Here is a 144179-nt window from a genome sequence, read left to right on the forward strand (position 1 = left end):
GCTTGTGTGCTTGAGCAGGAAGTCTCTTGATTGTGTTCTTGAGCAAAGGAAGTCTCTAGCTTGTGTGCTTGAGCAAAGGAAGTCTCTTGCTTGTGTGCTTGAGCAATTGTAATCAGATATTACTCTTAGTGAAATCTCCTTGGAAGTGCAAGGGGGACTGGACTTGATGACATCTTGTCATTACGTAATTTTATATGTATTTTAGCACAAAAATGGAGTTCACAAGGAGACTTATGCAGCAAAAGAGCAGAAAAACTGAAGAAAATACAAAGAAAGAAAACGTGTCACGATTTATCAGAAACGTGACACGATTTAAGAGCTTCAGAAAGGTTTGGTTCGACATTATGAAAACGTGTCACGATTGGTAAAACGTGACACGATTTGGTGAAGCCCTAATTCAGTTTCTTGCTCCAGAAGGTAAAAACGTGTCACGATTCACTTAAAACGTGACACGATTTGGGCGATTTTCTGTGCCTATTTATGCTGAAGTCTATTCCAAAAACAAGGGTTACGAATTCTAGAGAGCCAAGTGCGATTTTGCAACTGCAAGGAAGACCAGGAGGACGATTTCTTCATCTTCCAACCACTTTGTGTATGTTTTATTACCTCTAATGATTATGTTATTTGTAAACACTATTATGAGTAGCTAAATCCATTAGAGGTTAGGTCTGAGATGATTCGTTGTAACCCTAATTGAGATATTATGTTGTGAAACTCTATTTATTGTGAATGATATTCTAGTCTTTATTCAATTCAATTGTTCTTAATGCTTTTTATATCCTGATCAAATATAAATATGATTTTGTGAGAATGAATGACTACTGACCATAGCTTTCTACTTAGACCTATTGAATTGCTCTAATAAACATGGTTAGTCTAGGAATGGATAATCGTTTATTAGTGATATTAGGTTAACGTGCTTTAAACCTTCAAAGATTATTAGACCACCTAAGGGATTAGGGGCTGTAGTTTAAGAAGAGGGTCCTAACTCAAGGGATTGATTAGGACTATTTTGTTAACTATCGTGGGATTAGAAGATCATTCATACGAATAAGTGCAACATAACAATTAGGGGAACATAGATGATTCGAAAGACCTAAACTCATCTCTCTCTTATTCTTGAAAACCAATTTATTTTTAGCAATTACTTTTATGCAATCAAACCAATCTACTGCCAAGTGGCAAATCAAAATAACCTTTATACATCCTAAAATACAACGTAGTTGAATTATTGAGATTAAAAACAGTCCTCGTGGGATCGATATTTTTACTACTTCGATAGTATTTGGTGCACTTTCCAGAGATCTATCAAGTTTTTGGCGCCGTTGCCGGGGACTGTTGAATTATTTCAACAAGGCAATTACGTTATAATTTAGGGTTTTTGCAATTTAATTTTTCTGTTTTTAATTTTTTATTTTTCTGTTTTCATATTCACTTGATTACTTTGCGTTGTGCAGTGCTACTAAGGTATTTTGCTGTTTATGCGAGGTAAACAGAGCTCGGACGACTTAGAGTACGATCCGGAAATTGAAAGAACTGCTAGAGCACTTCGTAAAGCTGTCCGATCGCAAAGGTTAGCTCAATCCGTTCCACCGGGTGTTCGAGAACAAGTACCGGAGCAATTCTCAAGTGAATCTGAAACAATCTCTTCTCCTAAATCTGCAACTATGGAAGGGGAAGGAGTTGTACCACCAAGACCTAAGCTTGGAGACTACGGGTTAGCCACTCATCGCGGTCAACTGACCCACACTTTTCAACCAGCTAACCCCGTAGCTTTCGACATCAAGACAACTGTCCTCAACGGTTTGAGGGACAAGCAATTCGATGGGACTGAAGCTATGAGTCCTCATGAACACTTGAGCCGCTTTGCTGAAACCTGCGAGTTTTGTGTGCAACCAGCCACCGTAACTGAAGCACAAAAGAAGCTAAGGCTGTTTCCTTTCACCTTGACGGGAAGAGCAAAAGATTGGTTGCTAACAATACCGAACGGGACTGTCCAAACATGGGAAGAGTTAGAGCTGAAGTTCTTGGAGAAATATTTCCCTATGTCTAAATATTGGGAAAAGAAGATGGAGATCTCTAACTTCAAGCAAGGTGAAGGTGAATCATTGTATGATGCTTGGGAGCGATTCAACTTGCTTATTAAGAGATGCCCTAATCATGAGTTCACCGAGAAGCAATACCTCCAAATCTTCACTGAGGGGGTAACACCAAACACTAGAATGTTCTTAGATGCTTCCGCGGGAGGTAGTCTCAAGAGCAAAACTGATCATGAAGTCCAAGCTTTGATAGAAAACATGGCTGGAAATGAGTATCGTGCTGAAGCTAAGAAGAAGGAAAGAGGAGTGTTTGGTGTGAGTGAACAAACTGCTATCCTTGCTAACCAAGCAGCTATGAACAAACAAATTGAAGCTCTAACTAAGGAGTTTCAAGGGTTCACTTTGGCTCATAAACAACAACAAGTAGCTGCAATCAAGTGCGACTTATGTGGTGAAGAACATCCCAACGGTGAATGCGTTCCGGAAGGATCAAGTGAAGAAGCTAACTTCATGGGAGGTTATCAAAGGCAAAATCAATACTACAATTCAGGCATTAATAAGCATCCAAATCTAAGCTACTCAAATAACAATGCTTTGAATTCTCAGATGCTTACTCCTCCTCAACAACAACAAAGGAAGCCATCAGCTCTTGAAGAAACTATGATGAACTTCATGAAGATGACTCAAGGCAACTTTGAAGAGATGAAGAAGAGTCAAGAAGCTGAAAGAAAGAACAATGAAGCTTCTAGGAAGATGCTTGAAACTCAACTGGGGCAATTAGCTAAGCAATTGGCTGAACAAAGTAAAGGCGGATTCTCAGGTAACACTAAAGATAACCCTAAGAATGAGTCTTGTAATGCTATTGAATTGAGGAGCAAAAAGGTTTTGACACCTTTAGTTCCAAAAGCTCCAAAGAAGGTTGATGAAGTAGTTGAGGTGGAGGAGAACGATGTAGTTGAAAAAAATGATGAGGGTGTAGTTGAAAATAAAAATTATCATGGAGTAGTTGAAAATGAAAAGAAGAAAAAAATAGAGGGAGATAAAAGTGAGAAATTGATAGATGAAGACTCAATCTTGAGGAAGTCAAAGAGTCAAATCTTGAAAGATGGAGACAAGCCACAAATTATTCCATCATATGTGAAGCTTCCTTACCCTCATCTAGAGAAGAAGAAAAAGAAGGAGGAAGGACAATTCAAGAAGTTCATGCAACTTATCTCACAACTTCAAGTGAATATTCCTTTCAGTGAAGCTCTCGATCAAATGCCTTTGTATGCCAAGTTCATGAAAGATTTGCTAACGGGAAGAAGAAAGCCTAAAGATGATGAAAATATTTCTCTTTCCGAGAATTGTAGCGCCATTCTTCAAAAGAAGCTACCACCTAAGCTGAAAGATCCTGGTGCTTTTACTATCCCTTGTTCCATTGGACCGGTAGACATTGGAAGAGCTTTATGTGATCTAGGAGCAAGTATCAACTTGATGCCTCTTTCAATGATGAAGAAGCTCAAGTGTGGGGAGCCAAAACCAACAAGAATGACCATTACTTTAGCTGATCGGTCAATCTCTTATCCTGTTGGCATACTTGAAGATGTGCTAGTCAAAGTTAATGATCTTGTGTTTCCAGCAGACTTTGTGATCTTAGACATGGCTGAAGATGAAGATATGCCACTCATTTTAGGAAGACCTTTCCTTGCAACTGGTCGTGCTTTGATTGATGTTGAGATGGGAGAGCTAATGTTGAGGTTCCATAATGAGCAAGTGGTGTTCAATATCTTCGAAGCAATGAAACACCGAGAGGAAAATCCCAAGTGTTACCGGATTGATGTTGTTGAAGAAATAGTAGAAGACAACTCTCGTGAACCTCAACCACCACAACCTCTTGAAAGAGCAATTGTAAATTCTATAGAGAGTTGTGAGCATGATGAAGATCTTGAAGTAAGTGATTGTGTGAAGCAACTAGCAGCAAGCAAGCAAGAGTTGGGTCCGGTAAAAATAGAAGAATTAATGGGTAAGCACTCTATGGATGCTCCTATTTTGAGTGGAGAAGGAGAGAAAAATCCAGAATTAAAAGAACTCCCTTCTCACTTGAAATATGTTTTTCTCACTAAGGATGCCTCTAAACCAGTAATCATCAGCAATACCTTGACACCTTTGGAAGAAGAAAAATTAATGAGGGTGTTAAGAGACAATCAAGGAGCTTTGGGGTGGAACATTTCTGATTTGAAGGGTATTAGTCCAGCTTATTGCATGCATAAAATACACATGGAGGCTGAATACAAACCGGTGGTTCAACCTCAAAGGAGACTTAACCCAACAATGAAGGAAGTGGTAAAGAAAGAGGTGCTGAAGTTACTAGATGCAGGTATGATCTACCCTATCTCTGATAGCTCATGGGTAAGTCCGGTCCACGTGGTACCAAAGAAAGGTGGAATGACGGTGGTGGCTAATGAAAAAAATGAATTAATACCCACCCGTACTGTTACTGGTTGGAGGATGTGTATAGACTACCGGAGGTTGAACACCGCAACAAGGAAGGATCATTTCCCTTTACCATTCATGGACCAAATGATTGAGAGGTTGGCTGGCCAAGCCTTTTATTGCTTTTTGGATGGGTATTCGGGGTACAATCAGATTGCGGTAGCTCCAGAAGATCAAGAGAAGACAGCCTTCACTTGTCCATTTGGTATATTTGCTTATAGGAGGATGCCCTTTGGGCTGTGTAATGCGCCGGCGACCTTTCAAAGGTGTATGCTCTCCATCTTCTCTGACATGATAGAGAAGAATATTGAGGTATTTATGGACGACTTTTCTGTGTTTGGTAAGTCTTTTGATCAATGCTTATTTCACCTAGATGTTGTCCTTAAACGATGCACCGAAACTAACCTTGTTTTAAACTGGGAAAAATGTCACTTTATGGTGACCGAAGGTATAGTTTTGGGGCATAAAATAAGTGCGAAGGGCATAGAGGTGGACCAAGCTAAAATAGAGGTTATAGAGAAGCTCCCTCCACCTGTTAATGTTAAGGGAATAAGAAGTTTCTTGGGGCATGCTGGTTTCTATCGGCGTTTTATAAAAGATTTTTCAAAAATTTCCAAGCCCCTCTGTAACCTCTTGGTCAAAGAAACTGAATTTAATTTTGATGATGAATGTTTGAATGCTTTTTCTTTGATTAAAAACAAGTTGGTAACTGCACCAATAATCATTGCACCCGATTGGGATGTACCATTTGAACTTATGTGTGATGCAAGTGATTATGCTGTTGGTGCAGTTCTAGGCCAACGCAAGAACAAGTTTTTCCATGCAATTTACTATGCAAGCAAAGTTTTAAATGAGAATCAAATTAACTATTCCACAACTGAAAAAGAGTTGCTTGCTGTAATTTTTGCATTGGAAAAGTTTCATTCTTATCTAATAGGCTCCAAAGTCATTGTTTTTACAGATCATGCAGCTCTTAAATATCTCTTGACCAAAGGGGATTCAAAGCCTCGGCTGTTGAGGTGGATCCTTTTGCTACAAGAATTCGATCTTGAGATTCGTGACAAGAAAGGAGTAGAGAACGTAGTAGCTGATCATCTATCAAGGCTGGAAAATGATGAGGTGACAAACAAAGAGAAGGCCATCAAGGCCGAATTTCCTGATGAACAACTGTTTGCTATTGGAGAAAGGCCTTGGTTTGCTGACATTGCGAACTTTAAGGCCGGTAACATAGTTCCTGATGATATGACCTATCCTCAGAGAAAAAAATTCTTCAAGGATGCAAACCACTACTTGTGGGATGACCCGTATCTGTTTAAGATAGGAACTGACGGTTTGATAAGACGTTGTGTTGCAGGTAAGGAAGCTCATAGTATCATGTGGCACTGCCATAGCTCAGCTTATGGGGGCCACCATAGTGGAGAAAGAACCGCGGCAAAAATTTTGCAAAGTGGATTCTGGTGGCCCACCCTTTTCAAAGATTGCCACGACTTTGTTGCACAGTGTGACAAATGCCAAAGGACAGGTAACATCTCTAAGAGGAATGAGATGCCCCTATCAGGAATCATCGAAGTTGAACCATTTGATTGTTGGGGCATCGACTTTATGGGACCTTTCCCTTCCTCTTACTCTTTTCTTCATATTCTTGTCTGTGTTGATTATGTCACTAAATGGGTTGAAGCGATACCTTGTGTTGCTAATGATGCTAAGACAGTTGTTAACTTCCTGCATAAAAACATTTTCACTAGGTTTGGAACACCTAGAGTCTTGATCAGTGATGGGGGGAAGCACTTTTGCAATAATTTTCTTGAAAATTTGCTCAAAAAGTATAACATAAGGCACAAAGTTGCAACTCCCTACCACCCACAAACAAGTGGTCAAGCAGAGGTTTCAAACCGTCAGCTGAAACAAATCTTAGAGAAAACAGTTGCGTCAAATAGGAAGGACTGGTCTAAAAAATTAGATGACGCACTATGGGCATATAGGACTGACTTTAAAACTCACCTCGGGCTCTCACCATATCAGTTAGTCTATGGAAAGGCATGTCATCTACCAGTTGAGCTAGAACATAAGGCGTACTGGGCCATTAAGACCTTAAACTTTGATCAAGAAGCCGGTGGTAAGAAAAGACTCTTGAAACTTAATGAACTGGAGGAGATGAGGCTTAGAGCATATGAAAATGCGCTCATTTATAAAGCCAGGACTAAAAGGTATCATGACAAAAACTTAGTGTCTAGGGATATTAACTGTGGGCAACTAGTTTTGTTGTATAATTCCAGGTTGAAACTGTTTCCTGGAAAGCTCAAGTCAAAGTGGTCTGGACCGTTCTTGGTGAAAAGTGTGTCACCTCATGGAGCTGTCGAGTTGATGACACCTGAAGGTGACCGAAGTTTCAAGGTAAATGGGCAAAGAGTTAAGCCATATCTGGGTGGCGACCTACCGAAGGCAAGGGTAGGACTTATTTTGAATGATCCTTAGGGGTCGTCATGAGTCAAGCTAGTGACGGTAAAGAAGCGCTTGGTGGGAGGCAACCCACATTTAGATTTCAGGTAGTACTTCTTATTTCCTTTTTATTGCTTTCAAATATTCAAAAATACAAAAAGATTTTTGCTGAAACGAACAGAGGAAGAAAATTTTTTGTTTTCCAATACTGTGCAAATCGTGACACGTTTTGGGCCAAACGTGACACGATTTGCCCCCCCTCTGAAGCTCCTCTCAGATATTTTTTCTAAGTCTCAAACTGGTGCAATTAGACAATTGGAAATCGTGACACGTTGGCCAAAACGTGACACGATTTCTGGGCAAGAAAATTTTCAAAAATGAACAATCGTGACACGTTTAGCCCAAACGTGACACGATTTTAGCAGTTTCAAAAATTTAACCGTTACAAAACAAAATCGTGACACGTTTTTGGCCAAACGTGGCACGATTTTCCCAGCCTATAAATATATCCAACACGATTTTCATTCCATTCACTTCCAAAAGTAGCCAAACTCTGCCAAAATTTTCCCAGAACCCTAACCTACGATTTTCTAACCCTTTTCTACCAAAAATCTTCATCTTTTCATCTTCTAATCACCAAACCATTACCATACACCTTCATCATCACCAACAAACAACCAAACCCATTATCTCCATCTTAACCCTAACCCTAATATCCAGTTTTTTTTCTCCAAATCCTAACCCTAACCATGGTTGAGACCCGCAACAAAGGCAAGTCACAAGCCACATCCCAACCAGCCAAAAAGGCCAAAATAGCACCCAAACGCAAACAACCTGTCAAACCTAGCCCTAACACCGCACCCCCACCGTCCATCAACCACCGGTTTTATAATACTGCTGCCCGTGACCGTTTCAAGGACATCCGAGGCTATAGGGTGATCCCGGAGAGAGGTTTTGATTTCACCAAACTCATCTCCAACCCTGAATTCCATCAAGTGATCACTGAGAGAGGGTGGGAGTCCCTTGTTAGTATGATTTTCGAGCAGGCCAACAAAACTATTGGGATAGAATTCTATTCCAATGCTAGGTATATGGGGAGGAAGTAAGTGTCCTATGTGAGGGGGAAGGAGATAGACTATAGCCCGGAAAGGATTAATCAGTTGCTGGAGATTGTGCCACCGGAGATTTGTGATGTGAAGAGGAGGATGAAGGAGTGCAAGAATTGGGATGATGAAAGGTGGGAGGAGTTGCTAATGCAGATTTGTGTTGAAGGTGCTAAGTGGCATGGAGGGTCACATATGCTGTTGAGGGCTGACTTCAAGCCCCATGCAAAGGCGTGGGCATCTTTTGTGGTGCAAACTATTGAGGGCACCTCTTGTACTTCAGAGATTCCGCTGCCCCGCTTGTTGACGCTGTCTGCTATTCTTGATGGTGCACCCATCAATGTTGGTGAGTTAATTGCCGACAATATCTATATGTTTGCTTCAGGTACCAAGAAGGCACTCCCTCATTTGAGCCTTATCAATTGGCTTTGTGAGGAGGATGAGTGCGATTTGTTTGCTAATGATTTGAGTGCAGCAATGATGAAGCCCATCACCGACACTTACATGGATGGCTTTGTCAAGGATTATCATGACCGCATGCAGACTATCATGGGTGCCGAGGCAGCAGCAGCAGGACAGCCACAACCGCCACCACCGCAACAGCCACAGCCACCACCTCATAGTCAGACTTTTGCTGGAGAGGGGAGCAGCCAGCAGGGTGCCTATGCACCTATTCATCCTATGATGCTGGACTACATGTTCGGCCATGCCAACTGGATGAATGAGGTGTCAGATCAGGAGTATTGGAACCGTCCGAGGTTTGGTCAGGAGTTCACTGAGGCAGTCTGCCTCAACAGGAGGAAGATGACTGGGTCTTTCGAGCGCTTTGATGGGTCCGAGGAGGCTATGGACCACTACTTTGATGTCACCAGAGGTCGAGCTCAGGATAGAGAGCAGGAGATCCGAGCTGACTTTGCTGCTGGTGGAGCTCAGTCTAGGCAGCACTTTGGGGAGGATACCTATGCAGAGGAGGACCCCAACACTTGGATTCCGGAGGACCAGATGCAGGATTGAGTGGGCTACTGATGGCCCATCTATTTTTATTTTTCTGTTTTTGTTTCAGCACTTTGGTTATGTAACTTTAATTTTATGTTCGAACAATTTTAATTGCTTTTAATTAAGTTTAACTCGGTTTTATTCCCCCCGTTTATGTAATTATTCCTGCACTTGTTTATTATTGATGAATTTGTTTGTTTAGTTGACTTTTTACAGTTTGATAACAAATAGTTGTTCAAGTGGTATTCCAAAAGTTCAAAAGGAGGAGTGACTTGGTTTTCAAAGGCGAAGTGTACGGCGTTGCTAGGTAGTCACATACTCCCAGAAATCTCAGCCATAAGGTCCATTGCCATATTTTGTTTTTCAATTTACTTATATTTAGCTTAGTTTTCCATGCAACTACATTTCTAGAACTTGCATTGTTTCTCTATTATTGATTGGTCTTTGTTAATTACACACTGAGGCAAAAGTGCTTGGTCCTGTGAGCCTTTTGAAGCCTACCCTGACTATAATTGTTAAACTTTATCCTTTTCTTAGCCCCTTTGAGCCGGTAGGATTAGAACTTTTTGTTCGGTGACAAACTACATTACAAACTTAGAGACTTTTAGGACTTGTCCCTTATTGTTTTTCTGAGTTAGGCATTGTAGAATGTTGCTTAAAATTAAGTTTGGGGTTGCTATTGGAATTTGCAACCAATTAAGTTTGGGGTGGGGGTACTAGAGAATAAGAGAACAAAAAGAAAAAGAATTGTCATGCAAAATGCAAAAATACATTCAAAAATTGATGTATGAAAAAAAAAAAAAGATGAAATGAATGATGAAAAAGGGACCAAACTTTGAAACATGCGAGTAACTTCAAACTCAATTGTCCCTAAAAGTTATAAATATTCTCTAGTACCTTTGCATTGATTGTTATTCCACAAGGTGAATGATCGTAGGATTGAATTTGTTCTTTAACTTCCGTAGGAATGCCTAACTCTAATTTTGTGTAGCCTACTTATCCAAATATGTCCCACCTTTCACCTAAGCCCCGTTATAACCCTAAAGACCTCAAAAGTGTGTAATGATATTGACTTTGATTGATGTTTAGAAACTTTTCAAGCGTATGGTAATATGTAGATCTGCATGTCGACTGGTAGAACCCTATTTCAAATATTTGCGTGGAGTTGTGAATTGGTGGATGCATACAAGTCAAACTAGCTCATCATTAGCTAGTAAGGTGTTGAACTTTTGGGTACTACTGCTTGAATAGGTAATTGTTATTTCACTGTCAATTGTCAGCTTTGCAAGTAAATTCCTTGAGGACAAGGAATGGTTTAAGTTTGGGGTTGTGATGACATCTTGTCATTACGTAATTTTATATGTATTTTAGCACAAAAATGGAGTTCACAAGGAGACTTATGCAGCAAAAGAGCAGAAAAACTGAAGAAAATACAAAGAAAGAAAACGTGTCACGATTTATCAGAAACGTGACACGATTTAAGAGCTTCAGAAAGGTTTGGTTCGACATTATGAAAACGTGTCACGATTGGTAAAACGTGACACGATTTGGTGAAGCCCTAATTCAGTTTCTTGCTCCAGAAGGTAAAAACGTGTCACGATTCACTTAAAACGTGACACGATTTGGGCGATTTTCTGTGCCTATTTATGCTGAAGTCTATTCCAAAAACAAGGGTTACGAATTCTAGAGAGCCAAGTGCGATTTTGCAACTGCAAGGAAGACCAGGAGGACGATTTCTTCATCTTCCAACCACTTTGTGTATGTTTTATTACCTCTAATGATTATGTTATTTGTAAACACTATTATGAGTAGCTAAATCCATTAGAGGTTAGGTCTGAGATGATTCGTTGTAACCCTAATTGAGATATTATGTTGTGAAACTCTATTTATTGTGAATGATATTCTAGTCTTTATTCAATTCAATTGTTCTTAATGCTTTTTATATCCTGATCAAATATAAATATGATTTTGTGAGAATGAATGACTACTGACCATAGCTTTCTACTTAGACCTATTGAATTGTTCTAATAAACATGGTTAGTCTAGGAATGGATAATCGTTTATTAGTGATATTAGGTTAACGTGCTTTAAACCTTCAAAGATTATTAGACCACCTAAGGGATTAGGGGCTGTAGTTTAAGAAGAGGGTCCTAACTCAAGGGATTGATTAGGACTATTTTGTTAACTATCGTGGGATTAGAAGATCATTCATACGAATAAGTGCAACATAACAATTAGGGGAACATAGATGATTCGAAAGACCTAAACTCATCTCTCTCTTATTCTTGAAAACCAATTTATTTTTAGCAATTACTTTTATGCAATCAAACCAATCTACTGCCTAGTGGCAAATCAAAATAACCTTTATACATCCTAAAATACAACGTAGTTGAATTATTGAGATTAAAAACAGTCCTCGTGGGATCGATATTTTTACTACTTCGATAGTATTTGGTGCACTTGCCAGAGATCTATCAGGACTACTTCCGGATTGTGGAAGGAACCAGTATAATTGCTTTGTGTCGTTCTTCTTCTCTCTCTCTGTTTTATTCCGCTGCATTTAGATTCTGATTATCACTTCAGAAGCTGTCTCACTTAGCTTCTGATCAGTGTGTTCAGTTTTTAGGAGAAACGAAGAGTTTTTCAAAACACAATTCAACCCCCCCTTCTTGTGTTTTTCTCACCTTCAATTGGTATCTAGAGCTTTGGTCTGTTGTGAAACACTTAACCGTGCAACAGTCAAAGATCTGAGAAAAACATGTCTACTCCTCCTCCTACTGGTTCTGGTGATACTAGCTATAAAAATGTCTCACATGATTATAGTGATAGTAAGAAATCCAGTGTTGGGAAGATTCCAAAATTCAATGGAGATGCTGAAGAATTCTCTTGGTGGAAGACCAACTTTTACAGTTACATCATGAGCCTAGATGAAGAATTATGGGATATTCTGGAAGATGGTGTTGGTGATTTAGTCCTTGATGAAGAAGGAGCGGCTGTGGATAGAAAGAAATATACTCCAGAACTGAGGAAACTCTACAAGAAGCATCATATTATCAGAGGAGCCCTTGTCACTGCCATACCCAAAGCAGAATACATGAAGATGAGTGACAAATCCACTGCTAAAGCTATGTTTGCTTCTCTCTGTTCAAACTATGAAGGGAGCAAGAAGGTCAAAGAAGCAAAGGCTCTCCTGCTTGTACATCAGTATGAGTTATTCAAGATGAAGGATGATGAAACTATTGAGAAGATGTACTCAAGGTTTCAAACCTTAGTTTCTGGGCTACAGATTCTAAAGAAGATCTATGTTGCTTCTGATCATGTAAGCAAGATACTCAGAAGCTTACCTGCCAGATGGAGACCAAAGGTGACTGCCATTGAGGAAGCTAAAGATTTAAACACTTTAAGTGTCGAAGATCTTGTTAGTTCTCTCAAAGTTCATGAGTTAAGTCTTAATGAACATGAGTTTACTAAGAAGAGTAAATCAATAGCTCTTCCATCCAAAGGCAAGTCATCAAAAGCTCTCAAAGTGGTTGAATCTGAAGAGGAAGAACAGTCAAGTTCAGATTCTGAACCTGATGCTGCTGAAATGGCCATGCTCTCAAATAGACTTCAGTATCTGGCCAAGAAGAACAGAAAGTTTCTCGCCAGAAGGGGTAACTCCAGAAGCTCAAGGAAAGAAGATCAGAAGGGATGCTTCAACTGTAAGAAGCCTGGACACTTCATTGTTGAATGCCCTGATCTTCAAAGAGAAAAGTCAAAGGATAAGTCAAAGAGGATACATTCAAACCAAGCAAATTCAAGAAGCAGATTAAGCAGAGTTTAATGGCAACCTGGGATGATTTGGGAAGTGAATCTGGATCTGATAAAGAGGAAGCTGATGAAGATGCAAAGGTAGCTGTTGGGTTGGTAGCAACAGCAACTTCAGAAGCTGGATCAGATTCAGACTCAGAAGATGAAAACGAGGTATATTCCAAAATTCCCAGAGATGAACTTGTTGAGTCACTTAAAGAACTTCTTACACATTTTGAAGTAAGAACCAATGAGTTGAAGGATTTAAAAGAAAAATATGCTGATTTGGTACAACAGCAAAAATCAACTCTATTGGATCTGAAAGCTTCTGAACAAGGACTTAGGGGCTTTGACTTCATGTGTAAAACATATGAAGATCAGCTCAGGTTCTTAAGTCAGAAGCTACAAGAAAAGTGTAATGAAAAACCTTTAAGTAACCATGAAATTGCTCTTGAAGATTTTATTATATCTGGCATTGACAGAAGCAGAGTAGCTTCTATGATTTATAGCATTTACAAGAACAATGGCAGAGGAATTGGTTTTCCAGAAGTGAAACTTGAGAAAACCAATCTAAAATCTTGTTGTGAATGCATCAATGAAGGACTGAAAACCTTCTTTGTACCAGAAGGGGCTGAGTTGGAAACTGTTGTTCAATCAGAACCTGAAGCTTCTAGTTCTAAGGCTAAGATTACTTCAAAGCAAAAGAACTCTAAGTCAAAGGATATGATCAAATCTGATTCCAAGACTTCAAAGGTTAGGATCCTGAAAAGATCAGAACCTATTCCTCAGAGTCTGGTGAAACCAAAATCTGAGGCTCTGAAGTCTAAGTTTCAGAAGAAGACAGTTACTGCTTCTGAAGTACCAAAACCTAAGGTGATGGTTAATCAGAAGCAACCCAACTCACAGCACAAGGTACAAGAAGTGAAGAGTAAAGCCTTAAGTACTAACCTTCCAGGACCCATAGGACAATGGGTACCTAAATCTAAAAATGTCAATGATGCAGGTATGTCTAAGAGCAGTGCCAAAGCAAAGATCATGGTACCTAGACAGCGGTTGCTCAAGACACATGACAGGAGACAAGTCCATGTTCCTCAGCCTAACAATGAAAGAGGGAGGAAATGTGAAGTTTGGAGGCAACCAGTCAGGCAAGATCATAGGTACAGGAACTATTGGTAATTCCTCTACCTCAATTAATAATGTATGGTTGGTAGATGGTCTTGAACATAACCTTTTGAGCATTAGTCAATTTTGTGATAATGGTTATCATGTGCTTTTTGAAAAACCCAACTGTACAGTAATCAACAAGGAAGACAAATCCATTGTGTTCAAGGGAAAGAGAGTTGACAATGTCTATAAAATCAATTTTTCTGAACTGGCTGATCAGAAGGTGATTTGCCTACTATCAGTGAATGATAAGAAATGGATGTGGCACAGAAGGTTGGGACATGCTAACTGGAGGTTAATCTCTAAGCTTAGTAAGTTACAACTTGTGAAAGGGCTACCAGACATTGACTATCATTCAGATGCACTCTGTGGTGCATGTCAGAGAGGGAAAATTGTGAAATCATCTTTTAAAACCAAAGACATTGTTTCAACCTCAAGACCTTTAGAATTACTCCATATTGATTTATTTGGACCAGTGAGTACTGCATCCTTATATGGAAGTAAATATGGATTAGTCATTGTTGATGATTACAGCAGATGGACTTGGGTGAAATTCCTGAAAAGTAAGGATGATGCATATGAGGTATTCAGTAACTTCTGCACACAAATTCAAACTGAAAAAGAGTCAAAGATTTTGAAAATCAGAAGTGATCATGGTGGAGAATTTGAAAATGAGCCATTTGAAGCTTTTTGTGAAAAACATGGAATCATCCATGAATTCTCTTCTCCTAGAACTCCACAACAAAATGGGGTTGTAGAGAGAAAGAATAGAACTTTACAAGAAATGGCCAGAACCATGATCCATGAAAACAATTTGGCTAAACATTTTTGGGCAGAAGCAGTGAATACAGCATGTTATGTTCAAAACAGGATTTATATTAGACCTATTTTGGAGAAAACAGCATATGAACTCTTTAAAGGAAGAAAACCCAATATCTCTTACTTTCATCAATTTGGATGTACATGTTACATTCTGAACAACAAGCTCTACCTAAAGAAATTTGATGCCAAGGCCCAAAGAGGAATCTTTTTAGGTTACTCTGAAAGGTCAAAGGCATACAGAGTGTATAATTCAGAAACACTCTGTGTTGAAGAATCTATGCACGTTAAATTTGATGACAAGGAGCTTGAAGATAAAACTTCAAAGCAAGATGAAAGTTTTGCAGAGATACAGGTTCCTGAAGTTACTCCAGAACCGGATCAGATAGTTGAATCTGAAGATAGTCCAGAAGCTGAACCCACATCAGAAGCGCAAGATGAAACTGCTTCTGATGAAGCACAAGATGGCTCACATCAAGCAGATCCTCCCAGAAACACATTCAAACACAAGTTTTCACATCCTGAGGAGCTAATCATTGGAAACAAAGATAGTCCAAGAAGAACAAGATCACATTTCAGACAAATAGAGTCAATGATTGGACTAATCTCAATGATTGAACCTACAACAGTTGATGAAGCACTTTCAGATGATGGATGAATCCTAGCTATGCAAGAAGAGTTGAATCAATTTCAAAGAAATGATGTGTGGGATCTGGTACCCAAACCTCAGCACAAGAACATTATTGGAACAAAATGGGTATTCAGAAACAAGCTGAATGAGCAAGGTGAAGTAACAAGAAACAAAGCCAGGCTTGTTGCACAAGGGTATAGTCAACAAGAAGGCATTGATTACACTGAAATGTTTGCTCCAGTTGCAAGATTGGAAGCAATCAGGTTACTTCTTTTCTATGCAGTTAATCATGGCATAATATTATATCAAATGGATGTCAAGAGTGCATTTCTAAATGGTGTCATAGAAGAAGAAGTGTATGTCAAGCAACCTCCTGGATTTGAGGATATTAAATATCCTGACCATGTTTTTAAACTGAAGAAATCACTATATGGCTTGAAACAAGCTCCCAGAGCTTGGTATGATAGACTAAGTAATTTCTTAATCAAGAATGATTTTAAAAGAGGACAGGTTGATACAACACTCTTCAGAAGGACCCTTGGGAAAGATATTCTTGTTGTGCAAATATATGTTGATGATATAATATTTGGTTCTACTAATGCATCTCTTTGCAAGGAATTTTCTGAGTTAATGCAGGATGAATTTGAAATGAGCATGATGGGAGAGCTGAAGTTCTTCCTGGGCATTCAAATTAATCAATGCAAAGATGGAGTCTATGTTCATCAATCTAAGTATACAAAGGAGCTTCTGAAGAAGTTCAAGCTTGAAGATTGTAAAGTGATGAACACTCCAATGCACCCTACGTGCACCTTAAGCAAAGAAGTTGAAGGAGCTAAAGTTGACCAGAAGCTGTATAGAGGTATGATTGGTTCTTTGTTATACCTCACTGCATCTAGGCCAGATATTTTATTCAGTGTATGCTTGTGTGCAAGATTCCAATCAGATCCTAGAGAATCTCATATGACTGCTGTCAAGAGAATCTTCAGGTATTTGAAAGGAACAACTAATCTTGGACTCCTTTATAAGAAATCCTTAGATTATAAGCTAATTGGATTCTGTGATGCTGATTATGCTGGTGATAGGATTGAAAGAAAGTCAACCAGTGGCAATTGTCAATTTCTGGGTGATAATCTTATATCCTGGGCTAGCAAAAGACAAACAACTATTGCTATGTCTACAGCAGAAGCAGAATACATTTCAGCTGCAAGTTGTTGTACACAACTACTTTGGATGAAACATCAGTTGGAAGACTATCAGATAACTGCTAACAGTATTCCCATTTATTGTGATAATACTGCTGCTATTTGTTTGTCTAAAAATCCAATTTTGCATTCAAGAGCTAAGCACATTGAAATCAAACACCATTTTATCAGAGATTATGTTCAAAAAGGAATTTTAGATATACAGTTCATTGATACTGAAAATCAATGGGCTGACATATTTACTAAGCCTTTAACTGTTGAAAGTTTTGATTTTATAAAGAAAAATTTGAACATGCACTTTGTATCTGATTAAATGCTTGCTTGCTCCTGAATAGGATTTTAGGTTCTGAAGTTAGTTCAGAAGCAGTAGTCCATCAGAAGCTCTTTATTGAGGTTCTGAGGAAAACTCGCTTCTGATAATGATGACGTCAGCATCTGAAGTCCAGAAGCTGGATTTGTTGCTTCTGAATAGTTGAATTAGTGGAAACGTTGGGAGTTAATTTTTAAAAGTAACTTCTGGCCCACTAACTTGGTAGTTACTCTGTGAACTTCTGACGTGGCCTGTATGTGTTGGTGTATAACTAAAAGGGCAATGATGATTTAATAGCTTTGAAAGTAATTTTCACGCGCCCCCCCAATTTTGTCATTAATGTTATGTTTGTTTGTCTCTTTTGAATTGCAATCGTTTTACTTTTAACACTTTGTCAATTCACACACTACTCACTCACAACAAACATATTTGCTTTCAAACCTCTTGCGAAGTAAGCGCATTCTCTCAACCCTAGAACCCTAAAATCTTCATCTTCTTCAAATCTTCTTCAATCATCAAATGGCATCATCAAGTTCGCAACAAGAAGGTTCAGTATCTACTTCACAAATGGTCCCTGAATATGACTACAGAGGATGAAGCATGAAATTGGAAGAATGGGATTTACATGTTCAGATAGAGAATCCAGTGGATTTTGATTCTCTGGCTTTTCATAAGTGTTGGATCAGAAGCTACTATGAAGAGCAAGGACTCATGCATTACTTCAAAATGTTGAATGGACCAACATATGAAGCTCTGGTTAGACACTTCTGGGTAAGAGCAAAATTTTACAACAGAGCAGCATCCCTAGCTGAGGAAAGTCAGATGGTGTTAATGTATCCTGAATTAGAAGGGAAGACAAGAGAAGAAATGGGTCTTGCGCCTTTTGTTGAAGATGAAATCAGATCAAGTATCTGCGGTATTCCAGTAAGAATTACTCAATGGCAGATAGAAGCTGTTCTTAAGGTTGAAGCGTCTGGATATTACTCTGGAATTGATCTTTCAAGTGCTGCTGAAAAACGCATTTGGAAAGAAAGAGCTAACTTGGTTATATACAATTCTGAGAAGGAGAAGAAATATGCTGAATTAAACATGGAAACTAAGATGCTTCTGAAGATTCAGAATGAGGATTTGTTTCCATGTGGTGATAATGAGAAACCAAATTTGGCTCAGAAGGTCTTTCTCCAGCACTTCATCAAGAAGGAAAAGTTGAACGTGCCCAAATACATGTTCAAGTACTTGGTAGAGTGTCTGAAACAGAGTCAGCTGCAGGATAAACCAAGGCCCTGGGTTCCTTATGGAAGACTCTTATCAGAGATATTCTATCAAGGAGGTGTCTTGGACAGTTTAAGCAGAGCTCAAGGCTACACAGATCAGATGCTGGATACAAAGACTGGAGCATTCATAAATGCTCAAACTCTCAAGAATATGAAGCTGATCAGAAAGGTCACCAAACTTAGAACTGATCTAAGTGAATCTCATGTCTTGTATGATCTTATGAGGGATTTTCCACCCATCTGCAAACAGGATCCTATTGAAGTACAGATGAGGTACATCAAGGAACACAATGAGGCAACCAAAGAGGTCATCAGGTTGGATGAGGTACCTGAGGAAATGTATGGTGGTACTGTGCCTCTGGCAAAAGGCAGAAGAGCTAAGAGGAAATTGACCAAAGAAGAGTATCTGAAGGTTGAAGAATCTGCTAAGAAGGCAAGACATGCTTCTGACAAGCTTAAGATCGGTGGTTCTGCAATGCCATCAATTGAAGAGGTAGCTGAAGACATCCACTCTTGTGCAGTCATAAGTTCTGATATTGGTCCTGTACAACCAGCTATACCAAAAAGGAAGAGGAAGCCAGCCTTGAGGAGGACCAAGGATTTTCCTCATATCACCATGACAGCTCAAGCTGCTTCTGATTTGGAGTTAAAGGACTTGCAAGGGAAGAAGGCAAAAGCTGAAAAAGTCTTGGAAATTGCTGCTGAGCTACAAGAGTCTGTAGTTTCAGAAGCCAAGCAACTGATGCTGATGACAAGTGAGTCTGCTAAAGAGGATTCTGATCCTGAACCAGAAAAGGTAATTAATATATCATCAGATTCCGCATCCCCATCATCATCAGATTCTAATGATTCTGATGATGATATACCCTTAGCCCAACTTTTTCAAAAACCTGTCAAAAGCCAGTCAACATCAACCAAAACCAACAAAAAGCCCTCTAAGTCAACTACTTATGAACCAGTTGGTCATATAATCAATGAGAAGTTGGCTGAAATGGCTGAGCAGAGAGAAAGAGTCATTGATACTATCTTTCGCCTTAACCCTCAACCTCTCAATATTTCACCCCTCAACATGATTTTACCAGAAAATGTTGAGTCAAACTCAGAAAAAGCCTCTGAGACAACTCTAGAAGCAGCTGCTTCTGATAAAGCTGTTTCAGAAAGCCCCCATCAACAAACACCTGAACCACACAAACCCACATCACCCCCACAATCACCATTAGCATCCATTGACCCCCAACTCAACAATCAAACAACAACTTCACCACAACAATCACCAACTGAAACTGAAACTGACTTTCAACATTTACCTGAACACTCCCCAGAACCAACTCCCATGGATATTGACAACTCTCAAGTCAATGTCCAAGACCTAACCTCTACCGCACACATTGCTTCTGACCAGCCATCAACCTCAAACCCAACTCAACACATCACCATTCCAGTTTCTAGCCCTGTTCAAGACCTTGAACTTAGTGATTCTGATCCTGAAGTTCTTGAACAACCACCCCCAAACACCCTGGAATCTGGATATATTAATGCTGAGCTACTCACTATTCTTTCTCAAATGCATAATCTGGTGGATCAAAGAAGGACAATTGATCTCACCAATGCATATGAAGACTCCTGGGCATCACTTCAGAACAGAGCTGCTGAGTTTATAGAAGATGTAAGAGCTAAGTGCATCAGAAGCAAGGACGCTTCTGTCAGAAAGTTAATGGAGCATCTGAAGAAAATTCTCAGAGTCAGAAGTCCTACACTGCTCCTGGCAAACAAGCCATTCTTCTCAGAAATGGACTACTTGACCAGAGACGCAAGGATGTTTAAGCTTCTAAGGCAACAGATGGCAAAGCAGCAGCAAGAGGCTAGAGAAAGGGAACAGGCTCTTCTCCAGAGGCAACAATTTCTTGAAGAACAGTTGCAGAAGAAAATTGAAGAAATGGAGAAGATGAAGAAACAACAACAAACCAACCCTTAGTTGCACACCTAGTGTTTTCTTTTGTTTGTTGTTTGTTTTAAATTCTCAGTCTCTGCTTCTGAAACTGTCTTGCTTTAATGTTTATTGCTTCTGAATGCTTATTGACTCTGATTGCTTAACTGATTCTGATTCTGATTGCCTAGATAGTCTAGTTATTTACTCATTATACTCTCTTCATGTTTGAGTTTTTCTCACATCTTTTTGTTTCTTATGCTTATTTACTTTTATTTCAATTTTTTTTGATAATGACAAAAGGGGGAGTATATGTGACAAGTATTTAAAGGCTCTGAGCCTCATTAATGGTATTTGAAATTTTTTGAAAAACTTCTATCATTTTTTTTGGTATAAGCGAAAGAAGGAGTATCAAAATTCAAGTAAAATTAATTGAACCATTCTTCTTATCTATAAGTTAATTCTTTCAATGATATTTTTTTTAAGCTCTGATAATTTTATTGTGCGAAAAATGAATTTAATTAACCTGGATAAAACTTAGGGGGAGCTTACAAACCTCACCTTAAAGACTATCAGACTCAGGGGGAGTTTGAGCTTACAAACCTCAGATTCTGAGCTTACAAACCTCAGAACCCCAAAGTCAACTTGTTAATTAGATTGACAATAATTGATCAATTTTTAAATACTTTTGTTTGTCATCATCAAAAAGGGGGAGATTGTTGGAACAAAATGTGTTTAACAATGAACCTTAAAGAGTTTTGATGATAACAAGGTATTAAAAAATTATAAATTGGACTAGCTAATATTTGTTCAAGTGTACAGGACCATAATTAAAAAGTTACATCATCATTGGTTCTGAATGAGCAAATAAAGAGCAAAAGAAAATGAAGCTTAGACGATTCTGAAGGCAATACGCTCCTGAAAGTGGAAAGCGCTCCTGAAGTCAAGCTGCTCCTGAAGATAGTAAAAGTGCTCCTGAAGAATAGTGCTCCTGAAGACAAGAGGTCCAGAAGCCACATTATCAGAAGCTGCATCATCAGAAGCTGCATCTGCAGAAGTTGCATCATCAGAAGCTGAAGAAGCTACACCATCAGAAGCTGCCTCATCAGAAGCCATTTCACCAGAAGCTGAAGATCAACTGGATTTGCAGAGATTCAAGGATTGAAGAATCATCACTGCAAAAAGCTGTCTATTGGATTCGAAAACACAACAAAAGATTAGCGGAATTTTGCAACGGTCATTTCAAAGGTGTTTGAAGGCATGTGCTTGAAATTTTGGATGAAAGCGTTGACATTGTACTTTGTACGAACTGTACAACCACCTTCTCCACTACTCTGTTTTGTGTCCACGCTACAAGACAAGAAAACAGCTCCAGAATACGGTTTCGCCTGCATATATGTTCCTTTGGATAAGGAATGGATTTCAAATTGGTTCTTCATAGGACAACAACCAAATCAGGCAAAAGATCAAAGGTGAAAGATCAAGCTTCAACAACGACTCTTTGGTGTGCTGGCAATTTCACAACGTCTCTTTCACACCTCTATATAAAGGAGTGAAGACCTAGAGATTTGGTAATGCTGAACAACAGACTCTCAATATTTTTACAAGTGCCAAACCTCTGCTGAAATTGTTCTGCATTCACTTAGAATTTCTGTGTCTCAAAGTCATATCTTAGAAATTCTTAAGTCCATTGAGTCTGTATCTGATTTGTATTGTGAGCACCTCTGATTGTATATCAAGTGTTCAACCTTAAACAATTTTCTGTGTAATTTTGTTTAGTTAGGAAGTCTCTTGCAGTTGTGCTTGAGCAGGAAGTCTCTTGATTGTGTTCTTGAGCAAAGGAAGTCTCTAGCTTGTGTGCTTGAGCAGGAAGTCTCTTGATTGTGTTCTTGAGCAAAGGAAGTCTCTAGCTTGTGTGCTTGAGCAAAGGAAGTCTCTTGCTTGTGTGCTTGAGCAATTGTAATCAGATATTACTCTTAGTGAAATCTCCTTGGAAGTGCAAGGGGGACTGGACTACTTCCTGATTGTGGAAGGAACCAGTATAATTGCTTTGTGTCGTTCTTCTTCTCTCTCTCTATTTTATTCCGCTGCATTTAGATTCTGATTATCACTTCAGAAGCTGTCTCACTTAGCTTCTGATCAGTGTGTTCAGTTTTTAGGAGAAACGAAGAATTTTTCAAAACACAATTCAACCCCCCCCCCCCCCCCTCTTGTGTTTTTCTCACCTTCATAGGTCACAGTGAATTTTTATGGACTTTCAGCACAACTTTTCCGAATTTAAAATGAAAACTGGTATTGATCGGTATAGGATTGGTCTTAGGCGTAAACATGAAAGTTTTATATAATTTTGATAGCTTTCTAGTGGCTTTGGTTTCACGTGAAAATGATGTTTGGTCTGTGAGTTATGATGAAAATACTATAGAGAGGTCTTAGCAAAATTGTGCGGTGACAACATTCTCTGTTTCATGTTTTTGCGTTTTATTCATATGTTTCTGTTTTGAATTGATCTTTGTTGTAAACATGAAAGTTGTTGATATTTGTGATATCTTTCCAGTAGCTTTAGTTTGACATGAAAATATGTTGCGGATAATTTATTATGTTTTTACAAAGATACATAGTGAATTATTGTCGATGTTTAAATATGATGTTATATGAAGTTGTTTATGATTGATGAATATGATGTTTTAAGATGTTGTTTATTATCATTTGATATTGTTATATTATGATATGACATGAATTATTTATGTGATTCATATGTTGTCAAGATTCTAAGATGTTAAGATGTTAAGACGTTAAGATGATAAGAGTTGTTAAGTCGTCGAGTCGTTATGAAGTCATCAAGTTGTTAAGATGTTATGTTGTCTAGATGTCAAGATGTTAGGATGTCATAGATGTTCATGATGTTGTTTAAGTTGTCAAGTTGTAGGAAGATTGAGTCCATTGCATACTCATTAAAGATGGGGGCTTGAGGCCCGGCAGCTTAATGCTCAAACTACGTTGGGGGCTTGTGGCCCGGCAGCTTTATGCTCACTTGTTGAAGAGCCTATTTACGCTCATATATGTTGGGGGCTTGATGCCCTAAATGGTACCACATGCATTTGCATATCAAGAAGTTTACGATGATTTAAGTTGTTAAGAGTTGCATTGTCAAGTTGAGTCGCATTGTCAAGTCAAGTGTCGAGTCGACTATGAAGTTGTTTAAGATTGAATATGAAGTGAATGATGAGTTTGATTAAGAATGTTGTTTATGTTTGATGATGATGTTTGATTATGATGATGATGTTTGACGATGATGTTGTTCATGTTTGATGATGATGTTTGATTTTGGTGATGATGTTTGACGATGATGTTGTTCATGTTTGATGATGATGTTTTATTATGATGATGATGTTTGATTTTGATGATGATGTTTGACGATGATGTTGTTCATGTTTGATGATGATGTTTGATTATGATGATGATGTTTGACGATGATGTTGTTTATGTTTGATGATGATGTTTGATTATGATGATGATGTTTGACAATGATGTTGTTTAGGATTGATGATGATGTTGATTATGATTTGTTTATGATGATTGAATATGAAGTTGTTATGATAAGATGCTATGTGATTTATGATATGCTGATATGTGAATTATGATAAGATGTTATATGTTTACTAATGATGATGTATGATGATTCCTTGTGATTATATTTAAGATGGATTGTTTGTGATTATGTTTATGGTTGATATATAATGTTATGAGATGGTTATGATTAGTACTTGATGTTATATGATGATGTTTATGTCTGTGATTAAGATGCTATGATTAAAAGGATATATGATAATGCTTATGACTAATATTTGTAGATATGTGATGATATTTATATTATTGTTTGAGAAATCTCACCCCTCCTGTTTGACTGTTGCCCTTACGTTGGTAACTCGCAGGTAACCAGGACTAACTGTTGTTGTGAGTAATCTCCGCCGTGTCGTCTTAGGTGTTCTGATACGTAACAGGATGGAGATTATGTCTTTACTTTCTATTCCTTACGTATTGTTTTTACGAGAATTATAATGAAGTTGTCGGATTGAACAAATCATGATGTTTAGACTATTTATGAGACTATAGTGATGAGGCCTTGGTGCCAAAGACTATTTTTATGATGTTGAACTAATTCCTCTGCAAAGTTTAGAAATACTTATGTTGAATGATTTTTGAAGGATAAATTATTATTTATTCCATTTATGATTTTTAAGAAAAGAATGTGACATTTCGTTTTATGTTGAAAAACTCTGATTTATTTATGAAATTTCTATGTTGGGAAAACGGGGTGTTACACTTAACATTCAATCTAGGAGCGAACAGTAGTTAACTGCCATTGAGAGTATTTTGGTCATTAACTTTCATAATTAGAGAATATATTTAGTTTGTTTAGGTACAACTGTATAAATAAACATTATCACAAAATCATTTTAATAATAATTAACAGTTTTTCTCTCTCTTCGAAATATGATCATTGGTTACAAAGGACACAAATCGGTTAAAATATGCTGAAATATCAAATGATCATGATTTGGCATAATTATGTTTTTGTTGATCATTAATTTCATATTAGAGAAGGAAAAATTGTGGTTTTTAGCTGATCATTAACTTTCATTATTAGAGAATAGATAAGTTAAAGATTTTCTGAAGAAAAAAATATGAATCTAAAGCACAATTTTTTCAAAAAAGATTATGTTAGTGTGAAAATTTGTTTTGATCGGGTTAAGATCAAGTTTGTTTGTTCTTTAAAAAAAGATTAATTTTTTTTATATAGAAAAAAGATTATGTTAGTGTGTTTTACTTGAGTGAGTTTGTTTTAATTTATTTTTTAGGAGAGAAAAATAGGGGGCGGTTAACAAAAGACACAAAATGATATAATTTTGATGACGTGTCAAAAAATTAAGAAAGGATAAGATTTTTTTTTGGTAGTCATTAAGTTTCATATATAGAGAATAGAGAATAGATGAGTGTATCCATGGATTCTTCATTCTTGTACCAATTTTTCTTGACACATTTTTTTTAACAAGCCAAAATAGAATTATATATAACCACAAAACATAGCAGTCCCAATAGCACAAGGCATGCCTAAGAGACCACTACAATGAACACAAAGTCAAGCAGTGTCAAACAGAAAAACAAGAAGCAATTAGCCGATACCTAAACATGCTAAGGCCGTCGACCACCACCTCTGAGTAACCAAAGCTTTCAGCCAACCTAAAGACAACAATTTAACCTTATTATCCAACAACCGGGGAATGAGAGTTACAACATTATTAAACATGCGATTGTTTCGTTCATTCCACACAACCCAAGCACAAGGAAACCATATTAGCTGCAGAAATGAAAATCTAGCTTTACCACCACCTGCCATGTGAGTAAACTGCAATAATTGATCAGAAATATTATGTGAATCCACCCCCAAAATACCAATCCATTCACGCACTAGCTGCCATATAAAAGCAAAAGTAGTACACGATTAGAAGAGGTGTTGAGCTGTTTCAGCAAAGCCGCAACCGAAGACACTGAAAGACGCTTCGGAATACCTTATTGTATGTTTAGTTCCACTTCTAGAGAGATCATAATTGATTATGAAATTATAAAATTGATTCTGACATGTTAAATTGCTATTGAGTATAATTGATTCTGCCTCTAAAATTGATTCCACTTCAAACTAGAATTTATAGTTATTGATTCTAAAATTGATTTTCACGTGCATTTTCATAATTCAACTTAATGTATCAAAAGAAACACACCACCTCAAAAAACATACATCCAAAGAAACAATATTAATATTCCCATAAAAAAAAAACATAATACACAGTTTACACACATAAATCATGATGTTACTATACAAACACGTCTGTCTAGTAAGAAGCATCCGTGTAACCATAACAAAGCATACATGTCCACACTGAAACTCACCGTCAGCTTCGTAGAAATTCTTCATTTTCACACTCACACACGCAGAGAAGACTCACTTCAATTTTCTTTACCCATTTTTTGGGTCCACTTTTGTCTACTCCATACTCACCTTAGTCCACTTTTGTCTATTCCATAGTCACTTCTGTCAACTTTTGTCTACTCCATAATTACCAATCTCCTTAAAATGCACTCTTTAACGTAAATTGCTGCAAAATAGCTTCTGGATTTTCACATTAATCAGGTTTTACTCTTTCATCTTTCTGAGTTTTCTTTCCTTGTGTGTTTTCTTCTTCACATTATTGCTGCTCTTTTTTGTTTGTTATTATTGGTGAATTTATTATTATTATTTTGAAACTCGTATCCGGTTTAAAGGCGGACCAATTTGAAGATCAATTTCACTAACACTATCCATTAAGGAGGCTCATTTAAAGGCATAGCAAAGAGCTCAGTGTGGTTATTTTTATTGATGAATTCATTATTGATAGCTTTTTGTGTAATTTTCACTTGTTCCTCACTCAGTTCCAATTCCTTGTAGGTTATTATAAACTTACAATGTTTTGTCTTTTTGTGTGATATTGTTGTTAGATTTTCACTATTGTTATTAGATTTTCTCCATTTTCCTAGTTTGAACCTAGGATCTTCAACTACAAGTTGAGCTACACACCCCCTTAAAAAAATTGGAGTATGAATCCTGAATAGAATAATTATGGACAAAATTATACATGTCTTCTTATTGAAATCTGGATTTTCAGGACAGTTTTTCCAAAAACCAAAGTGTTAATACCATAAAAAATAAAATCTGAATCACTAACATGCGGTTAGTTCTAATCGTAAGAGACTCAAGCATTTAGGCAGGTGGTAAGAGGTTTGAATTATGATACTTTGTTTACGGAGAAAAACTTGATTGTTTGGAGAGAACCCTATATCCACCTTGTGTGATATGTTTATAGAAAAACAAAATATAAATTAATTGAAGGGTATTTAGTTAATATTTGTTTATATTTTGATCAACAAAAAAATCTTTTTTCGTTTATATTTGAGACGGGAGTACTATGTGTTAAGTGTTATCTTTAAGTTTGAACACAACACAAGTACTGATCCTTTGTAGAGGCAAGTTCAAATTCAATGCCATGAAAATGGACATAGATGTGTATGGTGAAGCTAGCTAACTGGCTTTCCTTTAAAATCTATAGATGATGGATACTTGCATTTAAAAAATTGTATGGTTTGTTTAGGTCAATGAAAGTCTAATTGATACGTTTGGTTTTCTTCCATACTTCAAAAGGTTTAAGATATGGGTATTCATTACTTCCATCTTAATAAAAGATCCACCTGTATATCTTTTTATGTCATCAGAAATTTTCTATGTAAAGTCAAATACATCATTCTACATTTGACTGCCGGCTAGATAAAAACAAAGATCTTTCTTGTGATGCATTGAGTTCCATTTGGGATTTTTACTAGCATACAATCTTTGACTTTTCATAACAATTTTTGGTATTAAACCTATGGTTCCCTAGAAAACTCCGGGATTCGGTTGGTAGATGAGTAAAGTCTGGTAAATGATTGTTCAAGTAACTCGGGTTCTCCTAAGCGATCCATCCTTAATTGAAGCTCATTAACCACTTGAGCAAATCACTTGGTTATGTACTGTTTTATGATTTACATTTCCTCTTTTGAAGTTGAGTTGGATTGGATTCTTTAATTTTAAAATTGTTGTGATGGTACCGAGAAAGGTGTAGTGATGTTTTTATGTTTTTCAGAATCTTGAAGGAAAAATGAATCATTTAGATAAAGATGAAATTCTGATTCTATCAGAAACACGTGGACAACGATCTGATGAACCTCAAGATTCTACCTTCCGAAGAAACATATTGAGGACACGGAGTGCTTCAATTTCTATTCCTATGGCTTCTCTGGATCCATATGAGACACAACCGAATCTTGTCGGACATACTGGGCAGCTTCGTACCACGAGGAAAACTCCTGTTAGCCAAATGCGTGGTCCACTATATGCTACTCCGGCAATTGGAAATCCTTTTCAGAAGATTTCTACATTTGATGGCACGGGTAGAAATGAACACCTGTTAAGGTCTGGACAACTAGGAATGTGTAATGATTTTTATTGTACTACTTGCCCTACGTACTTAAAAGTTGCTCAGCAAAGAAAACTAAGAGCTTCCATATTTGATCACAAGGTATCTTTCTTCCTAAAGTAATAGACTTTTATTTCTATATAAATTTAAGAAAACACCGACTTCTGTGTTTTGAAATTGTCTTCACGACGATGATTCTGTCTTCCATATTTGATCACACCGATTTCTATAGATATTTGATGATTTTCATATTTATACATAGCTTTACTTTTGTTTCCAATGGTAATCATTATGATGAATGCGCCTTTTTCGTCATATAGTTGTCCACGTTTGTTCGTGTTTGCTTTTACTTTCACATAACCAATCATATATTTTTCATGTTTTAAATGTTTACAGTTCCACAATTCTCTTCATGGCGACCCCAAAGGTTTTGGAAGAAAACTTTTTGCTTTCTGCTCTTCATGTATTCCTGGAGTTATGAACCCTCACACAAAAGTTGTACAACAATGGAACTCGTTTTTGGCCATAATTTGCATGGTCACAATTTTTGTTGATACGTTATTTTCCTTCACACTCTATGTGAACAAGGTTTAATTCTTTCATTTTATTTTAGTGTAAAATCTTCCAACAACATTTAAATATGATTTTAAATATGTTTTTGGTCCCTATAAAATTGGGACCTCTAAGTTTAGTCATTACTTAATTTTAATAGTTCTTTTAGTACTTAAAAAAAATTTCTGCACTCAGTATTAGTCCTTCCTCAATTCAAATTTGTTTAATTTATATTTAAACTCTCGAGTTTTTGAACAATTTTTTGCAGACGTATTAAGAACATTACTAAAAGTTCCTCTGCAAAAATTTATCGCAAAATTTGATTTCTACGTCCAGATTTTGTTAATTTTATCTTTAACTTTTGCCGTTTTAATAAATTCATATTTAAGTTTCATGTTAAAAAATTCTAAATTTTAGTAAATGAACCTTTCATAGTATTCTCAAACTTGTCTCGAAAAAATCGTTCAAAAATTTAAGAGTTTAAGGATAATTAAACAAACTTTGTTGTAACAGGGACTAAAATTAAAAATAATTTTCTTTTGTAAGGACTAAAAAACCTATTAAAATTAAGTAAGGACTAAACTTAAAAGTTTCCAATTTTATAGGGACCAAAAACATATTTAACCCTAATTTAAATATACTTAAAAATAAATAAAATCTTCACTTTTTCTCATCTGTTTTCTGCAGGATAATAAATGCATTCAAATCAACATGGCAGTGGCAAAAACACTTGCTGTATATAGAAGCATATCTGATTTTGTGTTTCTCTTGAACATTCTTCTCCAGGTAATTTCTCAGTACTTGCATTTTCTGATTTAATTTTGCTAATCCATCAATTGATAGAAACATAGACCATTTAAATATTAGAAATGTTAACGAGTGTCCCGGAGCACTCTTTAAGGATCATAAATGATTTAGCTTTTGGCAATCGATATATTTAGCTTTTGGCCAAATACCATGTTTGGTTCATTTAGTTTGACAGAATTCCCAAGTTAGTATTTTAAATTTAAAAAGTTTCAAATATGTCATTTTAGTTGATAAACTATTGCACCATTACCCTTGTTGTCAGTTAATAATTAATTAATGTTGATGTAGTCGTTAAGTTGTTGATTTGGATCAAAACGTTACGTTTAATGATCACAAATATCAGTTTAACACTATAAATGTCATTTAATAGTGCTAGAAAGATATTTGTTGTTGTAAATAGTTGCCTTTCTAGAACTATAAATAATCATCTGTGACCATTAAACGTAGCATTTTGACACCCTAGAGATTTAAAAAGCCAGCATTTTGATCCAATTCAACAACTTAATGGCTACATGAGCATCAATTAAACGGATACTGACAGCAGGGGTAACAATCAAATATTTTATCAACAAAAGGACTTTTTTGAAACTTTTGAAACTTAAAAGACTAACTTGGGAATTCTGTCAAACTAAAAGGACTTAATTGAAACTTACGAAACTTAAAGAACTAATTTGGGAATTATGTCAAACTAAAAGGACCAAAAGTGGTATTTGACCTTAGCTTTTTTAAGGAATAATTGCTTATGTTGGAATGTTTAAAGAGTGCCCCGGGGGCACTCGTTTACAAGACCCTTTAAATATAAATGTTTCTAATGATTGGTCTTATAATTTTCCTTAGTCCCTCTTTGCTTATGGGAAGAAAAAGTGCATGTGTCCTGAATCTTAAACATGGATGTCGAGTTTTTTGTTTAGTTTATTGTGTTTCCATGGTTTAAAGATTAAATAACTCTACCAAGATGCTTTTTTGCAGTTTAGGTTGGCCTATGTTTCTTTTGAGTCAAGGGATGTTTGTGATGAGGATTTAGTTGACCATCCAAGGAAAATAGCTGTTCGATACCTTCTGAGTTACTTTTTCCTCGACATATTTGTTGTATTACCTCTTCCTCAGGTATATTTTTTCTTATCTCTCCATGTTGTTGGTCGACACCGATACTTGTTATTCTGAAGCGAATAGTTTGTGATATTGCGTTACTGAATTAGTGTTTTTACATGATGTATTTATAGACTACTGATGCTATCGAATAAGATTTTATGAGCTAGCATACAACATATCAATCTAAGCTAAGCTAATTATGCTAACATTTAGTTACATTAGAAGCGAGTAAGCTTAGTCAACTATATTGCTGACTTCTACTTCTCATGATGCATTAGTCCCCCACAAGTTGAAGGTTGGTAGATGTCTACTAATCTCAACTTGGATAGTTAAGTATGAAAAGGTTGAGGTAGCAAGGATTTGGTGAAGAAATGGACAACTTGATTGGAAGATACTGGAAAGAGCTTCATGATGTTTGCTTGCAATTTTCCCCTCGATATGTGACAATATATTTCTAAGTGTTTTGTTCTCTCATGAAACACCAGATTAGCTGCTATGTGAATGACACTTTGGTCATCACAAAATATGATTGGGAGCTTGGAAGATTGGACATGTAAATACTTGACAAGATAAATTATCCATTGAAGTTCACATGTAGGTGAAGCTAATGCACAATATTTTGCTTTTGAAGAAGATTCGGAGACAGTGATCTACTTCGTGGTATTAAGTGTATGATTGACCTCTGGATCGGCTCCCTTATGTTTCAAAGGCTCAATCGCTTTGTTGATCATTTGGCTAAGAAAGTGAATACTATGAGCCTCTTTTTTGCTGGAGTCACCGTCAGATTGTCGGTTTTTTTGTATTTGAGTTCGCGGGATCTTTTTTCGGTGCTGCATGTCCTCGATGACGACGTAGACAATCTATTTGGTTTTGTTGTATACTGATTGCTCCATGAGATACAAATTGATATTGATAGATATGGGGATAACTCTACTACAACCCCACGTTGGGCATCAAATGTTGGTGCTAGTGAACTTAGAATCAAACCTGGTAGGAAGGGTATCAAGTACTAAACTTGATGTGTTTAGTATTTTGGGGTTTATCGAGATGCCTCCTAATATAGGGGGAATTAGCTTTTCTTCCCTGTTTGCTTAGCAATTTTCTCCTATAATTGTGGTTGGTTACATGTTTCTCAAATGTTTCCTCTGTAAAATCTCTGAAAACTTTAAGTATCGTCGAGTGACCCAGTAAACCAACATGTGGCTTTTCAGCATATTTTGTCCTTATTCATAGACTTAACTTTCCAGAAGGTTACCTATCCCAAAATTGTTCCAAGTCAAACATGCTTAACTCTGGAGTTCTTATGGAATGAGCAAGAAGATTCATTTGGTTGATAGAGATAGTGCCAAACATTTCTTATAAGTCTTCATTCAACCATTCAGTCTCATATCTGCACGGCCTCAAGATCCCTCTCATTTCGATGTGAATTTAGTTTGCCTGTTGTTTGAAATTCCGCCTTATTGCAGTACACCCCTAGTTGCCTTAATTGCGGCATTTGGTTTTCCTTCATTGCAACCTCTAACATCTTCATTGTGTTGGTTTTGAGGGGGTAGATTTAGTCCCACATCGGGTAGATAAGACTCTCGAGAAGAATTTATAAAGATGAGTCACTTTCCACCTTACAATTACAAGCCGGTTTTGTAAAGATGAGTTAGACCCCAACTTTCAACACTTATAAACTTTTAAGAACCGCTCATTCTCATGCTTTGTGCACCGGCGGCCAGTCATCGGCCTCAAACGTTTACATTGCCTGACAATTAGCTAGGTATGGGTATTTCGAAGTTTACTTGCTCCTTAAGTCTTGCTCTGGTAGGTTGGCTCTGGTAGGTTGGAAACTTTTTCATTAAGAAATGTGACTATGTGGCTTGGGTAATGGGTTCCTTCGCTCTCTAGTTGGACCCTTATAGTGATGGATGTGTGGGCCAAGCCATGCATCTAGTCGAGAGCCATGTAAGGGTGAAGTGCTTGAACATACTTTTGTTAAGTGTGCAAAGCGACCCATTCAATCTTCCGCATTTGAGAAACATATGATGACCTACCACGAATGCCTAAGAGGTGTTGAGAGTACCATTTGTTGAAAAGTGAAAATGCTGAAATGGTAGTGGCATGGAACACATGGACATGACGTTTTTTGGTCTTGGGGGAAATGTAGGATTGATATTATGAGAAACATGAGCAAATTGTTTCGAGAAAAACACTAGACCTAACACATATTACCACCTTTTCCTTTACATTTCACGTCATAGGAAACTGTCACTAGTTCTAGAACCAAATAAGTAGATTTTGTTCCCTTGGTAAGTAAGTGTTGCTCTTCCCTAAGAAGCTCACTGACACATGTTTTCAAAGTAGAAAGTTGACCCTTCTTTAACAACGTTCCTCCAACAACATCAAACTTTGGACAAAGTTTCATAAGAAATTGATCCCGATTACCGCTGTTTTATATCGCTTGAGGGAAGTTTTGTGAATATCATCAAATAAGATGGATGAGTGTTATGTCCACAAACTCAAGACACCAGATTAATACTCCTAAATAGACATTATTTTGTTTCCAATTGACTATCTCGAACTCGAACTGAAAACTCTTTGCAGTATTATCCTGGTTGTATATTTGATTAAAATATTCTCACATGCTTTTATCAGTTGTCACGTAATGCAAGTTACGAATCATCTGAGTCTCATTAAAGCTGAAAATCCAGAAAATAATTTAGGCATCTTTTCCTAAGTATCTATGGAAGATTACTCTATTGGTGTTTTCTGTTGTGGAGATCTTAGCTAAATGACCCTAGATGTACATTTTGAATTGGAATTACCGGTGAAGAGAACACTAAAATTTTTCTTCCATGGATTCATCACGGGGTTCCACTTGGGTGACTCTGGTGATTTTGTCTTTATCTCTCTTCTAACCAATCATTCTCTCTCATCAAAATAATTGATTTTAATCATTCATTTACTAGTTAAATACACTAAAGTCACCAAAACTCAGTCATCCGAATATCTTTCTTTGTCATGGTAGTTTAACAAGAAGAACATCAAGTTAACAAAATAGAGCACACAAGATATGATGCTGGAACAAACATCAATGAGAGCAAGTTCCAAGAGAAATGTTGGTGTTCACAAGTACTCAAAATATAGGAAAAGAAAAATTGAAGCTTTATTGAATTGCAAAACTACTGTCAAATACAAAGATGTAACTTAAATAAAAAACAAATACTGAGTAACTAAATCCTAATCTTTAGCCACTACTTTATTAGCTAATTAAAAAATGAAATATTAAAACAAATTCTCCTAAAGACTTGGTCAATCAATGCAACTGGCAGTAACAACTGCTGATACACACGTTCAACACTCCTCCTTGTATCAGTAGTTGGATATTCCAAGTTTCTCCCTTAGTAACTCAAACCTGCCTGTTGGAAGAGCTTTTGTAAAGATATCTGACAGCTGGTCTTCAGTCTTGCAGTACTTCAAACACATCTCCATTCTTTTGGACATCTCGGAGGAAAAATAATTTGATGCTAAAATGATATGTTTTACCATGAAAGACAAGATTTTTGGAGATGGCAATGGCTTCCTGGTTGTCCACCATCACCTCAGTAGTTTCCCTTTGCTCTAAGTGTAAATTAGCTAAAACTTTTCTTTGCCACAAGGCATGATTAACAGCTGTTGTGGTAGCAATAAAATCTGCTTCATATGTTGATTGTGCAACAATATCTTGTTTTTCTGAACTCCAAGAGAATATCCTTGTTCCATAACTAAAACAGTAGCCTGAAGTGCTTTTCATGTCATCTAAAGATCCTGCCCAATCACTATCTAAGTAACCTTGTAACTTGAAATTTTTCGATCGACAGAACTTAATGCCAAAATTTATGGTTCCCTTAACATACCTCAACACTCTTTTTGCTCCTTTGAAATAAGATTCTTTAATACAATTCCTGAATCTTGAAAGAACATTAACAACATACAAAATATATGGTATTATAGTTGTAAGATACATTAAGTAGCCAATTAAACTTTGGTAGAGTGTTTCATCCACTTTTTCTTCTTCAACATCCTTGCATAGCTTCTCCTTTGGACACATAGGAGTGCTCATGATTTTACAGTTCTTCATATTGAATTTCTTTAACATCTCCTTTGCATACTACCTTTGATAGATGAATATATCTCCACTTTTCTGCTCAACTTCCATGCCAAGGAAATAAGACATTTCTCCCAAGTCTGAAATCTCAAACACTTGCATCATATCATCCTTGAACTGCTGAATCAGTTCAACAATGCTGCCAGTAACTAGGAGATCATCAACATATAAAGAGATCACCAAAAAATTAGCTTGATCACTTCTGGCATATAAAGTGGATTCACTTAGACTTTTAACGCAGCCTAACTGCACTAAGTACTTATCAATCTTGTTGTACCAAAATCTTGGAGCTTGTTTCAAACCATACAAGGCCTTATTTAATAGATAAACCTTATCTTTATGCCCTTTCATAACAAAACCTTCAGGTTGCTCAACATATACTTCTTCCTCTAGAAATTCATCTAAAAATGCTTACTTGACATCAAGATGACATATTTTCCATCCCTTTTGTGCTGCAATAGCTAACAACATTCTAATAGTATCTTGCCTTGCAACTGGCGCAAATGTATCAAAGAAATCTACTCCAAAAATTTGAGCATACCCTTTAACCACTAACCTGGCTTTATGCTTGATGATTGATCCATCTGCGTTTATCTTTGTTCTAAACACCCACTTCACGTCTATGACTCTTTTATGCTCAGGCCTTTTAATAAGTTTCCAAGTCTGGTTTTTATCAATCATGGTAAGCTCCTCCTACATTGGAGCCCTTCATTTGGGATCTTCTTTTGCATCCCAATATCCTACAAGTTCAAGAATTGCAACATTGCATCTTTAATAAACATCAGAAAGCAATCTAGTACCTCTTACAGGAGGATCATCAACTAACTCATCTTGATTTTGGAAAGGATCAACTATTGACTTATTTTCTATATCATTCGAGTTCAACTGCTCATTCTCCATGAATTGCACATCCCTGCTTATCAAACATTTCCTTGTGTTAGGTTAGAAAACTCTATAAGCTTTAGATGTTGAGCTATGACTCACAAATATACCGCGTTCAGCATTCTTATCTATCTTGTCTCTTTTAATATGTGGCACATAAGTAAAACACAAGCATCCAAATATTTGAAATTTTTTCAAGAGAGGCTTGTAACCATACCAAACTTTAAAAGGAGTCTTCCCGTCTACTGCTTTGGTGCGAAGTCTATTAAGTAAAAATACAGTTGTGTTTGCAGCCTCTGCCCAATATTCTCTAGGCAAACCTTTCTCATGAAGCATGCATCTGACCATTTCCATTATTGTCCTGATCTTCCTTTCACTCACTCCATTTTGTTGAGGGGTGTAAGAGGCTGTAAATTGATGCTCAATGTCTGCCTCCTCACAGAACATAGTGAATTATGTTGAAGTGTACTCAGTGCGATTGGTTGACCTCAAAACTTGAATCACACAACCACTTTGCTTTTCAATCCAATTCTTAAATCTCCAAAATACCCCTGCAACCTCTGACTTGGACTTGAGAAAATAAATCCAGCACATTCTGGTGTAATCATCTATAAAGACAATGTAGTATTTGTTATCATTAAGCGAAGCTGTTCTTTCTGGTCCAGCCAGATCTGTGTGAATCAGTTGCAGCTTCTCTGTTGCTCTCCAGATTGCTTGCTTGAACTGTAATCTTACTTGCTTATCATACTAACTTGCCATGCAGCTTGGTAATTCAACATCTAAGTGAGGCAAGCCTTGTGCCAGATCCTTTCTTTGTAAATTCAATACTGCTGCATGATGAAAATGGCCTAATCTTTTCTTCCATATCTCTGTACTATTAACAGAAGCTGGATAAGCTATTTGCTCCTCCTTCATTGGATCAAATGAAAAACTTTTGCTTCTCATTTTAATGCAAAAAATTACCTTATCATTGGAATCTTTGATCAACCATTGCTTATTTTCAAAGATGACTTTAAATCCTTTATCAAGTAATTGACCCACACTCAGTAAGTTTTGATTAATCTCAGGTACATATAAAACATCATAAACTAGCTTTGTACTTGTGCAACTTTCAATTTTCACAATTCCTTTTCCTTCAACAGAAATCAGTTTACCATTATCGATTCGGACTTTTGATATTTATGATATGTTCAGCTCTCTGAATATTTCTTTATCATGGGTCATGTGATGGGTACAACCACTATCCACTAGCCAACATTCACTTGAGTTACTGCTTGTAAAACATGTTGCTACAAACAACTGCTCTTCCTCTTGTTGATTTTCAACTTGAGCCTCATTACTTTGTTGAAAATTGCTTCTGCAAATTCTCTCATGATACCCAAGTTTGTTTCACTTGTCACACTTCACATCAGGTCTTCTCTAACATTTGAAAGGAGGATGACCGAATTTCCCACAATGCTTGCAAGGAGGAAATTCTCTATTTTTTCTTCATTTTTGTAGCTGGTGCTTCCAAATGCCTCTTGTTTGTTGAAACTCTTCTTATACTTATTTCCCATGCTCTATCTCTTTTGCCGATTTTTAATTTAGCTTGTATTTCTCCTTCCATTGAACCTTCAGACCTTATTATTCTTTATTTCTTGGGCCTGCATAGCACTTACAAGCTCTGCCACGATAAGCTTTGACATGTCCTTGGTATTTTCCAAGGAAGTGATAATTGCTTCAAATCTTTCAGGGAAAATCACGAATATTTTCTGAACTATTCTTGAATCAGACAATTCAGAACCAAGCAATCTTACTTTGTTAGCAATGCTAATAAGTTTATTTGCATACTCTTTAATTGTTTCAGACTCCTTCATCTTTTGCATCTCAAATTCTCGAATCAAATTAAGGGCTTGCATTCCCCTAATTCTTTCATCTCCTTCATATTCAGTTTTGAGGAAATTCCATATTTCATATGCTGATTTGATGGTCATAATTCTGGTGAAAATTTCTTCTGAGACAGCAGCAAACAAAGTAGCTCTTGCTTTTGAATTTCTAGTTTTCCTTGTGATTTTTTATCTAAGCCATTGTTGGATTGTCTGACAAAGGAAGAACTTCGTAGTCCTCCTCAACAGCTTCACAAAGGTCAATTGCCTTTAAATACGCCTCCATTCTTGCTGCCCATATATGATAGTTTTCACCATCAAACACATGTAATTGTAGGGCTTTGTAGGATGTTTCAGAATCCATCTGTTTGATGAATTGGAAGATAGTGTTTAAGCTTTTATGGTGGGTTTCACTCACAAGTCCCTCTAAGAAGAAGGCTCTAGATACCAATTTGTTGGTGTTCACACGTAGTCATAAAATATGAAAAGAAAAACTGAAGCTTTATTGAATTGCAAAACTAATGTCAAATACAAAGCTGTAACTTAAATAAAAAACAAACTAGACTTTTGACCCGTGCGACACACGGGTCTTCTCGACTATAATAGAGACCAATAAATAATCTTTAACCCGTAAGATCATGGGTCGATCAATTAACGCAAATTAGATTATTAGAGATACAATATTACAATCAAATGATAATAAAAAGAATTATAAAGAAAAAAGATAAAAAAGAATACAAAATTATATTGTTGCACATGTCAATTTTATTTATTACTTTTATAGTTAAACATAAAAAATTAATGCAAAAAAAAAAATTGTTTGTAAACGAGTTTTCATAACAAATTATTTAGGGTAGCCGAGTTTTCATGGAAATTAGGGTATTTTGTTTGTAAACGTATTAAATAAGTGTACAACAACTTGTCAAAAAAAAAACTACAGAAACAATAGGTTAAGTTGCTGCAGACCTAATAAAATTATTAAATAATAAGGATAAGGATTAAGATATCTATTAAATTAATAAAAAATCTACAGAAACAATAGATAAAGTTGTTGCATACAAAATTAATAAATAAGGATATGAATAAGGATTAAGATATCTATTAATTTTTTGCTTTGAAAAATATTAATGGTTATTGGAGAGAGAAATGAAAAACATACATGATGCAAATTTAGAGCCAAAATTTTAGGATAGAGTTGTTGCAAACATAATAAGGGATTAGTGGTGGGAAAAAATTAGGTTAAGTTGTTGCAAACATAATTATGTTTTTGGTCCTTATAAAATTGTGATCTTGTAAGTTTAGTCCTTACTTAATTTTAATAGCATTTTTAATCCCTACAAAAAATTTCTGCACTCAATATTAGTCCTTACTCAATCCAAATTTGTTTAATTTATGCTTAAACTTTAAGTTTTTCAACAATTTTTTACAGGCATGTTAAGAGCGTTATTAAAAGGTCCTCCGAAAAAAATATCGCAAAAATTTGATTTCTACATCCATATTTTTGTTACTTATATCTTAAACTTTTGTCGTTTTAAAAAATTCATATTTAATTTATTTCATGTTAAAAAATTATAGATTTTAGTAAATGAACCTTTCATAGTGTTCTAAACTTGTATAAAAAGAATCGTTAAAAAATTTAAGAGTTTAAAGATAATTAAACAAAATTTATTTTAGCAGGGACTAAAATTATAATATTTTTTTTTGTAGGGATTAAAAAAGCTATTAAAATTAAGTAAGGACTAAACTTAGAAGGTCACAATTTTATAGGGACCAAAAACATATTTAACCCTATAACTTATAAAGGGTATTTATTGTTGTCACGTGGAATTTATTTATGTAGAGGGTCACAAGGCTAACTGTAACACCCATACTAGACGTATCTAGAAAGTCTAGCACGTGCGTTAAATTTAGTATTGGATACATTAAAAATTTACAACATAAAAACTCCGAATGAATTTATATACAACAAAACGCGTTCGTACAATATCAAAACATCCTATCTTATCTAAATAAAACTAGTACATCCTTGAGATCCATATTCTTCATGCTTCGGGTACGAACGAGCTCTTGCTGAAAATCCATTCGGCTACTAGCTTGCCATCCATCCTGATATCTGAAACAAATAAGGATTGGGATGAGACATAATGTCTCAGTGAGTTCCCCTAAATCCTAAGCTATAGGTAACCTCAGGGGAAACCTACGGTCACCACGTGTCTACAATACAACCTGACGGTTGATTATACGTGTGTGGTCATGTTTCCTAGACGGTAGTGCATGCTAGACCCGTCATAGGCATATCTCACTTGTTATAGGTTTCACTTCCTATACATGTCATGGCGGTCAAGGGGGAATCTAAAACCGCATTGCCAAGAATACGATCTACGTATCGAGGCCTAAACATATCATGATCATGGCACGATTCTAAACCGGACGATTAGGGGAAACCTAGGATCGTCATCGGTATCATGGTCTTTACTTGTTCTATCCCATGCCTTATACTTGCCCTATAACATCTAATGCTCTTGTTCTTGAACTTATTCATGCATGGAAATCATTCTTGCATTTCATAACATAATCATAATCATGAGAAACATATTCATATCTAAGTTCATTCATTAGGTTAGCGTTGAACAAACAATTATTATCTTGATTCATTTTACGGATAGTCCCGGGTGGAGTAACCCTGAGAACAATCCCATACATGACCGATGTACATACATCGGACTCCCTTGGTGTCGTGCGGGTCCCTTGCGGCTTGAACCGTTCCCCTTAGGTCGAGAACCTCCCGTATCCCCCTGGCGTGGATAACAAGAGACACGAGCACCTACGTCTTGTTTACTCAGTGACATGCGGGTCCCTTACTGCTTGAATCGTTCTCATCATGAGAACCCCTTGTATCCCCCTGATGTGGATAGCAAGAGACATGTCACCTACACTTATTAATCATGGTCTTGTCGTTCATAAATGTTAAACCTATTATACATACATGTTTACCTCGGATCCTTGATTGATCCGATTAGCGGCAAGTCTAACTTGTTCATGCTTGTGAATTCTTAATCATGGTGGAGTGATTAACTAATCAAAACACGACCTAACATGCTTGCTAACGTATTCTTATTCTTAATCATGTGCGAAGATATATACCTCGCGTCTTATCATCTAGGGATACTTGCTAACTAGCTAGTTCTCGACGACTATGTCGAGGCTCTAGTTTCCCCTTTGCTTAATGGATAAGTTACTACCCCATTCAGGACATGATTCTCTCTTATGTTATGCTTTGCTACCTTATTAAATACTTGCTTCATCTTACAAGAGTTTTACTTGGAAAACCTATGCCTTGGGGTTTAGTTATGAAGGGTTTACATTTATAAAAGATTACATGAGCTAAAGCCGAACCAGAGCACGCTAAAATACGAAAAGAGCAAACAGGGCAGCAGCCCATGTTTACTCACCAAGCTACTCGCCTAGGCGAGCTTGGTGGCGAGCAAACACCACTCCCTGCTGCTCTTACTCGCCTAGACGAGCTCCATGCTCGCCGTGGCGAGTTGGTGCAGTTCAGCACCTTCAAAAATGTTGTTTTGAGCCAAAAATCATCACCACTAAGTGTCCCAAGGCATATAGCATCTCCCGTGATCATAGAAAACCTAAAAAACAGTCTGGAAGCAAGCATCCACAAGCATAGCAAGCATAACAATGAAAAAAGCAACTATACACTAAATAAAAACCCTAGAAGTTCATGTTATTCATATTAACTATCATGGCATAAACATGTTCCCAAAGGTTGGAAAAACTATCTATGGAACTCACCTCATAACAAACTTGACAATCCTTCAAGCATTAAGCTCTAACAACAAAACCCTAACTTGATTCTCTTGCAATCTTAGCTTGAGCCATTCAATCTTGTTGTTTTCTTGCAAGCTAAGACTCCTTGATCCTTATCCATGAACAAACCATTATTTGAATCATCTTTGAGCTTACCCACAAACAAACCCTAACTTGCCTCCTTGCTTCCAAAGCTCCAAGAATCACAATCCCCACTCTAATCATCAGCTTGATCATGAAAGAACCACTTCTTAATTACCTTCATGTCTCAATTCCCAACTTACCAAAACCCTAGTTTTCCAATCACTTCTTCAAGAGGAAAAATAGAAGAAATCAAACATAATACATACTTCCTTAATCTTAAATGACCATAAAGGAACAAGTTTGGAAGCTTACCATGTGAGGATGAAGTGTTATGAAAGATTGGTGAAGAGAGAAAGAGAGAGAGTGGCGTGAGAGATGAAAGGAAAGGAGAGATTCCAACAAAATCCTAGCTTGCATACTTCTCCATGATCTTGAAGAAACACAAGTTAAAGCCTTGCCTTGAGGGAAGAAGATTTGATGAATTTGTGAAGTGGGGAGAGAAGAGAAAAGGCCGATGGAGAGGAGAGAAGGAAGAGAAGCTTATGCCAAAACCTAGAGAGAGAAACACAGTGAAAATGAGATATTTTGGCCCCAACTTGCTTAAATATCTCTTTTGCGTGAAATTACCAAATTACCCTTGCCTTGCACGTGTTTAAAACGACTCTGATACTTTTCCCGTAAAAAGCTGACACCTCATAAAATATTTTCCATTAACTTACCTTCCATGAATTAAATTCATCTGACACGGTCAACGGGTAATATACCGATACTGTCAGGCGGGATATTACACTAACAATAATGTGTTAGTTTTTTATTTGATTTATGACTAAACTTTAACTATTTGTTTAATTCTAAAATGATTTAAACTAATGAAAATTCGATGTATTTTTAATGTTGATGGGGTTCCTGTGATAACGGTAGGGACAGGGATAGGGATTTGGAGAGAATACTTCTGAAGGTGGGGAATGTAGACTAGAGTGGTAATCATTTTAGATGAAGTGGACTGAGAGCAGGGAAGTACTCTCAGCTCTCACTCTGCCCCACTGAAATTTATAATATCGACGTTACCGGTTGAGTTATGCCTTGCGATAGTTTATATGGTGCGTTTGTTCAGTAAAACAATGGTGTATTGGTCAAAACAACACAAGACATAACACCAAAGAACAACAAAACACAAGGCAAAACAACATAAAACAAACTTTTATGGTATTGAATAATTTTTGATCTTATACCACTTTTGGTGGACAAAAAACTATTTTGGTATTTTATACCACTTGTACGTGAGACAAACAATTATATTATTGTTTAGTAAGTGACAAGAATTTCAGTTTTTGCTTGTTCAAAAAAAAAAAAGAATTTCAGTTTTTGTCCCGTCCCTTGCCTTCATTTTGTTATTTCCTTGAATCAAATTTACAAATCAGACGCCGTACAACTGAAATTGTCTTATTTTATCCTTGATTTCTTAGAAGATCAAACACACCATATATTTCTTCATTGTATTTCCTCTATAATAAATAATGCCATGAACATTTACAACCATATACAACTAAGTAATTTCCCTTTTTTCATATTTTATTTAGTATATTAATATATACAACTAAGTAATTTCCCTTTTTTCATATTTTATTTAGTATATTAATATGCTGTGAAATATTGGCAGATACTGATATTGATTATCCTACCAAATTCATTGGGGTCTCCAGGATCGAATCTTCTAAGTCTATCGATCTTTTTACAGCTTCCTGTAAAATTATTAAGATTTTTGCCTATGTTCATTGGTCGGTACTGTTCATTGGAGTCAGCCGTGGCAAATTTAATTTCAGGTCTTCTTATTTTAATGCTCTATGCCCATGGTGTTGGTTCAAGCTGGTACCTCTTTGCTCTAATGGTGAGTAAAATGACTTGAAGATTTACTTTTGGAAAATACAAAATTTCTTACTCAATAAAGGGTTCAAACACTTACTAAAAATAGTAGGAGTTAATAGTTATATCAAAATCATTGGCAACACGTTGTTTTTGAAGGATCATTTGCTACAAGCTAAAAGAGAAATTTTCGCAAAAAAAACCCAGATGCTCTTACCATTTTTGTGAATGGTTCTATAATTTTTTTTTTTTTGGTACAATGGTTCTACAATCTATTACAGTCTTTAAAGAAATTCCTACCAGCCTTTTTCTATAGTCAATTATTAGAGCATCCCTTGCACTGTATTATATTTGTGATTGAGTACTAATTGTACTTTGGTTTGCATCTATTATTAATAAAAGTTGTTTGATGTAACAAAATTTAGCATTCGTTAAATTAAATATTCATTTTTAAAGATTTTAAATAATAAAAATCATATAATTTTTTGTTAAAAAAATCATATTTTTCTAAAAAAAATATCTTTAAATTTTTTTATAGAGAAACTATTTTTTTTTAAGAAGAAATGAGAAACTACTTTCTTATTTTAGAGATTTTATAAAAGTTTATTATTTAAAAAAGGTATTACAAAATGAATAAATCTATACTGTATATAAAGAAAATACATGATTTTAGGCTAACCTTTTCATTTTAAATTATATCCTTAAACAAATTTTCCTATAAGAATCTTATATTGGTGGCGTCATTCAAAAAAAAAAAAGAATTTATATTATATTTGATGATATATTTTTGGTGTCATTGAAAAATATTAACCCAGTTTGTCACAATATGAAAGTGAAAAATATTTATACTTATACTTTTAATCAAAATTAAAATAATTTTAATAAAAAACAAAATTTCATAAAAATTGTTGTTCGTAATTTATACGATTTAACACAATAAAAAGAATAGACAATGTTTGTCTGAAATCTAGTATTTGTAATGACATTTTAAGAGAAGCTAATCAAACCAATTTTTCATTTGAATCTTTCTTCAAAAAATATGGGTGTGTTTCTTTATAGTTTATTGAATTTATTTCTAGGAATAACATTCTTTGGAATATAAAAATGAGAATTTTATTCCAAGGTTTTTAGGAAAAATATGTTTGATTAATTTTATAATATTCCTAGGAACCATAAAAGTATGTTTGGTAACTGCATATGAATTTATTCTCATCTTTATGGGAACTTTTTTTTTTTTTGAAGGATCTCTATGGGAACTTTATTCCCACCCTTTTCCTTGGGAAATTTTTTCTGTTCCCAGAAACATTTTATACCCGAAAATAAAATTTAGTAAACTTATAACAAACATACACATATATATTTCTATCATTTTATTCCCGGAAATCAACAAATATAATTTGAAACAAACACACCCTAAGTAAAAATAAGAAATTAAGTTACCCAAATGACATACCGCCGGTTAATTGTCCTTACCCAAATGAGCTTAATTTCGACTATAATTGTTGCTGCAAGAATTATAGTCAAAATGAAGCATGAATTGTTTTAGTAATTTAATTCTGTGAATGAATGTTTCATTATACCAATTTATTTCCATTTTATCCCTTTATCTTATTCCAGAGGGTTAACCAATGTTTGCAAGATCCCTGCCATCTTGGGTGCATGGACTTGCTTTATGGTCGTTCTGAAGAGAGTAATATGTCAGCTACGTGGATCAATGATGCGAGTGCCAATGCTTGTTTGAATTCCACATCTGATGCTTTTTCTTATGGAATCTATGCCAATGCTATACCACTTACTTTAGAAACTGACATGATCAACAAATTTGTGTATGCACTCTTTTGGGGATTCCAGGTATGCATTTTTTTTCCTTCGTTGTAATTTATATACATTTTGCCCTATAATGTGCCTTCATTGATGATAAACAGCTTAATAAAGAATCTTCTTTATAAAACAACATAATGAGGGAGCTAAGAAGAAGATAACCAATGTAATTTGATACGAAAACTTTTGTACAAAAGTTAATGAGAAATATGTCTCATACCAATTATGGTAACTGATAGAATTTTTTTTTATAAAAATTAGGGTCGTCTCATTTTTCACACAGAATGAAACAACAAAATTTGAAAACAATTTGTCTCTTTGATCATAGCTCAATTGTTGGACACGTTGCATTATATATGTAGAGGTTGGAGTTCGAACCTCAGATTATTCACTTTAAAGATAAACTTTAGCCACTAAACTATTTGTCAAAAAAAATTGAAAGCAATTTAGTTGACTAGTGCGCTTTAAATAATGGTTAGTTATGTTGAGCAGATAATTTCTTTTGATGGCTTTGCTTTAATCATAACTATGAACGTCATTAACTACAATTATCAATGTATACGTGAAGATAACTTGTAGTTAATACATATGTGTGTTGCGTTATAGATTATGGTCGTAGTGGTGTGAAATAAATCACAAAATTTCAAAACTCATTAAAATTATTTGCTCACTTATAATGTATAATACCATTTTTTTTAAAAGGATGTATAATAACTTCTCATTGTTTATAATTTCATGACGGTAATTCTTTTCATAATTTTTTAATGAATTTGTTTCTTCTTATAAAACAAATTAGTCATTAATAAATTTAAATTGTACCCGTAACGATGTTTCGTCGCACGTTTCTTCATAACCGTCATCGTGATTTTTATCCACTCTATCAAAATGAGAAAAAATTGGTAACAGACACGACCAATACCGTTTTGTCGCTGTTGTTTTCAAGGTAGGGAACCGTTTTGTTAGAACCTTGTCAGCTTTTATATCATGGCAAGGGAAAATTGAGCCAACACATGGCATATGTTTTGAATTGTGGTGGATCTCCTACCCACCGCACGTCTGAAGCAAGAAATTGTAGCTTCTGAAAATTCACATTTAAAAGACATAGGGAAGCAAAAACTTATTACACAACTCTAAAGCAATGGGAGGTTAAATTTATGTTTAACATCGTGGTGAGTTAGCAGAAATCACTACGAGCGTTTTTGCAAAAAAAAAAAAATGTATTTGAGGATTGATTTTGTCATCCAAAAATTTAGCGGCTTAGTTTGTTGTCCGTTTGTCTTCAATTCATGTGTAATTTTTGTATATATATATATATATATATATATATATATATATATATATATATATATATATATATATATATAGAGAGTCAGGATCCGTTGACACCAGGTGTCAACGGATCCGTTGACACCAAATTTCAACTGTATATTTTATTTAATCAAAGGTTGATATGTTTCTATTGTGTGTGTATTCTTCCTCTCAATAGCATATAATTATTGTTTTTGAAAATTTGAAATTAAACAGAATCCCATCTTAATAGTCTTTATTTCTTTTTAAAAGATTGTTATCAGCCACCATCCGTAATATTGTTTCTTGTTTGCATCTCTCTTCCCATTTGGTTAATTCAGTATCAAATCCAGGGATCTCATGTATCAATCTCGGTTTGGTGATTAGGCATGAATGAATTCGCTCATCTGAATGTAATGGATATATAATAATTAATTTTATGGTGTTAGTAACATGGAAAACTCTTTGAATTCAATATAATTGTTGTCAATCATCGGTGCTTATACAAATTTCAGGAGTTATCCATGGCTTTGGTGTTCTCACTGAGATCGGCGAAGACACATGATTTCAGGCTTTGTTACGTTAACCCGATAGAAAAATCAGTGTGCCTATTATGGAAATTAGGTTTTACAATGATTTAAAAAAAAAATAGTATATGCAGTTGAGAGAAAAGTGATGCACGAAATACAAATGCCATGATAATATTGAAATGGAGATTTTGTCAAAAACATGAAATGGAGAAGAAGCCCTGATTAGTAATAGAGAGGAAAAACAAAAATCTGGACAATAATCAATATAATCAAAACAAGAGAGAAGAATTAGCATTTAAATAAATGGACTTTAAAAATTCAGGTAAGTAAAGATCATGTGAGATTTTCAAGTAAATGAATATGAGCCTTTAGATCAATAAAAATGAAGGGACGAGATTTGGTGTCAACGAATCCGTTGACACCTGGTGTCAACGGATCCTAACTCATATATATATATATATATATATATATATATATATATATATATAGGGATTTGCTAGAACACACCCACTAGTTTTTATGTGGGAGTGTTTTAGCAAAGCTACACCTTAAGGTGTATTTAACCACTTTTTAATTATTTACTTGCTAAAATACTCCTTCTAAAAAATAAGTGGGTGTATCCTAGCAAATGCCTGGAGGATTTGCTAGAACACACCCACTTGTTTTTGTTAGAAGGTGTGTTATAGCAGCATACACCTTAAGGTGTATTTATTAACTTTTTAGTTATAACTTGCTAAAACACTCCCACATAAAACTAGTGGGAGTGTTCTAGCAAACCCCATATATATATATATATATATATATATATATATATATATATATATATATATATATATATATATATATATATATATATATATATATATATATGGGTTATGTTACAAGTCACCCTTTGGTGGTGTCTTTTATCAAGTCACACCTCAAGGTGTGATTTTCACTTTTTAGTTATAACTTTGATAAAAGACACCTTCATAAAAGGTGTCTTCTATCATAACCATATATATATATATATATATATATATATATATATATATATATATATATATATATATATATATATATATATATATATATAATGAAAGGTTATTTGAATAGAAAATGAACAATTTGATATTACTTACCAATTACACCTATATGAATTTAATACAGCAAGTAATTACTATGGCCGGGAATCAAACTCCAAGCTATTTTGTGTGGGAAGTCCTCTTTACACTGTGCATCATGGTATCTGGACTCGTTCTTCTAGCAATTCTCATCGGAAACATACAGAGCTTTAACCAGTCTTTTGCAAAGAGGTAAAAGGTTTCTCTTATTTTCTGCGCATGTTAATTCTAGGCAACAATGGTTCTCATTTGTCGTGTGGGTTTGGTTCTTAGTGTGGGTTTGGTATGGCGGCGGTGAGAATTGATTTTGATAGAATTGAGTTTGATATAATTGATTTCGGTTAAAAGTGAGTTGGATGTGAATTGATTTATGTTTGGATACACGTTTTTAAAAGTGATTCTTATAAGTTGATGTTGTTTGGATAATTTGAATCAAAAGTGATTTTGAGTGTATAATTACCAAAATGGGTTTTAATTATATTTATAACTAATAAATAAATTTTAATAATATAAATATATCACGCCATCAAAAATTTATATCAGGCCTTAGTTAATTTTTTTTTTAAAGATTAACCCACTAACCCATTATCCATACAGTCATCTCTAGCCAAGAGAAAGACCACTCTAGTCACCACACCACGGCAAATGAGAAAAGGGAACTCATTGAAGCACCTATTCATAACAGATCTGCAGAGTTTTTTGTCCTCAATCTTTCGATTCATCTTCTTTGTTTTAAGTTATATTGTTATGTTTTTCCCCTCTTCTCTTTTCTATTTCATCTGCAAGTTGCAATTCTGAAAAAAATTAGAATAGATCTAAAAACGAGGGAGAAAAAGCTTACCACTTATGGTGATGTGAGTAATAAAGAAGAAGGGTATTTATATGTAGTAAATCAGAGAAGAAGTATGGGTATATTGGTAAGTATATTTGTGTTTGAAAAGTTAAAGGTAGAATCACGTTTGCCACACCGTAGAAGCTACGAATTTCAGCTTCATCTCTACCGGTGTTTTGGAGCAAAACGTGGGTTTCACAGATGCACTTTTCTGTCACCCAAACAACACAAAAAAGTTTAAAATGGCGTTTGGTAAAGAAAACGCTGGTTTTAAAGAGAAAAACGTGATGTCAAACAGGCACTAAGGCGACAAAAATTAAATTGAATCGCTTTTAGCTCTATCTACCATGAAACATGTTGAAATATTACTCCATCCGTCCCTCAATACATGACCTAGTTGACTCCGACACACGTATCAATGCATATGTTTTATCTTTGATATCTTCAATTCTCTACTAAAAAAAATTATGAAAATTTAATATTTTAAAAATATTCATTGAGACGAATCCAACAAAATCTTACATGATATTATTTATCTTTGTGAATTAGTAGAAAAATATGGTCAAAGTATGTCAAGTCAATAATGTATATTGTCAAACATGTCATCTATTGAGGGACGGAGGGAGTAATATTTATTATATTATGATATGATTTGTTAGTATCTTAGGAGTTATAATAGGGTTGCATTCAAGTATATACTCCCTCTGTTTCATAATATTTGTCTATTTTGGAGAATAATTTTGTTTCACAATACTTGTCACTTTCAATTTTCAATGTAACATTAATTATTTTCTTGTCAATAATACCCTTACATATTTATTGTAGAGAGAAAAAAATAGAATGAAATAATAAATTATTAAGGGTATTATAAAAAAAACACACATAATTTCATCAAAAGTAACAAAATTTAAGGCAGCGAATGATAAAATCTCTTTTTTAACTTATACCAAATGAATTTGAAATAACTTCTACTATTTTTGAGTAAATTTTCAAAAAATTCATTTTTAGAAATACAAAAAATATTCATTTTTTAAAAATCTAAAACAAACATGCCCATATCTCATGTATGCTAGATGGTTTTCAACCTTTTCAATATTAATGAGAAATTTCATATTCAACAAAACCAAATAAACACATCATCTGTTTCCTTCCAAATTTACTCCTGTTCCTTTCATTTGAAAATCTAAGAAAATGTATCAAACTCTACGGTGTAATTCATGGCATCAACACGCCACTTAAGTTTGATCTTTCCTACTGTGTGATTCATATTATCATTATTTTGGAATCAGATACTTATGTTAAACTAGGAAAACACGTCTTCCCTAAATATTTTATAATGATAATTCTTTGTAGTAAAACTACAAAATTTGAATAATAATGGTACTTTGTTAGTAAATTTTCCTGACGTCTTCCATGCTGGTTGCTTACAGGAATCTAAAAAAAATATGTAGAGGCCGTGATGTTGAGCAATGGATGACGCACCGTCGTTTACCAGATGATCTCAAAAGGTTTGTAATATTCTAACTCTTTTAATGAGTCGCATCAACATTGCCGCAACGCATCTATCAAAAAATGGTCACACGTGATTTGTTGGATATTTCCAAAATTTAAGTTTGAAATGTTGAAGTATTTATAAATTATAACAGTGGATAACCAGCTACACAATTGTGTTAATAGCCAAGTGGTGGTGACACTTTGTGGAAGTGATGCAAGGGGCTCGAGTTCATCTGCTGGGCCAACACAATGATTTGAGATAAATTCTGAACGTTAAATGTATATAACCTTTCAGTTTGGCCAGAGCTGAATCTATTCAAATAGTCACTTTCCTTCATCAATTGACATGAGTTTCTCTACAAACAGCTATAATCTAAAGGCAGAATACAAAACACGAAAATTTTGGTTTCACGAGTCAAAATTATATTGAAAATAGTTATAAGTCAATTCTTCATTTCTCTGGTCGCGAGTTTAATTAAGAGAACGTTATTGTATAAAATATCATTGATTGATATGCTTGATATGAGTGTGCAATCAATATAAAGGGTTACAAAGTGTCCGAAGGGGATTCATTAGTTTTGCCACCTGCATCCGATTTGCATAAACTGGTGGGGTAAGTCAAACCTAAAGTTTAGTGTGTCCACGCAAGCTTTGAAGCTTATTTGTGCAATCTTCTTAATTTTCCAAGTATTTGCAATTGTCTCCATCACAAGATCCAACATAATCTACAAATGATAGATACTATCTTGTCTGTCATGCAGGAGAGTACGACAGGCTGAAGGGTGTAGTTGGGCAGCGACAAGGGGTGTTACTGAGAATATGGTTCTCGAGAATTTGCCAGATGATCTCCAGAAAGGGATAAGACGCCATCTCTTCAAATTTGTTAATAAAGTATGCATTCAAGCATTTAAAAGTATTTCATGATATACTCTTTAAGTAGATTTTATTTATTTGGTTCAGATGTTTTGTGAACTTTAAAATATCACCTATAATGTAATAAATAAAATTCTTTTCTCCCTACGTGTCTGCCTGTAGCTTGCTGGAATCCAATAGAAGTTGAATGAGAAAACAATTTTCAAGACAACTCTTTATGTATATTCATAATTAAACTAAAAATATTACAGGTTCGAATTTTTTCCCTGATGGCTGAGGATGACCCTATCTTAGACGCCATCCGTGAGAGACTAATGCAGACAACATACATTAAAGGAAGTAGAATTCTCAGTCGGGGTGGTCTTGTACAGAAGATGGTGTTTATTATGCGTGGAAAATTGGAGAGTATCGGAGAAGATGGAATTCTGGTTCCATTATCAGTAGGGGATGCTTGTGGTGAAGAACTTCTAAGATGGTATCTTGAACAGTCTTCTGAAAGCAAAGGTACAACTATACTTGATATAATGATAACATGCCTCAAAAGAAGTAGCAATAATCATCTTTGTTTTTTTTATTGTGGTCGGGGTTTGAACCCCAGACCTTGCATATATTATGCATTGTCCTAACCAACTGAGCTAAGCTCACGATGACGCAATAATCATCTGGTACAACTAAAAGATGCTTCATCAATATTTATTTTTTATTTTATTTTTCATTATGTGTTAGACTTTATAATGAAAATAGAGAAATTAGTCAGACTTCACTTCATTTTGTCAGTTAGTGTATTGATCTTTTCCCAAGCACTATTGAAAGAGCAAATTGCAATAGTTTTCTATTTATCTTTTTATGAATCAATTAATATGAATTTTAAGAATTTTTTTCTCTCCATCAAGCTCTAAAGCATATATCTACCAAAAAAAAAAAAAAAAAGCTCTCAAGCTTATTTTACCTTGGATAAATCTTCATCTGTCATCCTTTGATTTGTAACTCAGTTTCTCTTGTAGAAGGTGAACGAGTAAAGATTCAAGGACTGGACTTAGTTAGTGACAGAACAGTAGTATGCTTAACCAATGTGGAGGCATTTTCGCTCAACGCTAAAGACATTGAAGAAGTCACAACTCATTTTCCAAGACTCATGCGGAACCCTTGCGTTCAACATGTCATAAGGTCATTCCTTCCTTCCATTGCCTTGTTTGTTTCTCTCGATAGAAAAATGTTGTTTCATTTTTACTATAACTTCTCTATATTTCATATATATCTCCTTGCTTCATTTCCAATACAGACCATTCAAAGTTATCTCTTTTCTATGCGGGGCTTTTTTTTTTTTTTTTTTCTTTCTTCCAATATGCCAATAATTTGGAATAGGTCTAACTCAACCCTTACAAAACTTGTTTGTAAGGTTAGGACCACCCACAACTAATAAACGCAATTTTCAAATCTTATTTTTTTCTACGCAGGACTTTTTTTCTCCCCAATATGCCCCTCACTTTTTTGTATTTGTGTTTGGTGGATGAATATAAATGATGGGTCACCTAGATCAATAGGCTCTTATATCATCTTAGAATCTGGTTTGCGCCTAACTCAACCCTTATAAAATCGGGTTGAGAGGTGGAAAATAGATAAGTTGTAAAAAATGTGTTTATAAGTGATGGGTGGTCCTAAACACACGCAATAAGTGTGTTATTTACATCCATGATATCTCATATCAAAACGATGTCTCTGACATCATGATTTGGTTGTTGTGTTATGTTAGGTATGAATCACCTTATTGGAGATCCCTTGCAGCAAAGAGAATTCAGGTTGCATGGAGAAACAGGAAGAAGCGTCTAAGTCAAGCTAATACCACACAAAATGATTATCAAACATTGAGGTCATTCATTCCTTATAATTCCTTGTTGTCTTTCTGTCGATATTCAACATGTCTTCACCCTTTTATGATTAACTGCATTTTCTTTCATGAAGAGTTTTGTTTCATTTTTTTCTATAACTTTTCTACATTGCATTCCATGCTTCATTTCCAATTAAAAACATTCACAATTATTTGCCTTAAAAATTGGATCAAGTCTAACTCAGCCCTTGCAAAATTGTCTTGTAAGGTTAGGACTACCCATCACTTATCAACACATTTTTCACAACTTATCTGTTTTCTATATGGGACTTGGATTATTCCCAATTCATGCAGCACTATGGTGCTTTGTGCATGAAAATGAATGATGGGTGGTCCAAATTAGTTGACTTTGTACTATTGTTAAATTTGGGTTGAACCTAGCTCAATATCAAACCTTATCTCATCAAATATGAGACTCTTAACAATCAGATGTATGATAAAATATTAGGATTCAAATCCGTTATTTTTCTACCAAAAAATTAGGAAATAAAAGGACATAGATGGCCTTCACACGTACATACACATATTAGTATGGATCATGGATGATTGAAATATGAGTTTGACGAAATTGTGTTTGATGAATGATGGATGAATGAATCTTGGATGTATGAAATATTGAGTAAGGCTAGTTATAAAAAGTTGTTTGAAAATAGAGAACATGAAAAAACACAATATGAAATTCAATGTTCCATGAAATATTTTAGTATGATGTATGTTGTATCATGATATATAAATTTGTGAGAATATGAATTTTTTTAATTGTATTTTCAAATAAACAGATCAACCGATCCAAACTGATTTGTTTGGTTTGGTTCCTATTTTGAAAAAGAGTGACACCGAACCAATGAAAATTTCATCGGATTGGACATTTTTTTGACTGAAAACCGGTCCAAACCTAACCGTTACACCCCTACATATTACTAGGGTGTGTGACTTTTATGCATAATATACACTATTAAAACCATATGGCTCTGACATATTCATTTGATGATTGTGTTATGTCAGGTATGAATCGCCTTATGGGAAATCACATAGAGCAAACAGAATTCAGGTTGCATGGACAAACAGGAAGAAGCGTTTAAGACGAGCTAATACCACACATTGACTATTTGAACTCATAGAGTGTACTCTGATGTTTGCTTCACTACACTTTGCCATGAACTTTATTGTTTGTAATCTCTAGTCCTCAGAATAGAGAATAGTGGTATGTTTATAAGGAGTTATGAAGTACACTCCTATGAATTCTTTATTTTTCTATGGTTTTTCCAAGGATTTAGGTGTTTATGTAATACCTTGTTTTTTTTTTTTTTTTTGAATCGGCAAAATTTATTAGCCAACAAGCCCGTGCAAGAAGCACTAACAAGCTTGGGTGGGAAAAAAAAAATACAAGGGGAAATCGGTTGCCGCACAAACACCGGCTCGAACAAAAACCCCGTAAAAACCACCCAAAAACATAAACCAAAAAGTTATAAACAAGTATAACCAAAAAAACACCACCTGAATGCCCCATGACAGCAAGAAGCCTGCCGCACCTACCTAATAGCAACAAGACAAAATCCACCCCAAACTAATACAGTTGCTAACCCAACCAAAATCAGCCAAAACACTCCCTAACAGAAACTTACAAAAAGGAAAAAATGTTCAACAGCAAGCCAAAACCGACCATCAACACAGATAAAACCATTACACTCCAAAAGTCCAGCAAACCGAGACAACAAAAGGCAAACAACAAACATAACAGCAACACCAACCAGTTATCTCTCTAAGCAAAGCCTTGGGTTCCAACACCACTCATAAAAAAGACAAGACGGTGTTGGAGTCCTTTCTAGCAACCATCTCCAAGATAACACCTTAATCTCTTCAACCATATCTTCTACCTCAAAATTACTACCTTTGAAGATTTTTTCATTCCTCTTATTCCAAATCACCCAAATAGTTGTGTGCCAAATTAACCAAAGGCCCTTGGTCACCTTTTTCGATCTGCCACCTCCACTCCAACACTCCCATAGAACAAATAATGTTGGCGGAATTATGAAGCTGCAATCCCACCACTTCATCAAATTTAACCAGACCCAACTAGCTATATCACAGTGTAATAAGAGATGAACCGTCGTTTCCATATTCCCATCGCACATCACACACCTAGTAGACCCTTCCGTAGGAAGAACATTTCTAATAGCAAGGTTTAATCTAGTAGGTATTCGGTTTAGCAATGCCCTCCATCCAAACGCAAGCACTTTAGACGGTGCCGGACTCTTCCACATATCTTCAAAAACCCGTTTCTCAGCCACACCCCAATCCACTTCACCCAACACTAAACCTTCCAACTTAAAATAGGACGATTTCACCGAAAACATACCATTCTCTTCCAAGTTCCATCTCCACTTATCCTCTTCGTTTGACAAAATCATACCTTCCAAATCCTCCATGAGACTCGTGAGCAACTCTTCCTCATACATAAATAGCCTTTTTCTCCAAGTTAAATGCCAATAAACACCCTCCTCCATATACCCGCCTATCTCCCCCACCAAAGCCTCCTTTTGAGTCGATATTAAAAAAAGTCTAGGATACTTTTGAGAAAAACTACGGGTTCCTATCCACTTATCCTTCCAAAAACTCGTCTTCAATCCGTTACCTACCTTGCGTAAAACCTCCCCATTAAACCATCCTATTTGCCCAAAATCCTCCAAATTAACTATCTCTTTCCACCAAACCGAAGTGTACCGCGGCCAAGAAAAACTACCTCCTCCAAGCAAGCGCTCCTTACAAGGACCATATTTAGCTTCTAGCACATCCTTCCACAAGACCTTGTCCTCATTTATTAACTTCCATGTCCATTTGGCTAATAAACTCACATTCATCACCCGGACATCTTTAACCCCAATACCACCATTGTTCTTTTGTTGGCACACCGAATTCCACTTCACCCAACTAATTTTCCTCCCCCCATTATGTAATAACTTGTGACTAATTGTTTCCTGTGAACTTTGAGATCCTCTCGTAATTTCCTACAGAATTATCTGCAGGGAAAATGAAGATGTATCTGTAAGAAACTTTTGATTGTTGATTGTAATTTTTAAGGGTTTTTCCTACTGAGTTTCTTGCAGATTATTCTGTAAGCACATTTCTTGTAAACATGCCCGTAGGTATTTCCTCAACAGATGGTGCAAGAAAATCTGCATGAAATTGTATCCTGGACGATGAGAATGTGCATAGGCAGTAAGAACGTCTAACGGTACGCTTAACCGCGATGAGAATTTGTTCGTTCTGTTATAAGATTATATGTGATTTACCTGATAACATATATATCCTCAACGTGTGCATGCTATAAGTGCTTAATTAAGTAGTTTATCCAAACATGCAATGGCAATTTCTATGATACTTCAAACAAAATTGAGTGTTTTGATACTCTCAAATGTTTAACCAATAGAATAGTGTCATTTCAATTAAATGATCCATGTCAACATTATTAAAGATTGACTTAAGGGAAAGAGTTTTGGTACACTTCTCTATTCAATTTAACCTCCAAAAAATGTACAAATTACTATTTCAGTAAATTAATTAATTAATTTTTTTAATCAAAACAAAACCAAATCATTAACCGCCATCACAATTTTCTCTCCAACATTCGTCATCTGCGTAACCTTCTCTTTTTCTTTCTGGGAACACAAAACTTCATCTATGTACTGTTCCTTCATTTCTTTCTCACCATTAATTCTGCTAACTAAATTTTAATTGAAAAATTGATGGCATGGCTTTCTTGTACGTGACCTTTTTTCTTATACTCGACGTTTGCTAAAGAGACCATCTTCCTGATCAATCCAAATAGCTATTACTTCTAATTAGCTGCTATATCGACCCATGTTGTTTTGTGTTGTTTTTCTTGTCATTCCCTTTTTTGGTTGTGCTGTGAGTGTTTTTGGTAGCTATCCCCTTTTTTGCTATAAAAAATAACTGCAAAATTTAATTATAATCTGTCAAATTAGTTCCTGTAGTTTCCCTTTTTTGCTAAAGAAGAAGAACTACCATGAAGGAGAAGAAGTAACGATTTAAATTTGTTTTCTATTAAATCAAATTAAAATTATGGGGAATTAGTCACTTTAGTAGTCCCTGAATCGGAAGGGATTCGTCACTTTAGTCCCTGAATGCAGATAAATTGCAAAATAGTCCCTGAATGTAGACTTTGTTAGTCAATTTAGTCCCTGAATGCAGACTTCGTTAATCAATTTAGTCCCTGGATGTAGACTCCGTTAGTCACTTTAGTCCTAGAAATTGACCATGCAGGGACTGTTTTGCAATTTCTCTTCATTCAGGGACTAAAGTGACTAATTCCCCCCAAAATTAATTATATCATAAAATAAAAGCCCCAAAGTGTAAAACTCACAAGTTTGGCGGTGCTAATTCTATAATCCAGTCAAACTTTTTTTTGATAAAGGCAAAAGAAAGCAATAAAAGTCAGGAGAGGCCTGAACCTGGTACAACCAAAGAGAATACACAAGCAAGGCTAAAGAAAGGCAAGCCTAAGAGATAAGAAACAAACAGTGAATGAGAAGCAACTACTATAGTGAAGCCAAAGAAAACATAGCTACTAAAACAGAAACTCTAAAAGAAACAGAACAACCAAATTCCAGCTTCCTAAATCTTCCAAAAAGCTTCATGAATGTCTTTTTTTGCACATTTTTTAGAGCTGGTTTGAATTCCTTCCTTACTATCAACTCTTGTCCTTTGCAGTTTCTCTTTCTTTTTTTGTCTTTTAGAGGTACATGGAGTATATTCCTCATCCTTTTCTGTGATGCCAGCAACATATCTATCACATTCAACCTCACTCTCTTGATCATCAGATGATAAATCCCCCCAAAGCTTCTTAAGCACTCTAACACTTTCCATTGCTTTCTTAGAAGGAGCATTGGCCATAGCAGTATGAGCAGCAAAAGGCCTCTTGTCCAAGGTCAAAGCTGAATAGCTAGTGAGAGGCATGGCCATAGCAGTACAAGTAACCAAGGGACCAGACATATCATTTTGAGAAGACAAACTATTCTCTCTATCTTCCCAACCCTTATTGCTTTGAGTGACCTCAAATTTGTTATGATCATGACAAGTTTTCAAAGCCTCAACCTGAATTGCACTATTAGAACCTTCAATAGGGATTCCTTCGAGAGTAAGCTCCTCTTTCTCTGAGTCTTCAATAGGCTTTCCTGGACCATTCACCTTTGCATCCTGATCATTAATAACTTTATCAAGCAACACAGTAGCAGAAGGGTAAACAACAGTGCTGAAGAGTTTGTTGTTGGCTTGCAAAATGTTTATATCAACTTGTTTTGTTATATTGCAGACAAGATGCTCTTTGTTTTGAGGAACAAGCAGAGGGATCGGAGATAACATAGGCGTTGCAGCCCACCTAGATACATCAGCAGGATCCAAAGTTGTCTCTGAAGACGCAGAGATGACACTGGGAAGGACTGCCTCCCAGCTGCGTCATCCTGCAATGATGAGGTTGAAGGAAGGATGGGGAAAACCAGCCTCCCATCATTCGGCTTCAAGTTTCACTAGTACAAAAAACACTTATTAACTCAGGGATTTTAAATGGGATGCAATCCACCTGACTTAAAAACCCATGATAAGAAAAGATTTTGACAACAATAAATATTAAATTGTGTAACCCGATTTAAAAACAATTTTATATTAAAATTAAAATAAAATTTTAACATAATATTGATTTCAAACCCAAATTCATCAGTTCCCAAACCTAATTTCTCACCCTTCGCTCAACCCATTCCTGTGCGAGATCCAAATCTCAGCCAACTCTCATCAATCGACCCACTTATTAACCATCAAACCCGCCGCCGTCGTGAAACCCGCACATCCACCCACCGCCGTCGCGAAACCCGCTCATCACCTCAAGGGTTTCCGTTTCGATCGATCTCTATTTCAACGCTTTCTCTCTCTATAACCTTTTTTGGATCCAACGATTTTGTGATCTTCCATGGCGGCGATCCAAGAGTTATCGGAGCTCGCTGATTCCATACGTCACGATGAAGACGGAAGACCTTCCACTCTTCTCAATGTCGTTGCTCTCGGCAATGTCGTAAGCCTCCACAATCGATTTTGTTCAATATTGCGGTTTTGATTTTTTTGACTTTGATTTTAATTTGGATTTCGTAGGGTTCTGGTAAATCAGCAGCGTTGAACAGTTTAATTGGACATATAGTTTTGGTAAGTTAGGTTTTGAATCTCAATTTCAAAAGATGAAGTGAAAGTGACAGTGAAATTTTGTTTGATTTCTTCAGCCTATCGGTGAAAAATGTAGTTACGAGAGCTCCGATCGTGATTTATCTGCAACGAGATACACCGTTGAGTACCAAATCGATTATATTGCAGATTGATGATAAATCTCAGCAAGTTAGTTAATCTGATCTGTGCATTTTTGCGTTATGGATTCGGTTTATAGTGTATGTATTTATGCGATTTGTTTTGTTTTGTTTTGTTTTGTGCAGGTGATTTAAGACATGCGTTGCAGGATAGGTTGCGTAAGGCTTCCTTAGCCAAGCCTCGAGATCAGATAAAATTGAAGCTACGAACGAGTACAGGTCTGTATTTGAATGAGTGATAATTGATCTCTGAAGCACCGACATCTATGATTGAAGGCGTGTCTTACACGGCACCTACACATGTGATTACATTCAATTTTGTCATTTTCCTCTAATTACTACATGTGTCAGTGTCTAATTACTACATGTGTCAGTGTCATGTCTCGTGTCGGTGCTTCATGGTAATTGATTTCATTACCTTATTTTTTCTGCTAACATTATTGTTTACATCTTGTCCTCCCAGCACCACCTCTCATGTTAGTTGATTTACCTGGGTTGGATCATCACATCATGAACAAATCAACAGTAAGTGTTGTCCTTCATTTACTTATCCTATAGTTTATTCCCAATTTTTTTGATGTTATCATCATTGAATGGTTTCGGAATTATGGTAATATTTCCTTTTGCCTTTGTATAGGTTAGTGAATATGCTGAGCATAATGATGCCATTTTGGTTGTTATTGTACCAGCAGCTCAAGCACTTGAAATTGAATCCTCTAGGTAATTTACATTTTTCTTGTTATTAATGCTTTTATGTATAACATGTGAACTTTTTATCCTAAGGATTTGCTCGGTTCCTTTCGACCTTAATTTTGATAGGTACAACAATTGTTGATGTTATTAGTAAAATTGATCAAGCTGCATCAGACCAAAAAACAATAGCTGCAGTTGAAGCACTTCTACTGAATAAGGGTCCTACAAAAGCACAAGATATCCCGTGGGTTGCATTAATTTGTCAATCGGTTTCAACAGCTACGCCACAGTCTGGATCTTTTGGTTCTGAAAATTCTTCAGAAACTGCATGGAGAGCAGAGAGTGATGATTTGAAGGTGATGTCTATGTCCTTATATAATGTCATTATATACATGTGTAGATACTTTATTGATTTTGACTTGGTGGCTGTGTAAAACAACAACTGTGTTTCTCTAACCTGTAAAGCAATGATTTGAAGGTGATGTATATGACTTTAATTGAGTTAGAAACTTCTTCACTCATGCTTATATATAATCCTATCACTATTGTAAATTCTGCCTAGTAGTGTGATCACATAAATATACTTCTATCACTATTGTAAATTATACCTTCTAAAATATTGTTTTATCTAACTTTTCTCCATAACTTTATGGAGTGTACATTCACATGCTTATACATTCACTTTAAGGAACTATTTTCTTTCCTTTTTTTCTCGTCCGTAATTTTATTTTTCTTTATCCTTGTAATAATTGATTTCTTTAATTTGTTTTATTGTTGAGATTGGTTTTGTTTGCCTGGTGTTGTAATATGCTGAAAAAGTTATAATTCAAGGGCACCATTTTTCTTTGTTACAACATGAGACTGAGATGCTTGGGAAAGATATAGAGTAGATGCATAGTGAATTGAGGTATATTTTATCGTGTTCCGTTGTCGTTGCCGCAAAATTGTGTACTGTTGTCGTCGTGCTACATCCGAACAAATCTCAAGTTCATTCTTTCTCCTTCCCTTTGCATCTTCTTTAGCATTGTTTTTCTGGTTCACTGTTGTTGTGCTGTCAGCGCCTTACTTTTGGTCTGGGAGCTAGTGTTTGAAGCAATTGTATGCTTAGATGGATTTTAGTGTTCTGTCAAAACCAATTTGGTTACTGATATATTTTTACCCCTTGTATATTTTAGCTTCAGGACTAGGTGGGAGGTGGGATTATTTTTGCGGTTCCTGGGGTTTTAGTGTGTATTCGGTGTTCCGCCTTTGTACGGCACCGGCTCTATTTGTCCCTCTTTTCATTTTATCCGCGAGTGGTACGATTTAAGCTAAATTAATATCTTTTTTAATAAGCAATATGCTATAATAAGCATTTAGAATTTTTTAATTAAGTTATTTACTATAATAAGCATTTAGATGCTTATAATGATATTGCTTTTTGGTTAGCATGCACTGTCATCTAACTGGTTTTTTTAACCCTTTGTACAAGGTGAGTTTTTGAGTATGTTATTAACTTGTGGATTTTTAAACACTGTTTTTACTTCTGAAAGTTTCAAGGCTAGTGCGGTTGTAGTTTGAAATTGTAAATGATCTTAAAAGTGAATAAGCATCTCTGAAATTATGCAATGTTTTTCAAATTTTTAAAGCATAACATGTGGTTTTGTGAATAGAAAGTAGGATGCCTAAGGATAAATGTGAGACTTTGGCATTGAGCATAGGATTATAATATAAACTACTTGTATTAGGCCTTAGGTTTCCTTTATTCTGTTTTAATACTTTCTTCATAAATAATTGGTCCCTTGCAGTTCTTTTGATGAATGCCTATGAATATTTAGTTAGGTTTACTAGTTAATAGCTTATACTGGTTGAAATAAAAGAAATCATGGTTTAACAGAGTTTAACTTTAAACTATGTCATCTCTGCATTATTGTGCATTCTGGTTTCTTAAGTATCTTTGCATATGCATTCTGGTATCTTTACTAATATAAGTTTTGTTTTAAAATTTGATTACACCAGGTTCTATGTTTATTTTCCGATTCCTGGATTACAACACGTTTTAGAGGTACAACTTGGGCCATTTTGCAGAATTGCAGCCGGGGAAATTGCAGTTGAGTAAAGGCAATTTCTCATTCCATTTCTGACAAGAGTTTCCTCACACACATTGTAATCTCTAGGTAAATCCTGTAATCTCAGGTTCCTATTTTGCTCTTGAAGATGTAATGATGTAATTGGATCTTGCTGATCCTTTTTGTTTATGTAATTTTGATGTAATTTAATTATGTCAATAGCTATGCTTTGAAACAATGTTTAGCTTTTGTTTAGTTTTATGATATTGTAACTTTGAATTTGTTTGATATTGTAACAATGACAGGTTTGATACAAAATTTGAGCATATGATATTTCATATTAGTGGCTATGTCCGTAAAATTTTTTATTATTATATTAAATTTAGTACCATAATCGTGTTAAAAAAAATATATAGATTTTTTTCAAAAAAAAAAAAATATATATAGAGATTTTAAATGGGGTGAACCGATTTAAATTATCAGATTTTGACTCTTGTTGAGATTTTTTAAATGGTTTCAACCGATTTAAATTAAAGGATTTTAAATGGGATGAACCGATTTAAATTGAAAGATTTTAAATCGGGTAAAGGGGTCTGACTTAAAATCAAATCCACTTTTTAAATCGGCCACCTATAAATCGGATGTCCACCCGATTTAAAAAGTCATATTCACCTGATTTAAAAAGTGTTTTCTGCACTAGTGTTTGTCACAGGGGGCTTAACGACAGTCACAATAGGCTCGTCCTGAAAAGGAGTAGACACCTTGTAACTTGTAGAAGTCTCATGAGAAACACCCTCATTGATTATCTCTTTTGGAAGGTCTTTGACAGCCTTCGGCATGTCTAATAAGACTTCTAAAGAGTCCATGTCATCAGAAATAGCCTCTCCATTTTCCCTATCCTTCTCAGCGTCAAATATGTCAAAGGAATTATGGAGGACAAGATTTTGGTCATCCAAGCAATCTTGCCCCCCCAGAAAGGATAGGGACTCCTGTAGAATTATTAGAATCCAATATGTCTCCAAATTGACTATTACCGTTTAAATCAGGGACTTTGAAAGAAGGACCTGCAGAGTAACATTTGGATCCTTGTTGAGCAATTGGAATGAATGGAGCTCCCTGCCTTATTAAATCAGCAGAGTGTGAGATTGTGTATGGCGTCTTAGAGACATGAGGAGCAGCAGCTTCAGTGGTATTATTGTTACCATGTATGTCCTTCATAGTCACAATATTGAATTTTGTAGCTTGTTGCTTAAATCCCCGTCTCTTGTTGTGGTCAATTGGCTTCTTACTGTTAACCACACCCAATTTCCTACATTGTTGAATGCTATGACCTATATTCTTGCAATGAGAGCAAAAGAGAGTGTGTCTTTCATACTGAACTTCGACCGGGAAAGCAAATCCCTCCCTCCCTACAAGAACTGAATTAAAGAGTTTTTCAGACATGTCTGTTGGAACAAAATGTGTTTAACAATGAACCTTAAAGAGTTTTGATGATAACAAGGTATTAAAAATTGTAAATTGGACTAGCTAATATTTGTTCAAGTGTACAGGACCATAATTATAAAGTTACATCATCATTGGTTCTGAATGAGCAAATAAAGAGCAAAGGAAACAACAAAAATTTGAAGCTTGGACGCTCCTGAAGGCAACTTGTTACTGAAGAGAAAAAGCGCTCCTGAAGTTAAGCCGCTTCTGAAAGAAAGATTAGTGCTCCTGAAGAATAGTGCTCCTGAAGACAAGAAGTCCAGAAGTCATATCATCAGAAGCTGTATCATCAGAAGCTGCATCATCAGAAGCTGCCTCATCAGAAGCCATTTCACCAGAAGCTGAATATCAACTGGATTTGCAAAGAATCAAGAATTGAAGAATTATCAATGCAAAAGCTGTCTATTGGATTCGAAAACACAAACAAAGGATTAGTGGAATTTTGCAACGGTCATTTCAAAGGTGTTTGAAGGCTTGTGCTTGCAGTTTAGACGAAAGCGTTGACATTGTACTTTGTACGAATTGTACAACCACGTTCTCCACTACTCTGTTTTGTGTCCACGCTACAGGACAAGAAAACAGCTCCAGAATACGGTTTCGCCTGCATAGATGTTCCTTTGGATAAGGAATGGAATTCAAATTTGTTCTTCATAGGACAACAACCAAATCAGGCAATATATCATTGGTGAAAGATCAAGCTTCAACAACGACTCTTTGGTGTGCTGGCAATTTCACAACGTCTCTTTCACACCTCTATATAAAGGAGTGAAGACCTAGAGATTTGGTAATGCAAAAACGCTGAACGAAAGACTCACAAGATTTTCACAAGTACCAAACCTCTGCTGAAATTGTTCTGCATTCACTTAGAATTTCTGTGTCTCAAAGTCATATCTTAGAAATTCTTAAGTCCATTGAGTCTGTATCTGATTTGTATTGTGAGCACCTCTGATTGTATATCAAGTGTTCAAACTTAAACAATTTTCTGTGTAATTTTGTTTAGTTAGGAAGTCTCTTGCAATTGTGCTTGAGCAGGAAGTCTCTTGATTGTGTTCTTGAGCAAAGGAAGTCTCTTGCTTGTGTGCTTGAGCAAAGGAAGTCTCTTGCTTGTGTGCTTGAGCATTTGTAATCAGATATTACTCATAGTGAAATCTCCTTGGAAGTGCAAGGGGGACTGGACTACTTCCGGATTGTGGAAGGAACCAGTATAATTTCTTTGTGTCGTTTTTCTTCTCTCTCTGTTTTATTCCGCTGCATTTAGATTCTGATCATCACTTCAGAAGCTGTCTCACTTAGCTTCTGATCAGTGTATTCAGTTGTTTAGGAGAAACGAAGAATTTTTCAAAACACAATTCAACCCCCCTTCTTGTGTTTTTCTCACCTTCAATTGGTATCTAGAGCCTTGGTCTGTTGTGTAACACTTAACCGTGCAACAGTCAAAGATCTGAGAAAAACATGACTACTCCTCCTCCTAATGGTTCTGGTGATACTAGCTATAAAAATGTCTCACATGATTATAGTGATAGTAAGAAAACCAGTGTTGGAAAAGTTCCAAAGTTCAATGGAGATGCTGAAGAGTTCTCTTGGTGGAAGACCAATTTTTACAGTTACATCATGAGCCTAGATGAAGAATTATGGGATATTCTGGAAGATGGTGTTGGTGATTTAGTCCTTGATGAAGAAGGAGCTGTTGTGGATAGAAAGAAACAAACTCCAGAACTGAGGAAACTCTACAAGAAGCATCATATTATCAGAGGAGCTCTTGTCACTGCCATACCCAAAGCAGAGTACATGAAGATGAGTGACAAATCCACTGCTAAAGCTATGTTTGCTTCTCTCTGTTCAAATTATGAAGGGAGCAAGAAGGTCAAAGAAGCAAAGGCTCTTCTGCTTGTACATCAGTATGAGTTATTCAAGATGAAGGATGATGAAACTATTGAGGAGATGTACTCAAGGTTTCAAACCTTAGTTTCTGGGCTACAGATTCTAAAGAAGAGCTATGTTGCTTCTGATCATGTAAGCAAGATTCTCAGAAGCTTACCTGCCAGATGGAGACCGAAGGTGACTGCCATTGAGGAAGCTAAAGATTTAAACACTTTAAGTGTCGAAGATCTTGTTAGTTCTCTCAAAGTTCATGAGTTAAGTCTTAATGAACATGAGTCTACTAAGAAGAGTAAATCAATAGCTCTTTCATCCAAAGGCAAGTCATCAAAAGCTCTCAAAGTGGTTGAATCTGAAGAGGAAGAACAGTCAAGTTCAGATTCTGAACCAGATGCTGCTAAAATGGCCATGCTCTCAAACAGACTTCAATATCTGGCCAAGAAGAACAGAAAGTTTCTCGCCAAAAGGGGTAACTCCAGAAGCTCAAGGAAAGAAGATCAGAAGGGATGCTTCAACTGTAAGAAGCCGGGACACTTCATTGCTGAATGCCCTGATCTTCAAAGAGAAAAGTCAAAGGACAAGTCAAAGAGGTCTACATTCAAACCAAGCAAATTCAAGAAGCAGATTAAGCAGAGTTTAATGGCAACCTGGGATGATTTGGGTAGTGAATCTGGATCTGATAAAGAGGAAGCTGATGAAGATGCAAAGGTAGCTGTTGGGTTGGTAGCAACAGCAACTTCAGAAGCTGGATCAGATTCAGACTCAGAAGATGAAAACGAGGTATATTCCAAAATTCCCAGAGATGAACTTGTTGAGTCACTTAAAGAACTTCTTACACATTTTGAAGTAAGAACCAATGAGTTGAAGGATTTAAAAGAAAAATATGCTGATTTGGTACAACAGCAAAAATCAACTCTATTGGATCTGAAAGCTTCTGAACAAGGACTTAGGGGCTTTGATTTCATGTGTAAAACATATGAAGATCAGCTCAGGTTCTTATGTCAGAAGCTACAAGAAAAGTGTAATGAAAAACCTTTAAGTAATCATGAAATTGCTCTTGAAGATTTCATTATATCTGGCATTGACAGAAGCAGCGTAGCTTCTATGATTTATAGCATTTACAAGAACAATGGCAGAGGAATTGGTTTTCCAGAAGTGAAACTTAAGAAAACCAATCTAAAGTCTTGTTGTGAATGCATCAAGGAAGGTCTGAAAACATTCTTTGTACCAGAAGGGGCTGCGTTGGAAACTGTTGTTCAATCAGAACCTGAAGCTTCTAGTTCTAAGGCTAAGATTAATTCAAAGCCAAAGAACTCTAAGTCAAAGGCTATGATCAAATCTGATTCCAAGACTTTAAAGGTTAGGATCCTGAAAAGATCAGAACCTATTCCTCAGAGTCTGGTGAAACCAAAATCTGGGGTTCTGAAGTCTAAGTTTCAGAAGAAGGCAGTTACTGCTTCTGAAGTACCAAAACCTAAGGTGATGGTTAATCAGAAGCAACCCAACTCACAGCACAAGGTACAAGAAGTGAAGAGTAAAGCCTTAAGTACTAACCTTCCAGGACCCATAGAACAATGGGTACCTAAAACTAAAAATGTCAATGATGCAGGTATGTCTAAGAGCAGTGCCAAAGCAAAGATCATGGTACCTAGACAGCGGTTGCTCAAGACACATGACAGGAGACAAGTCCATGTTCCTCAGCCTAACAATGAAAGAGGGAGGAAATGTGAAATTTGGAGGCAACCAGTCAGGCAAGATCATAGGTACAGGAACTATTGGTAATTCCTCTACCTCAATTAATAATGTATGGTTGGTAGATGGTCTTGAACATAACCTTTTGAGCATTAGTCAATTTTGTGATAATGGTTATGATGTGCTTTTTGAAAAACCCAACTGTACAGTAATCAACAAGGAAGACAAATCCATTGTGTTCAAGGGAAAGAGAGTTGACAATGTCTATAAAATCAATTTTTCTGAACTGGCTGATCAGAAGGTGATTTGCCTACTATCAGTGAATGATAAGAAATGGATGTGGCACAGAAGGTTGGGACATGCTAACTGGAGGTTAATCTCTAAGCTTAGTAAGTTACAACTTGTGAAAGGGCTACCAGACATTGACTATCATTCAGATGCACTCTGTGGTGCATGTCAGAGAGGGAAAATTGTGAAATCATCTTTTAAAACCAAAGACATTGTTTCAACCTCAAGACCTTTAGAATTACTCCATATTGATTTATTTGGACCAGTGAGTACTGCATCCTTATATGGAAGTAGATATGGATTAGTCATTGTTGATGATTACAGCAGATGGACTTGGGTGAAATTCATAAAGAGTAAAGATGTTGCGTGTGATGTATTCAGTAGCTTCTGCACTCAAATTCAATCTGAAAAAGAATCAAAAATTTTGAAAATCAGAAGTGATCATGGTGGAGAATTTGAAAATGAGCCATTTGAAGCTTTTTGTGAAAAACATGGAATTTTCCATGAATTCTCTTCTCCTAGAACACCACAACAAAATGGGGTTGTAGAGAGAAAGAATAGAACTTTACAAGAAATGGCCAGAACCATGATTCATGAAAACAATTTACCAAAACATTTTTGGGCAGAAGCAGTGAATACAGCATGCTATGTTCAAAACAGGATCTACATTAGACCTATTTTGGAGAAAACAGCATATGAACTCTTTAAAGGAAGAAAACCCAATATCTCTTACTTTCATCAATTTGGATGTACATGTTACATTCTGAACAACAAGCTCTACCTAAAGAAATTTGATGCCAAGGCCCAAAGAGGAATCTTTTTAGGTTACTCTGAAAGGTCAAAGGCATACAGAGTGTATAATTCAGAAACACTCTGTGTTGAAGAATCTATGCACGTTAAATTTGATGACAAGGAGCTTGAAGATAAAACTTCAAAGCAAGATGAAAGTTTTGCAGAGATACAGGTTCCTGAAGCTACTCCAGAACCTGATCAGATAGCTGAGTCTGAAGATAGTCCAGAAGCTGAACACACATCAGAAGCGCAAGATAAAACTGCTTCTGATGAAGCACAAGATGGCTCACATCAAGAAGATCCTCCCAAAAACACATTCAAACACAAGTCTTCACATCCTGAGGAGCTAATCATTGGAAACAAAGATAGTCCAAGAAGAACAAGATCACATTTCAGACAAGAAGAGTCAATGATTGGACTAATCTCAATGATTGAACCTACAACAGTTGATGAAGCACTTTCAGATGATGGATGGATCCTAGCTATGCAAGAAGAGTTGAATCAATTTCAAAGAAATGATGTGTGGGATCTGGTACCCAAACCTCAGCACAAGAACATTATTGGAACAAAATGGGTATTCAGAAACAAGCTGAATGAGCAAGGTGAAGTAACAAGAAACAAAGCCAGGCTTGTTGCACAAGGGTATAGTCAACAAGAAGGCATTGATTACACTGAAACGTTTGCTCCAGTTGCAAGATTGGAAGCAATCAGGTTACTTCTTTCCTATGCAGTTAATCATGGCATAATATTATATCAAATGGATGTCAAGAGTGCATTTCTAAATGGTGTCATAGAAGAAGAAGTGTATGTCAAGCAACCTCCTGGATTTGAGGATATTAAATATCCTGACCATGTTTTTAAACTGAAGAAATCACTATATGGCTTGAAACAAGCTCCCAGAGCTTGGTATGATAGACTAAGTAATTTCTTAATCAAAAATGATTTTAAAAGAGGACAGGTTGATACTACACTCTTCAGAAGGATCCTTGGGAAAGATATTCTTGTTGTGCAAATATATGTTGATGATATAATATTTGGTTCTACTAATGCATCTCTTTGCAAGGAATTTTCTGAGTTAATGCAGGATGAATTTGAAATGAGCATGATGGGAGAGCTGAAGTTCTTCCTTGGCATTCAAATCAATCAATGCAAAGATGGAGTTTATGTTCATCAATCAAAGTACACAAAGGAGCTTCTGAAGAAGTTCAAACTTGAAGATTGTAAAGTGATGAACACTCCAATGCACCCTACGTGCAACTTAAGCAAAGAAGATGAAGGAGCTAAAGTAGATCAGAAGCTGTATAGAGGTATGATTGGTTCTTTGTTATACCTCACTGCATCTAGGCCAGATATTTTATTCAGTGTATGCTTGTGTGCAAGATTCCAATCAGATCCTAGAGAATCTCATATGACTGCTGTCAAGAGAATCTTCAGGTATTTGAAGGGAACAACTAATCTTGGACTCCTTTATAGGAAATCCTTAGATTATAAGCTAATTGGATTCTGTGATGCTGATTATGCTGGTGATAGGATTGAAAGAAAGTCAACCAGTGGCAACTGTCAATTTCTGGGTGATAATCTTATATCCTGGGCTAGCAAAAGACAAACAACTATTGCTATGTCTACAGCAGAAGCAGAATACATTTCAGCTGCAAGTTGTTGTACACAACTACTTTGGATGAAACATCAGTTGGAAGATTATCAGATAACTGCTAACAGTATTCCCATTTATTGTGATAATACTGCTGCTATTTGTTTGTCTAAAAATCCAATTTTGCATTCAAGAGCTAAGCACATTGAAATCAAACACCATTTTATCAGAGATTATGTTCAAAAAGGAATTTTAGATATACAATTCATTGATACTGAAAATCAATGGGCTGATATATTTACTAAGCCTTTAACTGTTGAAAGATTTGATTTTATAAAGAAAAATTTGAACATGCACTTTGTATCTGATTAAATGCTCGCTTGCTCCTGAATAGGGTTTTAGGTTCTGAAGTTGGTTCAGAAGCGGTAGTCCATCAGAAGCTCTTTATTGAGGTTCTGAGGAAAACTCGCTTCTGATGATGACGTCAGCATCTGAAGTCCAGAAGTTGGATTTGTTGCTTCTGAATAGTTGAATTAGTGGAAACGTTGGAAGTTACCTTTTAAAAAGTAACTTCTGGCCCACTAACTTGGTAGTTACTCTGTGAACTTCTTATGTGGCCTCTATGTGTTGGTGTATAACTAAAATGGCAATGATGATTTAATAGCTTTGAAAGTACTTTTCACGCGCCCCCAATTTTGTCATTAATGTTATGTTTGTTTGTCTCTTTTGAATTGCAATCGTTTTACTTTTAACACTTTGACAATTCACACACTACTCACTCACAACAAACACATTTGCTCTCAAACCTCTTGCGAAGTAAGCGCATTTTCTCAACCTTAGAACCCTAAAATCTTCATCTTCTTCAAATCTTCGTCTATCATCAAATGGCATCATCAAGCTCAAAAGTTTCAGAATCTACATCAAACATGCAAAGCATACCAGAATCTGGGTCCGTCTACAAAGAGAAGACTATGGATATTCCATGGGAATCCTTAATAGTTCAAGTAGAATCGCCAGTGGACTTCACTTCACTCAAGAAGTACGACGTGGACATGGAAGGTTATGTAGAAACTCAGAAACTGTCCGGATACTTCAAGATGCTAAATGGGCCAACATATGCGAACTTGGTCAAAGATTTCTGGTTAAGGGCTGAAATCGTCAATGGAAAGCCTGTGAAGGTAGCAGGTAAACAAGCTGGGTCGAAGAAAGGAAAGAAGGAGATTGAGTTGAATCCCACTTCCTTCAGTAGCCTTGAGATAAGGTCTGAAGTGATGGGTATTCCCGTAATCATCACAGAGGAGATAATTGCTAAAGCTTGTAGAATGAATGCAGAAGGAAGGTTTCAAGAAATAGTTAAAAAGGATGATGTCCTGCTGCAAAACTACTACAACACTCTTCTGGGTGGTAACAAAGATGCTAAGCCTTCTGAAATGGAGATTCACAACAGAATGTTGGTGAAATTCAGTAACGATTGCTTCTTTCAAAGAGCAGGTGGGTCTGATCAACCCAACAACCAACAGAAGCTAGCAATTTATTTCATGACCAATCTGGAAAAGATAAACTTCCCAAGATATGTATTGGATCATCTCTGCTGGGCTATTAATGAAGGCACAGTCAAAGGAAGGAAACAAGTGCCCTATGGAAGATTGCTCTCTGAGATTTTTTATCAAGGGAGAGTGCTGGATTTATTGAGAAGAACAAGGGATGCTTCTGATAAATGCTTCGAAGTTTCTACTGCAGAGAAGACTATCAGTAGCAAGACATTGCATTCTATGCACTTATTCAAGACAGCTCCTAAAGATGAGAAGTGGTTGGAGATGACCACAGAAGAATCTGAGATTATCAGGGACTTTCCTTCCATAGTTAAGGAAAGTAATCCTGAACACTTAGCTAGATTAGTAGCTGAGTACGTCTTGGAGGAAGATGCGAGTTCTCAGGAGGAAGCTGCTCTTGCTAAAGGGAAAGGCAAGAAGGCCAAAGCAGTTGTTGTGTCAGAAGCTGCTGTTTCTGATGCACCTAAAGGGAAGAGGGCCAGAACTAGTTCAGAATCTGATGCTGCTCCTACTAAAGGAAAGAGGGCCAGAACTAGTACTGAGTCAGAAGCTGCTATTGCTAAATCTGAAAAGCCAAAAGTTGCTAAGTCTGAAGCTAAACCTGTTTCTGTCAAGGATAAAGGAAAGATGCTGAAGGTTGGTGCTGCTTCTATTCCTCAGAAAAGAAGAAAAGGTAAGGCAGATTTGGTAATCACCGAAGAGTAGCTGGAGGAAGCTCTTAAAGAAATAGAGAAAGAAGAGGCTGATCCCAAGCTAAAGAAGAAGAAGGCTCCCCTTCAACTTGTGAGTCATATGGTTGAGATGACTCCAAGAATGAAAAGGATGGCAGATGAACGTGCTTCTTATCTTATATCAGACAAAAAGGAACAAAGAGCACAATACATTCATCAAAGAGATGAAAAGCTCAAGGCTTTAGGTTTAGAAGATTGTGATAGGTTCTACAAAGAGAAATTGGCCGAAGTAAGAGCCATTGCTGGTAAGACTACTGAAGACAATGAGGAAGACGAAATGATGATCATTTTTGAAGATGCTCCAGAAGATGGAAATTCAGAAGTAGTTCCTCAAGCTGCTGGTCCACAGAAGATCACTTCTGAAGCTGGCCCTGCAGTTCAGGTAATCCAGATTCCAGTCACCTCTATCCCCATTTCACCCTCTTCACCATCAGTACCTGAACCAATAGAAGACACTTCTGTCTTAGACAATCTTATTCTACACTATTCAGGTGACTTACCCAAAGACAAGCTTACCTCAGAAAAGGCCTCTGGAACAACTCCAGAAGCAGCTGCTTCTGAAAATGTTGTTTCAGAAAACCCCCATCAACACACACCTGAACCACATAAACCCACAACACCCCCACAATCACCAATAGCTACCATTGACCCCCAACTCAACACTCAAACATCAACTTCACCACAACAACCACCAACTGAAATTGAACACTCCCCAGAACCAACTCCCATGGATGTTGACAACTCTCAAGTCAATGTTCAAACCTCAACCTCTACCACACACATTACTTCTGACCAGCCTTCATCTTCAAACACACAAACACACTTTACCATTCCAGTTCCTAACCCTGTTCAAGACCTGGAAATCAGTGATTCTGATCTTGAAACCCTTGAACATCCACCCACAAACATCCTGGAATCTGGATATATTAATGCTGAGCTTCTCACAATCCTGAGTCAAATGCATAATCTGGTGGATCAAAGAAGGACAATTGATCTCACAAGTGCATATGAAGACTCCTGGGCATCACTTCAGAACCGGGCAGCTGAGCTTATTGAAAATATCAAGGCTAAATGCATCAGAGTCAAGCAAGCCTCAGTCAGAAGGCTAATGAAAAATTTGAATCAGAGTCTCAGAGTAAGAAGTTCTACACTGCTCCTGGCAAACCAGCCTTTCTTCTCAGAAAAGGATTACTTGACCAGAGAAGCAAGGTTGTGTAAGCTTCTGAAGAAACAGATGGCACAGCAGCAGCAAGAAGCTAGAGAAAGGGAACATGCTCTTCTCCAGAGGCAACAACAGCTTGAAGAACTGTTGCAGAAGAAAATTGAAGAAATGGAGAAGATGAAGAAACAACATCAAACCAACCCTTAGCTGCACACATTTGTGTTATTTTTGTTTGTTGTTTGTTTTAAATTCTTAGTCCTTGCTTCTGAAACCATCTTGTTTTATTTCTCTATGCTTCTGAATGTTTACTGGTTCTGACTGCTTAGCTGCTTCTGATAATTGGATATTCACGTTCATATACTTTGCTCTGATTTATTTAGTTAATTTCCTATTATACTCTCTCATGTTTGAGTTTTTCTCATATCTTTTTGTCTTTTATGCTTACATTTATTTCATTTTTTTTGATAATGACAAAAGGGGGAGTATACGTGACAAGTATTTAAAGGCTCTCAGCCCCTTTAACATTAATGGCATTTGAAATTTTTGAAAAACTTCTATCATTTTTTTTTACCTTATTGGTATAAGCTATGAACGAACGAAGAAGTATCAAAATTCAAGTAAAATTAATTGAACCATTCTTCTTATCTATAAGTTAATTCTTTCAATGATTCAATTTTTTAAAGCTCTGATATTTTTATTGTGCGAAAAATGAATTTAATTAACCTGGATAGAACTTAGGGGGAGCTTACAAACCTCACCTTAAAGACTATCAGACTCAGGGGGAGTTTGAGCTTACAAACCTCAGACTCTGAGCTTACAAACCTCAGAACCCCAAAGTCAACTTGTTAATTAGATTAACAACAATTGATCAATTTTAAATACTTTTGTTTGTCATCATCAAAAAGGGGGAGATTGTTGGAACAAAATGTGTTTAACAATGAACCTTAAAGAGTTTTGATGATAACAAGGTATTAAAAATTGTAAATTGGACTAGCTAATATTTGTTCAAGTGTACAGGACCATAATTATAAAGTTACATCATCATTGGTTCTGAATGAGCAAATAAAGAGCAAAGGAAACAACAAAAATTTGAAGCTTGGACGCTCCTAAAGGCAACTTGTTACTGAAGAGAAAAAGCGCTCCTGAAGTTAAGCCGCTTCTGAAAGAAAGATTAGTGCTCCTGAAGAATAGTGCTCCTGAAGACAAGAAGTCCAGAAGTCATATCATCAGAAGCTGTATCATCAGAAGCTGCATCATCAGAAGCTGCCTCATCAGAAGCCATTTCACCAGAAGCTGAATATCAACTGGATTTGCAAAGAATCAAGAATTGAAGAATTATCAATGCAAAAGCTGTCTATTGGATTCGAAAACACAAACAAAGGATTAGTGGAATTTTGCAACGGTCATTTCAAAGGTGTTTGAAGGCTTGTGCTTGCAGTTTAGACGAAAGCGTTGACATTGTACTTTGTACGAATTGTACAACCACGTTCTCCACTACTCTGTTTTGTGTCCACGCTACAGGACAAGAAAACAGCTCCAGAATACGGTTTCGCCTGCATAGATGTTCCTTTGGATAAGGAATGGAATTCAAATTTGTTCTTCATAGGACAACAACCAAATCAGGCAATATATCATTGGTGAAAGATCAAGCTTCAACAACGACTCTTTGGTGTGCTGGCAATTTCACAACGTCTCTTTCACACCTCTATATAAAGGAGTGAAGACCTAGAGATTTGGTAATGCAAAAACGCTGAACGAAAGACTCACAAGATTTTCACAAGTACCAAACCTCTGCTGAAATTGTTCTGCATTCACTTAGAATTTCTGTGTCTCAAAGTCATATCTTAGAAATTCTTAAGTCCATTGAGTCTGTATCTGATTTGTATTGTGAGCACCTCTGATTGTATATCAAGTGTTCAAACTTAAACAATTTTCTGTGTAATTTTGTTTAGTTAGGAAGTCTCTTGCAATTGTGCTTGAGCAGGAAGTCTCTTGATTGTGTTCTTGAGCAAAGGAAGTCTCTTGCTTGTGTGCTTGAGCAAAGGAAGTCTCTTGCTTGTGTGCTTGAGCATTTGTAATCAGATATTACTCATAGTGAAATCTCCTTGGAAGTCCAAGGGGGACTGAACTACTTCCGGATTGTGGAAGGAACCAGTATAATTGCTTTGTGTCGTTTTTCTTCTCTCTCTCTGTTTTATTCCGCTGCATTTAGATTCTGATCATCACTTCAGAAGCTGTCTCACTTAGCTTCTGATCAGTGTATTCAGTTGTTTAGGAGAAACGAAGAATTTTTCAAAACACAATTCAACCCCCCTTCTTGTGTTTTTCTCACCTTCAATGTCAACATCCACTAGTATCCTCGCATAAATTCCGAATAACCTGGATTTTGTAGCGTCATCCACAAGCAGAGGAGTTCCAACCCCAGAGGCTATCTCCAAAAGAGTTTTCTCCCGCCAGTACTCCTGAGGTAAGTGCATCAAACGGATCCAGACTTGCGTGTGTGTCTGCACTTGCGACTGAGTGTTAAAGTCGTGTGACCAGCAACACAATCGTAAGATGCCCGGCTTGAGATTGATGGATCCTTGCGCAAGAACCTTCCTCATATCTGCAACAGTGGTGAAATTGAACTCGAAACACCCTCTGCCTAGTGGAGTTACTTCCCAATTACCCATATTCATCCAAATAGTCTTCAATTTTTGCCTCAGCAGCTGAGTTGTGATAGGAGCATCAGACCTCTGTAGAGTAACTCGACCATGGAGGTGGGTACTGCAGTCATGTAATTCAGCTTCATAAACTATTGGTCATTTTAGTTTGGAGTATTGGTACATACAAATATATGGAGTTAAGATTCTCTCCATTTCATCCATTTGGAGACATAAAAAAATCTCAAAAAAAACTAAAAAGTAATTAATGATAGTGGGACCCACTTAATAGTGAGACCCACTATCTAATTTATGTGTCTATCTCTCTCCAAATTGCATACTCCATTTATTGTACAAAATGGAGAGGATCTTTACCCAAATATATGGGTGTACGGTAGAAGGAGCCGAATGCAACACCTAATTTCTTAATTAGGGTCCGGTTGATGGTCACGATAGGGAGACAGGATATGATACATTAATCATATCTTGCTTAAATCTCATGTTTGATGCACCAAAGGAATAAGATAAAATAAATCATTTTCCTATCATATCTTGACTTTCCTTTGTAATTTCTTTCTTGAGTATAAGTTTGGTTAGAAATTACCCTTGTGGGATAAGAATATAATTCCTTATTTATTATTTTGATATTCTGTCATTTTTAAAATAATGATAGCATGTATTTTCTATTATAATTAATAACATGCCAAACTTTTACAATATTTAATTAATTATGAGAGCAATTTTTTCATTTAATTATAATGATATCATGTTTGTTATCATGTGCGCATCAAACACATGATATGATTAATGTTTATCATGTCCTTATGATATCATATCTTGCCTCTATCGTATCCTGACCATCAAACGGACCCTAAAGAAATTTATGTCGTTTAGTCACGATCATGATTGCATTCCACTATAATTGCAAACATAGAAGGAAAAGAGAAGCAAATGCAACCTAAAATTGAAGGAGGAACTATCATTCTACCAATTATATTCTTAATCCCATAATGAAAAAGATTATCTCTGCATATCAAATTTAATTGAAGTGGAAAATTGTATACTTACATACTTCTCAAATGGAGAGGATCTTAACGAGTCAAGATCTTCTCCATTTTGTATCCTCTCCATTTGGAGAGATATAGACTCAAAAAAATTTGGAAAAAGTAAAAAATAATTAATGATGGTGGGACCCACTTAGTAGTAGGACCCACTATCTATTTTACGCGTGTCTATCTCTCTCCAAATTGTATACTTCCATTAATTTTATCAAATGGAGAGGATCCTAACCCGATCTTAACTCATCCACTTAGTGGTAGGACCCACATCTTTTTTTTTCTTTTTTTTGTATCTCTTTCTAAATGGTATTCTCCATTTATTTTTATAAATGAAAAGGATCTTTACTCGGAGTTCAGGTATGCTCCATTTAGGTAATACTCCATTTAGTCCATTTAAGCTTCGGATGGAAGACATGTGGCAAAATTAAATTCCAGGGTTGAGATTTATTTAATTAAAATAAAATACAATGTACTGCCATCACTTACTTACGGTCAAGGTAAACAAAGCACTACCTTCACTCTTCCCCTGTTACGTATCTTTCTCTCTATCTCCTCTCATCACCACAAAACTCCACCCACCACCACCCACAACCATCCATCGCTGCCATCGCTAAAGTTTTCATATCTGTGAAGTTCATCATTTCTGATCTAGTCCAATTCTTATTTGTGTTTGGTTGTTTTTGATTTTGTAGATTTCAATGGAATAGTTTATGACGGCGGCGGCGAGATGATGATGGGAGGAAGAGGGGCGATGATGGGGAGAGAGAAAACAACGACGATGGTGGAAACAACGGCGATGATGGTGCCGTGGTGGTGGGGTGGAGGTTGTAGATGAGAAGAAGGGAGAGGAAGAGTGAGGGTTGTGAGTGAACATGGGAGCGCGAGAAGGAGAAGAAAAAACTAATTTTTTTTTATTAAATAAAATACATGTTCATCATTTTAATTAAATAAATCTCAACTCTTGAATTTAATTTTGCCACATGTCTTCCATCCCAAGCTTAAATGGATTAAATGGAGCATTACCTAAATGGAGCATACTTGAACTCCTTTACTCGTATATACTCCCTTTGTCCCTCATTATAAAACTACTTTCAAAACAAGTTTTATACCTAAATATGATTATCTACAAATATTTAGATGTATTTATTACAGTTTATTCAACTATACCCATATTAATTCGATCAATTACTATCTTGAAATATGAAAAATCAACACTAAATATATTTGTACAAAAATGACAATTTCGAAATAAAAACACATTTTTCAGAAAAATTTATTACCAACAACCTTTCATAATACTCATGATGTTTAGTTTTATAAAAATGGACAAAAGTAGTATAGCTTTAATTTTTTGTTGTTTTCAATGTCACACATTATGATGAATGCACTTTTTTGTCTTAACAAATCATACATTTTCATGTTTTGAATGATTATAACAGTTACGAATTCTCCGTATGGAGACGCCAAAGGTTTTGGATGAAATTTTTTTTCTTCCTGCTCTTCATGTATTCCTGAAGTTAGGAACCCCGAATCTAAAGTTGTACACATATGGAACAAGATTTTGGCCATAATTTGCTTTGTTGCAATTTTGATGGATCCTTTATTTTTATTCTCATTCTGTGTGAACAAGGTATGCTTCTTTTCCTTTTATTTACTTTGTAAAATCTTCAAATTAATATAATTTATTTTACTTTTTTGTTGTTAAAAATACATCAGTTTTTCTCATTCATTTTCTGTAGGATGATAAATGTCTTGTTACTAATAGGATGATTTTCTGTATCTCTTGAACATTCTTATCCAAGTAATTTCTCAGTAATCACTTTTTCTGATTTAATTTTTGTTGATCCATCTATTCTAGTAGCATAGTGGATATGCTGGAACTACGGTGATTCATCGTGATTTTTCAAAAGCTACATAGAATCACAGCGATCCACCGTGACTTTCTAAAAGATACACTTCCTAACTTTTAAAAAATCAGGATGGATCATTGTGATTCTGACATATCCACCGTGACATCAAACATACAATGATGATATGGGAGGTTGACATATCTACCGTGACACCAAGTTGTTTGTTTGTAGTTTAGGGTGGCTTATATTTCTCCTAGGTCTAGGGGGGTTGGTGGAGATTTAATTGACCATCCCAAAATGATTGCTCTTAACTACCTCAAGAATGACTTTATCATTGACTTCTTTGTTGCATTACCTCTTCCTCAGGTACATTTCTTCCTATCGCTCCATGTTATAGTTAAAACCCAAATGTTTTCAAAGGCCTAAGCTGCTAGATGTATGACCATGAATATACTTTTTGTTGAAGTTGTGAGATTTTAGATAAAAGGTAGAGGAAAAATACTAAGAACATTGAATAGTAATATGAAATATAATATCCTAAGAGATACTCAAACACTATAAACTGCTACTAACAAAAATATAAATGGAAACGAAAGGATAAACTGACACTCAAACACTATTTGAAGCTTCATTTTAAAAAAATGCAAAATTTCTCACTCAATATAACTTTTAAAAGAGTGACTTTTTCTTTATGTTTTTAAAAATTATTTTTTTGGAAACTTATTCAAAAATAGTACTCCCTTTGTAATTTACATCATCTTTTTGTTGTATTATAAGTTATTTTAAACTTATTTGTTACAAGTTAAAAAGAAATTTTCGCTTTCAATAACTTTGATGTTTTGAATAATAAAATTTATATATCTTTTAAAAAAAAAATCTCTTATAACCACTACTCAAAGGGTACCCATAAAAAATATCCACGGTACGTATGGTAAAAACCCTCACAACAAGTATGCGCAAGTATTGTTCCTACTATAGTGGTGTTGTTCCAATTTTAAAGTGATTTAACTAATTTTTTAATTAATAATTTAAATTCCTATTGTAATGATGTTGTTTCAATTTTAATGAGATTTAATTAAATTAATAATTTAAATAATAAAGTAAAAAGGATAAAATTGTAAATATCATAGTTTAAATAAATGATACAATTGAAAGTGAAAAATTCAAGCAAAAATAATATTTTTCCTTTGTATATATAGGTATAGATATTATTACTTTGTGAAATTTTGACAGATAATGATATGGATTGTCAAACCAAATTCCTCAGCATCTTCCGGAGCATATTATGCTAAGAATTTTCTAAGTATAATAATCTTAGGACAGTATATTGCAAAATTATTCAGATTTTTGCCTAGGATAATTGGCCAGTCTCCAACCCAAATGGTATCATCAGAGTCAACCTTGGGTAATTTTATTGCATATCTTCTCAGTTTTATGTTCTTTAGCCATGTTGTTGGTTCAGGATGGTATCTCTTTGCTCTACAGTTGAGTAAATTTTTTTTTTTTTACGAGCTTTATGATCCCCTAGGTACTGAATTATCCACATGTGTTGTACCACGAACCCGTATCCGTACAACATATATTGAATTGAATTGCGAATTATGTGACTATGGATGAAAGAATTGCGAATTATGTGACTATGGATGAAAGGTTTATCTAGTAATTTTATTCAGTGAATGAATGTTAGGTAACTTTCATTTTACCAATTTCTTTCCTTATTCCCTTTCTCTTTTTTCTTTTGCAGAGGGTTCACCACTGTTTGCAAGATGCCTGCCATCATTCTAATCTACATGGATGCATGGAGTTGATTAATTGTGATTCTAAAGCTAGGATGAATATTTCAGCCATAGTATGGAGAAATGATAAGGATGCTGAAACTTGTTTGAATGCCACATCTGGTGCTTTTTCTTATGGAATCTATGCCAATGCTATACCACTTACTAAAGAAACTAGGTGGATAAAAAAATATGTGTATTCACTCTTTTGGGGATTCCAGGTATGCATTTTGTTCGTGTATTGTCTTTCTTCTGTTGTAATCAAGGTTCTAAAAAACTGGTTATTACCGTCAAAACGGCTGCGACAAAAAGGGATACGTAGTCTCCTGTACCGTTTTTAATATAGTGAACAAATATTATGGAAACAGCTATTAGGTTTTTTATAGGGTTACGCTAACCAGTGCCCTAAGGACACTTGATAAGGAAACCAAATGCAGTAAGTTTGCATTAGATTCAACAATATTTTAACTTTTAAAAAGTCAAACTCATAACTTTTCACCATTTTCCAATACAATATTTCTAATTTTATCCGCTTAACCAATGCCCTAAGAGCACTCTTTAGCATTTTCCTTTTTTTATATTGGACCTAAGTTATCCTTACAAAACCAGCTTATATGGTGAAGGGTTCTCTCTTCACAACCTCTAGTCACACCTTAATCTTTTTTCAATGCGGAACTTGATTTTTCCATTAACAGTAATACCTTTTATACTTACTTTTAATTAATCCGTTTCTTCTATAAAATCAAATTAACCATTAATAAATTCAAGTCGCGGCCATCTACGAAAAAAAAAGAAACCATGTTTCGACCGTAACAAATTTTTGTCACGCCACTTCGTCGCAGTCAGGTCCGTGATTTTTGTTTACTTTGTCAAAACGGAGAAAGATGCAACATACACCACCAATACATATATATAGGTTTTGTCGCAGCCATTTCCATCTAGGTTTTGTTTACATTCACCAATCTAGTTTTATGAGTGAGATAGGATACATATATATAGATTTATGATCCTATACAAGTGTAACTAGAGTAAACTATTCGTCTACAAGCTTAACTAAATATTTGCATAACAAACTAACTGCCAACTTGTTAATTAGTTGCATATTTAAACTGTAACTTGTAATACAAGTAACTGTCCAAAGCTCACTTATTTTTACAATTAACAAACATCGCGGTAAGTTGACATAAATCATGGTGCAATGTGATTTTTCAAAAACCACACCTTGAAGCTATTGCAAAATTATTGTGGCTCATTGTGAGTTTGAAAAATCCACTGTATTACCAAATAAGCACTTAAAGGAACATGAAGGGTTTGATATTACTTACCAATTATACCTATGTGAGCTTTATTACAGCAAATTATTACTCTGGCTGGTAATCAAACTCCAAGCTATTATTTGTGGGAAGTCCTCTTTACAATGTCCATCATGCAGTGACGGATCCAGGAATTTCAATAAATGGGGTCAATATTGTTTATCATAAATACTTATACAAAAATATACAAATTTATAACCAATAAAATAATGACAATATTATCATTAACAAAGAAAGTACTTTTGACGATTGCAGTCGTCACATATAGTAGTAATGTTTGAGTACTTCTTGTGCTATTTTTTAGTAATGCTAACTTCAAAAGTAAATACAACGTCGGATAAAAGAAGTTTTATAATATCCAGAAACTTTCTTGAGAGATCAGTCCTTTCACCTCAATTAGAAAAGTATTCAAAAGAACGAACATATATGTTTTCTAGTAATTTCTAGTATATTTCATCAAAAGCAATTTAAAAATAAATTCAATTTCAAACTTGGATTCGTAAATTCAATCTAAAATAAATCCACGGGCTACCTTAATGTTCTTTTTATCCTTTTAAGAGTATTAATGAAAAATCAATCAATTTTTTAGAGTTAAAACTGAAATGCCAATTGTTTTAAAAAAAAAGCTTAAACGACAATGTTTTGTTCTCAATCCATATTAGTAAACGGTGATAACTCTAATCCACTTTTTATAAATGCAGTAGAAAGTATGAGAGTAATACTACTATTTTAACAAATGTAATTTAAAATTAATTTATATATATGACATTGTTTTACCTTTAATGTATTACTTTGGTTATGCGGGGTCAACATATAATTTAAAATGGGTCAAGATATCAAATTATGCTATTATTAGTTGAAATAAAAACCACAAAGTGGGGTCAAGTGACCCCAATATGCACAACGTGCATCCTGCCATCATGGCATTGGGACTCTTGCTTCTCATCGGAAACATACCGAGCTTTCTTCGAACTCTTAGCAAGAGGTAGAATGTTTATTTTATTTTTGCACAAGTTAATTCTCGGTAACAATGGTTCTCATTTTTCGTATGTGTTTGGTTTTGCGGCGATAAAAATTAATTTTAAATGAATTCACTTTTGCCTGTATTTAGTATCTACCATGAATTCAAATTTAAAATTCTAATATGTTCCATCCTGCTTACAGGAGCCTAGAAATGATGCATAGAGGTTGTGATGTTGAGCAATGGATGAACCATCATCGCTTACCAGAAGATCTCAGAATGTATGAAATGTTTTAACTCTTTTAACGAATCCTTTCGACATTGTCAAAATGCATATGTCAATAAATGGAGTATGCATAATGTACAAATGATGGATACGATCTTGTATGTCATGCAGGAGAGTACTACGGGCTGAATGGAATAGTCGGCATAATGCTCCTGAAAGAACGGTTCTCGAGTATTTGCCAGAAAATCTCCATATAGACATACGACGTTATATGTTCAATTTTGTTAAAAAGGTATGCATTTGAATATTTTAAAGAAGTTCATGATTACTCTTTAAATGCATTTTAATTACGATTCTCTTTTTCTTATGTGTCTACATGTAACTCACTAGAATCCAATAGAAGTTGAATGAGAAAATAATTTTGAAGACGAAACTTTATGCATATTCATCTTGAAACGAAAACAATGACACATCAAAAGATATTTATATGAAACAAGTCCAAATGCTCTTTGTAACAATGATATAATATTTTGTATAGATTCGAATTTTTTCCCTGCTGGATGAGGATGAGCCTGTCTTAGATGCTATTCGTGAGCGACTAGTACAAACGACATACATTGAAGGAAGTAGAATTTTGAGTCAGGGTGGTCACGTAAAAAAGATGGGTTTTATTGTTCGTGGAAAATTGGAGAGCATCGGAAAAGATGGAATTTCAGTTTTGTTATCCGAAGGGGATGCTTTTGGTGAAGAGCTTCTAATATGGTATCTTGAACAGTCTTCTCAAAGCAAAGGTACAACTATAATGATAACTTGCATCGAAAAAGTAGCAATAATCATCTGGCATAGCCTGAAAGAAACTGAGAAACATGTTTCATCAATATGGTTTGTTAGAAATTGTAGAAATTAGTTAGACTTCAGTTAGTTAGTTAGGATTTTAGTTAGGTTGTTGATCTTTTCCTAATCTCTATAGAAAGAGCAAATTGCAATCATTTTCATTTTATCTTTTTATCAATCAATATGAATTTTAAGAAATTTTTCTCTCCATCAAGCTCTCAAGCATATATCTACCAAAAAAAAAAAAATAGCTCTCAAACTTTTTTTACTTGAGATAAATCTTCATATGTCATCTTGTGATTTGTAACTCGGTTTCTTTTGTAGAAGGTAAAGAAGTAAAGATTCAAGGACATGGCTTAACTAGTGACAGAACAGTAAAATGCTTAACCATGTGGAGGCATTTTCACTTGACGCTAAAGCCATTGAAGAAGTCACAACTCATTTTGGAAGACTCTTGCGAAATCCTCACGTTCAACAAGTCATAAGGTCATTCCTTCCTTCCATTACCTTGTTGTGTTTCTGTCGATAGAAAAAATGTTGTTTCATTTTTTCTATAACTCCTATATTGCATATATATATATATATATATATATATATATATATATATATATATATATATATATATATATATATATATATATATATGGGTTATGTTACAAGACACCCTTTGGTGGTGTCTTTTATCAAGCAACACCTTAAGGTGTGATTTTCACTTTTTAGTTATAACTTTGCTAAAAGACACCTTCATAAAAGTAAGTTGGTGTCTTTTCGCAAAAGCTCGTAGAGTAACTTGATAAAAGACACCTTCACAAAAGGTGTCTTCTATCATAACCCTATATATATATATATATATATATATATATATATATATATATATATATATATATATATATATATATATATATATCTCCATGCTTCATAGTTATCGGTCTTATAATTTGGAATAGGTCTAACTCGATCAACCCTTTCAAAACTTGTTGGTTAGGACCATGCCTCTGACATCATGATTTGGTTGTTGTGTTATGTTAGGTATGAATCACCTTATTGGAGATCACGTGCAGCAAAGATAATTCAGGATGCATGGAGAAACATGAAGAAGTGTCTAAGTCAAGCTAACACCACACAAAATGATTATCAAACATTGAGGTCATTCATTCCTTCCATTTCTTTGTTGTCATTCTGTTGATATTCAGCATGTCTTCACCCTATGATTAACTGCATTATATTTCATGAAGAATGTTGTTTAATTATTCTATAAATTTTCTACATCGCATTCCATGCGTTATTTCCAATAAAATTCATTCATAATTACTTGCTTTAAAATTTGGATTAGGTCTAACTCAACCCTTGCAAAATTGTCTTTCAATGCTAGGACCACCCATCGCTTATAAACACATTTTTCAAAACTTATCTATTTTCTATGCGGAAATTTGATTTTCTCATTAAATGCAACTCTATTATGCTTGGTGCATGAATACAAATGGTAGGTGGTCCAAATTAGTTGATTTTATAATATTTTGAAATTTGGGTTGAACCTAATTCATTTCTTACAATACCACTTGTATACACATTATCAAACCTTATCTCATCTAATATGAGACTCTTATCAATTTGCATGCATGATAAAATCGTAGAATTCGATTCCGTAATTTTTCTATCAAAAAATTAGGGAATAAAAGGACATAGATGGCTTTCACACATACATCACATATTACAAGGGTGTGTGACATTTATGCATATATAATATACATTATCAAAACCATGGCTCTGACATATTGATTTGACGATATTGTGTTATGTTAGGTATGAATCGCCTTATGGGAAATCACATAGAGCAAACATAATTCAGGTTGCATGGAGAAGTACGAAGAAACGTCTAAGACGAGCTAATACCACACAATGATTATCAAACATTGAACTCGTAGACTGTACTCTAATGTTTGATTCATAAAACTTTGCCATAAACTCCATTGTTTGTAATCTATAGTCCTTGGAATAAAGTACTAGAAATTTCTTATTTTTCTACGGGTTTTTCCAAGGATTTAGGTGTTTAGGTAATACCTTCATGAGATATTGTTTCCAAACTTTGAAATCCTCAAGTAATTTATATTGCATAATCAAGAAATAAAGGAAACTAAAAGTTAGTTGTATAGATAACTTGTGAAGCAAGTTATCTAGGTAGTTAGTTTGAACTAACTGTATTAGGATTTAGATTGCATACAATTGATGTACCATAGCTATTATATTCATCTACGATCTCTATATAAGTTGTAATGCTTCTTTGATTCAATTAATGAGAATTTGCTTCATTCATTTCTTCCATCATAATATGGTATCAGCTGTAGCTTTCTCTATGAGAGAGAAAGTTAGTTACGATTCAGTTACACATGCTTCCGCCATTGATGCTTCTTTTTCAAGCTTTATGCTTCTTCCTTCTTGTTCTTCGTTGAAGATTCTTCGTCTTCATTCTTTTCCCTCCCTGTTTCCTTGATTTTTTCCTTCTTCTTTCTTTAAATTGTGCTTCGTTCTTTTCGCAATATGTTTGTTTTTCTTCTCTCGCAATTTTCCCTGCATTTTCCTACAGTTTCTTGCATTTTCTTTTTGCTTGCATCGTGTTCATCACTATTCTCTCTATTTCTTCTCTAATTTCTCAGTTTTTACTCAATTTCCATGTCTCCTTGTCAAGCACATCCCCTTCCAATTCTGACACTGATTTTTAGTATTACATTCATCCAAGTGAAGGTCTTAGTTCTTTGGTTGTTATTCCAAAGCCCAATGGGTCCAATTATATTGCTTGGAGTCGCTCCATGCAACGTGCCTTAGGGGCGCGAAGAATAAGCTTGCTTTCATTGATGTTTCCATGCCTATCCCTGATCTTGTTGATCTTAATTAACCGTAGTGCTTTAGAACACTGCAATCATCTTCTTTATTCATGGATTCCTAACTCTGTTTTTGAATCCATTTCTTAGACTATAGTCTTTCATGATACATCTATTTCTGCTAGGGAAGATTTGAAGGAACGTTCTGCAAAGGTTGATCGTATTCGCATCTTCTCTTTGAGATCTGCTATCAACAATCTCAAGCAAGGTACTAAATCAGTGTTGGAATACTTCATTAAACTTAGATCTCTTTGGGATGAATTGAATTTCGATAAACCTTGACTACCGTGGTAGGCCAGCTTTTACCATCATTGACAAGTCATTTTTCGGCTGTCTCCCCAAACTTGGACAAAGATTTGGGGCAATTGTTTCCTATAAGACGTGGACCAATGATAAGAAATTTTATGTTTAGATAGTTTCACAATATAAGTGATTTGTACGAAAAATGTTGTTTAGATATTTTAAGTCAAAATTGCTTTTGGGTATATAAATAACTAGAATTGCTTTCCCCATTCTTTTCATGTCTAATTGATAACATTTTAATTTAATTTTTTTTGTTAAAGTTAATGGTAAATTCTAGTTTTTGGTAAACAGATAACTTCAATAGATAGTAAATTTCATATGATAAAGTGAATAACTAACACATGCACAATCTAGTAAACACAATTATGTTGGATTAATTATTTAATTAATCAATTATGGATTGACAATAATCAATTATTATAAGCTAATGTCATAATATAAACTATGGTCTATTGTGTTAAGCACTAATTAGTTGATGAATATGTGTGATTGGGCTATTCTTTCTAAATGGACCGTGATGGGTTGGACCATTTAGCTAAGCCCAATGAGAGGTCCCTGCCCTCAGCCGTTTAGTTATTTAAACGTCATCCCATCAGACGGTTAAACTATTCTGAACACTCTGCTGCTAAACGGAATGAGGGTAGTCATCCCTCTCATCCTTTGACGGTTATACTTCATCAACCTAAAAGTACACAATCCTTCTTTGTTATTGATTGATGATATGCTATAACCTGTATCTAATAATCCATGGCTAAATCCTAAAACCTTTTATCAATTGGTATCAGAGCCAATTAGATACTATTATGGCTATCATTCTTATTAATCCATGTATCATATGATTTTCAACATAATCTTGTTCTGCCGTATGTTTGTTTTAATCCCATGAATATGGCTACTTTTAAATCGAATGAACTCTATACTTGTTAGATCAATTTTATAGTGAAATCAAAAGGCTCGTTTCAATTTTGATCTAGAGTTTTAATATATGTTGAACAAAATTAATTGCAAAACCTGATACAATTTTTTGCGGAAACCATTATCCTATTCTGTTCTTGTTGTCGAATCTTGTTTAAAGTTTGATCTAGGGTATAATTGTATATCTTCTTTTATGTGGGGTGATCAATATGTTTGCCGTATTTGCTATGTAATTGGCTATTTTATGTTTAAAAATACTAAGCCAATCTATATTGACGCTATCACTCTTATTCTCTTCTTTTATGTGGGGTGATCAATATGTTTGCCGTATTTGCTATGTAATTGGCTATTTTATGTTTAAAAATACTAAGCCAATCTATATTGACGCTATCACTCTTATTCTCTCTTATAACAATATAAATTAAAGGAGAGAATTGTTTTACGTTTTCCTTTGAAGCTCAAGGTTGTGATATAATCAGATGTTTATGCCATGTGAATTCTGAGAATTCATCGTATTCGTTTTTTTGGTGCAAATAACCCTAATTTTGATCTGAAATTTTATTCTATGTAGAAGTGAAATCCTTTTTTCCAGAATATTCTAAATAGAGCTCTATAATTCTTATATATTTATCTAAGAGTCTACTCTGGATAAAATAGAAAGCTAATTGACACACTTGTATTCTAAATAATAACTCTTTTTATTATACTCATATAAATAAATTCTAAAGTCATATTTATGACAGGCTAATTTAAAATATTGTTAAGCATGTCTTTCTATTATTTGAATTTGAATATGACCAAAGTTGAGTAAATTAAGTACAATTGTTTATGCATGATATTATTTTATCATATTCTCCTAAGCATAAACATTATTGATTTGTATAATTGTAATCTCACCTATCGTGAATACAATTATGCCAAGTTTTCTAAATAGATTAGCATTATATTGGTGACAGTCATACCCTATCGGTGTGTTGTTATTAATATAAATGCTATTATTCAATGTACCTTAATTTTTATATATATGTCAAATATAATTAGAGTACCATATCAATATTTGAATTTTTGAGACATAAGAATTGTAAATTGTGATGATATAGTTCTTACTTATTATCCTTAAGATCTCGAATGAGATTACAATAAGTAAGTTACTCTATTAAAAACTCTATTAAAAGACATGTAGCAAACTATATAAATTTTGCAATCCAATATTATTCTAATTTTGAATTAAATTTCTACTTAAATGTTATTTTTGTATATATATAAATATTTTGGATTGCTATTATCCCTTTGTTATGTGAGTGCCGGACATACCCTATCGGTGTGACGTTACTTAGCATATCATTTTGTGATAGAGAAATAGTTGAATATTTTATTTAAAATATCTTTCAAACTTTTTAATTCAACTATCATTATCTATTCTCTATCAAGTGGGAGAATCCTTGCTATGTATTGTGTAACGTGATGGACATACCCTATCGGTATGACATTACTTAACATAATCATCCTTTTATGGGTAAGAAAAATACCTTATTAGTTTAACTATCATTCTCACCAAGTGGAGAACATATAATTCTTTAACAAGCGAGGAAAATTCTACATGTCAATTATATATATCTCATAAACAAATATATTTATTTGTTTTATACCTTTAGATATAAAATTATTGTAGAGACTTATATTGAGGATATTAGTTATATTATTTTCTCATAAATTATTATACACTTCCATATTATTTCATATCAATGTAAACTCTGTAAAAGCAATATTTCAAAATCCCAAAATTCTTAACAACTCAATTGAGAAAAATTTATTTAAACCATTATTCTAAATAATTATAAACGGTATATTTGGGATATTTAATTTTATTATATTTTGAGATATTTTATATTATTGCTATTCTTTAATATTTATGGAAGGTTATGACTATTTTCTCTTATGTAATATCCCGCTTAACAACACTGTCATTTGTCATTTATTTGTGTTAGCTATTTTTCAAATTATCTATGAGATTTTAAGAAAGGGCAAAATGGGTATTTGTCAACCAAGAGATTGTTTAATAGGAAAATTCTAAAATTTTCCACACAATTCCATCCCTTTCTCTCTCTAAAACATTTCCATAATTTCTTCCCCTTCTCTCTCTGAAACCCATCGGCCATCATCTTCTTCAACCCTCTCTATCACAAATTTTTCATTTCTTCATGAAATCATCAAAATTAAGCAACAAATAGGTTCCTTGTGGTGCTATTACAAGTGTTTGGCAAGCAAAATTCATCCTTCCCTCTCCTTGAAGCAAAAACAGCCCCTTCTCCCATTGCCATTCATAATCTTCATTTTGGCCCCAATCTCATGGAAATCATCAAATAAGCTAGCTTTTGGAGTACGCATGATGGAATGAACATTAAGTAAGTGTCAAGCTCTTTCTTCTCTTCCTTTTCCATGAAAATCAATCTATCCACCTCACCTCTAATGCTACTTTTGTTAAAATTGTTTAATTCAATGTCTAGGAATGCAATATATGTTGTGGTGGTGGTGGTGGTGAGTTGTTTGATGCATAAGGAGCTTATGAATGACATTCATGGTGAGTTTACTAGTAAGTTGAATTTTTGGAGAAATGGATTGAAAGTAGAAGCATGGAACTTAAGAGAATTATTATGGAAAAGTGATTTAACAACCTTGATAAGTTGTTATTGATGTATTTTGAGTTGTGTTTGTTGCTATAAGTAGTTATAATTGAAATTCATGATTTTGAGACGAATATTCGCATGATCTTCATTGGCTCATATATGCTGTTGTGTAATCCATAATTGAGTAACTATTGGATTTTTGGATTCTACGCTTAATTCCCTTCAGTTTGGATATAAATTTTGTATGTTTCGGATTAGGAACGAACTCAGAAAGTGCGTTTGAAGTTGTGAATTTCTGCTGGAAAAACTGTTACGGGTTTGGAACAGGACTCCACTAAAATGGTAAGAAGTCTCTCCCTGTAACTCCGAATCAAGTGGTTGTTGTTGCTATGGTTAGCTAACGAAATTTCGGACGTTTTGGCACCCGTTTTACTGATTTTGGTCCAGTATTGAAGTCTGTAGACAATTTAGAAGTTGAGGGCAGAAGTAGGATTTTGTGCTGAACCGAGATTCAAGTTGGTGATGAATTAAGCGGTTGCAGTTTTGGACTGCTATTCGGATGACCGAATAGAGGCAGTGGCGAAGATGCTCAATTGATGCTTATAATTGTTCCAGAGTCTGAAATAAGATAAGGTGAGTTCCTTTTAGTTAGAAACTTCCCTTTGGGTAGTTAAAATTATGATTTTAGAATAATAGAACATGATTTGGTACATTAGAACATAATTTAGTAACATTATGATTAAGGTTCACACCCTTGCTAGTGTACTCTAAAATAGTTTTTATGTTGATAAATATGCTTATGGTAATGTAGGAGTTAGAGGAAAATTATTATGATAAGTTTTACGTGAGTATGAATAAATATGCAATTTCGGCTAACATTCCGGAAAGTGAAAATTGTTGAATTTTATTACTTTATTTCGACTCTTAGCTAACATAAATTATATTTTTAAAGTGATATGATGGTTTGGTTTGGCTAAGACTCTAAATTCTCATTTTTATCGAATATTAGCCGAAATTGTATTATGAATATCCTTTAATCATATACTACCATAGTGTATATTTATTTGTGTGAAAGAATGTTTAGAGTAAATTAGCCATTGAAACAAATCATTCATGAGTAGATTTCCAATCATTGGAAAGAAAAGAATTCTAAGTATGAAAGTTCGACTTAATTAGTCGAATTTAATTTATCAGGATATGGGGAAATCTTATAACCTTTTAGGAATGGCATATGACAACGATATGCCTAGAACCTGAATAGGTTAGTATCAGAATTAATTTCAGAATAAAGACGAAATTACCACGTCTTTATTATTAGACTCAGGAAAATTATCATTATAAGAAAATCAGTTAAGATAAGTTATTCCTCTCTAGCTCCCCGTCAGTAGTGGAGTTGAGGATTAACTCAGTTATCAGAGAATCAGTTCAGTTTATAATTTTAAATAATTTATAAGTCATGGCTTTCGCTATTCCCGCCAGTTGGATACGAAAGGTTCCCGCCATGACAATAAGAGGAGTCCGGTATCCCCGTCAGTTGGGTTCCCGCCAGTTGGAAATTATTACCGGTCAGAGTGGAATAAATTCCGGGGTTACTCCACCTGGGTTTATTCCGTAAAATCAACTCAGATAATATTGTTTGTTCAACGCTAACATTTCTAACATAATATGACAGACATTATGATTATAATTATGATTATGAGTTGAGTATTAGTATCAGGATTATATCAGTCTTTTAGACAGCGATCCTAATTATCCCCCGATCGCTCAGTTATGCATGATATATTGCATAAACCCAAAAATGGTTGAGTTTAGAGACAAATGGCGATCCTAGGTTCCCTGAGATTGCCTACAGCCTAGGATAGGTGGAACTCACTGAGACATCCCGTCTCACCCCAATCCCTTTTATTTTATTTCAGAGACACAGGTGGATTGCAAGCAGGGCAGTTCGTGATGAAGTAGAAGAAGAAGCTGGACAATTATATTTACTTGTCATTGCATGTATGTTATACACGTCAGTGGTACTATTTTAAATGTATAGACAAGTAGTTTTACGATATGTTCGGAAGAAATTTTATTATTGTAATTTTAATGTATCCAATGCCAAGTTTAACGAGCATACTAGATATCCTAGGTAATTTCTAGTATGGGTGTTACAATTTGGTATCAGAGCAGGTCGATTCAGATCGTGCCTTGGGTCATTAGAATTCAATAAAATGCAGTGGGACTATTGGGTTCCGGATGTTTATTCTAAATGTCATATCTACCTGAGCCTGATCAACTCAATCTAGTATATGACAGTTAGAACGAATGTCTGAGAGCTTAATAGGACCTAGGAGGAATGAAGCATAAGAAGAAGGAAGGTCAGGGTGTCAGGTTTATAGGGAATTTTGCTAAGGAAGTATTCGACGCCAGATGGTGGCTGATAAACTGTGAAGCTGAAGATTCTTCAAGCACATAAGGGAAATGTTAAGATTAAGACGGAGTACTATGTATTGTTGAACGACACTTTATGTGGATACCGTAGAAGTAAGATATTCAGGGTGACTAAGGGATAATTGCAACTTTGACAGGAACCGCAATATAAGAGGCATAAGTAAGGTATAGAAGAAATGAGTATTTCTAAAGGCGTAACTAGAATTGCGGGATCAGAAGATGAACTTGATATGAGAAAATTATCTGATGAACAATGGAATTCATAAACTCTCGGTGGGTGTAGAGTATGTAAGAAGTGAAAGACTTGAATGCCGAAACGAGCTGGATTTTGATGCTTGAACTGTTAGGTGAACTAATTATGGAATAAGTAAATTATTTTGGAGCAGACAAGGAAACCCCCGATGTGAGCAATGAATGGACGACGTAAGTTAGATAAACTATGTCGGATTAGTCAAACCTCCCGAATCTAAAGTGCTAGATTTATGAATTAGAAAGTGAAGATGCTATACCACATAAGAGTCAAGAAGGATGAATAAATAGTAGTGGAAAGATCCTTACGGATTAGAGCATGAATTAGATGCATTTTTTAGCAAGGAATTGCAGAAAAGTTAAACTAATAAGGATTGTACTCTAAGGAAATTGAATAAGACCTCTTGCATTATCATGATATTAAGTTGTTCTTCGAACTAAGAAATACAAGTATAACAGTAAGTGGAAAGAGATCCCGGTAATGGTCAGAGACAAGATGTAAATTTTTGATCGGAACGGAAAATAAAGATTTAATAATAATAAGTTGCGGAAGTTCGGTGAACTAATGGACAAATGATGTCAAGCTCTTTCAACGGAATGTCGAGGATAAGAATGTATTAATGCATGAATACAATACGTTGATGTGTTAAAGATTAAATCAAGATTTTTGAATTTGAAAATTATTTTAAGGTTCTGCTACAGGAAAAAATTGTCGCTAGTGTAAAAGAGTTAAGAATGAAGTAAAGTATTGAGGAATTAAACGTTTTTATCTGATGATTTTTCTGATGCAAATGTCTTGAAAACCAAAAGAATGATTTTGTTAACTAAATCGAATTTTGGGAGTCGAAGTTACTACAGAGGAGATCATAAGTGTATCTGTCAACACAGACAAGAACAAACTAAATGGAAATAAGCCTCGAATATTCAAGTATGTTTTAGTTCATAAATAATGTGAATGTGAGAATCATTCAAGGAACACTTTGCGAAAACAAGTATGTAGTGCATGTTTAAAGAAAAATTTGCAGTATTTGAAAATGACTCGTCAGTGATTATAAGTCGGTGCTCGAAATAGCAAGAAGTGTAAAGTTAGCCCCATGTTCATAACATGTAGTAATGAGATGGAGAAATTTACAGTATGGTTGGAGCAGTACGCCTAAGCGAAGTGAACTAATAAATCAGAGTAGCGCAGCAAGATATTAATCAGCAAGATGTAACATAATGTGCAAAAGTTTAAGACTTTGAATGAGATATTCATGGGAAATCTTAAGAGACGAATTAAACAATTTTCCAAACCGCATAATTCACAGATATAAAAAGTTCAAGTAGTAAGAGTAGGATGAAGGTGTTCCTACCTTATTAAATATAAGAAATTGGAATCACCTATAGTATGTAACCCGGTTAATCGACGCCGTGATTTCGAAGAATGACTTAGAAGTATCAGATTAGTTAAAAGGAGTCATGTATGAGGCAAAGATATAAATGTTGTATCTTGAAGATTTTATTTTTATTTTGGTTTGAAATACTATCATGAAATATCAGGTATATTAACATGTATCTGAGGGAACAGATACTACTCAGAATATGAATGCAAATGCTTGAATGCAATTTTAGTCTTGAAGTTTAGGAATCTAAACTCCATATTTTTGAGGTAAAGAAAAGATTGATATCACACAAATGGGACTACGCATGTTCAGGTTATGAGTATGGAATTAAGAAAAAGATGATAAGACATTCCCTAGAGTAACAGCTATAACAATATTGTTCAAGAATGAAATGTATATTTTGAACATATAAGTTCAAGAGAAGATCTATGATGATACTTTTTACTCATCCTAATATGATCAAGGTGTATCGTGATTGATTTAAATTCTAGTATAGAAGAAGCAAAGTTGAATGACTACAAATATATGTTATGTATTAAGCTATCAGTTGTACTACCTCGTGTATTGTGTACTCGCCAGTCAGTGCACCATTCTCATATAAGATTTATATATTTAATGTACTCGCCAGTTAGTACACTATGTATTTAAATCTGATTTATGGATTGTACTCGTCAGTTAGTACTTCCAACAGATGTTAGAGGTAGCACAATGTTGAGTTTATTCATATAAAACATAACAGACATCAGAAGTAACATTTACCTATTTATGTATTGATTAACGAAGAAAGTTGGAATAATTCTTACTTTCGATGAAATAAACTTGACGTTAGATATTGCTCAGAGTAGGGACGATCTAATACAGAGTATGATATGATTATCATTATAAAACCTCGTTATTTGGGGCATAGTTCACAAATAAAATTTTATTGGGACCAGACATAGCATGAAAGATCACTCAAAGGTCATATCTGTCCAAGACAAGATAAAAGTTGACGAAGTCGATAGAAGTGTTACTTTAGTAAACGTATGAGATTTTTCAAGAATTCAGTAAAGGTAAACAGGTAGGAGTAACCTAAGACAATTTATAAAGAGTATGTGGAACAAGGAATTTACTCGAAAGATATCAGATACATCGATTAGCTTTACAATCCACTATGTTCGGAATGTGTATAATGTATTCCACAAATCACAGACAAGAAGGTTATTATCGAACCTTTTCGACATATGAGATTGGAAAAGATGTCCTGAAATCGGTTTAACATATTAATTCAAGTCAGTTGTATCTATGGCTAGGTAGTCGGAAGACTTTATGTAACAAGGGAAACCGATAATTTAGTCGAATAAAGAGAATCAGTTGGTAACAGACGTATGTGGAAGTTTAAGATCGAAAGTATCGAGGAATTATTTGTACTTATTATCAGGTAAAATCTAAATTTCGAGGACGAAATTTTCTTAAGGGGGGTAGAGTGTAATATCCCGCTTAACAACACTGTCATTTGTCATTTATTTGTGTTAGCTATTTTTCAAATTATCTATGAGATTTTAAGCAAGGGCAAAATGGGTATTTGCCAACCAAGAGATTGTTTAATAGGAAAATTCTAAAATTTTCCACACAATTCCATCCCTATCTCTCTCTAAAACATTTCCATAATTTCTTCCCCTTCTCTCTCTGAAACCCATCGGCCATCATCTTCTTCAACCCTCTCTATCACAAATTTTTCATTTCTTCATGAAATCATCAAAATTAAGCAACAAATAGGTTCCTTGTGGTGCTATTACAAGTGTTTGGCAAGCAAAATTCATCCTTCCCTCTCCTTGAAGCAAAAACAGCCCCTTCTCCCATTGCCATTCATAATCTTCATTTTGGCCCCAATCTCATGGAAATCATCAAATAAGCTAGCTTTTGGAGTACCCATGATGGAATGAACATTAAGTAAGTGTCAAGCTCTTTCTTCTCTTCCTTTTCCATGAAAATCAATCTATCCACCTCACCTCTAATGCTACTTTTGTTAAAATTGTTTAATTCAATGTCTAGGAATGCAATATATGTTGTGGTGGTGGTGGTGGTGAGTTGTTTGATGCATAAGGAGCTTATGAATGACATTCATGGTGAGTTTACTAGTAAGTTGAATTTTTGGAGAAATGGATTGAAAGTAGAAGCATGGAACTTAAGAGAATTATTATGGAAAAGTGATTTAACAACCTTGATAAGTTGTTATTGATGTATTTTGAGTTGTGTTTGTTGCTATAAGTAGTTATAATTGAAATTCATGATTTTGAGACGAATATTCGCATGATCTTCATTGGCTCATATATGCTGTTGTGTAATCCATAATTGAGTAACTATTGGATTTTTGGATTCTACGCTTAATTCCCTTCAGTTTGGATATAAATTTTGTATGTTTCGGATTAGGAACGAACTCAGAAAGTGCGTTTGAAGTTGTGAATTTCTGCTGGAAAAACTGTTACGGGTTTGGAACAGGACTCCACTAAAATGATAAGAAGTCTCTCCCTGTAACTCCGAATCAAGTGGTTGTTGTTGCTATGGTTAGCTAACAAAATTTCGGACGTTTTGGCACCCGTTTCACTGATTTTGGTCCAGTATTGAAGTCTGTAGATAATTTTGAAGTTGAGGGCAGAAGTAGGATTTTGTGCTGAACCGAGATTCAAGTTGGTGATGAATTAAGCGGTTGCAGTTTTGGACTGCTATTCGGATGACCGAATAGAGGCAGTGGCGAAGATGCTCAATTGATGCTTATAATTGTTCCAGAGTCTGAAATAAGATAAGGTGAGTTCCTTTTAGTTAGAAACTTCCCTTTGGGTAGTTAAAATTATGATTTTAGAATAATAGAACATGATTTGGTACATTAGAACATAATTTAGTAACATTATGATTAAGGTTCACACCCTTGCTAGTGTACTCTAAAATAGTTTTTATGTTGATAAATATGCTTATGGTAATGTAGGAGTTAGAGGAAAATTATTATGATAAGTTTTACGTGAGTATGAATAAACATGGAATTTCGGCTAACATTCCGGAAAGTGAAAATTGTTGAATTTTATTACTTTATTTCGACTCTTAGCTAACATAAATTATATTTTTAAAGTGATATGATGGTTTGGTTTGGCTAAGACTCTAAATTCTCATTTTTATCGAATATTAGCCGAAATTGTATTATGAATATCCTCTAATCATATACTACCATAGTGTATATTTATTTGTGTGAAAGAATGTTTAGAGTAAATTAGCCATTGAAACAAATCATTCATGAGTAGATTTCCAATCATTGGAAAGAAAAGAATTCTAAGTATGAAAGTTCGACTTAATTAGTCGAATTTAATTTATCAGGATATGGGGAAATCTTATAACCTTTTAGGAATGGCATATGACAACGATATGCCTAGAACCTGAATAGGTTAGTATCAGAATTAATTTCAGAATAAAGACGAAATTACCACGTCTTTATTATTAGACTCAGGAAAATTATCATTATAAGAAAATCAGTTAAGATAAGTTATTCCTCTCTAGCTCCCCGTCAGTAGTGGAGTTGAGGATTAACTCAGTTATCAGAGAATCAGTTCAGTTTATAATATTAAATAATTTATAAGTCATGGCTTTCGCTATTCCCGCCAGTTGGATACGAAAGGTTCCCGCCATGACAATAAGAGGAGTCCGGTATCCCCGTCAGTTGGGTTCCCGCCAGTTGGAAATTATTACCGGTCAGAGTGGAATAAATTCCGGGGTTACTCCACTTGGGTTTATTCCGTAAAATCAACTCAGATAATATTGTTTGTTCAACGCTAACATTTCTAACATAATATGACAGACATTATGATTATAATTATGATTATGAGTTGAGTATTAGTATCAGGATTATATCAGTCTTTTAGACAGCGATCCTAATTATCCCCCGATCGCTCAGTTATGCATGATAAATTGCATAAACCCAAAAATGGTTGAGTTTAGAGACAAATGGCGATCCTAGGTTCCCTGAGATTGCCTACAGCCTAGGATAGGTGGAACTCACTGAGACATCCCGTCTCACCCCAATCCCTTTTATTTTATTTCAGAGACACAGGTGGATTGCAAGCAGGGCAGTTCGTGATGAAGTAGAAGAAGAAGCTGGACAATTATATTTACTTGTCATTGCATGTATGTTATACACGTCAGTGGTACTATTTTAAATGTATAGACAAGTAGTTTTATGATATGTTCGGAAGAAATTTTATTATTGTAATTTTAATGTATCCAATGCCAAGTTTAACGAGCATACTAGATATCCTAGGTAATTTCTAGTATGGGTGTTACATCTTATATCCTCAATAATAATCAAATATAAGTCTCATGCATTTCCGCTGCGTGTAACTTAATCTTTCTCAAATGTATGCAATTATAATTGTAGCATTTGAATTTTGAGTGAGTTACTAAAATTGTATATAGAGTCTCATATCCTATTTTATGATTTTAGAGACTAAATCTCACTCATATGAGTCTCATATCCTATTTATAATACTAAAGACTTAATCTCACTCGTATGATGATAAAACTTTTTATATAATCATCATACTCTGTCATATAAAGGTTACTATATTTACAAAATTCATTGGAATTTTAATTGTGAAAAGGAGATCTTGTGTTATAAAATTCTTAAATGAAAATTTATGTTCTCCTTAATTCTATAAATGCAGAATATGTGGTTAACCACGAAACTCAATTCTTGGATAATATCTGCCATTGAAAAATTATATATTCATGGGGTTTCATACTATCATTAAGTTACCACTTGTGTTAATAATTCTACTATACTCATGTGCAAAATATGTGGTTGAGTTCATGAAACTCTACTAGTTAAAATTACATAACCACTTATGTTGATAATCTTGCAATGGTAATCAGGTATCCCACTGTTGAATATTACTCCCTCCGTCCCGAATTAATTGAGCCCTTGGCTCATTTCACACTTATTAAGAAAAATGTATAAATAAAGGGGAAAGTGGAATATATTGAATTGGGAATGATGAAAGTATTATTAATTAGAGTTATAAAGGGGAAAAAGTGGAATATATTGAATTGGGAATAATGAAAGTAGTATTGAAAATTGAAATGGCTCAGTTATTTTGGGACACTTTTTTTAGTAAATGACTCAGTTAATCCGGGACGGAGGGAGTATGTTATTACAATATTTCTATATCAGTGATCACTAATGAGAATCCCACTAAGTCTTGTTAATATATATGTGGGATCAGTGGGAGTGTTTACACAACACTATATACTATGAGCTCAAATGAGAAATCTCACTCTTGTTTATATATATACATGTGAGATCAAGATAAATGTGTACACAATATTATATACATACAATTTAAAATTCTCGTCATTGTCATATACTCTTGTGCACACTATAAAATATGGCTTAGTTTAAGAAACTTTAAACTTCAGTCTCATTCTATTATATTGATATATATATTAAAATTCTATCAATCTCAATAAGCATCATAATTGGATGCTTAAGTCAATTTTGTTGGAATATGCACAATAACTTCTTAGCATGCAAATATATATTGTGCTTCTCTTTTACCAACATTAATCCACTTTTTATGAGGTCATAAATAATAAGTACAATGTATAATATCAATACTCCTATCGAGTATGATATTGTGTTCTTGTAGTACTTACAATCTGAGATAATCATAAATGTTCGTGCATTATTGCATTTTAGTGGCCACATTAATCCACATTTTATTTTCTTTAAACTAAGTGTCTATGTCGATCCATTTTGGAGATTCTTGAATTTCCTATTACTTTATGGATTTTTATAGTCACAATTTTTTTTTAAAACGTGGATTAATTGAATGTCGTAGAACATTTATTAATTTTGACTAAATGTAATTACTCTCTCTTTATAGGCTATCCCTATAAGTAATTACTATTCTTATACCTTTGTGGATATATGACTTTTATGGAATTGAAAACTCATTGGCAGAACCACTAACCACAGACTTATATAAATTAGTATTGTAACTCATAATGATTTGATTAAGTCTATGATATTTTCGGTTAGTGGGAGTTTGTTATAACATTTTAATGCTTGGGCCATTCTTTAATGACACACCCTTTTAATTCAAATGTGTCACTATAAATTCATCATTTGTTAGAAAAGTGAGTCTTTGATCTGTATGATTTGTTTTCCCTATCGGATTCAATTTCTGCAGCATTAAAGCTTACTTCTCTTTTGAGTGATTAGTGCTTTGACCATACATATAATTTTAAAATTTAAATTCTTTATGACAAGTGAAATTTTTTATTCTTTTAATAATTGAGTATTGTCATCCAAGTGGGAGATTGTTGGATTAATTATTTAATTAATCAATTATGGATTGACAATAATCAATTATTATAAGCTAATGTCATAATATAAACTATGGTCTATTGTGTTACGCACTAATTAGTTGATGAATATGTGTGATTGGGCTATTCTTTCTAAATGGACCGTGATGGGTTGGACCATTTAGCTAAGCCCAATGAGAGGTCCCTGCCCTCAGCCGTTTAGTTATTTAAACGTCATCCCATCAGACGGTTAAACTATTCTGAACACTCTGCTGCTAAACGGAATGAGGGTAGTCATCCCTCTCATCCTTTGACGGTTATACTTCATCAACCTAAAAGGTACACAATTTCTTGTTCCTTCTTTGTTATTGATTGATGATATGATATAACCTGTATCTAATAATCCATGGCTAAATCCTAAAACCTTTTATCAATTGGTATCAGAGCCAATTAGATACTATTATGGCTATCATTCTTATTAATCCATGTATCATATGATTTTCAACATAATCTTGTTCTGCCGTATGTTTGTTTTGATCCCATGAATATGGCTACTTTTAAATCGAATGAACTCTATACTTGTTAGATCAATTTTATAGTGAAATCAAAAGGCTCGTTTCAATTTTGATCTAGAGTTTTATTATATGTTGAACAAAATTAATTGCAAAACCTGATACAATCTTTTGCGGAAACCATTATCCTATTCTGTTCTTGTTGTCGAATCTTGTTTAAAGTTTGATCTAGGGTATAATTGTATATCTTCTTTTATGTGGGGTGATCAATATGTTTGCCGTTTTTGCTATGTAATTGGCTATTTTATGTTTAAAAATACTAAGCCAATCTATATTGACGCTATCACTCTTATTCTCTCTTATGGCAATATAAATTAAAGGAGAGAATTGTTTTACGTTTTCCTTTGAAGCTCAAGGTTGTGATATAATCAGATGTTTATGCCATGTGAATTCTGAGAATTCATCGTATTCGTTCTTTTTGGTGCAAATAACCCTAATTTTGATCTGAAATTTTATTCTATGTAGAAGTGAAATCCTTCTTTCCAGAATATTCTAAATAGAGCTCTATAATTCTTATATATTTATTCTAAGAGTCTACTCTGGATAAAATAGAAAGCTAATTGACACACTTGTATTCTAAATAATAACTCTTGTTATTATACTCATATAAATAAATTCTAAAGTCATATTTATGACGTGCTAATTTAAAATATTGTTAAGCATGTCTTTCTATTATTTGAATTTGAATATGACCGAAGTTGAGTAAATTAAGTACAATTGTTTATGCATGATATTATTTTATCATATTCTCCTAAGCATAAACATTATTGATTTGTATAATTGTAATCTCACCTATCGTGAATACAATTATTCCATGTTTTCTAAATAGATTAGCATTATATTGGTGACAGTCATACCCTATCGGTGTGTTGTTATTAATATAAATGCTATTATTTGGAATGAAGGATAAGCATATTCCATTTTTTTTTTTTGAGGAATACATAAAAATGAAAATATATTTTAACCATTAAAATCATTAAACTCAAGCTTTGACATAAATAAAATAAAATAAAATAATAAAAGGTTAGAAAATAGTACTTTTGATATTTGCAAACTTTTTTTTTGTTAAACAGTGTTTGGAAATTTTTCTTTTCTTTAACATAATTTTAATATTTTCAATTGTTTGAAAAGTATTTGCGAAAGAATGCATAGACTGTAGTTTACAAACCTATAACAAATTATTTAACCCAATTTTTTTCCTACTAATTATATAAATTGTACTTATTCTTGAAGGAATATAAATGGTACTCTTATAAAATATTTATAGAGACAAAGAAGTGGAAAAATGTCATCCAAAATTGGAAATGGTAAACATTAATATCAATAAATCAATAATTTTATGTTGCTTCTTCACTTGCATGGTTTATTTTTTCACTCTGATTATCTCTTCCATTACCTGAAATCAATAATCAAGTGTAATAAAATAGTTCATGAAAACAGAGTTTGGCACTACAATTAGGGGTGGTTGCTATAAGTATCATGTTGTGGAAAAGAAACTAAGAAATGAAATTTATTTATTTTTTTTAAAAAAAAAAAAGACATTTGAGAAATTAAGTTACCAATTAGCAGTTGATAATTGGGATTCCGGGGAGCACTTTTTGTTGATTTGAACTTGAGGGAGGAACCCTTTCATCTGGTATTTCATTTCAGACATTGATTTCCAAGTCCTGACCAATAAAGAAACAAATCATAGATTGTCATGAAGAAACTTTATAAAACCAAATAGATCTCTAGTAGCCCTGTTGTTGGATCATAAGTAAAAATGAATAAAAAAAGAGAGAAATCAGTTAAAAATAAAACATGTATGAGAGAAAGAGAGAAGATTGATCAAAGAAAATATTAGAAGACCCTGCTGTTAACAGGTACAGTAGTACTGTGCATCGCCATGTCTTGCATCAAATTAAAAAGGGGGACAAAATAGTGTGTATCCAATGTTCTTCATTTTTTTTGTTTTTGTTTTTTGTTTTTTGTTTCATGGGTCTCTTTACACAATTACTTGTTTTATGAAAGTATCCCATTATGCAACTACTCATGATTCCATCAATGAGAGAAGTGTTGATCTTCACCATTCCTTTTAGAAAACCCTTTTTGCATATTTGGTGCACTTAAAAATTGGAAATGCAAAATAATAAGGGGAAGGTGATATGTAAATCTCAAAAATTGTTCTATGTAGAAAAGTATATATACTACAGAAGTCGTGAAAATTTTAATAAAGGTAATGGATAGAAAAAGTAGAAATAGGTAGCACAAACAAACCAAAATTATAAAGCCATTTAAAAAATATGAAATTGACATTAGACTAACCAGATAACTCAACTCTCCTCTTTCACGACACACACACACATATTCTACCTACAACAAAAGAGGGAAAGAATGGAAATAATCCAAAAAGAAAATTTACAATTAACAATTTAAAACAATCGTACTCCTACCTACACGCACCGGCAACCGAAGATGTTTTGTCAAAAAAAAGTTTAAAACAATCATGTGGACAATATCAATTTTGATGAAGATATTAAAATAGAATTGTTGCTCTAGTTTGAATTCCCCATTTGATAATTGGATGCAGTGATTTTTGCATTCCTACGCTGAACTTGTGAAATTCCATTCATACGTGTTAAGTGTTGAAAGATAAGTAATTTTGAACCAGCCCTTTTATCTTTTTCCCTCTTCTCTCTCTGCGGACAGTTTTGTAATGACAAACTCTGCAAACATCCACTCCCTGAAAGAAGAAAAAAATAACATTGAATCATCTTGCATAAATCGTAAAAAGATAGAATGAAAGTGACAGTAAAACTTGCATTAGAAAAAGTTGCAATGTGAAAAGGATAAATTGCATTGAAAGTGATGAATGAGTATAATTTGCAATTGCATTCTCCCATATCTCTTGACAAAACAAATAAAGAAACCGCTCAATGTTTGTTGGTTCTTTGACACTGCTCAATTTAGAGAAAGAAAAAACTGCTCAATTCTCAACCGTCTTATTTCAAGTTAAGGATATTTCACCAGAGAATGAAATTCACAGTTGTGAGAAAGAGAAAAGCAGAAGTTATGTTTTAGATTAGTGGTTAAGACAGATTTTTTCAAAGATAAAAGCAGCAGTTATTTTTACGTGAGTGTTGATTAGTGGGCAATGCTGATTTTTTCTTTATTAACTGCCACCTTGTGTGATTATTAGTGGGTAAGGCAGACTTTTTTTTTTTTTAATAATTGTTATCAAGTAAGGGCATTTTGGGATTTGCAAAAAAAGGCTACACCAAAAAATAGTATTGCCTTTATTAATAGGTATAGATAAATGCTATTATTCAATGTACCTTAATTTTTATATTTATGTCAAATATAATTAGAGTACCATATCAATATTTGAATTTTTGAGACATAAGAATTGTAAATTGTGATGATATAGTTCTTACTTATTATCCTTAAGATCTCGAATGAGATTACAATAAGTAAGTTACTCTATTAAAAACTCTATTAAAAGACATGTAGCAAACTATATAAATTTTGCAATCCAATATTATTCTAATTTTGAATTAAATTTCTACTTAAATGTTATTTTTGTATATATATAAATATTTTGGATTGCTATTATCCCTTTGTTATGTGAGTGCCGGACATACCCTATCGGTGTGACGTTACTTAGCATATCATTTTGTGATAGAGAAATAGTTGAATATTTTATTTAAAATATCTTTCAAACTTTTTAATTCAACTATCATTATCTATTCTCAATCAAGTGGGAGAATCCTTGCTATGTATTGTGTAACGTGATGGACATACCCTATCGGTATGACATTACTTAACATAATCATCCTTTTATGGGTAAGAAAAATACCTTATTAGTTTAACTATCATTCTCACCAAGTGGAGAACATATAATTCTTTAACAAGCGAGGAAAATTCTACATGTCAATTAACTATATCTCATAAACAAATATATTTATTTGTTTTATACCTTTAGATATAAAATTATTGTAGAGACTTATATTGAGGATATTAGTTATATTATTTTCTCATAAATTATTATACACTTCCATATTATTTCATATCAATGTAAACTCTGTAAAATCAAATATCAAAATCCCAAAATTCTTAACAACTCAATTGAGAAAAATTTATTTAAACCATTATTCTAAATAATTATAAACGGTATATTTGGGATATTTAATTTTATTATATTTTGAGATATTTTATATTATTGCTATTCTTTAATATTTATGGAAGGTTATGACTATTTTCTCTTATATCCTCAATAATAATCAAATATAAGTCTCATGCATTTCCGCTGCGTGTAACCTAATCTTTTCTCAAATGTATGCAATTATAATTGTAGCATTTGAATTTTGAGTGAGTTACTAAAATTGTATATAGAGTCTCATATCCTATTTTATGATTTTAGAGACTAAATCTCACTCATATGAGTCTCATATCCTATTTATAATACTAAAGACTTAATCTCACTCGTATGATGATAAAACTTTTTATATAATCATCATACTCTGTCATATAAAGGTTACTATATTTACAAAATTCATTGGAATTTTAATTGTGAAAAGGAGATCTTGTGTTATAAAATTCTTAAATGAAAATTTACGTTCTCCTTAATTCTATAAATGCAGAATATGTGGTTAACCACGAAACTCAATTCTTGATAATATCTGCCATTGAAAAATTATATATTCATGGGGTTTCATACTATCATTAAGTTACCACTTGTGTTAATAATTCTGCTATACTCATGTGCAAAATATGTGGTTGAGTTCATGAAACTCTACTAGTTAAAATTACATAACCACTTATGTTGATAATCTTGCAATGGTAATCAGGTATCCCACTGTTGAATATTACTCCCTCCGTCCCGAATTAATTGAGCCCTTGGCTCATTTCACACTTATTAAGAAAAATGTATAAATAAAGGGGAAAGTGGAATATATTGAATTGGGAATGATGAAAGTAGTATTAATTAGAGTTATAAAGGGGAAAAAGTGGAATATATTGAATTGGGAATAATGAAAGTAGTATCATATGATTTTCAACATAATCTTGTTCTGCCGTATGTTTGTTTTGATCCCATGAATATGGCTACTTTTAAATCGAATGAACTCTATACTTGTTAGATCAATTTTATAGTGAAATCAAAAGGCTCGTTTCAATTTTGATCTAGAGTTTTATTATATGTTGAACAAAATTAATTGCAAAACCTGATACAATCTTTTGCGGAAACCATTATCCTATTCTGTTCTTGTTGTCGAATCTTGTTTAAAGTTTGATCTAGGGTATAATTGTATATCTTCTTTTATGTGGGGTGATCAATATGTTTGCCGTTTTTGCTATGTAATTGGCTATTTTATGTTTAAAAATACTAAGCCAATCTATATTGACGCTATCACTCTTATTCTCTCTTATGGCAATATAAATTAAAGGAGAGAATTGTTTTACGTTTTCCTTTGAAGCTCAAGGTTGTGATATAATCAGATGTTTATGCCATGTGAATTCTGAGAATTCATCGTATTCGTTCTTTTTGGTGCAAATAACCCTAATTTTGATCTGAAATTTTATTCTATGTAGAAGTGAAATCCTTCTTTCCAGAATATTCTAAATAGAGCTCTATAATTCTTATATATTTATTCTAAGAGTCTACTCTGGATAAAATAGAAAGCTAATTGACACACTTGTATTCTAAATAATAACTCTTGTTATTATACTAATATAAATAAATTCTAAAGTCATATTTATGACGTGCTAATTTAAAATATTGTTAAGCATGTCTTTCTATTATTTGAATTTGAATATGACCGAAGTTGAGTAAATTAAGTACAATTGTTTATGCATGATATTATTTTATCATATTCTCCTAAGCATAAACATTATTGATTTGTATAATTGTAATCTCACCTATCGTGAATACAATTATGCCAAGTTTTCTAAATAGATTAGCATTATATTGGTGACAGTCATACCCTATCGGTGTGTTGTTATTAATATAAATGCTATTATTCAATGTACCTTAATTTTTATATTTATGTCAAATATAATTAGAGTACCATATCAATATTTGAATTTTTGAGACATAAGAATTGTACATTGTGATGATATAGTTCTTACTTATTATCCTTAAGATCTCGAATGAGATTACAATAAGTAAGTTACTCTATTAAAAGACATGTAGCAAACTATATAAATTTTGCAATCCAATATTATTCTAATTTTGAATTAAATTTCTACTTAAATGTTATTTTTGTATATATATATATATATATATATATATATAAATATTTTGGATTGCTATTATCCCTTTGTTATGTGAGTGACGGACATACCCTATCGGTGTGACGTTACTTAGCATATCATTTTGTGATAGAGAAATAGTTGAATATTTTATTTAAAATATCTTTCAAACTTTTTAATTCAACTATCATTATCTATTCTCAATCAAGTGGGAGAATCCTTGCTATGTATTGTGTAACGTGATGGACATACCCTATCGGTATGACATTACTTAACATAATCATCCTTTTATGGCTAAGAAAAATACCTTATTAGTTTAACTATCATTCTCACCAAGTGGAGAACATATAATTCTTTAACAAGCGAGGAAAATTCTACATGTCAATTAACTATATCTCATAAACAAATATATATATTTGTTTTATACCTTTAGATATAAAATTATTGTAGAGACTTATATTGAGGATATTAGTTATATTATTTTCTCATAAATTATTATACACTTCCATATTATTTCATATCAATGTAAACTCTGTAAAAGCAATATTTCAAAATCCCAAAATTCTTAACAACTCAATTGAGAAAAATTTATTTAAACCATTATTCTAAATAATTATAAACGGTATATGTAATACCCCGCATATAAAAATTCAGCATCAGTTATTCTATCCTTGGAAATTTTAAGAGAAGGACAAAATGGTAATAGTGCATAGAACTTTACAAGACCAAATCATATTAGTTCAATGGACTACGGGAAATGAAATTTGCCGCTTAAAACTCTTACGGCATTTTATCGTATATTTTAGTTGAGGAAGAGTGTAGAAAAGGGCATTTTGATCATTTAGGACACAAGATATTTTCTTTCCATTTCTCTCACGTTAGAAAACTACTCCCTCCTTTCTCTCTTTTACTCTCACGACACCTTCTTCTTTTCTTCCCAAATCATCACTTCCTCACTCAAACCAAAATCCAATCTTCATAATTTTCCTACTTTTTCCCATGGATTCAAGCTTGATGAGATCAATTCTTCTCAATCTATATGTTGGAACTACTAAGAAACAAAGGTAAGCTCACTTCCTTTCTTCCTTTTCTTCCCCAAGTGAACTCTAACCCCAATTTTTGTATGTTGTGTCAATTCTTGCCTTTCAATTGGTTTAAGTTGCTCCATGTTTAAATTCTCACTCAAGAATATATTCTTCAACAAAGAGGTTGGAAGTTCCTAAGGAATCAAAGGATAGAGAGGGAATGGGAATTTTATAAGATGCTAGTTAAGTGAAATAAGTAAGCTAATGTAAGTATGTGTTTGGTGTTGATTACACTTCAAATAGATTGTTAGAAGCAAAAATTGAATAGAAACTAGAACTTATGTGTGCTGTTGTTGTTGCTGAATATGGTTTGTTGTGGTGTTAAGCAAGAACTTGAGGAAAATTGATAGAAGTGATTATTGTTGCTATTGTTTGGACAGGTTGTGTGTTTGGGCCGTACCTGTTATATGGGCCATATCTTTTAGCATGTTGATTATAATCGAGTAATAATTGGATTTTTGGATTTCTCATTCAATTCCCTACAGTTTGGACACAAATTTCGTATGATTCGGATTAGAAACTGATAGACTTTTAGCAAGTGTACTAAAACTATCGAAGTAATAAAATTTATAAGTTCGTATCCACAGGGACTGTGTTAATCTCAATTTGGCAATAAGGTTAATATCTAGGATGTGTAAATTATTTTAGTGCCCGAGGCAGTAGTTTTGATTGCATAAAATTAAATAAACAGAAAATAAAGATAGTTTTGGAAAAGATAAGGAAAGAGAGATGAGATCAGGTCTTTCGAATCATCTATGTTCCCCTAATTGGTATACTGCACCTATTCTTATGAATGATTTTCTAGTTCCACGATAGTTAACAAAATAGTCCTAATCAATCCCTTGAGTTAGGACCCTCTTCTCAAACTACAACCCCTAATCCCTTAGGTGGTCTAATAATCTTTGAAGGTTTAAAGCACGTTAACCTAATATCACTAACAAACGATTATCCATTCCTAGACTTACCATGTTTATTAGAACAATTCAATTAGGTCTAAGTCGAAAGCTATGGTCAGTAGTCATTCGTTCTCACAAAATCATGTTTATATGGTGTCAATATATAAAAAGCATTAAGAACAATTGAATTGAATAAAAACTAGATTGTCATTCACAATAAATAGAGTTTCACAGCAACATGGTTCAATTAGGGTTACAAAGAATCATCTCAGACCTAATCTCTAAGAGATTTAGCTACTCATAATTGAGTTTACAAATAGCATAATCAATGAAAGAATTAAATCATACATAAACTGGTAAAGAATGGAGGAAATCGCCCCGTTCTTCAGTCTCCAGGTCTGCAAATCGCACTTTCTCTCTCCAGAATTCGTAACCCCTGTCTTCAGAATAGGTTTCAGCTTAAATAGGCTCAGAAATTCGCCCAAAATCGTGTCACGTTTTAAGTAAATCGTGACACGTTTTTACAAATAGCTGAAGAAATCGTGTCACGTTTTTGCAAACAGCTGAAGAAATCGTGTCACGTTTTTGCAATCGTGACACGTTTTGTCCCAATGTCGAAAGCATGCTTTTATGATCTGGTAAAATCGTGTCACGTTTTGGCAAATCGTGACACGTTTTTAGCGTTTTTCCAGCATCTTCAACTTTTCCTGTTTTTCGCACTTTATCATGCTCAAAATAACTGTGAACTCCAATATTCTTCAGAAAATTACTTTCTTCAAAATCTTCAACTTTTCATGCCTTTCTTGCTGCTTAAGCTTGCTTGTGAACTCCAAAATGTGATGAAAATGACACTAAAAATAGCGAATAATTAACTGTCATCAGAAACGAATTCGGAAAACGCAATTGAAGTTGGTAAAATCCTGCTGGAATTTGGTTACGGGTTTTGGGGCAGAGCTCCACTAAAATGGTAATAACTTTCTCTCTGTAACTCCGAATCAGGTGGTTCTTGTTGCTATGGTTAGCTAACGAAATTGCCGTTGTTTTGGCACCGGTTTCACGGATTTTGGTCAAATATTGAAGTCTGGAGGTGACTCTGAAGTACGGGGTCTGATGCTAGAATTGTGCAGAATCTGGATTATTATTCAAGTAAGGAAAATTGTTGTTTGTGTTGCATCTTGAACACCTTGCAGCAAGCTTGAGCAAGAGTGCAGCAGCTAGGATTTTGTTAGCTTGTTGGAACTTGAAGCTCGGAATGGAAGCAGAGCAAATCGTGGTGAGTTCCTTTAGTTAGAAAACTTCCCCTTTGGGTAGTTAAATTATGTCTTTAGAATAATAGATTATGATTTGGTACATTAGAGCATAATTTAGAGACATTATGATTTAAGATTTATACCCTTGCTAGTGTACTCTAAAATAGCTTTTATGTTGATAAATATGCTTATGGTATTGTAGGAGTTAGAGGAAAAATATTATGACAGGTTTTACGTGAGTATGAATAAATATGCAATTTCGGCTAACATTCCGAAAAGTGAGAATTGTTGGATTTTATTACTTTATTTCGACTCTTAGCTAATATAAATTATACTTTTAAAGTGATATGATGGTTTGGTTTGGCTAAGACTCTAAATTCTCATTTTTATTGAATATGTAGCTGAAATTGTATTATGAATATCCTCTAATCATATACTACCATAGTGTATATTTATCTGTGTGAAAGAATGTTTAGAGTAAATTAGCCATTGAAACAAATTATCAGGATATGGGGAAAATCTTATAACCTTTTAGGAATGACATATGACAACGATATGCCTAGAACCTGAATAGGTTAGTATCAGTATTAATTTCAGAATAAAGACGAAATTTACTACGTCTTTATTATTAGACTCAGAATGTTGTTATTATAAGAAATCAGTTAGGATAAGTTATTCCTCTTTAGCTCCCCGTTAGTAGTGGAGTTGAGGATTAACTCAGTTATCAGAAATCAGTTCAAGTTATAATATTAAAACATGTTTAAGCTGTGGCTTTCGCTATCCCGCCAGTTGGATACGAAAGGTTCCCGCCAGTTGGAACGGGCACTATCCGTGAGGATGACCCCACAATAATCAGAGGAGTCCGGTATCCCCGTCAGTTGGGTTCCCGCCAGTTGGAAATTATTACCGGTCAGAGTGGAATAAATTCTGGGGTTACTCCACCTGGGTTTATTCCGTAAAATCAACTCAGATAATATTGTTTGTTCAACGCTAACTTCTAACATAATGATAAATATGATTATGAATATGTCAGAATGGCAAGAGTCAAAATAGTATTCAGTTAGCGATCCTAGTTACTCCCCGATCGCTCAGTGATGCATGTTAAATATAGTATAAACCCAAATGGATAGAGTTTAGAGACAGATGGCGATCCTAGGTTCCCTGAGATTGCCTACAGCTTAGGATAGGTGGAACTCACTGAGACATCCTGTCTCACTCCAATCCCTTTTATTTTTTTCAGATCAGCAGGTTGTACGTGGCAAGGAGACAATAAAGGAGGCTGAATGATATATTTTCACATGCTCGTGTCGTACTAGTTCAAATTATTTATTACGGTTCAAGATATGTATTCAGATAACAAATATACGAACCTGCAGTGATGTATATATTTATTCAGTCGCAATTTTGTTATTGTAATTTTAATGTATCTAGTACTAAATTTAACGCACATTCTAAATATTCTAGATAAGTTTAGTATGGGCGTTACAGTATATTTGGGACATTTAATTTTATTATATTTTGACATATTTTATATTATTGCTATTCTTTAATATTTATGGAAGGTTATGACTATTTTCTCTTATATCCTCAATAATAATCAAATATAAGTCTCATGCATTTCCGCTGCATGTAACCTAATCTTTTCTCAAATGTATGCAATTATAATTGTAGCATTTGAATTTTGAGTGAGTTACTAAAATTGTATATAGAGTCTCATATCCTATTTTATGATTTTAGAGACTAAATCTCACTCATATGAGTCTCATAACCTATTTATAATACTAGAGACTTAATCTCACGCGTATGATGATAAAACTTTTTATATAATCATCATACTCTGTCATATAAAGGTTACTATATTTACAAAATTCATTGGAATTTTAATTGTGAAAAGGAGATCTTGTGTTATAAAATTCTTAAATGAAAATTTACGTTCTCCTTAATTCTATAAATGTAGAATATGTGGTTAACCACGAAACTCAATTCTTGATAGTATCTGCCATTGAAAAATTATATATCATGGGGTTTCATACTATCATTAAGTTACCACTTGTGTTAATAATTCTGCTATACTCATGTGCCAAATATGTGGTTGAGTTCATGAAACTCTACTAGTTAAAATTACATAACCACTTATGTTGATAATCTTGCACTGGTAATCAGGTATCCCACTGTTGAATATTACTCCCTCCGTCCCGAATTAATTGAGCCCTTGGCTCATTTCACACTTACTAAGAAAAATGTATAAATAAAGGGGAAAGTGGAATATATTGAATTGGGAATGATGAAAGTAGTATTAATTAGAGTTATAAAGGGGAAAAAGTGGAATATATTGAATTGGGAATGATGAAAGTAGTATTGAAAATTGAAATGGCTCAGTTATTTTGGGACACTTTTTTTTAGTAAATGACTCAGTTAATCCGGGACGGAGGGAGTATGTTATTACAATATTTCTATACCAGTGATCACCCACTAAGTCTTGTTAATATATATGTGGGATCAGTGGGAGTGTTTACACAACACTATATACTATGAGCTCAAATGAGAAATCTCACTCTTGTTTATATATATACATGTGAGATCAAGAGAAATGTGTACACAATATTATATACATACAATTTAATATTCTCGTCATTGCCATATACTCTTGTGCACACTATAAAATATGGCTTAGTTTAAGAAACTTTAAACTTCAGTCTCATTCTATTATTTTGATATATATATTAAAATTCTATCAATCTCAATAAGCATCATAATTGGATGCTTAAGTCAATTTTGTTGGAATATGCACAATAACTTCTTAGCATGCAAATATATATTGTGCTTCTCTTTTACCAACATTAATCCACTTTTTATGAGGTCATAAATAATAAGTACAATGTATAATATCAATACTCCTATCGAGTATGATATTGTGTTCTTGTAGTATTTACAATCTGAGATAATCATAAATGTTCGTTCATTATTGCATTTTAGTGGCCACATTAATCCACATTTAATTTTCTTTAAACTAAGTGTCTATGTCGATCCATTTTGGAGATTCTTGAATTTCCTATTACTTTATCGATTTTTATAGTCACAATTTTTTTTAAAACGTGGATTAATTGAATGTCGTAGATCATTTATTGATTCTGACTAAATGTAATTACTCTCTCTTTATAGGCTATCTCTATAAGTAATTACTATTCTTATACCTTTATGGATATATGACTTTTATGGAATTGAAAACTCATTGGCAGAACCACTAACCACAGACTTATATAAATGAGTATTGTAACTCATAATGATTTGATTAAGTCTATGATATTTTGGGTTAGTGGGAGTTTGTTATAACATTTTAATGTTTGGGCCATTCTTTAATGACACACCCTTTTAATTCAAATGTGTCACTATAAATTCATCATTTGTTAGAAAAGTGAGTCTTTGATCTGTATGATTTGTTTTCCCTATCGGATTCAATTTCTGCAGCATTAAAGCTTACTTCTCTTTTGAGTGATTAGTGCTTTGACCATACATATAATTTTAAAATTTAAATTCTTTATGACAAGTGAAATTTTTTATTCTTTTAATAATTCAGTATTGTCATCCAAGTGGGAGATTGTTGGATTAATTATTTAATTAATCAATTATGGATTGACAATAATCAATTATTATAAGCTAATGTCATAATATAAACTATGGTCTATTGTGTTACGCACTAATTATTTGATGAATATGTGTGATTGGGCTATTCTTTCTAAATGGACCGTGATGAGTTGGACCATTTAGCTAAGCCAAATGAGAGGTCCCTGCCCTCAGCCGTTTAGTTATTTAAACGTCATCCCATCAGACGGTTAAACTATTCTGAACACTCTGCTGCTAAACGGAATGAGGGTAGTCATCCCTCTCATCCTTTGACGGTTATACTTCATCAACCTAAAAGGTACACAATTTCTTGTTCCTTCTTTGTTATTGATTGATGATATGCTATAACCTGTATCTAATAATCCATGGCTAAATCCTAAAACCTTTTATCAGTGGCAGATATTATCAAGAATTCATTACACTATATTCAAGATTCATGACACAATACACATACAAGTATACAATGCAAGCTACACTGCAGTTTTTATTTATTTATTTATTACTATAGTCGTTATTCATAGATTTCGTCCATGCATGCGTCTTTAGATCCATTTAACATTCTCCATAACACCAACAACGTAAATCTTGCCAGCACTTGCCACTATATTTGTGCTCTTTGTTCTTGCAGGACTTGTCACAACGATTATTCATAAAGGGAGGGATGCATGGTCCCTTGAATGTACCAGACAAACATACTCCATTAGACAAAACCTCAGAAGCCCTTGTTTCAATCACCACATTTTTCTCTGCATACAAGTACCAAATAGAATATTAATTGGATTGCATATTTAACTTTTCAATAAATATACGAGAATGACTAGATTTTATTTTAAGTCAAATAAAATGTGTATATCTCGATGTATGGCCACCGTCCGTTGTGGGATCGCCGAAGTTCAGCCGCCTCCCTTTGTGCGGTGAAGGACTTCACCGCCGACCGACCACTACCAACCACCATATAGAATGGGGGTGTAAAATGGATGAATGACAAATAGAGGGATTCATTTACGAGAACTGTATCTTAAAGTTGGTGAATTTACATAACATTATGCATCCAATTTTTTTTTTTTTGCAAACAAACCATTAAAAAAAAGTGTCTAAAGAATGATGCCTTATACGTGCAACAAAGAAAACGAGGAAGAGGAAACACAAGTCTGCCAGTGATTTCTTCTCCATGGTTTAGTGATGAATTATAAATTTATATGACTCCCTTCACTTGGTTAAATGTGTGTGTGATAACCTTAAGACACATAAATATAGCCTAAGGAGATTAGCTAAAAAAAATTAAATATTTTAATGCTGGTCAAAATTGGTTATGATGTGGCAAAGTAGTCAAGTAGAAAATTAAATATTTTAATGCTTTGGTTATGATGTGTCAAAATTGGTTATGATACGTGGCAAAGTAGTCAAGTAGAAAATTAAATATTTTAATGCTGGTCAAAATTGGTTATGATGTGTGGCAAAACTTATAAGTAATATTGTGTAGTTTGTGTTAAATGTATCTCTCTCTCTCTCTATATATATATATATATATATATATATATATATATATATATATATATATATATATATATATATATATTATGGTTTTATGGTTGTAATAATTTGTTTGCTTTTACAAATAATATAAAGTATATATGCATTTACAAATAATATAAAGTATATATGCAGTGTGTGTGGTGTCTGATTTGAGCTAATAAATAAGTACTTTAGTTTGAGGAACTCAAACTCGGACAAATGAGTAAATATTAATCTAACAATAAATTACTATAATTTGTCAGTAAAAAAATTATTTTAATCTCTCCAACCTAATAATATTTGCACTGCGAATATATTATATTAACGATAAAAAAAATTACTTATGTTTTCTCACGTAGACTTCGTTCCTATTATGAGTGGCTTGTAGACCATGTTCTGTTGTAGGCAGTAGTGATTTGTGTGGTTGAAAAGGACAAGTCGTTTTTGTGTTTGAGTTTTCAAGGTAGCTTGCCACCTGTTCTGGTTCCCAATTGTGGAGTGCCTCTGGGTCATCCAATTTTTTGTTGATTTAGATTTCATCCGGGTTTTCAGTTGTTGCTTGTTCAAGAGAGATGTCTTGTGGCCTTCGTAAGTTATTGTTCATGTTGTTTATCTTATTTTGTATTCGGTCTGGTTTTACACTATTGAGTACCTCTGGCACTCCTTACGTACTTGTATGTTCTTTACTCAATTCCTCTGCTCCCGTGGCTTTTGTTTACCTCTGAGAACCTCTTGTTTTATTTACATCTTATATTCTATTACTAATAATTGGAGCAAATTTTCATTAAACTCAAACAAAGTTAATTAACACCAAATCATCAAATTATATATATTCGGACAACCGTGCTCAACACGTGTAAGAAATTTGTATATTTTTCAGAATTTTGGTAAAATTATAAATAAATTGTTTTTATATACATTTGATATCGCATTATCACACGTCGTGGTATGTAGATCGCTTCAATGGTCGACCTCCTATATACAAACCGAATAGTATGTTAAATTTCATAACCTTCATTAAGTAAATTAAGGAAATTGATATTTTTTCTGTCTATCATTCATATATCTTTCTTGAACAATAATTATACATTCTTCATTTTTAATACACTTAACTTGACCCAAAAAATTTGTCTTTTTTTTTCCCGTCTCTTATCATATGACTATATAGAGATTTTTATCCCTCCTTAGCGTCTAAGGATTGGTATAACACATCAAAATCTTGTGTTCTTGCTTCGTTCAAACTCTTCTTAGTCTCTTTCTTAACTCTTATAATTTACCAAAATTTCGACAATTTTGCACCCACTCTTTAAAATATTCCATTTTAATTCTCACATTACTTTGATAACTTTTTTTCGACCAGCAAGATTCTATTTCCCTAGGTAAAAAAACCTTTTGATCCTCCCGATGTCTCTTTTCATACATTTATACACGTGCTATCATGTCCCACATATCATTTGTGCTTTCATGCACCTTCACGGAACCTCCCTTTAAAATATTATGTTAGAAAATAATTTGACATTCACCCTTTTAATGCAACAATTTGATCCTTTGGAGATGAATTGTGGCTTATTATCTTTGCTTTCATCTTAACTCTTACATCCATATCCAATAATAAATGTTTTCTCTCATTTCTATATTCGCTATATTCTCTCCTCTATCACCAATCTCTCTTTCCTATCCATCTTTCCTCTCTCTTTAAGATCTCTCACATCTTCCTCTTTCTCCCTCCTTTATTTGATATTTACATCCACACACACATATAATATTTTATATTGTAGGTTCCTACACTATTAGATTTTTTAAGTAAGTTTCTAAACTAAAAAAAAAAAATCACTTCCCTGTACTATTATATTTTATTTTTTTTGAAGAAAAAACAAAAAAATAAGTACTATTATATTTTATATAATTTGATCTTTCTATTACATGTTGGCTAACGGTTGACTAGCAAATAGTAAGGAAATGACCTAATTACATAAAATGTACTATTTCAAAGATTTGAGTACAATATTATTTTTTTAGTTAATACCTATTTAAAAATTCTCAAATAATTTAACGACTTAATATAATTTTTAATTAGTTAAATACTTATAATACGGACGACATAGCATATCCAAGTATATACAACATGTGAAACTAATAAATAATAAGTCAAAAAGAAAAAGTATCATTAAAATTATAGCCTAATAAATTAATAAAAGAATAATAGTCAGTCAACATAAAAAATTAATTAATATATTTTTTTGACTGGAAAGTGATTATATGCTATAAAAGATTAAGGTTTTCACATTATTGATATCAAAATATTTTTAACTACGATGTTTTAGAGGTTCTCCTTTTGCCTATAAATTAAATTAGCATATGCACTGCTCTAGCATTCAACTCGCTATAAGATATTCACTTTACTTTGAAAACCAATCTTGGTTATAATAAAAATTACATTGAAGATGTTCTTGAAATTTTTGGTGTTTCTGGTTTCAATTATAGGTGCTCTGGTCGGTAATGTCCAAGGTTTGAAAAGGTGCTGTGAAGTTCGTTGGCCATGTGAACCATGGGGCTGTCATAAGCCCCCTCGTATACCATGTGACCCAATGGTCTGTCCTAGGCCCCCATGTTGCATACCTCATCCCGTGATAAGCAACCATAATTAAAAGAGTAGTGTTTATCTTGTATTATTTTCGCACCAATCATTTTATATTTCATAAAAGTCTATCTCGCATGTAATAATTATATTAATAAGATTGGTTAATAAACTATATTTAATAATCACACACGAGCATATTTACTTTAAGATATTATGAATTATAATGTATATCATATACTAAATTTTTGGGATGATATTGCACTCCATGTCTGTTTGGTGAAATTAAACTGTAAGCTAGCTTGAAACTAATAAGTAATTGATAGTTGAAAAACTAGTTTATCGTTGATGTTTGATAGCCGAAAAATACATTGATTGAAATTAAAATGTTTGATAAAATTTTAAAGTGACTAATAAATATAAAATGACATATGTTTACTCTTTTAAAGTGACTAATAATTGTAAAGTACATGTATGTTTTAATTCTTTTATAAATTATTGTTAGGTTTTTAGACATGTATTGACTGCATTTTGTTAAAACTTTAGTCATAGCAAAATGTCAAACATAATGTCTTAACATATTGGTATGACATCATAGCGTGTCTTGATCCGCATTCTTGGAGATTTATCTTAAATGTGAAGATTTTCATATAATATCTAAAGATTTGTTTCACGTGAAGAGTTGACCAAGAAAGGGTGCTTCTAGATGCAGAGGAAGGCGGTTTATGCTTAACTTAGTCCTTGAGAATGTTGTTGCAACATTTAAGGGAACATTCAATCTGCTTCAAAATATTTGTGCTGAAATATCGAGATTTCAGCTGAACTTGTGCATCACGCCCATTCAACATTCATGCTATATAAACAGAGACATAAGACCTAATTATTCACTATAGCCGCAATTGCAAAAGAGTCATCTAGGGTTTCAGTCTGTCTTTGTTATTTGTGAGCCACTCTCATATCTCTTTGATATTAGAGTTGGACTTCGTAATTGAGTTGTAATACTCTGAATCTCTAAGCTTTTAAGCACGGGTTGATTTTTTTTCTAGGAGAGTGTCTCCATATTTGTTAAGGATTTCAAGGACGGTCACTGGTTTGTGACTAAGAGGAAGTGAGTGGGTTCTCATATTTAGAACAACGAGAGTCTTAGGTAGAAATACCACGGGTAGTGATCAAGTGAGAAGTTAGTCAGCTTCTGAAGGCTTTTATGTATGCTTCGAATTGATACTACTATAGTGGATTTCCTTTTTGGCTTAGTAGCCCCGAGATGTAGGTGAAGTAGCATCGAACTGGGTCAGCAAATAACCTGAGTTATTTACTTTTTGTCCTTCAATTATATTGGTTGTCTGTGATTTGTTGTCACAATGTTCTGACTTCTTGCGAGACATCTGACTAGTCATAACATTGTGTACATAATTTGTTATTACTACGTGCCGAAATTTCAATTGGCATCAGAGCAGATACTCTGTTATGTTTCTGGGTGAGATCTAGGGAAGATATTTTCCGGTACCATGGAAAAGTAAGTAGGTCAAGTCAATAGACCACCCATTCTGAATGGATCTAACTATGACTACTGAAACCATTGCATTCAATTTGCATAAACTTAGTGTATACATAAGCTTCCTAATGTTCTTCAGCTTTTTCTTGTTCAAAGTATTTGCAGCAGTCTCCAATAAAAGATCTCACAACAAATGTTTATGTTGAACTTTTTCTGCTGAATTATGCATAGTATCAGCTTAAGTTTTTGCATGGTAAACCCACTTGGGTTGGCCTAGTGGTATTGGTTTGGGATCTGGGAGTGTGTTCCTCCTCGAGGTCTTAGGTTCGATTCTCACCGGTATTGGATTAATTTATTTATTCAAAAAAACTTTTCTCACCGGTATTGGATTAATTTATTTATTCAAAAAAACTTTTTTGCATGGTATATCTAGCACTAAAGTTGCTTTCGTAATAGTTGTCATTTTAAACAAATTAGTATTATTTTTTAACCAACTGAAAACCAAATTGTACAATTGATGACAACCTAGTCTATTTCAAAATTTATTAAGCAATTCTAAGTAACTACGAAATGTAATATGTTGAGTGAAAACGGGTAGCTAAATTGTTTAGTTGATGACAAGTCTTTTTTCATAATTCATTAAGCATATAAAAGACAAAGAAGATTAATTACTATATTGAAATTAGAGAAATAAAATTGTTCCATAAGTACAATTTCATATAGAAAAGGGTTAACAACCAAAAAATATATATAGTAAAGGGTTAAATACACATTTAATATGTTGGGTCACGGATTCTAACATGTAATTCTTTACATCTCATCACTTTGTTTATTGTGAGTTTGGACACTAATTTTTTTTTTTTGGTAGTAGACACTATTTTTTTTTAATAATAAAGAATGAAATAATATTTTTGTCATCTCAAAATCACGCTGCTTTAAACATCTAATTATACACACATGACACATCTCTTAATATATTTTGCACAAATTAAAATAATAGTTCGATGAATAAGGAAACTTCAAGTATATAATTAGTTTTCATAAGTATATTTGCTCTTTTTTTCCTTCTTCATTCTTCATAGATTCCCTTCAATGGAGTCAATGTTTTAAAAAGGTTTGTCTATCCTATGCAAAATTTCATAGGTTAAGACAACTAAAAATGATAAAAATTTTAATTTTTAATAACAACCATTATTTATTAGAAAATTATGTATTTAATATAAAATGCACAAATTTTAAGATAAACTTACTATTTTTGACTTCTTATACGATGCAAGTTTACATAAGATAACAATTATATAATGAGTTCTAACCAAACTTCTAAATGACCTCTAACCTAACTAGTTAGCTTAGCAAGCTCATGCTATAACCTCATGAGAGTATATATACATGTTACTATCCATTCCCTTTCCTATTTGTCATTTACATTTCAAATATAATCAATGAGTAATTCTTCATTTTAAAAACATATCTTATTGTTCTTCTTGTTTTGTTCTCTTCTTGCTACCCTTGCACGCATTCTTCCTCTCATGAACAATAATGGCCCTCAGATTTATACAATTTTCTCTAGTGGGAAGAAGAGATTCAATGGTTCGTAACCTTTCTATGTATCCTCGCCAAGATCGAGTTGGGATATAGGTAAATTATGACTTCTTAATCCATATCTTATTGCTAATGATTACTCAAAATCCTAACATTTATAATACAAAAATCATTACTCATTAGTGGCAAACCTTCTTCAGTCAAAAACAAGTTTGAAATTAGTTCTATTTTTATATTAAAAGAAAGTTAAAGAAACAATCATTTTATGTATAACCAATTATGTATACACACTATTTTATGTATAACCAATTATGTATACACACAATTTTATGTATAATCATTTTATATTAAAAGAAAGTTAAAGAAACAATCATTTTATAATACAGAATTATTTTTATTTGATATACTAATTATGTATACACACAATTTGAAATTATAGTATCTTCTACATAATTCACATTTGAAATTATAGTATCGTCTACATAATTCACATTTGAAATTATAGTATCGTCTACATAATTCACAGGATGACAAAGATGATGATTTATCTCATAATTTAGTTAAGCCCTGTCCGTGAATCATCATCATCCTGTGATTTGATATACTAATTATTTATGCACACACATTTGATATACTAATTATTTCTCTTATAGAAACAATCATTATACTAATTTGAAGATAATTATGTATTCACGGACAGGGCTTAACTAGTGACAAAACAGTAAAATGCTTAACCAATGTGGAGGTATTTTCACTCGACGCTAAAGACATTGAAGAAGTCACAACTCGTTTTTCAAGATTCTTGCAATTTTGCAAAGTCCTCGCGTTCAACAAGTCATAAGGTCATTTATTCCTTCCATTACCTTTTTGGGTTTCTGTCGATACAAAAAATGTTGTTTCTTTTTTTCTATAACTTCTGTACATTGCATATGAATCTCCATGCTTCATTTCCAATAAAGTCCATTCATAGTTAGCTGCCTTATAATTTGGAATAAGTCTAACTAAACCCTTACAAAACTTTTTTGTTAGGTTATGAAACACATTACAAGTGTGTTATTTACATGCCTAATATCTATTATCAATACCATGTCTTTGACATCATGATTTGGTTGTTGTGTTATGTTAGGTATCAATCACCTTATTGGAGATCACTTGCAGCAAACAGAATTCAGATTGCATGGAGAAGCATGAAGAAACGTCTAAGACGAGCTAATACCACACAATGATTATCAAACATTGAAATCATAGACGGTACTCTAATGATTGATTCACTACACTTTGCCATAAACTCCATTGTTTGTAATCTCTAGTCCTTGGAATAGATTACTGGAAATTTCTTATTTTTCTACGGATTTTTCCAAGGATTTAGGTGTTTAGGTAATACCTACCTGAGATATTGTTTCGGAACTTTGATATCCTCATGTAATTTCCTGCATAAATTATCCGCAGAAAAAGCGAAAATATCCCCAAGAAACTTTTGGTTGTTGATCATAGTGTTTTATGCGTTTATCCAACCGATTTTCCTGCAAGTAAATTTCCTGGGAAATCTGCATGCAATTGTATCCTGGATGATGAGAATGCGAGTAGGACTAAGAACATAATACACTGAACAGCGATGAGAATGTGTTCATTGTGTTCTCAATTGATTATGGTGCATGCAATTTGGGAGAGAAAGTGAGACTATATGTGATTTACCTTTTAACATTTATATGATAAGCATGTGTATGATATACGCGCATAATTAAGTAGTTTATCCAAACAGATAAATGCAATACCTAATTTCTTAAATTTTTCGCAGTTAAAGGAATTTATGTCATTTAGTTACAATCCTGATTGCACTCCACTGTGATTGCAAACATAGAATGAAAACAGAAGCAAGTGCAACCCTAAAATTGAAGGAGGAACTAATTCTATTCTAAACCAATTATATTCCTAATCCCATTCTGATTGACTTTTTTTAGTTTATCTAATGATATACAGTGTTGTGAGACTGTGTTTAAGAGAGATTACAAAAATAGCTTATGACGTGTCTAAAGCTCTCTTCAATTTATCTCTAAAAGTTAGTCACCATAAACCATCCCAATATTCTCATGTCTTCAACATTGGTGCTTTTATATATTTCTATGATTTTTTTTCATCTATAATCTATAAGTTGCATGCAAAATTATAATAAAGGTCTTGTTAACGAGTGCCCTAAGGGCACTCTTTAAGGATTCCTAACAAAGAAATTATTCTTTAAAAAAGTCAAAAATTTCAATTTCCAATGCATCGATTTCATAAACTTTGACAAAAACTTACTATTTAAAGTTATTAAACAATGTCCTAAGGGCACTTGTTAACATTTCCAAAAGAAATAATGTACCAAATAACCAGAATACATATGGTATCTGTCCAAGGTACTAGAAAAAATATTGTGTTTGTAGGAACATCTACGTGGTAATAGGAGTATAGTATCACGCGCCAACAATTTCAGGAAGCTTCCTTAGCAATTGACTCTATCAAAGTCTACACCTTTACACACACAGAGTTACACTTCAATTTCTTTAATTTTTTGAGTTAAACTTTGTCTACTACCATTAATCATGAATTGCTGCTTGTGATTAGCCTTTTTTTTAGATACCAAAAAAACACATAGAGCAAACAGAATTCAGGTTGCATGGAGAAGCAGGAAGAAACGTCTAAGACGAGCTAATACCACACAATGATTATCAAACATTGAAATCATAGACGGTACTCTAATGATTGATTCACTACACTTTGCCATAAACTCCATTGTTTGTAATCTCTAGTCCTTGGAATAGATTACTGGAAATTTCTTATTTTTCTACGGATTTTTCCAAGGATTTAGGTGTTTAGGTAATACCTACCTGAGATATTGTTTCGGAACTTTGATATCCTCATGTAATTTCCTGCATAAATTATACGCAGAAAAAGCGAAAATATCCCCAAGAAACTTTTGGTTGTTGATCATAGTGTTTTATGCGTTTATCCAACCGATTTTCCTGCAAGTAAATTTCCTGGGAAATCTGCATGCAATTGTATCCTGGATGATGAGAATGCGAGTAGGACTAAGAACATCATACACTGAACAGCGATGAGAATGTGTTTGTTGTGTTCTCAATTGATTATGGTGCATGCAATTTGGGAGAGAAAGTGAGACTATATGTGATTTACCTTTTAACATTTATATGATAAGCATGTGTATGATATACGCGCATAATTAAGTAGTTTATAGATAAATGCAATACCTAATTTCTTAAATTTTTCGCAGTTAAAGGAATTTATGTCATTTAGTTTCAATCCTGATTGCATTCCACTGTGATTGCAAACATAGAATGAAAAGAGAAGCAAATGCAACCTAAAACTGAAGGAGGAACTAATTCTATTCTAAACCAATTATATTCCTAATCTCATTATGAGAACGATATACACACTTGTGACACTGTGTATAAGAGTGTTTCCTAGCATTCCTCTTACAAAAATAGCTTATGACATGTCTAAAGCTCTTTTCAATTTATCTCTAAAAGTTAGTCACCATAAACCATCCCAATATTCTCATGTCTTCACCTTCCAATAAAACATAGTAAAATACATTATTAGGTGGAGATAACAACAAAACAATATTTCACCTTCCAATAAAACATATAGTAAAATACATTATTAATATTCTCCATATTATATATTATTAACATATGTGTCTCCTCTATCTAAAAAAGAAAACATGTGTCTGTTTAGTGTACCAAATAACCAGAATACATATGGCATCTGTCCAAGGGACTAAAAAAAATGTGTTTGGTGGTAATAGGAACATCTACGTGGTAATAGGAGTATAGTATCACGCGCCAACAATTTCAGGAAGCTTCCTTAGCAATTGACTCTGTCAAAGTCTACCCCTTTACACACGCAGAGAGTTACATTCAATTTTCTTTATCCATTTTTAGAGTCAAACTTTGTCTACTACCATTAATCAAGTCCTACTCTTAACTCTTTCTTTGTTTACTTTCTCTCTAGCGTTGTTTTTCTTGACTATTGCTGCTTGTGATTAGCCTTTTTTGATTTCCACTTCTTCCTAACCGACGACATTTAAAAATACGGTTAGTAAAGTTGGTAGTTGGTACTAAGATGTTGGTTTGAAATTTTATAAGTGTTCATCTTATCGTCATCTCAATGTTTTAGGTTTAACATCCTCCTATGACAATTTTGATGAGTTAATCCAAACAAAACTTTGTTGTATCTTAAATGAGACTCTCACAAACAGACGATAAGATTAGACCATCTGATTAGTCGGATATTGGATTGGATATCGAATTAAAAGAAAAATATTAGTAGGTGGTAACACTACTACAAAATACACATTTAACATCAAAGGGGTTTTAGTTTTCACATCAGCAGGGAAAATATCTGAAGGGAAAGATACACAGTGTGAGTTTTAACATCAGTTGGCATAAGCAAATGAAGGGAATTCCTAGTAACATATACCATTTACATCAGTGCATAATTGAGATGAAGGGAAAAACACGCGGTGGCATTTTCGCAATTTGAGCAAAAACTTTGGCTAACTTTTTTTTACATCAGTGGGTGAGAACGGCCTGATGTGAAAACAAATTTTCACTTTACCTTATCCCTTCCTCTATCGTGAAAAGTAAAACGCATCCCACACTTTTTCACTATTCTCACCGTCCAAGCTCTCTATCTCTCAATCGGAACCTCCAAGCTCACCGTCCAAGCTCTCTCTCTCTCAATCAGAAGCTCTCATGGTCCAAGCTCTCTCTCTCTCTCAATCTGTAGCTCTCTCTCTGGTGAGTTCTCTCTCTCTGACTTTTCAATCAGAAACCCTAACCCCTTTGTTGTTAAAAAAAAAATCGGGAACCCTAACCCCCAACCCCTTCTCTCGATTGTTCAATGTTGGAAATTTCTAAAAGATTCCGGTCCTCCGTTGTGTTCTACTCCAGTCACATAGGTTTAGGTTTGTTTGAGATAGTTGCGTTTGAAGAGTAACTTCTCGCTCTTCCCCAATTCAACTACGTTCCTTTCTTCCTTTATCGTTTCCATCAAATTCAATTTTCCCCAATTCATTTTCCTAACCTGATTTCTTCGAAATTCTTTTATTAATTTATGAATCCCCTTTTCATTAGGTCACAAAAACGTGGTTTCAATTCGAATTGATGTCTGCTTCTTCTGATGAAGAGATCTCGACTCGAAACGGTTACCAAAGAGGAGGTAGTGACGGTGATGATGAAGAAGACGAAGAAGATGCAACTGGAAAGAAGAAGAAGCACCGTACAAAATTTGATTTTGGAAAACGGTTGGTACTTAATCAATTTTCAAAAGCCAAGAATCAAATTCGTATAGTTAGAAGCAGAAAGCATCTTCTTTCATCTTCGTCATCATCAACAACAGCAACACCGTCTTTTTCTAGGAATGTAAATGTCAGTAGCAGAGGTAAGGTGGTGATTATTCAAGGTGAGGGTAATAATAGTACTACTGCTCGAAATGGATTTGGTTGCAAGTTTTGTTTTTCGCGTTCCAATGTATTGGTAAACCCTAATGGGTTACCTAGTAGTGACCGTAATGATCCTAAATTTACCCATTCTGTGTTGAAGAGTTTATTAGAGAAGAATGATTTTTGTTCCATAGAATGAAATCCACATATTGAATCATTGGTTGAATGATTGATTAGTAATGTTGGATATCCATTGTTGATTTTATTTTGTTGTGCTTGTTTGAGTATTATTATTATTCAGATGGAATTTGTCTGTGTTGTTGGGTGTTTGTTCTGTGCTGTCTCATTTTGAAATTTAGTGGCATTATGGCTGAGAACACTTGCGGTGTATTTATGGGATGTTCAATGAAAATGGTAGAGTTGAGGGGCAAAAATTGCATCAGAACATGTAGGGAAACTCATAGTGAGAATATCCTGTTGTCATTTTCATTTAGAGCAATGTGGTCCATTAAGTTGTGGATAAAATATGAAAGGGCGAGGACTGCTTGATCAGTTGTTGGTATGAAAGAGGTGGATGAAAATTGGATTCCTTGACATTCAGGAACCTCTACTTGTCCTACCTCGTCCGAGAAGTGGTGTATTGTGTATATAAAAACTGAATTTTTTTGAGCCCTGCTATATTCATAATCTCTTTGTTGGCTAATTAATTGATTTCTCATTGAAGTTTATATGTCTTAGAGCCAGTTTCGATAAACATTTCCATAAATACTGATAGGAAAAGAAAAATTGACATGTTCTTGTAATGACTACAAGTCTTCTAACTAATAGCTTCTCGCATACCTTTATATCAACTTTCCATTATAGATTCAATTCAATGATCCACCCTTTGTATTGCCTTAGTACTCTGTATAGTCCTTTGGAAATTTGTTTTGAACTAAGTATCATGTCTTTCGACCTTAATATGGTATCTTCTTTAACTTTTCAGTCAGAGTCAATAGTGACATGTAATTGTACGAACACTTCTATCAGTTTTATATATAGAGTAAATATGCGTTCATGAATTCAAATTCCAAGCGTGTGGTGATTTACGATAAATTGGCATTTATGTTTGTTGACACATGTAATTGCTTGTCAAATTCATCTTGCACGTCATGATATTTATATATTACCATATGTATTTGTAGGGTAGGTATCTTCGTTCCTATACTAAGAACGAAAGTATAACTTTGTGTGAATGGTTAGAAAGAATAGTTTAAGATCCTTTTGCTTTTCTTGTTGACCCATGACAGAAAATTTGGCCTTGATGATAACACTGTGGATTTCATTGGTCATGCTTTGGCGATGCCTATTTCTTGTCATTAGCTCTATCTTACCCTAAAAGTGATGATTGTAGATATGTTATAAAGCTTTAGAACTAGAAATTCATGTGTTTATTTTTTTGCTGTATGTATTACAATTTGTATTTTCATAATAACTTAATTATAATTAATTATAGGTCCCAGGATACTCTTCGTTGCGCAGAAATCTTTTGCAGCTCGCACCAAGGTAAGTGTTTTGATATGCTATTTCTGCTTTTAGTCCTGGCAGTGATTGATGATCCTAACAGTATCAAGGTAAGTTGTTATTGATGATAACATTTTTTCTTTCTTTATGTCAGGTTGGCAAATCTTCCTAAAGAAGTGAAAGATGATCTTGAAGATCCAAACAGTAGGTAATCTATCTTTTTCTAAAACTTCTTACTATTAAATTTTCATTTCCACTTAATTCCGCCATTCAATTATACAGTTTAAATTTTTTTGTTTTCCATCAGTCTAAGGAACCTCACTTGTTTCATATTATAACAACAAATAACTTCTGATTCTTCTATTCACGATGAATTTGTAGATATAATATTGGTTGGAGTCATGGGAAAGAGAAACATTTTCTAATAACTTTCTGTATTGAGTACATTGGGTCATTGAAGATTATTTGATTATTCCACAAGTATATTATGCTTATCATTGGTATAGGAGAAAAAAGAAGTGTAATCTGAGATGCTCAATTGGTGTTCTCGAAATGACTTTCTGACAGAGTATATTACATTTAATTTGTATATGTTATTTTGTAAATTCTAATACTTTGCTGCATGGATGCATTTTGCTAAATCAGTTAGTTATTTACTTTTTTAAGTGAGGCCAGTTTCATTTATCGACTTTTTTTCTTCTGAGTGCAGATTTATTAAAAGGATCTTTCTATGCCAATCCCATACTTGATACGCCTACAACAGATAAATCTTTGATACGACGGTAAAGTGGATGAGAACACTTGATTTGTTTTAAAAACTTTAGTTGTTTCTTGCTGTATGTGTTTTTGTTTATCTTATATATGGATATGGATATTATGGAGCAATTCTCGCTATCAAAATTCAATTGTTATTCTTATAGATATAATACGCCTTACATGCAAGATGTCACAGAGTTACAATAGGGATCTATTCCTATTGTTATTCATCTGTTTTTGCAGAGTTACAATAGGGATCTATTCCTCTTCCTCTATTTTCTCCTCATCATAGTTTCAGCAATAACTTCATTTACAATACATCATGACAAGTCACCATTCTGGGAAATCCATACTTTACTTAAATAGGCATCAGATTGAAGAATGGAAAGGCTGGATGCAGGTTGGTCACTTTTTCAATTCATATTTGATAGGTAGTCTCTTTGTTATCATCTATGATGGAAATACTTTCAGATCCACGTTTACTATAAAGGAAGCACCATTCAGTTTTGGCGAAGAATTCTAGATTTTTTTCATCATATACCCCAATTATTCAACTCTTATGTGACTAACATTCCACATTTCTACCATTTGAAATTGACATAGGTATTTTTTTTTTAAACAAACACAGGTATTGTTCTTGATGTACCATTTCTTTGCTGCATCTGAAATCTACAATTCAATCTGTTTGTTCATTGCTGCATATGTTTGGATGACTGGATTTGTTATCTTCTCATATTATTATATACTTAAAGATTTTAGCATGGCAAGATTTTCTCAGGTATACCAATTCCCAGAACTATTGCATTGCTATTCACATTTGGTATGTACCGACTGTAACATCTTCCGTCTTTTTCTGGTTGAACAGATGATGTGGAGGCTTAATTTCTTGGTATTGTTCTGTTGTGTTGTACTTAACAACAGTTACATGTTATACTACATCTGCCCCATGCACACTCTTTTCACTCTTATGGTTTATGGAGCACTTGGTATTCTCAACAAATATAATGAGTTTGGGTCGGTCATTGCTGCAAAAATTGGTGCTTGCTTCTTGGTTGTTATCTTAGTATGGGACATACCTGGAGTATTTGAATGGGTTTGGAGTCCATTCACTTTCATGCTCGGTTAGTAACATTTTTTATGTTTGGGTGCACACATGATAGCACATTAGATCATGCTGACAGGAATATTTCTTTGAACTTGCAGGTTATACTGATCCTGATCCATCTAAATCACATTTTACCCGCTTGCATGAATGGCATTTTCGCTCAGGGCTTGATCGATACATATGGATAATTGGAATGATATATGCTTATTATCATCCAACTGTGAGTTTCTCATTTTATATATTTGAACAAGCCAAGACAAATCTAACATTCACCTCCATCCTCTCTGTTATTGAGTGATAATTTTGAAGTGGCAGACTATGGCCTGGTTGGGATGATCTTCTAGCTTATAGGAGTTTTTCAATTTTGAAGTGATAATTGTATGTCTTTGAAATGAATACTTGTGAAGGTTATAAATTAAATTTTGTATCTGTTAGTTTTTTAGCTTCCTTTTTGGCATTAAAATATCATTTTTTTTTTCATATTTCTAATATAAATAAAAGAAAAGAACATGGTCTCAAGCGCAGTATTAATAAAGCATAATTTTTTTTTTAAAAAAGTGTAGATTTCACATCGGTGGGATAGAAGACTGATGATAAATATAATTATTTTACTTCAGTGTCTATCATAAAACTGATGTGAAAACCCTGATCTTAAATTTTAAAAAGAACGTATCACATCAGTGGGAAAAAAGCCAGATGTGGAAATTTCGCTATTACATCAGTTCGTACCTGATGTGAAATGACGTGCACATTCCACATCATATCACTTTACATCGGTTGCCACCTGATGTGAAAAGTAGTTTCCAACTGATGTGAAAACTGATTTCTGTAGTAGTGTAAGTGGTTGGAATTGTGACACTAGTCTATGGAGAATAAGCAGATTGAAAGGATGGATGATAGACTTTTTACAAGTGTGTTAAAAATTGGTTAAAGTAATAAAATAATTCATCTTTACAAAGATTGTTTTAATCTCAACTTAGTGGTGCAAGAGCCATATGATTGAGTTCAACAAACTATAAACCTAGCTAAACAAAATATAAAATTAGAAGGTCTTCCGAATCCTTTACCTAGTTATAATAAGCCCAAAAAGATATTATTAAAAATCTCTTAGGTTTTTAGACTGTTTGATGTATAAATGTGTTTTGACATCATTCTTTGAGATAACTTTTGAAATGAGATTCAAGCATATTTATCATGGCATCAGAGTTCGGTTAAGGATTAGTATCTTACGTGATCGAGATTAGTCGGTCGAAATTAAGCAACAACCTCCGAGATTGAAATTGGGAGAAGGGCACATGCAAACAATTAAACACTCAAGTAAGTATGAGAGGAAAGAGTGAAACATGTACAAATGATAGGAGTTGTTTATCTTGAATTTGTGGTGAAGGAAGCATTTTATAGACATTGTATAGAGCCGTTTGGGATAGATGCGAGTTCAGTTACAAATGACGCTCATCAACGTTCGACTTCAATGACTGTTATTGACGGTTGAGGTATTGAGGTAGTAAGAATCCAAGGCCGATTGGTTGGATCTCTATGTGTTTAGGCCATGTATACTAAGAATTATGGGTCTTGAGCTAGTCTAGAACATATTGTAATGAGAGAATTAGACCCAGGACCAACACTATACTTGATGGTGGGTATTGAATATTGAAGTTGTTTGGAGTCTCACACTACTCAAGTTCCTGAGTTGTTAAATGTATAAATATATATGACATCTTCATCATTTGAGCTAACCTTTGGGATGAAATTCAAGTCCATTTATCATTTGACATGCTATTTTACGGTGGTTGGACATTTATAGTGTATTATCATGTCGTGTCTTTTTATTCAACAAATTTTTGGTCTACATTTGACTAATAAATTATCGAGAAGGCTTCATTTCATATGGTAATGTTGCATTTGGAAAGATCATAGTTAGATTTGTTAAAATGAGCTATCTCGTGTGGGCAGACTCATCCAACTTGGTAAATTTTAAAGCACGGGTCTTAAATATTAACTTTGAATTTTTCTAGAGCTTTTTAGTCCGATCCTAAATAGCATGCTATCCATTAGGGACAGCCCTTATGGGGGTGTGGATAGCCCGTTTATCTCTCATAAAACAAAAATCCTAAAACTATATAAATTTCAAAATAATTTCTTAAAAAGTTGATTATTAAAGTAAAAAATAAAAGAAAAAAATCCAATAAATCAACACACAAATATAAAAGTAACATAAAATTACATTTACTCGTTTCATTAATTATAATTTTAAAGACCGGACATATAAATATTTATAACCATTTGTAAAAAAAAAAAAAAAAATCTCTAACCATAACATATAATTTATCTAAAATTCTTTTCTTGGCAATTTTAGTTTGCAATGTTTAAACGAAAATGTTTATAACTTTTTTAGGTGTCAGGCGGTGTTTACTTTAAAAAATATATATATAAAAATTTGTGCCCGTTTGGATTGAAATTATTTTGAGCTTATGCAAAACAACAACTTATGCAAACAAATAAGTTTTTATTTATTATTCATGAGCTTGTTAAGATAGTTTATAAAAAAACAACCCATGAAGATAGAGTTTTCGTTAATAAAAACTTATAAATTAATATAAAAGTTTATTTATTTGCATAAATTATTTTTCATAAGCTCAAAATAAGCTCAATCCAAACGAGACCTTTATGTAAAACTATTTTATAGTTTTTTTTTTTACAAAAAATACTTTTATTTAGGAGAACTTGCACGGCTAGTCCGCAATCCATATAAGGTCGGCTAAGATAGTTTTTTTTTTTTTAAAGCTCATAGTTAAATATAACTTTTTGAACCGATTCGATAAATCTCAAAGTCTGTTAGGACTGGTCCAGAATTGGTCGATTAATCCGTTTTAATATCTTAATTTAGAATAATTGTCTTTTTGGCGTTAAGATGGTTCTTTGCAACAATTGATTGATCATGTTAAAATTCAATCTTGACAAAGGTTTAAGAAGAATATCAAAGATTTTGGGTATGATTTGGACAAATGCTAGAACAATTATATATATTTTTTTTTACGTTTAAAAAGATGTAATAGTTTAATATTGGTTTTTGGTTTTCGTTTTTGGAGTTTGTTGTTTTAGAATCGTATGGTTAATATTAACTTATTATAACATAACAAACTATCGTTATGTGATTTTTTTTCTTCTTTCTATTCATATATTCTTATATGAAGTGTGAACTCTTATATAAAATAGTCGTGTACAAGTGTGAAGAGAGTGGGAACATAGCCTTCAACATGCATTGACTAATGCTGATATTCAGTGGCGGAGCCAGGATTTTTCTAGAGCCTGGACGAAATTTTTATCCCGAATTCATATATGACATAATATATATATATATAGAGTCATAAATAGAAATAAAAGAGGTTCATTATTTTTTCAACAAAAGTACAATTTGAAATAAGAGAGAAGAAATATAACCCGACAATGGCGTGCTAAATAAAATTAGGAGGTAAATGCTCTTTCCGCGACCTCTTCTAGTCTTGAACGACCCCAAACCGGTATTTCTTCATCCATATTTGGCACCGGAATACCTTTAGCAACACAAAATTCTTGTACTTCAACAAAACGGTCTTCGCGGTGTGAATTAATCAAAATGTTTCACAAAACGTATTAAAACTATTTATATTATCATATAATGTATAATAACTTAGATCAATACTTTTTTCCATAATTATAACATGTTTAAAGTAAATAGAATAATAAAAATAGACTACATTTAGTAAAGATAGAATGTTTGACAGATTGAAAAGAAATTAACTAATAAATAACTACTCATAGCATATCTTTAAACAAAGTTCATGATCAATTAACTACATTTAGTTCACATCATAAATTTTTATGAATAAAAAAGAGGCATTGAAGTGCCAAAAATGGTGTAAAAAATAATAAAAATGGTGAAGAAATAAATAAAAACAAAATTGGCTCAGCTGGATTAAATCTGGACCACTTGATGCATCAAGGGGTCCAAATTTAATCACTAAAGGGCTCATCACAGCCAAAAGATTGTTTTATCTTGGTTTTCGGGTGTCAAACATTGATTACGTTTGAACCTTTTAAACCGGTGATATCTTATTTTTTCTTGGGAAGGGAAAAAGTAAGCAAAACCCTTGAGAATCGAGGTCCGGGAGTTGTTTTCGCTACGGGAAGGTGTTAGGCACCCATAACGACTATAGTATCCTATAGGAACCGTCTTTGATTTCTACGCGCGCGCTTTATTTTTAAATGCTATTTTGAAAGTGTTTTATTGAACCTAAGACTTACTAAATGAAGAATTTGGAGGGAGAAGAATGTTTTTGGATTTTTATTTTATTTGAATTGAAGGAATTTTGTTCCTTGCCTACGTACCCGTTTAAGGGATCAAATCCACTGTAGTTCTCTTCCAAAAATGTTTTTGTTTTTGTTGGTTGATTTTAAGTTTGAAAATTGGAATTTGAAGAATAGAAAGAGGCCTCAAGGGCATGAGATTGGGAAATTGTGAGGTTTGATTAGTTATTTGCAAAAACAAGTCAAAGTATGATTAAAATTTATTGAAATTTGATTAAGAAAATGAAAAGGAAAATCAATGGGGTTTTGACCCCAAGGTTTATTGTGAAAAAGATTTGGGTGAAGTTTGTTCATATTTTTTTGGAAAATGATTTTTCTAAGTATAAAGCCTAAACATACATCCAAACATACAATCCTAAACATACATCTAGACATGCATATTCTAGCTATAGTGGTGTGTGTGCATGTGTCGGTGCTTGTGTCGGTGTACATTATTAGAGTCCATTGTCCTTTACATCATACCCTAGATACATTCTATGGCCTCTTTGCCAAGAAATTAAAAGTGCATAAAGGAAAATATTACAAAACCCCTAAATGTTTACATTCTAACTTTGGTACAAATTAAATTGCAAGAAAGAAATAGAGATGAATATGGGATGAAATGGAGATGCTTATGAAATGATGAAACATGAAATGAAAGGAGTTAGTAGCACATGACAATATCAAAAGAAATGAAGCAAGAGGAATACTATAACATAAAGCATAGAAAATAACCCAAAATAAAGGCAAGAATGAGTGAAAATTTGGCTAAAATTTGCTCATGAAGTGCAAGACTCATGTGACTTATAATCCTCACATTCCAACACATTTTTAAAGGTTTTAGAATCAGACTTTGGAATGGGAATTAAGGCAACATGATTAACTTGACACTTTAGAAGCAAATTTAGGCACATTTACATTATTTATTTACACAAGTAACTTGTAAACTAAGTAATCTATCAAAATTCACAATCATGCAGCAATATTGAACACAAACAGTGGTTAAAACACCCTCAAATCAAGTGGCATAGGTCACAAATGTTCATCAAGCAATTGGGATTGAAATCAAGCAAAGTTTCATTCATTTTTAGCACAAAACATGACAAAAATAGCAAGAAAATTAACACCTTATTTTTTGACCAATTTTAACATGTGAAAATTATCACAAAATGCTACAAAAACATCAAGAAGCCTATATGAATTTTTTTAGAAATTTTTTAAAGGTTTTTTAAGCTAAAAAAAATACAAGAAAATTGCTAGTTTTAATCAAGAATGGTAAAAAAGTCACGCATGTTTTTTATCAAGTTTTATTATGAACCAAGGTTATGAAGCATCAAGAAAGTTATCAAAAAAAAAATGTGGAAATTTATTTGGAATTTCTTAAAGAAAATTTTATCATGCAGGAGGTGTAAAAACATGCAACGTGGTGCAAATAGCAAGAAAAAGGAGGACAAAACGAAATTCAGCAGAAAGAGGCCCAGGCCCATGGTCTTTGATGGATCCTGGATCATCCATTGGCTTCACAGCCATTGGATTGATCCAGGTCCAATTTTGACCAAGATCCAAGGGCTGAAAACGCGCAGGGCATAGTGGATCAAATCAAACACGCATCAAGGCCATACAGCTCATAACAAGACAGATCTAACGGTCTAAACATGAAGGAGCACAGAACGAACACAACACGCGCGCGCGTGGGATCAAAGGCATGATATATAAGCAGTTTGCAGAGAGAGAGACACAATACACATACATTTCTCTCTCTAACATGAGTTAGAGAGAGAAGCTCTGCAACCTGAGTCTTCTTCTCCGATCTTCTTCCGGCGAGTTCAAACATGCCGGTACGGTGGTTCGCCGGTGGCGCCGCCGTACCGGTGTAGTTTTTCAAAGCTTTTCACATCCCTGAACTCGTCTTCTCCTCCTCTTTACGGTTTTGAAACTATTTTTTTGAGGAGAAGCCTGGATCGGAATAGATCTAGGATTCTTTGATTCGGTTTGAACTTCGAAATGAAAAGGCAAGAAGAGAAGGTGAAGGAAATGGATCGTACCTTTGCTTTAATTGGAGGAATCTGCTCTTCTTCTTCGTCTCACGCTTCTTCTCTGTGAATTCGTTCGAACTTTGGTACCGTTCTAACTCTTTCCCTTTTCTTCTCTCCCGTCCTCTGTGATCGTGTGATTCGTCGATCTGGTGGCGAAATTGCACTGGAATTGCAAAGCTAATGGATTCGATGATGATGATTTCGTAAGAGATCTCTGAGAACCTGCTTCAAACTTGTTGAATTCGTTGAATCTTGATGCAATTGATTGCGAATTTGAGACTGTTTGATTCGTTCTTGGTGAAATTTGTTGTTGAATGGTGAAATTGATGAGGAATTCTACACGAATTTGTGTGGATTGTGTTGTTGAGAAACGGTTAGGGTTTTGAAGATGATGAACTTGTTCATCATTGTTCTTGAGTTTTTGGCTTTTGATCGGTTTTGGTGATGAGAGAGAAAATGTAATGTGTTTGTGGTGATCTTTGCTGAGTTGTTGAAATCTGAATGGCATGGCAATGATTGGAGCCTTTTATAGGCTGCCAAGTGTATTACTGGACCAATGCAAGAACGCCACCTGGACATGGACTTTGTAACAAACTCTTGGGACTTTTCTGCAAAATACAACAAATGAAGGACCAAACTGCAAAAACAATAAAGGACTTTAAAAGGACTGAAATGTAATTGACCAAGAATAAAAGGACTAACATACAAAATGACACAAAGGACTTAAAAAAAAAGTAATTAATAATAAAATTTGGTAAAAAAACGTAATTTGGAAATAACGTAAAGTGAAACGATTAAAATTGACAAAACGGACTAAAACGAACCAATGGCCTAAATGAGGTACTTTAAAGTAACCTCTCTCTGCCGAAATTTCGTGTGAAATGACCAAAATGCCCCTAGGGCTAAAACGACTGAAAATGACTCAGATGCAAATTTAAAATGGATTTTTAACAGAGAAATGAAACAACAGTTTATTTAGACCAACTTAAAAGACTGAGAGACAATTTTTAGAATTTAAACAGAGTTTTAACACATGAAAAGATCAAAATGCCCCTAGGGGCAAAACTGACTCAAAAATGACTTCAAATGCAATTTTAAAATGGATTTTGACATAGGATGAAACAGAGACTTATTCAAACTACTTGAAAGGACTTAAACAAATTTTCAAAGATTGAAAGAGATTTTATCATGGGAAATGACTAAAATGCCCCTAGGGGCAAAACTGACTAGAAAATGACTCAACTGATATTTTTTGAAATGAATTTTAACATGAGATTGAAACAAGGACTCATACAAACCAATTTAAAAGACTCAAACAATTTTCAAGGATTAAAATGAGTTGAATGCAGGAAATGACTAAAATACCCTTTTTCATGAATTTTGCAAATAATATTGAAATAAAATGCAGAGAAAGATGCAATTGATCAGAGACATATCAAGTGACTTGAAATGCAAGATAAGATGAATTGAGTTAGTATTTTTAGGTCCAAAATTAGGGTATAACAGCTGCCCCTATTTAAGTTTCTTTGTCCGGAGAGTCAAGAGACGAAGTCTTAGAGTCGACGGGACGAAGATACTTAAATATTAACATTTGCACTGCTTTTGGACATAAAAATACGTTTTCAGATTTTCAAAAATATGAATGCCATGCAACATTTTGATTATGAATGCAAGACAAACAACTGGAGTCTATGGAACCTGTCATGTCACTGGGGATTCAGATAGACACTGACAAGGTAGACAACCCAGGGGATAGAAAATAAAGTACAAGTTGTTCTTTGGATCGAACTTGACACTTGACCAAGGAAGACAAAACAAGAGATAGGTGCAAGCTGCTCTTGGGATCGAACTTGGCACTTGACCGGAAACATAGACATATAGGCAGACACAGGCTGTTCTTTGGATCGAACTTGACACTTGATTGAAGATACAAACAGATAGGCAGACACAAACTGTTCTTTGGATTGAACTGGCCGTTTGGCTGGAGACATAGACAAAAGGGTTGATACAAGCTGTTTCTTTGGATCGAACTTGCTTGTGGGATTATCACCACGTCATGTGGGAGGGTGCAAACTGTTCTTTTTAGATCGAACTTGCCGTTTGACCGATAACAAAGCATAAGCCGGGTACAAACTGTTCTCCAGATCGAACTTGCTGTTTGACCGAAAGCATAGGCATATGCAGGTACAAGTGGTTCTTCTTGGATCGAACCTGGCACTTGACCAGTAACAAGATGCAAATTGAAAGTCTGGTTTAACAAGATACCAATTGAGGGTAAATTGTCATTGACTTGACTTGAAAATAGACATGACCATTTTGTTGGCCCAAGGGTAAATTGAGAGTAAATTGACATTGATTTGAGTTGAAAATTGACATTGAAAGTTGAGATTGAGCAGAAACATAGACATAGACATTGGATTGAGAGTTGCAATTGAAAAAGACATTGGAAATTGGAATTGGATTGAGACATAGACATTGACATTGGATTGGAGAGTTGCAATTGACATTGAGATTGGATTGGGATTGAATTGAAAGTTGGAATTGACATTGACATTGGATATTGGAATTGAATTGAAAATTGACATTGACATTGACATTGACATTGGATATTGTCATTGACATTGACATTGGAGATTGTCATTGGAATTGGGATTGGAATTGGAGATTGTCATTGAAATTGGAATTGGAGATTGTCATTGAAATTGGAATTGGAGATTGACATTGAAATTGGAATTGAAATTGGAGATTGGAAATTGCTTCGAATTGACATTGAATTGGAATTGAAATTGAGATTGCTTCGAATTTGACAGTTGACATAATTGGAATTGAGATTGGAAAATTGAGATTGCATCGAATTTGACAGTTGAAATTGAATTGAATTTGACAGTTGGAATTGAAATAGAGATTGAAATTGAGCTTGACAGTTGCAATTTGGATTGAATTGAAATTGGGTTTTGAGTTGGATTGAAATTCGAAGTTGGAAATGCAGCATGTATGTATGATACAGCAAGATTATTGGATGTATGAGCACATAAAATGCATGATTATGCATGTATGAATGCTTGAAATGCATGATTGATTGGCAGTTGGACAGAGAAGCTTCACAAAGGCAGACGAAACATTGGAAGATTGGGCACGTAGTGGCTCGCGCTGCAACATATTCACAGGGGAAAACCTCTTTGGAGATACCGTCATTGAGACGTATCAAAACCATGGCTGAGGGCAATAAAACTTGTAAAGGAGGGAGCCTTGGAGAGTTCTTGGATACAGGTCGCCGTTGCTAGGCGTGTCAGTGCTGGGTAAACATTGGATGTTCGCATCTGTGGTCAATGCTTTCCAATTTTCCATTTTTCATTTTTCATTTTTAAACCCCATTTTTGCCTGAATTGCCCTTTCGGGTTTTCGATTCACCGGGGAATAATATTCTTTCCATTGCCCCATTTTTGCCTGAATTGCCTTCATAGGTTGTCAATCAGCGGGGTGCTCATTTTTGCCTAAGCCGCCCTTTCGGGTTTTCGACTTAGCGAGCTTTTCATTTTCATTTTTCATTTTTTCACTTTCATTTTTTTCCATTCTTGCCATTGACCACAGATCATCCTGGGGGTAACCTGCTTGTAACATGTATTGAAATAGACATTGATATTCATTTATTCATGCATGTTTCATTGAAATGTACCCTGTTGCTCAAGTTTGCTTTCAAAATAGACAGAAAAAGATTTTTCAATTTTCAAAGATGTTTGTTTCAGACATTGACATTATCAAATAGAAAGAAATTGTTTCGTATAAAGCATTGAAAGTAGAAAGAAAAATAGAGTTTCAAACAAATAGCACAGGCTCAAATTGATGTAGAAGAGTGAGGGTCAGCCAAAGGCATGACTTCACAGATTTACAAAGCTTGGAAAATGGTAATTTTATGGGTTGGTGATACATTGAACACGATGACCGCTACATTTCATAGAAATTTTGAATTCACAAGTACAGAAGCCTCTGATGAAGACGATCATTGACAGTTGCAGATGCCCCAATGGTGATGGTAATTTGCCAGATATAGTTACTTGTCTTTTATCGTCAACCTCATTTTTGCATGAGCCGCCCTTTCGGGTTTTCGGCTCATCGAGGCGCTCATTCTTGCCTGAGTTGCGTGCAATCTCAGCGAGCTCTTTCATACTCATTTTTTTTGTCCCTAACTTTTGCCTGGATCGCCCTTTCGGGTTTTCGATCCACCGGGAAGCGCATTTTTGCCTAGGCCGCCCTTTCGGGTTTTCGACCTACCACGCTGTTCTTTTCTTTTTAGACAAAGTATTTCTTGACTATATCGGCATTAACAGGATTTGGGAGTTCAACACCATCCATGTGTGTAAGAATCAAAGCACCACCAGAGAAAGCCTTCTTGACAACATAAGGACCTTCATAGTTAGGTGTCCACTTGCCCCTTGGGTCGGGTTGCTGACTTATCCTTCTTTTCAATACAAGTTCGCCTTCCTTGAATTCTCGAGGTCGGACTTTCTTGTCAAAAGCATTCTTCATTCGCACTTGATACAACTGTCCGCGAGTCATGGCATCCATACGTTTCTCTTCAATCAGATTCAATTGATCATACCGACTTTGACACCATTCAGCCTCAGTTAATTTTGCTTCCATGATCACTCGAAGAGATGGAATCTCCACTTCCAGAGGGAGAACTGCTTCCATACCATACACCAAAGAGAAAGGAGTTGCCCCGGTTGAACTGCGCACTGTAGTACGGTAACCATGCAGGGCAAAAGGTAACATTTCATGCCAGTCTTTGTAAGTAGTGACCATCTTCTGAACAATCTTCTTGATGTTCTTGTTAGCGGCCTCAACTGCACCATTCATCTGAGGTCTATAAGGAGAAGAGTTGTGATGTTCGATTTTGAATTCTTCACATAAAGCTTGCACCATGCTATTGTTTAGATTGGAGCCATTGTCAGTGATGATCTTGTTGGGAACACCATATCGACAGATGATGTTATTCTTGATAAACTTGACAACCACTTGCTTGGTCACATTGGCGTAGGAAGCAGCTTCAACCCACTTGGTGAAATAGTCAATTGCCACTAGAATGAAACGATGCCCATTGGAAGCCTTCGGTTCAATTCTTCCGATCATGTCAATGCCCCACATAGAGAAAGGCCATGGGGAAGATATAACATTGAGAGCGTGTGGAGGCACATGAATCTTGTCAGCATAAATTTGACACTTGTGGCATCTCTTGGCATGTTTGTGGCAATCACGCTCCATGGTTATCCAGTAATAGCCGGCCCTTAACAGTTTTCTTGACATGGTGTGACCCGAAGCATGGGTCCCAAAGGTACCGTCATGTACGTCATGCATCAATTTCTCAGCTTCTTGTTTGTCAACACATCTCAACAAGACCATGTCATAGTTCCTCTTGTATAGGATTTCTCCGTCCAGAAGGAATTTGCTAGCCCATCTTCTCAAGGTCTTTTTATCCCTGTTAGAAGCACCAGGTGGATATTCCCGATTCTGCAAGAATTGTTTGATGTTGTAATACCAAGGCTTTTTATCATTCACAACCTCATCAGCTTGATCTGGTATATTTTCAATGGTAAACACATGGGCGGGTCTATCAAGACGCTGCACTTTGATTACAGGCACATCATTCCAATGATTCACACGAAACATGGAAGACAAGGTTGCAAGAGCGTCAGCCATCTGGTTTTCATCTCGGGGGATGTGGTGCAGCTCAACCTTGGTAAAGTATGTCAATAGGCGTCTTGCATAGTCACGGTACGGGATCAGCTTCTCATGATGAGTCTCACATTCACCTTTTATCTGATTAATGACAAGTGCAGAATCTCCATAGATGTCAAGGTGTTTGATTCTCAGGTCAAGGGCTTCTTCAATGCCCAAGATGCATGCTTCATATTCAGCTATATTGTTCGTGCATTCAAAAGTTATTCGAGCGGTGAAAGGAATGTGATGCCCTTGTGGAGTTACAATGATGGCTCCAATTCCTTTACCATAAGCATTAACAACACCATCAAACACCAATCCCCATTTGCTATTGGGGTCCGGCCCTTATCAGTGGCTCTTCACAGTCTTTTGCCTTCAGATACATAACTTCTTCATCAGGGAAATCAAACTTAATTGGCTGGTAATCATCAAGAGGTTGACAAGCAAGATGCTCAGCAAGGATGCTTCCTTTGATTGCTTTCTGGGCTTTGTACACAATATCATATTCAGACAATAACATTTGCCAACGCGCGATCTTTCCAGTAACAGCAGGCTTCTCAAAGATGTACTTGATTGGATCCATTCGGGATATTAACCAAGTTGTATGATTCACCATATAATGACGCAGGCGTTTGGCAGCCCAAGCTAAAGCACAACATGTCTTTTCAAGCATCGTATACCGAGTCTCACAGTCGGTGAACTTCTTGCTCAGATAGTAGATAGCATGCTCTTTCTTACCAGTCTCATCTTGCTGACCGAGAACACAGCCCACTGAATCATCTAACACTGACAGATACATAATCAAAGGCCTTCCTTCTACTGGCGGGACAAGGATAGGTGGCTCCAACAGGTATTCTTTAATGCTATCAAAAGCTTCCTGGCATTCATCATTCCATACAACAGGCTGATTCTTTCTGAGCAATTTGAAAATGGGACCACAAGTAGTAGTCATGTGAGATATGAATCTTGAAATATAATTCAGACGTCCGAGGAAACCTCTGATTTGTTTTTCAGTTTGAGGGGCTGGCATTTCTCTGATGGCTCGGACTTTGTCTGGATCAACTTCAATGCCTCTTTGGCTGACAATGAAGCCTAACAACTTTCCAGATCTTACACCAAATGTACACTTGTTAGGATTCAATCGCAGCTTGTACTTTCTCAATCTTTCGAACATCTTTTTCAAGTACACAACATGTTGCTCTTCATCACTTGACTTCACAATCATATCATCAACATATACTTCAATTTCTTTGTGAATCATATCATGAAACAGAGTGGTCATACCCCTTTGATAGGTAGCACCAGCATTTAT

At 34.3% G+C, this 144179-nt stretch overlaps 4 protein-coding genes, 1 long non-coding RNA gene, 1 other non-coding gene and 2 pseudogenes across 12 annotated transcripts; 6 read left to right on the forward strand and 2 right to left on the reverse strand.

Moving 5' to 3' along the window:
* Positions 1-2061: 2061 nt before the first annotated feature.
* Positions 2062-2167, reverse strand: LOC146917434 (small nucleolar RNA R71). The gene has a single exon (XR_015017250.1). It is a non-coding gene; the product is annotated as a small nucleolar RNA R71 (small nucleolar RNA).
* A 23912-nt stretch (positions 2168-26079) lies between these two features.
* On the forward strand, positions 26080-54429 carry LOC146917435 (putative cyclic nucleotide-gated ion channel 20, chloroplastic). 3 transcript variants are annotated; one of them, XM_085719266.1, is made up of 14 exons: positions 26080-26358; positions 27881-28315; positions 28610-28801; positions 29453-29551; positions 30542-30679; positions 43110-43337; positions 44930-45163; positions 48100-48245; positions 50316-50393; positions 51141-51270; positions 51504-51756; positions 52245-52419; positions 53006-53122; positions 54146-54429. In XM_085719266.1, exons 2-14 carry the CDS (start codon positions 27896-27898, stop codon positions 54243-54245), a joined length of 2310 nt encoding a protein of 769 aa, XP_085575392.1. In that variant the 5' UTR covers positions 26080-26358; positions 27881-27895; the 3' UTR covers positions 54246-54429. The 3 variants fall into 3 exon arrangements, with proteins under 3 accessions (XP_085575392.1, XP_085575393.1, XP_085575394.1); XM_085719267.1 differs by having other exon boundaries at positions 52257-52419; XM_085719268.1 differs by having other exon boundaries at positions 52260-52419.
* Positions 54430-57775: 3346 nt separating this feature from the next.
* LOC146917436 (uncharacterized) lies at positions 57776-77729 on the reverse strand. Its single transcript, XM_085721879.1, has 5 exons — positions 77684-77729; positions 75761-76215; positions 63216-63692; positions 62947-63148; positions 57776-58569 (listed from the first exon to the last, which is right to left on the reverse strand). Exons 1-5 carry the CDS (start codon positions 77727-77729, stop codon positions 57776-57778), a joined length of 1974 nt encoding a protein of 657 aa, XP_085578005.1.
* LOC146917437 (dynamin-2A-like) lies at positions 58872-62592 on the forward strand (annotated as a pseudogene). Its single transcript, XR_015015619.1, has 8 exons — positions 58872-59225; positions 59303-59353; positions 59428-59539; positions 59635-59727; positions 59972-60033; positions 60146-60228; positions 60328-60557; positions 62200-62592. The product of XR_015015619.1 is annotated as a dynamin-2A-like (transcript).
* A 1131-nt stretch (positions 77730-78860) lies between the features above and the next one.
* Positions 78861-115901, forward strand: LOC146917438 (putative cyclic nucleotide-gated ion channel 20, chloroplastic). The gene is made up of 11 exons (XM_085719274.1): positions 78861-78922; positions 79203-79337; positions 80205-80453; positions 80713-80967; positions 82101-82167; positions 82975-83044; positions 83224-83301; positions 83418-84037; positions 84405-84566; positions 85110-85226; positions 115479-115901. The coding sequence occupies exons 2-8, from the start codon at positions 79269-79271 to the stop codon at positions 83548-83550; spliced, it is 921 nt and encodes a 306-aa protein (XP_085575400.1). The 5' UTR covers positions 78861-78922; positions 79203-79268; the 3' UTR covers positions 83551-84037; positions 84405-84566; positions 85110-85226; positions 115479-115901.
* Positions 115902-122668: 6767 nt separating this feature from the next.
* LOC146917439 (uncharacterized) lies at positions 122669-123768 on the forward strand. Its single transcript, XR_015015620.1, has 2 exons — positions 122669-122822; positions 123107-123768. It is a non-coding gene; the product is annotated as an uncharacterized LOC146917439 (long non-coding RNA).
* An 836-nt stretch (positions 123769-124604) lies between these two features.
* On the forward strand, positions 124605-131227 carry LOC146917440 (protein REDUCED WALL ACETYLATION 2-like). 3 transcript variants are annotated; one of them, XM_085719276.1, is made up of 8 exons: positions 124605-124710; positions 128919-128968; positions 129081-129134; positions 129308-129494; positions 129636-130082; positions 130311-130460; positions 130548-130803; positions 130886-131227. In XM_085719276.1, the coding sequence occupies exons 5-8, from the start codon at positions 130005-130007 to the stop codon at positions 131083-131085; spliced, it is 684 nt and encodes a 227-aa protein (XP_085575402.1). In that variant the 5' UTR covers positions 124605-124710; positions 128919-128968; positions 129081-129134; positions 129308-129494; positions 129636-130004; the 3' UTR covers positions 131086-131227. The 3 variants fall into 3 exon arrangements, with proteins under 3 accessions (XP_085575402.1, XP_085575401.1, XP_085575403.1); XM_085719275.1 differs by lacking the exon at positions 129308-129494; XM_085719277.1 differs by lacking the exon at positions 129308-129494 and having other exon boundaries at positions 129081-129130.
* On the forward strand, positions 126632-127752 carry LOC146917441 (uncharacterized; annotated as a pseudogene). Its single transcript, XR_015015621.1, has 2 exons — positions 126632-126779; positions 127116-127752. The product of XR_015015621.1 is annotated as an uncharacterized LOC146917441 (transcript).
* Positions 131228-144179: the final 12952 nt, after the last annotated feature.

Source organism: Medicago sativa, chromosome 6 (assembly GCF_051527215.1).
Source record: "Medicago sativa cultivar Bolivia chromosome 6, Bolivia_mono, whole genome shotgun sequence".
NCBI lineage: Eukaryota > Viridiplantae > Streptophyta > Magnoliopsida > Fabales > Fabaceae > Medicago > Medicago sativa.

Coding starts and splice junctions, on each gene's coding strand:
- LOC146917435 (XM_085719266.1), top strand. CDS start 27,896: ATGAATCATTTAGATAAAGATGAAATTCTGATTCTATCAGAAACACGT. Junction 43,338..44,929: donor GGTACCTCTTTGCTCTAATG/GTGAGTAAAATG, acceptor ATCTTATTCCAG/AGGGTTAACCAATGTTTGCA. Junction 51,757..52,244: donor ACAGTCTTCTGAAAGCAAAG/GTACAACTATAC, acceptor TTTGTAACTCAG/TTTCTCTTGTAGAAGGTGAA.
- LOC146917436 (XM_085721879.1), bottom strand. CDS start 77,729: ATGGCAGCGATGGATGGTTGTGGGTGGTGGTGGGTGGAGTTTTGTG. Junction 76,216..77,683: donor GTGGTGGGTGGAGTTTTGTG/GTGATGAGAGGA, acceptor AATGACCAATAG/TTTATGAAGCTGAATTACAT. Junction 63,693..75,760: donor GGATACTAGTGGATGTTGAC/ATTGAAGGTGAG, acceptor GTTCCAACAGAC/ATGTCTGAAAAACTCTTTAA.
- LOC146917438 (XM_085719274.1), top strand. CDS start 79,269: ATGATTGCTCTTAACTACCTCAAGAATGACTTTATCATTGACTTCTTT. Junction 80,454..80,712: donor GATGGTATCTCTTTGCTCTA/CAGTTGAGTAAA, acceptor TTTTTTCTTTTG/CAGAGGGTTCACCACTGTTT. Junction 83,302..83,417: donor TTACCAGAAGATCTCAGAAT/GTATGAAATGTT, acceptor TATGTCATGCAG/GAGAGTACTACGGGCTGAAT.
- LOC146917440 (XM_085719276.1), top strand. CDS start 130,005: ATGACAAGTCACCATTCTGGGAAATCCATACTTTACTTAAATAGGCAT. Junction 130,461..130,547: donor GCATGGCAAGATTTTCTCAG/GTATACCAATTC, acceptor CTGGTTGAACAG/ATGATGTGGAGGCTTAATTT. Junction 130,804..130,885: donor TCCATTCACTTTCATGCTCG/GTTAGTAACATT, acceptor TTGAACTTGCAG/GTTATACTGATCCTGATCCA.